Source organism: Saccostrea echinata, unplaced genomic scaffold (genome assembly GCF_033153115.1).
Source record: "Saccostrea echinata isolate AGI-Se365-2 ecotype Australia unplaced genomic scaffold, CSIRO_AGI_Sech_v1 ptg000030l, whole genome shotgun sequence".
In the NCBI taxonomy this organism is placed as follows: domain Eukaryota; kingdom Metazoa; phylum Mollusca; class Bivalvia; order Ostreida; family Ostreidae; genus Saccostrea; species Saccostrea echinata.
In genome coordinates, this window is record NW_026889779.1 from 5,074,462 (window position 1) to 5,197,381 (window position 122,920).

A 122,920-nucleotide genomic window follows, 5' to 3' on the forward strand; every position below is an offset into this window, starting at 1 on the left:
ATGGAATTTTACAACAGTATAGTCCAGAAAACCTTTTTTTCTAATTTAGGCACATTACCGGTATTTATTACAGTTTGAAAACATGAGTATAATTTGTAAGAGGACAAAGTATAGTTTTCATAGAATACTTTATAAACACTCAAAATACATGTGCATTATTAATTTAATCATTTTCGAAACATAGCGAACATAGCGATTGCAGCTTATATAAGTGCAAAACTTATTTTCATAACAGGCCTTTAAGTGAATGATATCATTTTGCCCTATTAATCACTACACATAGGTATGATCAAGTACACAGAAATAGGCATAAGTTTTATTTCGTCACAAGGGTAGGATAATAAGATAACACGGTCAGCATACTATATATTGAACAGCAAACTCTGAAATCAGTCTATGCGCAATACCTTAATACACAACAGTCAACATCTCAATATGAAATCGTCAGGTTTAAGCGTTGTTTTTATCGCCTTGTGTTCGATTTGTGGTGCGGATGTTCCTTTTCCATCTTATGAAGAACTTGTGTCGTTTGATCTCAGAAAATTAAATCCAAAACCACAAAGAAATAACACATACAAATTGTTAGAACTAAAGTCAGTGATCAATCAGGTACATGACGTCACTTTCTTAAAATCGTTAGCAGATTCAAACAATGGTTTTCTTACGTCATCAACAGAAGAAGGACCAAACCTACTAGCCGACAACTACACTGTATCTGAAAGCTGTCGAGAGAGCTGGAATTGGACAATGACTGCATTGACCATAAATGAGTTCTGGGCTTTAAAGAGTAAGTAAATTTTTGGTATATATTGGCGTTTCTGTGTTCTAAACTATATGTATGAAATGACCATACAATTTAATTTTTGTGTCTTCAGTGCTTGACGCGTCCGCCAAAATTGAACCTGGGGTTATAGACGGTCATTCAAAGTGGCTTGGGTCATTTGACGAATGTTTTAATCTGGAAGCCCCCGTGAAACACTTTTACTTCGAACCAGTTGAGACACAATTCTGTTTTGCTCACATTCCAGTTAAATTGCAATATATTCCATTGGAGGTAAGTCAGAGGAAAATAATTGATATGACAATAACATTATGAAAATTATTCCTTATCATGGAAGAAAACCACGATGTCAATTTTTTTTCAGGTAGATACGGGGCTGTGTGTACCAAAAGCTTGTTCACCGAGGGATATAATGAAACTTTACAACGACTGTATGTATACAGCCACATGTTCAATTCATTTTATTTTTTAAAAAAGACTTTCAATATATATCGTTTATTAATAATGTGTCTGTGCATTTTAGTATTTGCTACAATTGAGAGGTTTCGACCTACAGCCAATCCAATACGTGCTAAATATGTATATTGCCACGAGAAACCAGAAATTGACACAAGAGCCATCGTTGCTATGTGAGTAAAATAAATTTGTTCAGTAAGCAATAATGGAATATAGTATGATATGACCTTGTAAAATTATTTATTGTTTTGTTTCAAGAATAACCGGTTTAACATGAAGAACTCCAAAATTTTTACAAGAAAAGATCTAGGTCATTATTCATAGAATTTGTTTTAATTTTGATATTTAAAAAAAAGATCCAAATTTACATTTTCAGAGTTATACTCGGAATATTTGCCGCCTTAATATTATCAAGCACAGCATATGATGTCATCATCAAACATTGGTTGCAACAGCCCCAACTGAATTCTTTAAAACCCACACCAATAGAACAATCTGCAGAGACAGCTTTACATAACGAAAAAAGTCCTTTGTTGATGCAGGATAAGGCAAATATTACACAAAAGGAGGACTGTAAGTAAACCATAACTTCATCAAATTTTAAAAATAAACAGAAAAGTAGATAATTAGATAAATACAGGTTAAGAATGAAAGAAACGAGAAAACAAACCAAATTACATGCACGGATCGCAAAATAAATTTATTCTCAAATTTTACCATAAAGTTTAGAAGTTTTATTATAAATCTCTTATATTTTTTTCACATTGAAATCTTTACAGCAACACTAGAGAAACTGATACTTTCGTTTTCGGCTCTCTCTAATGGGAAAAAGATTCTCCAAGTAAATCAATCCGCGGGAACACTGACAGCGTTAAATGGGATACGATTTCTCAGTATCTCCTGGGTTGTTCTAGGACACACCTATGCTTTTAGCATGAATGACGCAAGTATGTGGGTTTAGAGCACATCAATTTGAAGAATAATTAATCATGAATTCATATAAAGTACTTTTCTTTGACAGGTTTCAGACAAGTTTATCGCGTATTATAACCATACTTTTTACATGCACCCACAGTATAGAAACAATAAAACCTTGTTGGTTACAGGTAATACAAGTTCTGCATATCAAGCGATCAAACGCTGGACCTTTCAAGCCGTCTCTAACGCCCTAGTTTCCGTCGATTCTTTCTTTGCTTTGAGGTAATTGTTGCAAACTTATAGCCATCAATATTTAATTTCAATCAAAATCATACACACAGATATCTATCTATCTATCTATCTATCTATCTATCTAGCGGACTGCTGTTGTCATATCTGACACTGAAGGCTATGAAGAATGGACGTGGAAAGCTGAGAATCAATTGGTTGATGTTTTATTTTCACAGATTTTGGAGGTAAATTAGGCAAATTCAATATCAACAGTTTTAAATTTTTGTCACAAGATACGTGTTTCATTAGTTTCGATGTATATTTGTGTATGTGAAGTAAAAAAAAAATAAACTTTAAATAGAATAAAAACCTCAATATTTTAAAGGTATATTTTTACTAATCACTATTACATGGCCTTCTTTTGTAAAAGAAAACGGTACAAAATAATTTTTTTTACAAATTAATATGAATCAATACTTAACTAACTACAGTGTTGAAGACATGATAGAGTTGATAACCTGAATTGGATATGTCATAATGTTCTATCACCAACCCTTCATCAGAAAAGTCACAAACAAATGAAAATAAAGATTGAGTATTTCTAGCCAACTTCATTGATTCCTTGTCAAAGATCATTTGTCTGAATTGCTCGAATTTATATATACATGTATCATTTATATTAAAATAGCAATACATTCTTCCCCCTGCATATTTCTCTATTAAAATATAATTGCAGAAACGTTTGACGGAAAGAATTTGAATTTTGCTTATCTATAAGTTTAACTACTTATCAGCATAGCAAAAATACTTTGAGAAAAAGAAAATAAAAACAGCTACATGCATTTACGTTTTCTACATCATACATGAATCTACTATATGCACACACGTGTTTCTTGATAGAAATACCAGATTTCTATCTCTCTTACTTCGCACTCCATTTTCTCAAACGTTAAGACAACCTGACATTTTTTTCTTGTACTAGTAATTTATACAACAAGCACAAAAAGGGTGACGTTTCATTGCATTAATGACCCTCTAAAATGACTTTATTAACAAAAATATTTTTTTTCTTATAGATTAACACCAGTATACATGATTATGATAATGATCAGTGCCTGTCTAAGCCGTTATTTTGGAGATGGACCGTTGTGGCCAAAGAATGGATTCGAGCCAGATTTTTGTAAAAACACATGGTGGAGAAACCTTCTTTATATCAATAACTTGTTTGATAAAGAGCAGGTAATAAATGGTCCGCCTCATAGCAAATTAAACTTTGATCAAATTTGAGTTGCATAAGCTATGGGCATTTTATTTTGCAATGAAATTCACAAAGTTTATTGATTGGTAGATTGATATATCGAATGATTATTGCTTAATGCTGAATGGGCAATAGTCAAGTCATATTTCGGTGAACAGAAAGTTAATCGCACAGTCCATGAGCATTTAGACTTGCACAGATTGTGAATTTCTGTTGTAGCATCATGATCTGTGGCTAATTCATTTTGTATTTTAAAAAAAAGAATATCTCAGTAACATTTTTCCATTCAGAAATTCATGTTTCATTGTTACAATTTTAGTGCTTTGGAGTTTCATGGTACCTTGCTAATGATATGCAGTTTTTCGTTTTAAGTCCACTGATGCTTATTCCATTGTATTTGTAAGTTTATTTATCCTTTTGGAAACCTTAACTTTACGTAATTAAGATGTTTATAGAGTTCAATACCTTTAATTTTCAGAATAAATAGTCATTCTTTCTAGCTTTCCTATACGATTCTTTTTTAGTCATTACCCAATAGGGATTGGCGTTTGCTCTGTTTTGCTATTGGGATCTGCAATCGCGCCAGGGGTCGTCTCAAACGTCTTGGATCTTCCACCCTCAAGTTTCGGTGGAGGCGGATCTCCAGAGTGAGTACAACTGTTCAATTAAAGGCACTGTCCACTTCCGTTTTTTGGTCGCACTACCAAAAAAAAAGGGTTTTTTTTTTTTTAATAATTTTGTGATATGTAACCTTATTGCAATAGATAATGGGTCTTATTCATTACACTGTTGAATTCTATTCAGAGGAAGAGGGGACTACTTTACCAGCTATTATATTAGACCTCACTGCCGGATAGGGCCTTACATAGTAGGAATCATCGTTGGATCTCTACTTTATAAAACAGACTGCAAAGTAAAAATAAACAAGGTAGAGAATATTTTTGTAACTGCTCTTTGATAGATGAATTCAAAAGACTATTGTTTTAAAGCATCTAAGATATTCTCTACAATTTCTATAAATATTGCATTACTTCTTGCTCAAAACGTAAGAGGTCGCACAAGCTCAACGCTCTCTGTAAATCATATAATGTAAAATATGGCTGTTATGAGATAAGATAGATGTGATACTATCATCTTATGCAACAAAGTTCCATAGCTGTAAGGCAACAAAGGTGTTGTTAAAACTGTCAAGATAAGTGGGAAGATATGCTTCTCAAACATTTTCCTAACTTACTAAACTCAAAAAAATAAGAGTCGTTTATATTAATGTTCTCCTCATCAGTTTCTTAACCTACTGCTGTGGCTCATCTTTGCAACATTGGCTATTCTTGTCCTTTACGGACTCCGTAATCCCATTGTCTACCCAGAGGATGTCCTCAATCGTGACGTGTCGGCTCTCTACAACGCCACCCACAAAATTGTCTGGGGAGCATGCGTATGCTGGGTCATATTCGCTTGTGCTACCGGAAATGGAGGTATGCTTTTTTGGAAATCATTAAAAACATTTAAGATGACATATAGTCTGTGATTTGCTAGGAGTATGTGTTTACATTCTTAACGTAATGTATATTCATATTTATTTAAGGATTCATTAATACCCTACTGTCGTGGTCTCCATTCGTCCCTTTGGCTCGACTCTCCTATTGTATTTACCTGACACATGCCATGGTGATATACACTTTCATAGGGATGCAACGTACTAACATTTACATTGACGACATAAACACAGTGAGTCTAACAAAATATCATTATATGGTAACAACAATAAAAATTATATCTTTTTATGTTTCCTCTAGGATCATCCTTGAAAAAAAAAAACTTTTTTTCTTCCAGATTTATCTCTTCCTGGGTCATTTGGTACTATCCTGTATGACAGCATTTGTGGCCTCTGTTTCATTCGAGGCTCCGATGATGGGATTAGAAAAAATACTTCTCAGACGACCAAGTCACAAATAAGAACAATTATTATATTAAGAGGAATTAAAGATCTCTAATGTTGGGTTAAAGATGGACAATTTTTTTGTTCTATATGTATGTTTACACGTACATATATTTAAATATGTTTGTTTTTAAACAAAAATTGTTATTAGAATTTTTATATGTTAGTTTGAAATAAACTTATTGGCAAACACGGGTTCCTGTTTCAGGCCAGTTTGACAAATGCATATCAGAAAGTAGTTTGTGTTCTGGTAAGTTTGAAAAAACAATGTCATCAATGCACCAACTCTATTAAATATTGGGGTTTTTTTAATATGAAGTGCATGTATATGTTAAATGCTAGGACTGAGTAAAATTGTCGTAGTTATCAGCTAAATCATTTATCTTTATATGTGTATTTGCTATATACTTCAGAGTGTGTGCGTAAAAATGTGAGTGTGTGTTAAGTTGACTAAAGAGGATAGTTAAAGATAACATGTGCGTGGACATTCAACCAACCAACAGACCTGTTAATGGTAAGAGATATATAACAATAAAATAAATAACCCATTTAATTGTCAGTCCCGAGTATATCCATTACTAGAGGATTCAAAGAATCCAGAAATTTATGAAATACGAATAAACAGATTAATGCCAATAAATAAATACAGTGTATAAATGCCTGCATGGATGTATATAACTTATATACTCAATCCCCAATATGATTTAATATGCTACACTGTACGTGTTTATGCATTTATAAAGCTTACACCAAGGGACAATTTGGAAACCTTTTAACATCGGGGTAAAAAGTATCATTTTGTATATACCAGGTATAAGTAAATGAAAAATTTACAATATAAATTATCATATTATAAATTCTGCATTTACCTCCGCCTAGTAAATTCATAATTTACAATATGATAATAACATATCTTTGCTCAATCCTAAGCATAAATGTAAATACAACTTTGTTGTGTTATTTTTCAAGTCGTGTAAAAACAATGCAAAACAACATTCCCCCCCCCCCCCCCACAAAAAAAATTAAACACAAATTGTGCCGTTTACGTTATACTGTGAACATATAGAAACACATTCATTTTCTGTTATATGTGGGAAATATGGAAACTCTTTAAAAGTTGCTATAAAAAATCAAAGTATTGGGGGGGGGGGGTCCATTCGTTTTCTTGATTGAAAATTAATAATATGAGGGAAAATGTGAAAATTTTACCGACTTACGTAATGCTGAATCATTGATAAAGGAAGATGCAACTAACGAGCCTCAGGTATATTTTACAAGGCTAATAGTCAACTGATTTATTGGACACAATAATTAATTAAAATTGGCTATAGAATTATTTTGGTTTAAAGTAACTATTTATGCAATTCCTTTGATAATATAATGTGAATTATAGAAAATTAGATGAAAATTATTTTAGCAAGCAATTACTAGAACAGATGTATAGCTTAACTTTTTGTCTTTCTATAAAACATAATAAATAATTTAAAACTGACTAAAACAAGATGTGTTTGTGAAACACTGATGCCCCCGTATAGCAACTCATTGCGAAGGTTAAACTTTCTCAAATGCAAATCAAATATGTTGGTACCCAAAGTAAGGTCTTGTCCCGAGGAATATACCTGTGAATATGAAAGTCCTAGCAGCAACCATTGAAAAGATATGGAAAATGTTAAAGTTTTTCAAAAGTAAGTCAAACATCAAGGTCAAATGGTCAAAATTAATGGTGCCCAAAGAAAATGCCTTCTCACAAGTAATACACATGAGAAATATGAAAACCCTAGCACCAACCGTTCAAAAGATATGGCCAAGGTTTAAGTTTTTTAAAAGTAGGTCAAACTCCAAGGTCAAGGGTCAAGTTGTTGGTATCCAAAGTAAGGTCTTGTCACAAGGATTACATATGTAAAGTATGAAAGCCCTAGCACCAACTGCTCAAAAGTTAAGTCCAAGGTTTAAGTTTTCCAAAAACAGGTCAAACTCCAAGGTCAAGGTAAATGGGCTATAATTGTTGGTATCTAAAGAAATAAGATCTTGTCACAAGTAATACACCTGTGAAGAATAAAAGCCATAGCACCAACCATTGAAAAGTTATGGCCAAGGTTAAAGTTTTTTCAAAAGTAGGTCAAACTCATAGGTCAAAGTGTCAAAATTGTTGGTATCCAAAGAAATAAGGTCCTGTCACAAGGATTACACATGTGAAGTATGAAAACCCTAGCACCAACCATTCAAAAGTTATGACCAAGGTTAAAGTTTTTCAAAAGTAGGTCAAACTCCTAGGTCAAGGTCAAAGTTGTTGGTATCCAAAGAGAGGTCTTGTCACAAGAATTACACTTGTGAAGTATGAAAGCCCTAGCACCAACCGTTCAAAAGTTATGGCCAAGGTTAAAGTTGGGTAAAATTTTGTAAAACTTGGTCAAACTCAAAGGCCAAGGTCAAAAATGATGGTACCCAAAAAGCTCTTGTCACAAGGAACACACATATGAAATATGAAAGCTATGAGCAATGTTAAAGTTTTTGCGGACAAACAAACAGACAGACGGACAGGGCAAAAATTCTTCTATACGGGAGCATAAAAAATAAAGCAGATTAAAGATTATACGGTGCAAAGAGCTAAATCCACGAAGGGGCTAAATCGGCCTATTTTTTCGGGAAAATTAAACTGAGGGGAAAAAGAAAATTAACAATAGAAATATTATCCTTGGGTATCAAACTTAAATAGTTTATGCCAATTTTTTCATTTAATGACGTCAGATTTGTACAGAAAACGTCTAAACACGTGCACTTTGCTAGTTTTTATCAAAATAAAGCATTTTTTTCGTCTTTGGTTCAAATTTTTGCTGTGGCCACACCCTTCGAACAAAATAAAATTTATATCATTGAAAAGAGGATTAAAATATGAAAAAATAAAGTATATTTTTATTTTGCTCGAGGGGTGTGGCCACATCGAAATTAATACTTTTCGTTCGATTCAAATATCTTAGCACCGACTCGCACAGTGAAAATAGCGGGGATAACCCTACATTAATAGAAAAGAAAAAGGTTCTATATTGTTTTTGTAAATATTAAAAAGTTTCCAAAAGCGAATGTTATATTTATTATAAGTTATTTTGTGTTGTGATGCAAAAAAGTACGAAAAACTCTCGCTAAGCATGACTGCATGTAGGGGAGAGGCAGTGAAAGTCGGACGGTTTTTCGGACCACCTCGTCTGCACCTTTGGTAAACGCTCCAAACTCTTCACATATAACCGGAAACTTTTACATCACATAAAATTATGTTTTTACCCTCTTTCTATTCTTAATTTTCATTGGTTAAAAGCTTTGTAATGTTATAAATCAAAACCAAACACGGGAAGGCAAGGGCTGATAAAGTCGGACATCGACAGTGAAAGTCGGACATGTAGAATTTTAAGTCGGACACATACTGGTTACGACATTTAAAGTCCAATTTTCTTCATTTTTTTAGGCTAAATCATAGTTAGAGAGTAGGACACGTAGTGTGTGTGTGGGGGGGGGGGGGGGGGGGGAGGGACCCTCACTTTTTTCCCAAGATTACTTTTCACTATTGAAAATTTTCAGTGAAAGGCTGGTTGCCCCACCACCACCTTTTTTGTTGCAGTATAGTCAAATCAGGGTAATCTGGTAATGTATGAATAAAATTTGGTTTTGAAAGAAGTTGGAACCCTCCCACTAACCCCCGAAATAGGATTTTTGAATTTGGACAATTACCCTCCTCCTTTTTTCTTTTTTTTTTTTTTTTTTTTTTTTTTTTTTTTTTTTTTTTTTTGCTCGTCGTTTTTTTTCCTTCAGGTAAGTTGATTTTTTTTTTATTTGGCTACCCCCTCCCCCCACTTTCAAATACGATACTACGTGCCTGGGCAAACTTCGTGAACATTTAAGTGATTATTACGTAATAAACTTAGTAGTCATTGTATGGATTATTTAGATAAACTTTCCATTTAGACCAAGAAATTTAAATGAACATATAGTATCTTGCGATCTATAAACCAATGCGTTATCGTGTGAATAAATTTTTAGGTTTAAATTGTTTCCAAAATTAAACCCATTTATATAATGATTATAAGACAGATAGCCGGAAAGGAGAAAACTATATATCCCTCAATCTTTAAAGTGGAATCAGTAATCTATGGAACTAATTTTATTTTTCAACAAGGAAAATTCTTTCTTTTTCAAAATAAACAATGAAACTGAGTGCCGAGTTATAAACATGAAACTCAAATAAAGCCGTGAAAAAAATATTTGTGTTGATTTTTTTTAAAGACTTTTTCGCGGCATTTTCTTCTTTTATTTTCCTCAGTTCCAATATTTCTCATTTCTCTGTTATAATTCTTCGAGATGTTTTTTTTTTTTTTTTTTTTTTTTTTTGGGTTTTATATAGGTATTTTTCATTGTTTTTCTGAAATGAAACAATTTCTTTAGGTAGATGTATCTTTTTTATTTCTTCCTTCCTAAAAGTTGCAGGGAATCAGCATGCACAATTTGATTTGCAAAAGCGAAAATATTCTTAAATTACCGGTAAATTATACTACATATGTTTCCGGGTTCAAATCCCATCCCATACCGTATTTTTTAATATTTTTTTTTCGATATGTTAATAAATTGTTCTAGTTTTTAAGAAAATTGACAATTAAAAACAATGTATTGTGTGTTGTCCGACTTTAAATTCTCCTCTGTCCGACTTTTAATGACCCAGAATGTAAAGTCGGACAGTTTAATTTTAATGGTTTTTATAAATAAATATCCACCAAATTATTATTGTCAAGGGAATAGTTAATATTTATCATGTGAAAGTATGCTTTAATTACAAAATATATTAGCCATCACAGAATACAGACAGCAAACTGAAGATTTCGCCAAGGATCACTATGTGTTGCGCATGCGAGTTTTTATCCGGATCCGTGAGATGCGTATGTACCCGACGAATTTTAGAGGTTATTTCAAACATTTTCATGACTTACATTTGAATGAAACAACCAATAACACCCTGTAAACAGAGATAGGCCCTACTTAAGAAAAATACAAACGACACTAAATATAGTAATGATTTTATTCTGAAAAAGAAGAGTGTCCGACATTCGATGTTGTCCGACTTTAGCTGTCCCGCCCCTAGATGCAATAATGTCGACATTTTGTGTACTACGTGCCTCAATGCAGTCTTCCTTCAAGTAGCTGATCTATATTTAACTCATCATTATGCTGAAATGTTAAAAAAAAAATAATGTGTTCTCTTTTCCTCTGACAGCCTATTTTATAATTTATGCTTTGAATTTGTTTTCCAACTCCCGGCTCCTCGTCACCATGGTCACTATGTAATCAAAGGGAGATCACCCGAGAAACATGTAGGCTACATCTTTATTTTCTCCCTGAGTGGCCGTGTCGGAATAGCCTAGAATATTAAACAAATTACATCGGATGCAACTAGCAAGACGTATTTATAAAGATTGTTTTGCCACCTTACAATACATAAATGTCGTGAAGTCTGCATCGACAACATACACATGGTAAATGTTACGCAATAGAGTCTATTATAACTACATGTAGCCTATAATATAATTATAACCCATACCCAACATGCGTTTCAGAAATCGCCAGTGGCATTTTAAGACAAAAGATTAATTAATATTTATTTGTGAAAACCTTTACTGATCCGAGACCTCTTAACATAAATTATGTTACGAAGTACTGAACCTAGAAAATTCGAGTTGACAAATCAAATAAACAATATAGATTGATTTTACAGATCGCGTGTAATTTTTGTGATAGGCCTCTATAAGAAAAATGCCCTATATTGTATAAACGAATAACTTACTACCAAGGCAGTGACAACTCTTTATGGTTTTTAAGTAATTTCAGTCGCATGCATGCTGTGACCTAGCCAACACATGGAAAAAAAATGTCAAAGGGAGGCTACTTGCTATCTCTTTCTATTTTGAGTTACTCCGCTTAAATGTAACATGCCCAAGGGAGAGAGGGCAACCAAGATTAGCAAGCATGTTTATACATGTAGTAGTGTAAATTCATAAAGGGGGATTAGAACATTGATATAAAATAAGAAGCAAAAAAAAAAACACAAAAAAACCACCTATTACATTTACAAAAAAAAGGGGGGGTTATTGGGGGAGGGGGGGTTCGGGATTCCATCCCTCACTCATTAAATACGTGGGACAACTGCTACCATTCAGTCTGATTAAAACCAGCCCCCCTTCTCCTTTCACTTGTCAGGAGTGAAAGGAGAAGGGGGGCTGCTTTTAATCAGACTGGCTACCATTTAAACAAGAAAGTAGTAAAGTGAATAAATAACAATGCCAATTATATTAGTCCTTGTATATATAGTATAAAAAAAAATTAATTAATTAATTCAATAGCAGTTTTAATTATTTTTAAATCTCCTTGATAAAAATTTAATTTAAAAACGATTGATTTTTCGTGACTCGGTCATTGCATAAATTTATTATAGATCCCAGGCCCGTAGGTAGCAATTTCAGTTGGGGGGGGGGGCGGGGGGGGGCACAGCCATACATTTTCAGTTGGGGGCACTATCAACTACCAAAATTCCTTGACAAGCAAAAAAAAAAGGGGGGGGGGCATCAGACGTTTTCATTGACGGGGCACAAGCATTAGTAGCTTTGTTTTATATAGTATTTTATATATCGGCAAAATTATGGGGGAGGGGGGCATGGTCACCCCCCCCCCCGATTCCTGCGGCCATGTATCCTGAATGTATTATTATTATTAACGGATATAAGTGCTAATTTTGCCTAGCTGTCTATCATATTTATTTTTTTGAAAGGATGTCTATATAGAATATAACTTCATAGATCAGGCATTTGAACATGGTATTTTTTTGGGGGGGGAGGATGGTAATATGTCGCTCGACATGTGGTCTATAATTTTTTTTCGACGGTCTGTAATGATAGCCATTTGATACTGCCAGTAGCTGTTTTTCGTTTATTTTTGTTTAATTACAAAGAGTAACGATCCGAAAACGTCCAAGTTAAAAATTTCATATGCAATATGTATACGATATTATTATTATTTTATCGTCTTCTGTACTCATTATCGCCTATCTATCCGTAGTTGTGTTAGAAATTGCACATGGAGAAACGAAACGTTATTTTAAATATTTGAAAATTATGAGTAAAATGTTAAAACTGATTTTAAACTATATGAAAGTCTTAGATTTGTTATGTTTCAATTTAATTTTCACTTCTCACCAGATAATCATTACTTTATGATTTAATTAAAAGGGTTTATAATAGGTACTCCCCAACATGGGAGTGTGTAAGATATGATAATATGATAAGAAAACGATTAGTTAGCAATAATTAATTCGATCGTTTTTGTCATCTGAAATCTCTTCTCATATCTATTGTGGGTATATAAAAAACGTTTCTCTTTGGTAATATAACATATTTATCATAATTATAGTGAACTTTATTTCGATTAAGTAATTTACATTGAGTAAAGTGGTATACGTGCCATTTCCGTTTATCTTGTTTTTTGTTGTTTTTTTTTTACTTCAGGTTCCGTTTTGAAATTCAAATACTTTGGAAATCTTGTGTTTTCGACTGACTATTATTTTTTTTTGCGGCCAACTCGATGCTTTGCATCGCTCTTGTTTAAAAGTCTGTAGTGGCTTCTTTCCTGACAATCTGTGGTGCGCAGGATTGCCGTCAAACGTCACCTTTTTTTCGTGTATTACATGTATGAACTACAATTTCATTTCAAATGTCCGGGAAATGCCATAAATTTCAGAAGTGCAACGAAATTCTCAAAATGACAATAAAATAGATGGTAACTTCAAACGTATTCATTTTTATTGCAACTTTTCATTTTAATTTTATGTTTTCGTTATTAAAGAGTACTTGTGTATTTTCGGGAAAAAAGTCTATTTTTTTGTTTGTACACCGTATGACCATACAATAACACATTTAAGAATGATAAAATCCTTATCCATGGCTACTATAGTAAATATTTTACTACATTAATTCAGTTTTACTCAAATATGATGGATTAACACTTTGTGTTTGTTTTGCAGCTTAACGTGTCTCTTATCATTTAAAACGTGTTACATGTATCAACGATTATACCAGACAACCGTTGTATATAACACATATCTGGCATTTCTTTAGAGTACAAATAGCTTTAATTAAAAAATAAACCAAAAGTTTTCAGAACTTCTTGAAAAATTCATAGTAAAAATTTCCCCAAAATTTTAAAGAAGAGCCTATATTGGTTATTTTTATTCCATTAACGTACATATGTTACTTTCTTATACAAAATGTCAACGTCACGACGTTAAAGTATGTAATCAACGTAATGACGTGATAGTATTAATAAGGAAAACAATAACAAATTTAAACGAAAGTAAAAAGAAAATCAGAAAAGATATTGTTAAAAAATAAATTGTTTTACAACATACAAATCTTAGAGTTTTATGTGAGAAAGTTTCATTTATTTTGATGACTGGGCCGATTTGGCCCCTTCGTGGATTTAGCTCTTTGTGATTTGATACTTCTTTTAAATGTGAAACTAAATTAAATGACTTAAACTAAGGTTTTTGTTGCTGAACATAAATTACACCTGACTTCGAAAATTGAACTATATACAATATTCGTTAGATAGAGTTTTGTAAACATCATAGCTTTTCATCGTACATTATATTTATATTTAACAATGGCTTGGAATCATGAATCATATCAAACAGCAGTGAACTAAGTGAAAGGTCGTAAACTATGGCCAAGAGGTATTACCTACTATATAATATCTATCGATCATTGCTCACCGTATGCTTGATTATCAGAGAAAATAATTGTAAACAATAGTTTTGAATTGTAAACTATCTTTTAGTTGCCAGGCATATTTCACAAACAAATGAACACATCCAAAAACAAAAGCTGAAGTCTGTGCTTTTAATTTCTAGAGTGAACCTATGCTACAGTTTAATTTACTTATTGTGGATCCATAGTCGTTGATTGAAGTATGTTTGGGGAACATCAAGCCTTTGATAGGAGAGTTAACTCTCACTTGGGGAAATACATTGTATATATTTCTTTATAGAATTGTCAACAAATGCCATCTCTGTTAAAATTTGCCCCGCAAGGCATGGTATTGTTTGGTTTTTAATTAAAAATCAGACTTCATTTGGAAAATCGGTAGCATCGAAATAATTGCAAGAAGGAACAGGGGGGGTGGTGGACCTTAATTTTAAACTTAATTAAAACCAAAGTATCTGTAGACCATAATAAATTATATAGGGCTCACGGCGGGTGTGAATGGTTGACAGGTGAGGCTTACTCCTCCTAGGCACCCGGATCCAGGGTCATAAAACTTAGTCGAGTCTCACTTCTTCAAACGGAATGTAGAAAAGTGAGACCGAGATTAAAAGTGAGCTCGTCTGTTTTATGGCCCCGGAGCTTGATCCTACCTCTGGAATTTCCAGGGGTCCGTGTTTCACAGATTTGTATTGTTTGTAGATTTTATTTTATTGATTTATCACTGCACGTTATCCACCCTTTTTCATTTTTACAAAAAATCTTTTGATTGAGATTAAAATTTTACAACTCTGTAATTTCTTTGAGATATTAATTTGTGAATACTTCTTTAAGAAGTTTTCACAATTTATTCTCATGGATTCGATATTTAAGATTTTTTGTGACCTACTATAGTTTTGATACTTTCAAGATAATTGGACAATTTATGTCTTCGTCGTTAAGTCATTTTGTGTAAAGGTCCACTGATCCTTACACTATTACAGCTTTCAGAAAAAAAAATGTTTGGACGTGATGATAGTTTAACCATTCGGTGATTAGTTAACATTGGTGAAATATACTTCCTGGTACCTCTAAAATATAACTGAGATATTGCTGTTTACGATTATTGTCAAAACATTTGCAATTGTATATATTTGTTTAAAATTTGCATCTAATTGGTCTACTATCCTCCTTCTGACTTACAGCAAAGTAACTTTCAAAAATATTATAAAATGACGTACGACACACCTGCTCACAATTAAAAGCCATTCTGTGATTGAAAGAACACCAGTTCACAGTTGTTTCTAGTCTTTGATTCTCAAGAAAAAATTTAGAACTATTGTAAAAAGCTATTGCTCGAATTTATTTACTGATAGATATACTTAAAGAATAGAATGCCAAGTCTTGTGCACGTCATGTAGAGAAAACTGAAAGGAACATTTGGAAAAGTGTCCGTAAGTGCAGTACAAATCGTAGCAATGAACTTAAGGAACATTCTGAAACTTAATCGCTGAATATCAAACCATGGATAGTCTTTATCTTCTAAAACAATAACCCAGAAATTCATAGTTGCTTGGAAAATTCATCAAATTCAGATTCGGCGCTTGTCATGACAGGAAGTCTAGATAAATCATGTTGACCTCTCCGTTCTCTTTGTTGACAAATCTCCCAAAGATTTCAGTTCCAGCTATCTCCATCTCTACAAATCCAGAAAACTTCTCAGGCCACTTTCCTCCTGGGGGTTCCATGACTATCTCCCCGTGCTTTCTGCAGTTTGAATCAGTTACATACAGAGGATGAGGGTCATTACTGGTATAAATTTCGGTAATTTTCGGCTTTTTACGTAGCTCCTGGCGAATTTCACTTTCATATGAATTATGAATGGGATACCGAAATGTTTCTCCAATTTTTGTTTTCTGGTCAACCGAGAAAAATACTTGAAATAAGTTTTTACAGTAATATTTCCCATCCACCAGCACCTTATACTCATCTCTGTGTATCCCATCAATGAACGGTCTTGCGATTCGTATTCCATAAGTACACTTGCAGATCCTTGAACAAATGCACTCTGGGTTTTGTCCAAAGAGAACAGCACCTTTTAGCACAGCCATACTTGGTTCTTTTGGGGTTATAATCATCATGTTGGGGAATGCTTCCCGAATGGCATCGCGAACAAGGGGCGATTCAGTGAATCCTCCAACCATCAGAATTGTAGCAATGTGACGGCCGGAGTTTTCCTCGAATATTTCCTTCATATGTTTGACAATACTGTCAATTGTTTTTTTGAAGAACTCTCTGAAAATGTTTGGGTCTATCAAAATTTTATCACCTTTCACAATTACTTTACCGTTGTACTTTGTCTCACGAATCACCTCCTCTAATTCAAACCCAGTCTTTAGTTTTAATTTCATCCGAAGCTCTGCCGGGATTTTGAATGGGATTTCATCAGATGTTTCCTTTGAAACTTTTCGTTTCTTGATTTCAAAAGACCGAACCATCTCCAAATACTCCGACGGATTCTCTGCCCAACACTCATTTACAACATCTTCGCCAAAAATCTTATTGAGAAACACGTTAAATTCCTCGTTGACCTTGCCACCTCCCCACGCACCACCTGTTGCTTTCCGGATATGTTCAATATTTCCATCATTGACAACTTCCATAACTGAGATGTCGCATGTACCACCTAAAACATTACATTACAAAAAAGACTGATTTTATGGGGAAAAAATGTACAAAGATTAAAAGATAATGCGGTTTTCCGAACATACCTCCTAGATCTAGAACCATGAATTTTCTCCCTTTGTTAAATGACTGTAATAGATCCCGTCCTCGTAAGCCGACTAGACTTTTCTTCGGCAGCATTCGGCAGTAAACCGCCGCTACCTCGGATTCAAAAGCTAAGGTAAGGTTTTCACAGGGAATTCCAGCCTGAAACAATCAAAATCCTCAACTTCAAAATCTAGACGTAAACCTAACACTATATTATACTTTTAAGAATCTTGGGGGGAAAAGTCAAGACCTACATTTAAATATATGCGGTAGTAAAGAAATATCAACATACCGGTATGTTATCAAAATTTACCATGACTAGGTAAGCAGAACATACCTCTACAGCGGCTTCTCTCATGAACTGTTTGGCAGCGTCCGTCCAGACCGCAGGAATAGTGATAATGAAATGAACGTCCTCAATGGTGTATCCGGAATGCTTCGTCAATGACTTCAAAATCTCCATCTTCAGAAAGTTGATCGACAGAGCGAAAATTGTATGGGCGGGCACCTGTTTGCCGTCAATGTCTTCAAGCATCCTTTTTCTGGTGACATCCTTCCAAAAATAATACATTAAAGGAACATTTGCAAATATAAAGTGTTGCAAAGAGACGTTACAATAAATTCCGAATGCTGATTTTTAGTCACATGACGTATACATACATACAAGTATGAATGTTTATGATTAAAAACATTTATGCCTGACTTGCACAAAAACGATTTAAAAGAATATTTAAACATCTCTTTGTACTATATTTATACATGTATCAACTTATGTATATATTAACTACCATATTTGTTAATGTTTGTGACAATCTTACCATATTTCCTTGTAATTTCATTTTAAACTTTTGAAAGTAGTACCACTCCTTGTTTATTCCTTTTTGAGCTAATTCAGTATAACGTTGATCTGCATCGTAACCGAATGCATGGAACTTCTGATCCGGATTCAGTAGTATGGATGTGGGTGCTTTTAATGACATGCTTCCTGCTCCTTTAACAACCCAGTGGTTCGTCATAATCCGTAATGGTTTGATTTCAAAGTCATTCTTCAAGGAATATGCAAAGCCTGAAGAAAAGTGTGAAGAAAATGTCCGGACATTTGTGTGCAATGTTACTGTCACAAACTTGTATATATAAGGAAGTTGTGATTTATTTTGGTTTGATTGGGCATCACCAAAATTGCCCATCCTCTTTTTGAACTATAATTGCTTACAAGTTTTTGCAACCTGACTGTGTATTCGTTTCTATATATATAAGGAAAAACTTTAAGGGGTAAAAGAAGACGAATTCCTGGCTATATACTAAAGAACAAAATTTTCACCTGAGTAGGCAGTTCCAAAGTCGATAGCAGCCACTACCATTTTGTTTTTCTTGTGCTCATTGATGATCATCAAACTTGGGTCATTCTTGACGGGAGGTTTTTTGGAAACAGCCCCCTTATCCCTGTCCGTTACCCTACCACTCTCCTTCTCTGCCTGGGAGACAGGCTCTTTCTTTTTCTCTGTGACTGGTTCATCACCGACATCCTCTTCATACTGCTCTAACTCTTCGATTTTTTCCAAGCTTGACATTCTTCTCAAGTGTTCAAAATCACATCAAGACCCTTCTGTAAGTATGCACCCAAGGCAATGCAACTGGAAATCAAATAAAATACTTTCAAAATTAACTTAACATCGCCTAAAGTAATGAAAATTCATATCGTATAAAAATTAAGTTCAAGTTTTTATATCAAAGCAAGCGTCTTTGTTTTAGAAAAAGCAGTCTTTTCTTACCTAATATTATCCTATAAATCACATTTTACTGCAAAGTGATTAAAAATTTAACAATCCCATCCATAACTTGCGATTAACATGCACCATTACATGCGTCAGAAATAATTAATGTTAATTCCTTATTAGAAGTACATGTTTTGGATGATCATCAATTTTTGTTGGAAATGTACAGGGTAACACGAAAGTTATGCATATGTAAGTATAGCCCTAATCGTTGACTTTCTATGAAAGATAATCAAAATCCAAAAGTTACTGATCCAGAAATAAGGTTTTAAAAAATATCATTTGAACCGTTTGAAAGTGTCGAAGTAGGCATAACATTATCTTTTTCATGTTTTGTATGAATGTTCAAAACTTTTGGAAAACGCTGTTAGTCAAATTGCCTCTGTCTATTGCTGTACCGAATTAATTGTGAAATTATAAGAGTCTTACGATAGATTAAGTTAAGGTTTCTTTTGGAATTAACGGGTTCTCAATTTACAATAAGTATATTAACCCTGATCAGCGCAATCCCTTGTGAATAAGGACCTGACAATTTAAATATTTATCTAGTGGTTGGCCAAATATGCAATTGAGAATGCAGGTTCACCGTGTTAGCCCGTAATACCAGTTTTGTTAGAAGTGTGATGGGGACCTATAAGCTATTATTAAATCCCTAATATCGTAGAGAGATAACTTTAACAAAATAATTTACTGGACACTTTAATGATTTATAAGTTATATGAGCATTTAAGGTTCGTCTCAGCGATTAATACAAAGAAAAAAACAAGCAGTTTATTATTCAAAGGAATTTACTGTTATAAACTGGCCATATATCTTTCTTAAAGTACATTACAAAATCTTTGTTCAATTTCCTTAGGCAGTGTATCCCCAATAGTGGCGGACAGGGATTACTTTCTTCTTTCTTTCGTGCTCTCCTTTATCTCCCTTTGTCCCCTTTTCTCCCCCTTTCTATCCCCTCTTCTCCCCAATCCTACTCCTTTTCTTCATCCCTTTTCTTTCTTTCTTCCTCCCCCTTTTACCCTGAAGCCCAAAGACAAGGTATTTATTTTACAATTTCTTTCCCTATTAAATAAACATTAAATTACGTCATTAAAATTGATGACTTCAAAAACTCAACAAAATGCATCTATGTATGCATCTGACATTAAAAAGAACGCCACCGTAAAAAATATATTTTAAAAAGGACATTGTTTTGACCAACCTTTCTGCACTTTTGCTTTGTCGAAATTTCGTGCTAATGACTTACTAAAGGTCCGTATAAAACTATATAATCAGTTTTACGAGCATTTATAAATCTGCTTCTAGCAATTATTGTTTTGTAAACTCGTAAACAGTCCTATAACTACAGAGTATAATGTCAAGGATTAGCCTGAATGCGCCAAACAACTTCAAAAGTAAGCGTTATCTGTGATTGGCTGAGTCAACTGTGGGCAGTGTTCAAATATTCAGAACCCTGTGCAATCACACAGACAGAGTTTCCTTTCCCGGCAATAAAACAGTCGTAAAATAATCATAAAACTTGCCACTTGTTAAATTTATTTAATCCTGTGATTTTGTTTTTCCTATGATTTCAATATTTTATTGACGATTACACTTAACTAATCATCCTTTATCAATGTGGGTTTGGCAAATGAAAAAGCTTTTTTTCTAAACCGTTGTTGAATTATCAGAAATGAGCTGTTTTCCCCTAAATATGGCTTCGTGTGAAAAGTACAGATTTTATAACATACAAGTCCTTTATTACTACCTCATAAACTCTAGTCGTAAAAATAAAACTGATCCGGTGGCGGAGACGCCAACACTGACACGTGTCAGTTCCACGTTAACAAGCGCATTGGTGAGCATCAAAAAGCTCAGATTCTAGTTGGGACATACACGTGATTATTATGTTTCCGTTATTATGATTGCATCCGTTTTAAAACCGCTTCTTAAGACAAAATTAATATACATACATCTAGAAGCTAACTTAACTTACACCATATTAATTGATATTTCCGCGGAGTTATGGTAGCCGGTCTTTTGGCGTGGGAGAAAAAAGCCTCTATAAGGGGCTAAAAGCTGTTATCATTGATAGGCTTAAGCAAATATATCCGCCACTGTAAGATCTTCTACAAATAGATGAAATATTTCTACGTTGGGATTAAAACAATTTATCCATGCCTGCAAATAGACAAGGTTGAAAAACAATTTGATTAAAACTACATGTAATCTTTTTAAGACCATTTCATTCTGTTCGACGCACCTAAGGCTCTAATTAATTCATCGTTCATGGTAACAACAAAGTTTTTCTATGATACCAATATTTTCCTTACAAAAAAGTTAAATAACTATGTCAACAGTTCTGACTTTTCTATATTCCGTATGCAGAAAATCACTGAAAGAGAATCCAATGCAGTAGTGAATATTACTTCGCAAAACGATGCGCATTGAATTGTGATAGTCACAAGTCTTACAGGAATGAGATCTTAAAGAATGCTTAGCAGAGGCTAGTCCGAAATATCTGACGTTTTTCAGGGTTTTTTTTCACGATTTTGATATTTAACATGCCAGGAAAACGTAAAATATTAAATCGTAAAAAAAAGCAAAGAAAACGTCAGATATGTCGGACTAAGCAGAGACTATGCTTTCATTAATTCCGCTGATGATGTTTTGGTATGGATGTTGAGACGTAAATATTATACATTCAATCAACATTTTAAATACGTATTCGTCTGTACTCGCTCTTTAGGGAACTTGGCATAAAAAAAGACCCTTGACTAGATTTTTATGCCCTGACGAATGATATATTTATATTTCTATCTAAATTTTAATATCGAATTTTAAAAACTTAAAAGATGCGATGAACGGACAAATTTTAATGCTTAATGCTTTGAATACCAAGTATACCAATGCTTTGACATACCAAGTATCTTTCTATGGCATGGCAATAACTAATTTATCTTTACTTAAACACGATTCGTCGAGAAGAAGGAAGAGAGTTATCTTTGCCTGCCATATTTGTCTCCCCTAGACTATACTCCTCCAGCACCTATGTCAGTCTCAACTTTGATCACGATCCAATGTATTTCGCCTTACGGAGGTTGCCTGAACAGACGTCTCTTTTATTACTATTATGACAGACATGAGCGCGACAAAAATGACTTCTGTATGCCTCTGCCACTTCAGGAAAAAATAGCTACGAAAGACATTCGATATATCGATTGCACTGGTCAATGCTTTACAAAGTCAAACTAGTGGGTATTTTTACAAAAAAAACACATGTCTCCCCTTCTTTACCAACATTAACGAGTGCTAATATATGATCAGGGTCAAAAATAATAATGCAGTGCATCTCAACTCAAATTCTGTGTACAAAATTTCAAGTCTTCATGTCAAACGGATCTCAATTAATGGTCTGGTTGTGTTTTTCTTAATTTTACCTTGAAGAAAGTGGTCAAGGTCAAATATTTTGATGCAGTGAATTTAGTCTCAATGTTGTCTTTCCTTGTTCCAAGTTTGAAATCCTAATGTCAAAAAGTTCCCAAGTTATGACCTGGACTATATTTTCATGTAAAAAATAGACCTTGACTTTATTAATAGGTCAAGGTGAAAAAAATGTTGGCATTCACCCTTCCTCTATACCACCTCTCCATGTTCCAAGTTTAAAGTCTTAATGTCAGGGTTCTCAAGTTATGGTCTAGTCGTGTTTTCTCTATTTGACCTTAAGGAAAGGGGTCAAGGTCAAATTTTGATGCGTTGCATCTTGTAACAATGTCTTCTTTCTATGTTACAAGTTTGAAAGCCTAATATCAAAGGATACTCGAGCTAAGACCTGGACCCTATTTTGATGTAAAAGATTGACCTTGACCTTATAATAATTGGATCAAGGTAAAAAAATGTTGGTGGCATGTATCCCTTCTTCATACCACTTCTGCATGTTCCATTTTTGAAGTATTTATAACAAAGGATTCTTAAGTTATGGTCTAATCAAGTTTTTTCCCTATTTGACCTTGAGGAAGAAAAGGGGTCAAGGTCAAAAGGAGATGGGTGAACATGACGAGCTATAGGCCTATAGTGTGACAAACATGAAGATGAAAAATTAAATTTCAATTATATCAAAATTTTCCTTGATATTTCGTCTAACATTAAAATATACTTTATGTAAAATCTCTATAATTTGCAAAAATCCCTCAAAGATTGAAATTATTTGCCTGTGAAATATTAGACACACACTAAAGCAGGCAAAAAGAGTCATTTTCTCATACTATAATACTATTTTTCGATATGAGTGGGTCTTCGCTCCACCTTTTTGAAAGTTAATCCTCAAAGTTTGCATAAAAATATACATTTTTTGGTTACCAAAAATATGGAGCAATGGCCCACTATACCTTAAAAATATACTTTTATGACATAACATTCGCATCTTTTCGAGAGATACTTGAAGTCCATTAAGTCAAGGGTCATATCACAAACATGATTTAAATGCCATTATTCATCAGGACTTGTGTAGTCTAGTGGTTAGCGTGCAAGTCTCGAAAGAAAATAATACTCACTCAGACAGGATTTTTATTGCTAGGGTTCGAACCCACGAATACCACATTAATTTTTTTAATAAAAGAATAAATTTTGCCGAGAAAATTTTCCTCAGAAAAGTTTTGTTTATCAAAATTTCATAAATTTCAATAATGAGAACTTTACTCTAAACACTAAATTCACAAACTGAACATGATTTTTATATATCTGAAGCTATAGGCTTTCTGCACGCTATGTTCACCCATCTCCTTTTGGTGTGTACAATCTTGTATCAATGTCTTCTTTCTATGTTACAAGTTTGAAGTCGTAATATCAAAGGGCACTCAAGCTACGGCTTGGACTCTATTTTGATGTAAAAGATAGACCTTGACCTTATAAAAATTGAATCAAGGTCAAAAATTTTGAAGGCATGCATCCCTCCTTTATACCATCTCTGCATGTTCGAAGTTTGAAGTTTTAATGTCAAAGGGTTCTCAAGTTATGGTCAGATCGTGTTTTTTTCTCTATTTGACATTGAAGGCAGAAAGGAGTCAAGGTCAAAATTCTAATGCAGTGCATCTTGCCTTGCCTCAATGTCTTCTTCCTATGTTACAAGTTTGAAGTCCTAATATCAAAGGGATCTCAAGTTATGGGCTGAACTCTTTGATGTAAAAGATTGACCTTGACCTTATAAATAGGTCAAGGTTATAAATGTTGGTGGGCTGCACTCCTTCTCAATGTCATCTATCTATGTTCCAATACATTGAAGAAAAGCATGTCAACCTTAGTACAAAGATTTTTTCTATTCATAATGTTTGATGTGCATTTATCAGTTACAAAAGACAACAAATCGTACATCATATATTTCTCAAATTGTTGTGTTGTAGTTACACATACCCAATCTGCAGTTTTGTTCAATGTATTTTTATGAACGATGAAGGATGCCACCGCCTAATAAAACAACAAAATACTGACCATCTTTTTTTTTTGTTAATAGGCTGTAAAACTTAACTGCAATCATCTGTCATCTTAGCGTAATTTGGTTGTTAAGATATTTTGGGGAGAAAATTGAAATAAATTATTATTTTAATATAAGATATCAAATTAAATTTCACAACTTTTTTTTTCCAAGTCAATTTTGAAAATAAAATGCTGACAATCAAGAACTATCGTAATTTGACAGATTCTATCAATTGCAATTAAAAGGTCTTGTCTTTAATTCCACAGCCCAATTCTGAAGAGATGTAGATAAAATCTGCTTAACCAGAGGTGCTCTAAAAGAAATGGACATCCTTCTAACATTCAAATTATTAATTATTCTTTAGCTTGACGGATGCTACTTGACTCTTATCAAAACGTCCATTGCATGTCCAAATGAACACCTTAAACACCTAGGCTTAGACCGTTACTTACATGGAACAAGTGGAATTTCTCTATGTCTTGTACTTGCCAAGTCTTTGAATTCCAATACTCTTGTATTTGTAAGGATTACCCCCCTTTATACAATTCAATATTCTTCTATTTGTAAGGATTATCCCCCTTAAAAAGCTTTTTCGAATATCAATTAATTTAAGTCATAGTGATCTTAACATAGAATTTCACATCATCTACTTAAAATGAATTAACTGACCAAGTTTGATAATTCTAGGTCTAATAGTGTTCCAGTTATGAGCTGGCCAGTATTTTGCTTAGTAGGGTATATAATCCCATTTAAAGGTCACAGTGACCTATTTTTGATGTGCGACATACTTTCTTTCAAAGATATACCAGCTAAAAAAGTTGGTGGATTCTAGGCCTCATAGTATATCAGTTCTGACCCGGACACGAAAAAAACTTACAGACAGACTGATGGACGTGAACTTAATACCATAATACGGCCCGTCTAAAGGCAGGGGTATAAAAATGGTAAAAAAAAAAGAGAGAGGAAGGAAAAGAAAAGAAATATATAATAATGAACCGTCTGTACTACAAGTTTCAGTGTGAAATGCTGGCATCAATGTTTCATATAACATCTATATCTTTTATGAGTACTCGGTATTAGATTCTATTCTGCAATTCATCAAATGACAACAACAGAGCCTTAGGCTTGATAGAATTCATAAAAAAAAAACACTTCTCTTAGCCCTTCTGGCAAATCAATAAACATAATCTTTAATCTTTTTCATTCATAGAACCACGAAATGAAAAAGAAAACCAAACACGTAAAATCGTTAAACGGTCATTCTCACTTTCGATTTATGTTGTTTTTTTTTTTCAGCGAGTTACAGTCTGGCATAATAATAATGTACATGCATACAGATAGTACGATTCAAAACATTTATTCATAGTTCTCATTTCCATTGAAACGGTTTAAACGTTCTTTTAATGCTAAACGTCCTCAATTATGTCATAAAACAAGCAATAAAAACAGCTAATTTGCTTGGCATGGCCTTTCGTCGTTAATTCTTCTAGCTGCCCACTATTACCGGAGTCCCAGACGTTTCTTCTCTTTTTCCTTCTTCCGCACTATTTCAATATTCCTGTCTTTCCATGAACTCTTCCTTAATTTTATTGGACGATTACCCACATATTTTCCTGACAAAATGAAAAATACATATGTGTACAATCACGTTTTATCTATCAAAATATATCTATTACAGTACAAAACAAAAAGTCTCTTAAATATTTATTGTTTGCTTTATGGTACATTGTAATAATTATATGAAATAAATCAGGCAAGAAAAATAAAGCATAAAATACTTGTAAATAATAACCCCCTGTTCAGATAACTTTTTATTGTAATAAGTTATTAGCGAGTCTGAGGTAAAAATGAAATTTAACAAGAGGCTCATGGGCCATAACGCTCATCCAAGTCACAATAACCCTTCTGTTTTTCATCATCAGATACCTTCCCTATATATATATATATATATATATATATATATATATATATATATATATATATATATATATATATATATATATATATATATATATATATATTCCTATGTAAAACTTTGCCCACTGTGACCCCTTCTCGCCCCCGGAGTCATGATTTGAGCAAACAACTTGAATCTACACTACCTGACGATGCTTCCACACGAATATGACAAATCATGGCTTTACTATTCTTGAGAAGATTTTTAAAGATTTTTTCCTATATTTTCCTATGTAGCACTTTGATCGCTCGTTGTGCTCCTATCCAACCCTGGGGTATTATAATTTGAACGCACTTGAATCTATGTTTCCATATAAGTATGACAAATTATGACTTTGCTGTTTTGGAGAAGAAGATTTTTAGAGTTTCCTTTACATTCCAATGTAAAACCTTGATTGCCCATTGTGGCCTCACCCTACCCATTTTTACTTTATGTCAGAAAGCTTTCACATACGTTTCATCCTAAAAATTCTTTTCTGGCCCGGTGGTTTCTAAGAAGATATTTTAATACCCCACCCAATTATCACCATTTCTTAATCACTTCCCCTTGGGAAAAAAACTTAAGCCCCTTTACCCAAGGATACTTTGTGCCAAGTTTGGTTGAAATGACCAAGTGGTTCTGGGGAAGAGATGAGAATATGAAAAGTTTACAACGACGACGACGGTCACCGGAGAAAGATGATGGGCGAACAAGGCGTGCGAAATGTCTATAGTGCGACAAACATGACAAACACTATAACACTATTTTTCGATATGAGCGGGTCTTCGCTCCATTTTATTGAAAGTTTATCCTCAAAGTTTGCATAAAAATATACATTTTTAGGTTAACAAAAACATGGAGCAAACATGAAGCAAAGACCCACTATACCTTAAAAATACACTTTTTATGACACAACATCCGCATCTTTCTGTAAATACTTGAAGTCCATTTAGTAAATCGTCATATCACAAACATGATTTAAATGCCACTATTCATCAGGAGCTATGTAGCATAGTGGTTAGCGCGTGAGTCTCTAACGAAAGTGATACTCAGGATTTTTATTGCTAGGTTCGAACCCCACGAATACCACATGTTTTAATAATAACAGAATAATTTTTCACGAGAAATTTTCCTCAGAAAAGTTTTGTTACGCCCCGCCATGAATATGGCCGGGGCATATAGTGTTTGTCATGTCCGTCTTCCGTCCTTCCGTCTGTCTTTCCGTCGCGCTTTGCGTTTAGATCTGTTCAAAGCTCAGTTTCAAAAAAATATCCAAGATATTTTTATGAAACTTCATATGCTGATAGATATTGATGAGAGCTATGCAACTGCATCAACATTTTTTACCTTGACCTTTCCTTTGACCTTGACCTCACTTTTCTTAAATTAGTGTTTAGCTCAGTTTTAAGATACCATTCAAGATAGTGTAATCAAACTTCATATGTTGATACACACTGATGTAAGCTATTCAACTGCATCAACATTTTTTGACCTTGACCTTAGCTTCATTTATTTTAAATTAGTGTTTAGCTCAGTTTTAAATAAACCATTCAAAATATTTTTATCAAACTTTAGGTTGCTGATACGTATTTGTGAGAACTATTCAACTGCATCAAAAACGTTTGACCTTGAACTTTCCTGTGACTTTGACCTCACTTTTCTTAAATTCGCATTTTGCTTAATTCTAAAGAAACCATTTAAGATATATTTATGTAAGCTTATGCACTTAAACATAATTTGGTGAGAATTTATCACTTATATCCAACTTTTTTAGATTTCAATTTCAATTTTAAAGAAACTATTCAAAATATTCTCATCAAATTTCATACACTTATACAAATTTTCATGTTGCATTACTAATATACCCGCGGCGGGGCATTCATGTCCTATGGACATATTTCTAGTTTATCATAATTTCATAAATTTCAATAATTTTAACTATACTCTAAATACTAAATTTACAAATTGAATATGATTTTTACATATCTGAAGCTATAGGCATTCTGCACGCCTTCTTCACCCATCTCCTTTTGATCAGAAAAGCTCACTTGAGCGAGCTAAAAATAAACATAACTTACTGTTTTTAAAGAAATTTTCCCCTTTTGCAATGCATCCTTTTTTAATATTATCACTAAATTTATTTTCTTTTGCTATCTTTCAGTTTTAGTTCTTGCCAGGTTCATTATATATTTTTTTTTTTATTTTGCTTTTGTTTGTTGATTGGATTCTTATGCATAGTAAATTCAATCAGTCTTTCGACTTTGATGGGGGTCAGCATTTCAGACCTAGTTACTATAAATCTTGAAATAAAAATCTTAATGGCGTAAACTCGCCCAACTATTATTAAAAAACTGCAAATATATGATTATCAAATGTCTTTATGATGATTATAATATACCAGATTTCGTCATATCTGTCTTTCCGTGGGTTTTGTGTACTGAACATGATATCGTCAAACATATATACTCGTATATATATATATATTCATACGTTTTAGAAACATAGGTAATCAAAAATTAAGTTCAACTCGACGGAAAATATCTAAAAGTAAGGCAAAATCTCGCACCAAACGATATTTCTGGTAATGTGCATCTGTAGACACAACATCAATGTAAGTTTCATCTGGATAGGACAACGTTACTTGGTAAAAACTTAACTATTTAATCAACCCCAGAATGTAGTCCAAATTCAGCATCCAAAACAAGTCTGTTTGTGTATATTCCTACATGCAAGTTCGGACACCATAGGGCTTACAGTTACTTGATAATTCTCAAAAATCAAAAAACTTTTCACATATGAAAATAACATGTTTATATAGGTCAGTCCAGCACCCGAATCTCATAGTGCACATCCTTAGATGCATCATCCACGCAATTTTGGTTGCTACTTGGAAAATAAATTTCAACCTGGTCATTTTTCTGAAAAATGTTGAGTTACTTGGAAATAAATCAGCTCCACAGATTTGAAATTAATATTTTCTAAAAGTTTTAGTATAATATCATGTTTTTTAAAAATGTTGCCATAGCATTTCACACCAAAATATAATGAAAAAGTTTTTAAAAACATTCATTTATCTGGAAATGATTTAAACTACGATTTTTAGGACGCCATACCCTTGTACGTTCACAAAAACTTTATCCATATTACTGAAGAAAACTAGAAATTCTGTTGCGTATAAATGAAAAGTATTAAAATTATAATCCAGTAAATTCAGAGCAGAAATGTTTACAAAAACAGATGTTTGACGTAATGTTATGAAGAATGTCGTTGTCATTGAATTCTAAAAATATTCATGCAATTCCAATTCATTAGACTGAAGTTATCTTTTAATACAAATAGAATTTTAAAATTGTAAACAATGCATATGTGCCAAAGCCACTTTAACCATGGACACAGACGCCGAGAATATAGCATAGGTTCCCCTGACTTCGTCGAGGTGACCTAAAAATATTCATATGCTTAAAAAAAAGATGAGCTGTTGAGGATTTTTGAAAGACACCAGTTCTCTTCATCAATGAAGCTTACACAAAAGCATATGTTACGATTGTCTTTCAAATTAACACAACAAGCTTACGAAACATAAAGATATGAGACTGTTTTGTAAGTTTATGCTCTTTGTTCATTATATATATATATATATATATATATATATATATATATATATATATATATATATATATATTTGCCTCTAATGTGGGGTCGAATACCTTTTATTCCTATTACATATGACTTTCATCACAACAAAATCAAGCATAAACTTAATTACTTTGAGCAGTCATTAATATATATTTACACTAGCGATGCTGGGAGGCATTCCTTGGAAGATGTGAAACAATTAACGTTTTCATTTCTTCATTAAAGAAGTTCAAACAATCTACATAAACTTTACGCACTGAAGTGTTGGTAAAATGCCATGAATCTTTGAAGAAATTTTATGATCAGAATAAATGTTATGAAACTGATAGACGGCCAGACCCTCCCACAACTAGTCCAACATAACCCTTAGCTTAAATAGGATCGTTGGAGGGTTCACACACTTTGTTGAGTTAGCTACAATCGCATGTAAGTGCAATATCAGACCTTACTACACCCTAGACACCAGGCTCAATGAGCAATAAATCGTGCTCACACTGTCCTCTATTTTATTGCAGCAAATTTCCAGGAGTCGTTATCAACACGCACCAAGATCATAACACAATGGAATTCCCCTTCACACCTTTTCTGTGATTGTTTAGCACCTGTTTATCCCACGTAAGTACAGCAATTATGTCCAATGCGTCCGGGAATTTATAATATTGTAACAAAAAATGCTCACTTTAAATCACTTTCTTTCCTCGCACAAAATCTTAGTTTCGTGCTTATCTCATCAATTTTCACTCCAGATGATGCTTTTGAACAAAGTAAATTCAATTATGAATGGTGCATGGTAGGAAAGCAGCATGGTTTCATGAAAAGAACTGAAAGACAGAGTATTAAGAAAATACATGCAAGTTAATCGTACTTCTTTTTCTCAATGACTCTAGACTCATTGGCAGTGTTAAAATGTGCCATCTTTAATATTTTTTAAAAATAAAACCTGTTTAAATCTTTTAATAATTTTATGCGTTACACTATAAATATTCTACAAAGTAAATAGCAGTTGATGTTGTCAATGTTCACTATATAATGAAGCTTCCACCATTTCCGGTCATTTGGTTCCTGAGAAGACGATTTTTAAATTGCCCCACACTATTTTCGCTGTTCCTTCATTACCTCTATTTGTAAAGAGCTTGCTCCTCATTCGAACAAATATGAAACACTTTAACTTAAAGATACTAAACTTAGCTTTAAGACACTAAGGAAAAGTTTGGTTAGGACTACCAATGATTCCGAAGATGTCGAAAACATGAATAGTTTACACACAACAGACGACGCAAGACGATGAACGAAATTAATAGCAATACATGGTCATTTGTGTTCGAACAGAAAACTTGGAATTTTTGAGAGAAAATGCTTAATTAAATTCATAATAAATTTGTTTAATGGTAAATTTCCATCTAGTACCGCTTTTGTGAAAGTCCCTGTATATTGTGTATTTGCAGTCGTGAAAATACTTCACAGACCCTCTATCAATATTGTGAAATCCATGGCCCCCGAGTAAGGGGCTCTAGAGTTAAGTGGGGCTCTGTTGAATATATAGGTGTAAGTAGATGCATTTATCTCTGTTATAACATGTTATTCAAAATATGAATTATCATTGTTTCACGAATCCCAAAATTGAACTTGTTTACAAAAGCTCAAATAAATAAGGCAACATTCATTCATGGAGGACGGAGGATAGAACACAATATAAACATGGTATATTGGTGTTAACTTGTAAATAAACAGTTAATCCAGTTACTTCTGGCAGCCATATATATATATATATATATATAGAGAGAGAGAGAGAGAGAGAGAGAGAGAGAGTTTCCTATGGATATATTACTCCATCCCCATCCACGAATATATAAACTGTATCGCAGAACTAAGTTGTATTTTTTCTTCATAGTCTTATGTAATGAACAGTGATTTTGATGCGGTTACTAACCTAATTTCATTTTTCACTCAAATCATGACATCACCAGCAAAATGTGAAGAGCGAAAGGTATACCTATGTTATTGACCTATTGCGCCCACGATCGAGATAAAAAGGATTAACCAAAAAATAGGTTAAAACTAGAGGTACTGTGAGCATTGACCTCACAAAATGATACCCCGCCTCCCATATGATTATAATGGCAAAGTCCAGTTTTTGCTCTGGGAAAGCCCAAATATCTGTCCGTTAAAAATATGAACTAGTAGGTGCACAATGGCATTACGTAATAAAGATTCTATGAAAGTGTCTTTAAAGATGGGTGAACACGGCGAGCGCAATGCCTATAGTGCAACAAACATTGAAAGTGAAAAATTAAATTTCAATAATAACAAAATTTTCTTTGCTATTTAATCTAAAATTAAAGTAAAATCTCCACAATTTGCAAAAATCTCACGAAGATTGAAATTATTTGCCTATTATTTATCTTTTGGACTTTTGTGACTTTCACTTACTCGTGTTGAGTGCTTGATCAAGAAACATCAACTACTTATTTAATTTCCTAGGTTATTCAACCTCAATGCTCCCCACAACAGGTAAGTAGGTACGTATAAAAAAAAAACAAGATGAAATTGTATCAATTTAAATTTACTTAATTAAAGGTGTGAATAACCACGTCAAATTCTTCTGCCATAGAGGTATGAAAAGGTTAATAAAATTCAGAATGCAGAAATAAGCAAAGTTTAATGACTCTTAAGAAATGCAGAAGAACCACTGGAGTTTTTATGAACAATAAAGTTATTCTTCGCGTTGTGGAAATATTCGGCTCCAAAATGTGTTACAGCATATATGATTTGTGCTAAAATATCTTTTACTTTTTTTAATCAGAGTAGAATTAAAAAAAAAAAAAAAAACTATATCTGGACAAGGTCTTTGCCAAAGGGTTCAGAACAAGGAACCAGGGAGAATCCAAATAAAAAAAAAAAGAAGAGGAAATTGTTATTTTGTGAACTTATCATGAAAGTATGATGCATAGAATAATCACTGCACAGTATATGAATGCCAGAGGATAAACTCGCGAATATTTATTGAAATATGCACGTCTCTATTATTTGGAGGGACAAATACTTGCTTGTAAAATAATAAACAAAATATTTTGTAAGCATTTTGTAACTCATCAAATGTAATCAAAAACGTCATAAAAAGGTAAAAATTAAAACAAGTTCATGACAGACTAAGTTATTCGTGTGGAAAAAAAATGCTTCGCCTCTTTTTTTTCAAGGACAAGAAAAAATCCGACAAAATATTAATGTTTCTTTTGAAACAAAATCAAGGTAAAAGAAGGTTCTAAATAGTTTCAGTATTTTTCTTATAAAACCCGAGTTTCATATAACTAATCAATCACGTTGCAATGAAGTAGGATTGGATATGAAATTGATTATGACATGTCATACGCGCGCCTTACGTACTTATTCTGTACGCTGTATAAATATTGGCTTTACTTTCGCTACACTTCGCATACATTTACTAAGGTAGGATCATAGCATCACCCAGGATCTACCTCCTAAAGGTAACAGCTTACTCCTATCAAGGTTTAGCCTATAACTTTATTCAACCATTTGTATTATAAAATAATATAAATCTTTTACATCAATAAACTAAGTCATTTTAATAAAATGTATTCATTTTCAATTGCCATTTCATTTATTTATTTATTTAAGTTATTGCTTTTGATTTTTCCCCCGCTTTTTCTTTGATTGTTGCACTGTTGCAGAATAGAATTAAGTAAAGAAAGAAAAGTTTTTATGAATTTTTATACATTTTTCCGTGCAAGTTCAAGATTTTAAGTTAAAACTGGTGGTAGGGGGTTTCAAAAATAACGCTTCTGCAATACAATATTTCATCAGATGCAACAGTCAATTTTAATATGTTTTTTTTTATATCAATAGCGTTGAGAAATTTACTGAATTTGCTGAGTTATAAGGCACTTCGTAAACCAGATATTAACGGTCGCCAGGGTCATTATACTGTGACCTTGAGATATTGACAAGCTTTTCACGTAAAGAAAGTAGTACAGTGCACAAACCTTTCAATATTTTTTTTTATTTCTTAAACGATTATTGCTGCACAATAATTTAAATAACTGATTTGTGGAGTTCGAAAATAAATCAGATGGTGGTCTGAACATTAATTAGAAAATCCTCATCAACCTCTAATATTCTACAAAAGTATTGTTATAGGTCATGTGAATATCATTTTTGAATTTACTGATGCAAAAATTAAAACATGGAATCTGAATTTTTTTTAACATCCACCCTGTTAAATTAAAAGTAAAGAACATGACATATAATTAAACCATTGATCAATTCCAGTTTCTGTTGATCTAAATTATTTTTAGTAGATCTCATAATTACGTGTTAGACACATTTCACTAAATTTAAACAAAGGTTAAAAAACTGGATAATACTGAGGTGGTAATAAAGCAATTCATCCCGTTTTCAGCAATTTTGAGTGAAAAAAATGGTTCACTTCCATTTATTCTTTCGTCAGATTTGCATATCTTTGAGAAAGTTGTTAAAATTTGAAGAAAAAATTGTATTTAACTTCTCAGATATTAGAAATATGTAATAACTATTTCTTAAAGATAATATCATGATTTATTTTTGAAGCGGTTGTTTCCTTCAGCATACAATTTTAATTTTATGATGAAAATGGTGACAGTTTAACTCGTTGGATTATTATTTACACACCGAATTGTCGACAGATTTTCCCGTTATTCCCCGATCATGACAAGGAGCACACGGCGGGTGTGACCGGTCGGCAGGGGATGCTCACTCCTCCATGGCACCTGATCCCACCTCTGATGTTTTAGAGGTCCGTGTTTGCTCTGCTCCAAAATTTGTATTGTTTAATGGACTTTGAGCTTGAATACTGTTCGTTATCTAGATATATTTTACTCAAACAGAAATCATTCTTAGTTTCTTACAAACATTTAACCTTGAAGATTCTAAAAATAAAAATAAAATGACATGCAAAAAGTAATGAAAGATCAAAAAAATTATATATAATTTGTGGAAGCATTTGGATTCTGTTAACTCCAAATTTAGTGTATACACGTCATGATGTCTTAATCGCTTGCGTCAATTTCGGTCGGGTATGACCTAGGGCTTGAACATGGGTAGTGACTTTTTCGTAACAGGTCATGCGACCTTAAAAACCGAGGTTTAGGTGTTGGCACCATATAAAATAACTTCCCTGAAGTAGCACCAATCACTTCACCTATAGCTGGCGAAGTCGGCACATTGTGGAAAAAAATCTCAAGGATATTAGGCTATATATGTACATGTACTATAAAACCTACAAATTATTACAAGTACGTTGTTTATCACACATTCGCAGTGATATCTGTCGGTAAATTTACCTAATATTAGAAAAAAAAACCACCTGCATATGACACTTCACGTTCAGCTGGTGACGTCTTAATGTGAGTAAAAACAATATATCATTGGAATATAAGGCTATATATACTACAAATCCTCAAAAGTATTATATGTCATTTTGTCTATCACACGTGAAGTGACATCTTCAAATATTAAACCACCTAATTACTGAATGCACACCTTGCATCTTCTCACGTCATCTTAGCTCGCGACGTCTTACATATGTAATATGAGTAAAAAAATCTCATTTGGATGTTAGGCAAGCTATTACACTTTCGACGGTGAAATAATGCAATTTCTCCATCAAATGAAATTAACATTTCAAACACGCACTTTTTTCACACTGTGAAAATAACAACCGGAATATGGTCAAAGGTAAAACCAACAAAATTGAACAGAATCAATGTTTCATAGTTAGATAAGAAATTTATTTCACTCTTGAGCTAGGATTTTTAAATTGCACTCGTGTTTTGATCGCTTTCGTGAAAATGTTTTTCTTTTTTTTTAAATCAACTTTTCATATTCAAATATCCTCTATACTGACTACAAATCTTCAAAAGTATTACATGTCATTCTGCAAATGCTAGAGCCAGGTAATTAGTTACTGAAGCACATCAACAAAATGAGCAACAGTAATCAAACAGTAGCGAAATTATATACAGTTACAGAGAACATAGCATTAAAATCAAAGATCCTAAAAAAAAAAAAAATGAAGAAATTCATAAAGCAGGTCAAGGACATGGTAAGCGATATTACTGTATACATAAAAATCAAACAGGGAAAAGTTGTTTCAATTTGTTCAAAGAATACATGAATTATTTTTTTTCTTTTCAGTAAAACTATGGATTAATGAAAACCGTTTTATTTCTTTCCAGAAACACCCCTGTATAATGTCCACTTTCCAACTGGTTTTACTCGGCCTTTTGATAGCTGTTATTTTCTGTGACAAAAGACAGGGTGTGTTTGCACCGTGCCAGGGGTGGGGCGCAGGGTGCACCAGTTACCATAGTTACAGACCGATTCCACAGCCCCCTACCCGAAAAATCACTAGAAATGTTCACAAGACTCCAAGTTACATGTTTACGTCAGGTGGGTATTTTGAGAATGTAAGCTAATTTTATACCAATCAGCTTTAGTAACTGCTTAATGGAATCAACCGAAAGCGTATTTTTTAATTAGACATATAAGATTTAGTGACATTCATAGTAAAGCTGTAACATTTGCCTTACTCGTGCACTCGTATTTCAGTTACTACGATGCGTTATGATTTACCTTCCTCGCATACTAATATTTTAAATTACTACTGCCTATATGCAATTAAATTTCATAAAATGTACACCTGCAACACTGCATATGTTTCGACCGTTACAATGAAACGTCTAATGGTTTCCTACAAATTTGTGATTTAAAATTCGCTCATTTATCGCATCTCGTAAGCAATGGCAAAGTCCTTATTTGCTTCCTAACTAGATAGAGATGTATGGCTCGCTTGGGGATAACCAGGATAAGTTGCATATTTAGTTCAACTCCGAGGACATAGGGATGGTAATGAACAAAGAACGTAATATCTTAACATCCATACATGGCGGAAAACGTAATTTCCCTCAATGTTTTTCCACCAAAATGACCATCTTACAAAAAACATTCAAGATATCATTCACAGAGAGAGGGAGGGGGTATGAAATAACTCTGATTCGGGGGACGCTTAAAACATTTGAGAATTGGGGTATTAGGAAGAGCACGATTTCCTATTTTCCTTTTTTCGCATTAGGAGTGTTATAGTTGAGCAGAGTAAATACGAGATAAATCATAATGAAATTTAACTTCCTGCCAAAGACAAGGGTCGGTGAGCTATTACGAAACGTTCAATGGGCTCACTTGACTATTACGCGCCAACCCTAATGACGGCCTGGAGCAGACGACACTTCTTGATAAATGTAAACTTTCAAAATTCTTGAGAAAATTGGAGAATAGTTTCACAGAGTCGTGTGAATTATCAATGGAGAATTAATGGGTAGTCATCAATCAAAATTCTGCAGGTTTTTTTCCTACGAAATATGAATGTTTAAAAACATTGCCGACATAGCTCTACGGGCAAAAAACGTACATTTCAGCTATTTACAGGATCAGAAAGAGGAGTGTAAATAATAGCCTCCGACTCTCTTTGGTCCTTTACAACCAAAAGTCATCTAAAAGTGATTAGTCTTACGAGAATTTCCCCCCATTTCAATATGATTATCATTATTGTACGTCTCTCTGCTAATTAGTAATATTTAGGGTAGGGATAAAATGATTTTCAATTCATAGCTTCATCGGGTCGTTTGTCTCTTTTGACACGCGCAGAAAGAGCTATGGCTTGAAACATTAATTACACAGAAAATCAAAGATATCAATTAGCGAATTCTTCAGTGTTATAGATTTAACTTTCTTTGGCATGAATGACTTTTGTTTCCCACACAGTATGGGGTCTGGGGCATCAAAAGTTCATCTTATTTAAAATGAAAGATCTCTTAGAAAGCAAAAAATAAAATAAAATAAAATAATGTACCTTATTCTTAAAACATTTTAAAAACTTTCTTCAAGTAAATTATATGGGTATGTCACTATCTTAAAAAAAAATTTTAGGAATATAAAATTTGCAGCAAGTAATTGCATTTTAGTTTATGGTTAGTAAAATATCTGGTTTCTATAAAATCTGTCAAATCAAAACTGACCAAATTTAAAAGATGCTATAATTGAAAGCAAAAAAAAAAAAAAAGGGGGAGGGGGGCAATCGACAAACAGATGTCCAGTTTAAGGGTTTATATCTCATTGTTCCAGTTGAAATATGCCTTATCCAACAAGCTGAAATTGTTCAATACATATTCTGAGGGCTTGTTAAGCGAATATACTTTTAACAAGTTGGATAAAGCAAATAAAAAATCACACAATTGTAGATGTTATATTTATAATCTCATATGGATTTATTAATTATATTCATACAGTAGATCACATGGTTAATCTTAATGGTCTATCACTGTTTTGATTTCAGAAAATGTAACTATTATTAGTAACTATTATTACTCTCATTAGTAACTACAGTTGGGGGGATGCAATACATGTAATAACATGTATCTCATTGGTACCCAAAGATGCACAAATTTAGTAACCTAAATTTGTATCTACAGATACAAATCTAGACTACAGACAAACAGACTGACTGACATACACAGAGATGTTTTCCTGCACACCTTTGTTCACGGAAACAGTGATATGTGTAGTAATGTTTGCATACAGAATGCTGTCAAGAGCCAAGCCTTTCTAGAAATATAAATTTTAGTCTGCTTGCTCTGAAAACAATCAAAATTCATTTATGTGATTGTAGTTTCCCAAATTCTTTTTAAAAGTTATGCTATAGTACATATAATTTATACTGAAAACAGTAACTTTCAGATATTCACTTAATAAGAAGAAATGTTTTGTAATTTATTTTGTATATTCTAAAATATTTGGGGGTGCATGGGTGGGTGGGTGTGTTAGTTTTGACTCTGATATGACAAGGAATTCGCATATCTTTTTATGCCTCATGAAAAGTGAAAGGGTAGTCTAAGGTCTATACAACACTCTGGAGATCAGGGGAAAATAAAAATGATATCGGAGATGACAAAAACTCTCATGTCAATCCATTGCTTTGATGTCAATACATGTACATGTATATATATTTGTAATTATTTCCCAAGATGGAAGGTTTCTTTTAATTTAACTGACTAACAAAAACTTAGCAGGACACTAGTTTTTGTCAAATTTAGGGTGCATTTTCACTGATTCATTCATTAAGATTCTTTTAGGACAGTCCTGCTCCAGAAATTTTGGAAAGAAGCATTCACCCAAGACAAGATACTTTGCCTGTTTTCGAAGGATTCATGCAAAAACATCATGCCATGCAAAAATTGTTCACATTGCTTTTCAGAAACAGATGCTCAACAATTATTGTAAAGCCAAAGATTAAAATTACTGAGGATAATCGTAAATAAGGGAACTTTCTAAACTAGACTCTGAGGTCTAGCACAGACTTGAATCAAAGGGATGTGCAATTTAATAAAATTCAAGAAAAAATTTAATTTAAAATTAGTATATGCAACTTTTTAATGAATAATTTTCCATCTTTTAAATAATGCAAATTACTAGTAATCTTCCTCTCAAACTAGAAATACTACAATGTTACATCTTTTGAAATAAAATCATCAATATTTTTAAGGAAAGTCACTTTGTAACATATTCTTTTATTCTTATTATGTCATATTGTCACACAATATCCACATCTTCCCCATATTCTTCATAATTATCAACTAACATGTTTGTTAATTAAAGACATTAAGATTATTGCACCTGTGGTGTCTTTTGCGTAATTTTAAATTTGTGGGGGATGATCTGCATGTTTGCAAAACAATAAGATTTCTAAAAATGGATGCAAAGAGGAAACAGAGCTAATATGTACTGCTCTACAGATATGACAATTATGATCTAAAACAATAGCATTACCACACATAAGCTTATACTTGTTTTTTCTTCATACCTAAATTTGTACTCATCAAACTTTCATTACCACAACACTATCATTATTCTCTAGGTTCATCATGGAAGCCAATTGGAAAACGAAGAGATGACACAAAGAAAAGAACATCATGGTTCACAGACATTCCATACCTTAGAAACCCCTTCCTTTCATACCCCCGACTCAAGAGTGGATCAGGTATCATCCTTTTATATTATACTTTCATGTAAATTAGTTGAATCTGATTCATCGAGAAACATTTGTTGAAAAATACTATTACCCGCTGAATGATGAAGCCACACCCTCCAGTGTAGCAACAGTCAACACTGCTTGACAACAGGTGATATTCCAAAAAATAGTGACTGCGCAGAATTTATGCTCGCACGGTTCACTCTTATATGTATTTGTATAAAACATTCAGTATAATATAATAAATATTGCATGTAGTTGAGTGTAACATTGAAAATTTTCACCCCTCGGCTGTGCCTCGGTTGACAATGGTTTTCTTGGGGTGAAAATTTTCAATGTTACACTCAACTACATGCAGTACTTATATAAAGACACATTCAAATGAAGAATAATTTAACTGCAGTCATATCTATATATGCAATATTATATAGCTGGTACTTCTAGTACTAGTACATGTTATAACAATTCCAAGCTCTGAGGAAATTGATTAAATAATATTGTTCATGGAGTAGCAATGTTTGTGGATTTTAAGGGTCACCCGTACTCCTAAATTTACATCCCCACAAATGTAAAAAATTATCAATGTATTCGTTAATTGAATCTTTTGTATATATTAGTTTCCATGCAGTTACTTCTCCACCAACCGATAACATTTTGGTTGGCCAAGAACATTGAACACCCCCCCCCTTCCTAATTAAAATGATTCTACAGTATATATATAGAGAGAGATAGAGAGAATTTTTTTTTATACATCAAATACTGCGCAATAAAATTAATACCAAGACAATAATTGGACTTCAATGATTCTTCTTGTAAGTTATTAACATGAAGATGGCTGCATTGCTTTGGTTAAAAATAATGTCTACCATTCTTTTACACAGGTAGTCGTATTAACTCTCTACACCGTGTGGTGTCATCACAGAGACAACGACAGCCAGATTTGGTGGAGGTTTAATGAAATCTGTGATCCCTTTCTTTGGAAGGAACAACTCTTTCGAGGGAGAACAACGAATTTCGAGAATTGTTCAATTCAAATGCAATAAAACTGCTCATACAACTTGTCATCTTTATTTTATCCAAGCTACTGTTTATTTTAAGAGGAAAAAAACAGAGAAGAGGTTTACAAATGTGAAGAATTTCAAATATAAACCAAAAGATGAAAAGAAATAACGATCATTGATTTTAGTGTTATTTTCTGCCTTCTGTCACCAAGAAAAGCTTCATCAGCCCAGCTTTTTCCAAATTACATCCTAAATATGGTTAATATAATAACGGTGTAGGAGAAGTTCGTTATGAATTGACATAATTCCCTAAGCTTCCTTGTATGCACATCACTTAATCATTTCTTAAAAATCAAAGGTCAAGGCATGGTCAAAGCTAAATTTAGAATTGTTTTTAATATGAAAATGAACTAGAATTGTCCAGAATGGACAAATACCCCATGCTGGGGTTTTCAGAAAAGTACCAAATCACTAAAAGTATTTTGTGGATCTAAAGGTGTTTAAAATTTGTTGACACTGAAAGTAAAAATTAATTGAATTTTAATTAAAATTTATTGAATGATCAACTCAGCCAGTAATGCTTAATAAAGCATCATATTAACATTCCAGATTTATTTTGCTTATAAGTGTGTGGAAAATGACGGCATTGACTTGGGCCAACATAAATAACACAAATGGGGGGTCGAAAGGTTAAAGTATGCATTTTATTTTGATGTCACAAACGTTGAGCACTGTGCAAGTGCAACGTCATAAGCGAAAATTAAAATTCACGCTCACATTGAATAGAAGCTGTTGCAACGCAATGGCTCTTCCATTAATTAGAACTTACCTGAAGGATTATACAGGGATTTTGAAATCTAAAACATTTGCAGTCAAGATAAGGATATAAAAATGTAAAGATAAGCATTGAATCATTATTTTTTTGAAAGATATACATGTAGTCTCATACCTGGAACGGTGTGTGCAAACAAATTTTCATAATGTGCTAACGTGCGTTACTCAGTTTGTTTGCACACACCGTTGAAGTTATGAGACTATATCTTTCATAAAAAAATAATGATTAAATATTTACATTCCACGTGTATTTTGCTTATTAAGTGTGAGGAGAGCTACAGCATTCAGAACACCACAACACAGGCAGGGGGTCAAAAGGTTAAAGTATGCATTTTATTTTGACCTCACAAATGTTGAATGCCATGGAAGAGCAATGTCATAGGCGAAAATCAAAATATTGGTTTTTTTTATTAGATTGTAAAACTGAGTGCATTGCAATTACCATATTAGTAAGACATGGCACTAAATTAATTTTGAAAATAAAAAGGCTGGCCATCCATTTCATTGTATTTTAATTTGACAAATGCTATAAATTGCAAGTAAGAGGGAGTCAGTTCTTCTGCCCAATTCCCAAAAGATATAATAGATAACACCTGCTTGATCAGAGATGCTCTAACAGAAATGATAAGGATAGCTACCCTTCCTAAATTGAATTCATAAATTAATCTTTAAGTGGATGCATGACCACTCATTACTCCTAAGGGATGAATGGATTTAAACTATCTGCTGTGTGATGCACTTTAAGTCTGCATTTTGTGGTACAATATAATTGCATATTTATGTCTTTACTGTTAAAAACAAAAATTTTTTAAAATTTGTTATAAGGTTGTTTAAATGAAAAATCTGTGTTATATTGATGTAAATGTTTTCTAAAAAGATTAATGCATAACTCTTATGTTTGTACGGAATATCCACCTTAAATCTTTTTTTAAACTTGGCGATTTTTTAAGTGTTAATGACACTGGTTTTAAGCTGTATGTCTCAAATCTAAATGAACCCAAAATAACTGAGTCTATAAAAAAAAAAAAAAAAAAGACCTGTAAAATGAAGAAATATTACCCAATCATGATGAAAATACCAGGTGCACATCTTCATATGGTGAATAATGAGTGTTCAAATTTTTTCTGACAAATCTATGCAGTAGTCTCGAAGAAAATGTCCTGACAAATTCATGTCTACAGACAGACGCACAGACACACTGATTCCAATATTTCCCCCTGAACTTTGTTTGCAGGGATAACAAAAAAAATAGTGGGTAGATTGTAAAAAACAACCTAAAATGATACTTGCAGGTTTGAGGTCAATATTGATTTTAATAACTACATACATAGAGGTCATCAAAAGGTTATCCCCCCTAAAGTTCATTTGCAGGGGGTATAAAAATATTGGGTACTGTTACATGTCTTTTACAAAAGAAGAGTTGTGATACATGTATACTGTAAAAACTGTCTAATCCAACACCTGTACAATTCAATTTGTTTCATCTTCAATTTTGACTTTATTTTTTACTCCCACTATACTTTTTTTGGTCTTTGTGCAATCTAACACCTGTCTATTCTGGCACAAAATTCATGCCCCAGGGTATGTCAGATTAGACAGGTCTTTCTGTATTTTTCAATATACAGTCAAACCTTGTTATCTCAAACTCGATGGGACCAAGAAAAGACTTCGAGATATCTGAGGGTTCAAGATATCAGGGGTGAAATACTTAAGAAATATGTGGTTAGAACTTTCCAATCACTTCGACATATCCATGGTATTTGAGATATCCGTGTCCAAGATACCCAAGTTCAACTGTATAACAAACCTTGTACCACCATGGGATCTGGGGGAGATAAAGAGCTAGGTTCAATTTATGCATAAAATGACCCTGTCCATATCCTAATAAATTAACTAATATTCTCTGTCCCATTTCAAACATCAATATAATGTAGAGACTTGGTGCTTCCATTTCCTGTAACAGTTTCCTTTAAGAGTCCAGGTACTGGAATACAGGTTTTGTGAAAATGCAATGTTTTTGTATTTTGCAGAAAATAGTATTTAAGTATCTGAGCCAAAAATCAGAATTTGAGCACATGCTTCAATCCAAAAAATAAAAATGTTTTATAATCTTCAGAAACAGTTCTATTATTATGTACCTGCACATTTTGAAAAAGAGATTGTGCTGTATAAAAAAAAAAGCTTAATTTTTTTTAACAAATTTTGAATGAATTTTCAGTATATGGGTATATTGACATAATTCACAATGTCATAAGCATTGGCCAGCAAGAAAATTGGGTCATTTTCAATTGGTATGCAGTCTCCAAGGGTTCAAGTTATATTTGATGCATTGGCAACTAAAATTGAGCAGTTTTGATTTTTCAGAAATTCACAGGGCCAAAAAAGACCCTTAGTGAACCTTGCCCTTTTTCAATTGGTAGAAGGTTATATATTTCTTATTTCTTAATCATGTTAATTAACAGTTTGTCTTTTAGATGTCCATATATAAAGAAAATTTTCAATAAATGACCAACTTGGCCCCAACTAGAGCCAGAACTCAAGACCCAGGGACATGAATTTTTATAAATAAAGAAAAGGGTTTTTCATTCATCATAATAAGTTTGCCCAATATTTGTCCCTTGAAAAAAAAAATTTCAAAGATGTACTGAGTTTCTATATACATAACCAACTTGGCCCCACTTTGGGGCCTAAGAAGTGGGGCCTAAGCCATGGGCATGGGGCTACAATCTTCACATCTTTGGTAGAAGTCTAAATTTCTATTACAATCCTGTTAACAGTTTGCCTGCTAAATGTCCCTGCATGAGTTAAGAACAAGATTTTTCTAATATGTAATGCTAATTAATATATAGAAGCATAATCTCTGAGAGTATGAATTCACAATTTTGGTAAAAATTAAGGTTACAATTTACCAGCTAGAAGCTTGTAATCCCAAGATGAGAATCATATTAGAGGTATGAAGCCTCTGCATTACTTTGATTATAATTGAACAGATGCTGGCAAAATGTGGCATCATTTAAAATGCTAAAAATTCTTTAGTTTACGTGAATTTTCTTTACACACTGAAGTGTTTCTTTTTTAAATAAAAAAGCCTTAGTCAACAGCAATTTTTATAATTTGTGAATCAAATATAGTATCTTGCATTTTTACTTTTAACTGAACTTCGTGTTTAATGGAAATTTTCATTCAGCAATGGATATAATTTGATGTCAATAATGAAAAATTAAATAAAATTGAAACTTTAAAGCAAATTGTGTGTTTATTTCTGATGTAAACTGGTGAACTTTGGAGAAAACATTTTCATTGGAATTTCCAAGTAGAGAATATTTATACAATTATATGAACTTAATACACTAATAACAGATATCATTGGTTACCAAAAATTACCAGTAAGCAGATTTGACATTAACTTGATTATGTCTGAGAATATTAAATTCATCTTTGATGATATAATAAACCAAATATTTGCTGAATAATGTTTTCTCTGTATTCTCTTAAAATTTATTTCTGTCAGAATGAAATAAAGAAATGCCTTTTTAAAGACTTTTCCCCCCAAAGCAGTATATTTTTAGTTCTGCAGTCTTTATCCCTGGGCTAATTCAGAGACTTCAGTAGAACTACTGAAATATTTTATTTTAGTCTTAAAGATTGAAAAGGTTATGAATTTAACTCTTTCAGAACAAGCTGGTAGTAAAAATTTGTAGTAAAGTGCCACCTAACATTTGAAATGAATCCTCAACTTGCAACCTAAATACATTTCAAAGGATCTTTTCATGTCTAATTTATAAATGCTGCTTAAGAAATGACATTTTGGGACAATTTCATTGGTAATTAAAATTTCATTGATAAATGAAATCAAACACTTATATAATATATTATCTAGTTTACATAATTTTTTTGTAAGTGACAATTCAGTGTTTACTGAATCCATGAAAATTCAAACCATCAAATATTTCACAGACCTTTCAATAAATTTAAGTTAAGCTAAATAATCCTTTTGTTTTTTCATTGTACGTCAATGATAGGAACAAACAACATCTTAGTAAAGTGCTTTTAGATACATGTACCTCCAAGTGCAATGCCACAACAGAGTTCGTGAAAGAGTGTAAAAACTACCAGACATTATGTCCTGTAGATCATCAAACTACCAAATAAAAAAAAATTACCAGACAGAAGGAAAAAAATGAAATTTTGTTTTCAACTACATTTATTTTTTTCTCCAAGGAAGGTCTTGCTGGTCCTAAGCTCAGGTCAAGGAGGGTAAGAGGTTGTACTACCAACTGCATCCCATAAAGAGTCCTAGCTAGCACTACAGAAACAATATAAATTAATACCACAACAAGTACAAGATCTGGACCTGGAAGATGGCTCTCAAGTGGAGCTCATGACGTGCGGGTGAAAGCCATCAGGAAGCCAGTTTACCAACTACTTTTCTGTTGATTAAGGCTATATAACACGAGGTTATGGACGTGGAATATCTGAGCCCTCTACAAAGATGGAGCGACTTTATGCTCCCCCAGGAATCAACAGGATTAAGTCAAAACATTTATTTTTAATTAGTGACTGTAATAGTTGAAAACGTAAACATGTTTGTCTTAGCCATGATCAATCCACTATTGGATAGGCCACATAATGGGAGGTAAAATGGCATGCGTAAATGATAGCACACACACAGAGTAGGCTTATGATTTCCAGAAAAAGCAAGTTGTTGATGGTATATGATAAATTAATAATTATCTTGGTAAAAATACAAAGTAACTTTAATCAGATTGTTTTTGTTTGCATAAAAGTTAACAACAACGCAGATATATTCTCTATTTTTAATTATTTGACAATACCTAACAGGCATCTTGTCAGATCAGTTTCTAAGTTTTCACAAACAATTTGAAAATTTTTGCCAACTTAATCATGCAGTCTAAAGTACAAATGAAGAATAAAAAGCTTGAACAACATAAGCTTACTCTTCTAAAAACTTTGTTTTTTTCATATAAATATTACTTTTTTCATGTGTAAAATTTTTGTTGGATCATAAATTTTAAGATCATCTACCTTCATTGAATCAAGTTAAGCATAGTAAACGAAAACTGACATTTATGAAAATTATTTACTCCTATATTGTGTATTGAGGAATGGGGGGGGGGGGGTATATTGTTAAGAGTGACATATGGGCCAGGTGTTTAAATTCCTATTATATGTATATTTGTTGTTGTAATTGTACATAACACATGTCACTATAATAAACCATTTACTTTATTACTTACTGTGAAGCATCAGCAAAATTTGGAGCTTTATATGCCATAAAATGCAGATAGTTTACATATTTCCATAAGTAACTCACTTCTATAAATTATAACATTATTAAAAAAATAATTGGACCTACCATTCATTTCTCTCATGGCTTGTACAAAATCATTAGGATCTTTAAAGCTGACGAAGCCGTAGCCTTTTGTTTTGTTGGTTCTCTTGTCTCGCACAACTTTGGACTTTAAAAATGAGGGGTATCTACTGAAAGCACGGGCTAAAACCTCATCTGTCACTTCATTTCCTAAATCCCCACAAAATATCCTAAAGTCATCTGCAAACATAAAACAAACATTCTGGTTTAAAAATCATCATACAGATAAATACATCTATATACCCGGGTATACCCTAAGATACCCTATATTAACAATGAAATATATAGATTTCAGTAAAAATTAATCCAAAAATTTTTTTTTTCCTTTTGCTATTTATTGGCCATATCTTTTTTAAACTTCAAAACAGATACATGTATGTGATTTTGATTGTAAAATTTGTTTAAACAGGCTTAGCCTACTGTGTGATTGACTTCAGCATAATTTTTCATATACATACACGAGGGTTCTTAGGAAAGTTCGTGGACTATGCCAATCTTTATTACCGTATACTATCTTCAAGAAATCTAAAATGAGCACATTATCATATGTAAAAATATTATTTTTGTTTAAGTGTGAAGTTTCATTCCATGTGATTTTAAAGAATTCATGTTATTTAATTTTAAAATCAACATGTTTTGTACCCAGGAGCAAACTCAACAACACTGTAACGTCAAAAACATACCGACATGAGGTTCTCAAAAATACTATCCCTATACATTTCACACAGTATTGCTCAACACCAGCGCACTCATTAAAAACGCTTCTCTGTCACTTGAAATCTATTTTGCTAACAATTGTTCCAGTAGCATTATTTTGTTTGTCAATGTTATATTTTTTTCACTGCGTAAGTGTGCTTTTACAAGATCAGCATCTTAACGGAACAAACAGATCTCCAACACTTCGTGAGAATGCATAAGTGAATTTATTTAGTTGACCGGTTTCGACCAGAGACGGTCGTCATCAGAACCCTGATGACGACCATCTCTGGTCGAAACCAGTCAACTAAATAAATTCACTTATGCATTCTCACGAAGTGTTGGAGATCTGTTTGTTCCGTTAAGTTTACTACTTTTGATCCAGACCCTATTGAATACCACGTGGTATCCACTCGTGAGAATCTTCCATAATTTCAACCTTAAGGTGTTGGTTTCCAGTCTAATTTTGTTTTGTAAGATCAGCATCTGTGAAGAGACAAACTCTTAGCATGACATTACTAACTTTTCAATGTTTTTGATAAGATTTTTACAGATAACCCGTTTTCTCAGATATTACCATCATCTAAGCAGAGTAGTTTATTATTCAAATACCCCTTGTACTATGTACACACACATGCGTGGCTCGCTTTTGACACATTTCCTACTTCCTCTGGCATTTTCAGATTTTTTTCTGGAGTTTTCCAGGGTACAACACCAAATTGTATGGTTAACTGCTGCTCCGTGACGTTCTACGACGTTATCTTTTTGCACTTTTTCAATGAGGACTACCTATCTTCTAAAACTGATTTCTTTTCAACGAGTCAAAATATTAAGTCATAATTTGGAATCAGAAATGATGAAACAACTCTTAATATGAGCGTGTAGAATTTTTCCGTTTTTGTATCATTTTACAGAAGATATGACTTCAGACATTATTTAGTGTCTTGATTGTAAATTGCAAAATTTTGACCTGCTCCGTGATCTGATTTTTGCATTTTTAAAGTCTAGATAAGTTTGAAATAAATCAAGATATTTTAAAAATTGTTAATACACATCATTTGAATTTACTGTTGAAATATTTCTCCAAAATTTGGATATAATATGATGTTAAGTAAAAAAGTTATGACGCTAGTCCACAAACTTTCCAAACAACCCTCGTACATGCATATATAATGAGTATTCATAGTTTTCATTTAAAAAATATATAAAATTGATTCTTTAAATGAAATTGACAAGTCTCGTACCTTTCTCCCATTCCTCTAGAGACTGATCCTCCCAAGTCTCCCCTGCGGCTGTCCGGATTATCTTCTTAGGTTTCTTTTCTTTTTTCTCCTTTTTTGGAACTACCTCCACCACAGGTTCAGGTTCCTACCAAACAAAGACAACTTTATTCCTTAGATTGAATTTCATCTTTCCTTATTTTTTATTGTTTATATGCATGTACATCTCCATCTCAGTACTTAAAGTACCTTAATCTTACTTAAATGCACCTTTCCTAGCAAGCCTATATTCACAACTTACAAATATACTCATTTTTATATGTACATGTATCTATCAATTACTTATAGTTTACATTCACATATACATGCATCTATTTCTTTCTTACTTGCATGTATATGTGAATGTCCATTTGTAATATACACATCATGCATTTCATCCTGCCTTGTACTTATTACTTACCGGTACATGTGTCACAACCTCAGGTTGTGGGACAGGAGTCACTGTTGGAACATTACCCCCTGGAGGTCCTGTTTTATTTTGGTTTCCAGTTTCCCCCTGAGAACCTCCTTCTTCAGAGTTATCTTTCTTTTTCTTCTTCTTTTTCTCTGGCTTGTTGATGACAGGGGCTGAAGAGTAGACAACTTTGGGCTTCTCTATAACTACAAAAGTCATTTCAGTGAGCTTTAAGTAGAATAAAATGATAAAACATTTAAATGGATACCATAGTTATTTTATATACATCTTGGCTCATCCATTCCAATTTTTTTGAGTCCAGTGAATTCATACCTGCAGCTAATCAAAAATGTGAAACATTTATGCAGGATACATTATACAAAAAAAACACACATGAAAATGCATAGAAATGGGTCACCTGAGTGACTTAAGTGATTTAATGAAGGCCATGTGAAATATTCAATGCATGCATCACACAAAAGATTCATAGATGCATCAAATATATAAGTTTGGGTTTAGATACCTCTTGCTATTTGCTAGTAACAGACCTAATTCATGGAGAATTTAGTCTTGTGTAAATTATACGTCAGATGCTGTTGTCAGATTAAGCCTCCGCACAAACATAATATCTGCAAATTTGTTTTGAATAGTGAATACTGATTGTGATGAATAGACCTTAATGTTGAACTTATCCAGATTTACTTGTGGTAGTACAGATTTAATATTTATCTCTTATGTATTTATTCGTTTTGGGATCATTCTATTTTTCGTTTCATCTAAAGTAATCTTAAATTTTTTTGTAATATAATTCTTTTGCGCATCAGATTGAGTCGATTTCTATCTTCAATTTCATTGGTTCATTTGACATTATCCAATAGTTTTAATTTACCTTGAGTATAAGTAACCGTTCAAACTAAGCAAAATTGGGCAGTATTACATTTAATAAAGAAGATATCTATCAAGCGTATATCGGCTGCATCTTGTGGTATGTAACTATCATATTTATTTATTTGTTACTTTACTATACAAGTTTTGAGCTTGACATTATATTTTAATTGCAAAGTTTATACGTTATTGTATTTTTGCAGTTAAAGTTGTCTGAGTAATTTCTTATATTTGTCTGTAAGTTCAAAGTTCATTTTGCTACAGAACATTTTTTTCTATCTAATATATTGTATGCTGCATTAAACGGTAACTTATTGTCAAAGTTTATGAAACTATAGTGTAAATTGTATTTTTCTCTAATTTATTCTTTATATTTGTTATAGGTCAATGTTTTTTTAAACTTCATTAAATAAAATGGCTACCAACATCAGATTTCTTCATATCATCCTTACTGCTCGGTTACATCATGGCGCTGCGAGAAAAAACATCATCTACAGACATTGACCACCATAGGAATTTAATTTCCAAAGATAGCAGACAATGCAGCTAAGTTTCCTTTCAAACTTTGACTCAGCGATATCAGCCATTTAAATGTACGACACTATTATTGTGACAGAGAGATTTCACAGTGAGTACTTTTCATACGTGTTTGTTAAAGGACCAACGGTTTACTATTGACTTAGAGAATTCCACCGTGAGTACTGTTCAAATCACCGTTACATATACCTGTGTCTTAATCATGAGGAAAGCAGAATTACAACACCGTGTTCGTGAACTGGAAATGGAATTACAAGAAGCGAAAATTAACTCACATTCACAAACTATTATTGAGAAACAAACTTTTATCCCAGAAACAAGAAAAATAAAGACATTTTCTGGATGGCCAAAATCAAAAACTGACATTTCTATTCATGATTGGATTGATGACCTTGAAATTAAATTTTCGGCAAGGACATACACAGATTCGTAAAAAGTTGATTTGATTTATTCTCACTTAGAGGGCCAAGCTAAGGAAGAAATAAAATTCCGGCCAGAAATTCGACAGGATCCGTATGCCACATTAGACTGTCTCCGATCGGCATTTGGCAACCCAGAATCTGTAACCTTACTACAACAGAATTTTTTTGAAAGAAATCAGCAAGATTCAGAAACAATCAGACACTTCTCGTATGCATTATTAGATTTATACCAAATAGTGCTCAGAAAGGATAGTAGTGTATTTCCAAAGAAACAACTTACTTTGTGTGAAAAATTTGCGAATGGTTTAAGGGATTCATTTCTGAGAAAGGAAGCAAAGAGACTACTGCGTAACAACCCTACAGAGTTTCACACGTTCAGAGATGAAATCATATTATTCAGTGAAGAAGAGGAAATGACAGTTAATAGAACAACTACTCAAGAAAACAAGCCAAACACGATCGAGGATCAACAGAATGTAAATACCCATACACCTGATTCGCCTAACATGGAACAGTTATACAAAATCATCGAAGCGCAACAAAAGCAAATAGATTCCCTCACCACTATGATCAGAGATCGCGGAGCCGGTCAACAAACAAAAGAAAGCCGGAACTATTCTCGTTCCCCACCTGTGTGTTACGAGTGTGGTAAAATTGGCCATATCAAGAGAAATTGCAGATCTAAACTCCGTGAAACAGCAATCAAAACGTCGGAAAACATATAACATCTATTAAAAAGAGTCCGTTAATAGATAACAGCAAACAGGACTCGTCATTTCTTGGACGTGTAATTGGGAAATGTGCAGTGATTAACATAAGTGTTTTAGATGTAAACCTTCCATGCTTCATAGATACTGGATCTATGGTATCGACTATGACAGAAAGTTTTTACCGCAAATTTATAGAGCCTCGTGGTACTGAACTTATTCAGACAAATTTTATTCAACTTAAAGCTGCCAATGGTTTAGAAATTCCGTACATTGGATATATTGAAGTTGATGTTGAATTTCACGGGAGTTCTATCAAACAACGTGGTTACTTATAGTAAAAGACTCAAGTGATGATTCTATGAGAAAGCGTAAAGAAAAAGTTCCTGGAATTATAGGTATGAACATAATCAGTGAGTGTAAGGATATATTATCTACCTGTAAAATACCGGTTGAGGGAGATTTAAATGAAGTGTTCACAGATAACAGTGTGTTCGATAGCAAGTCTATTCATGGATTCGCTCGAGTGAACGGAACAATACCTGTACGCATTCCAGCCAACACCACTATTATTGTCGAGTGCACGGGACCTCATATTGATGGTGACGTGGTTGTTGATCCCTTGATCAATGGAGGACACTTACATCGTAATTTTCGGTCTGTGCATACCTGTAATACTGTTACAAAAGGAAAACTATGGGTTAGAGTTGCAAACATCGGTGATGAGGATATTTATATCAAACCACGAACAATGATCGGAACTGTTTCTAAATGTGAAATTAAGAGTGAAAATTCAGGCACTGGATTTAACCATACTGGCAATGTGGAGGAAATATTCGTTCAGAAACGTCAAGATCTGAAGGATCCGTGTCCTGACGAAAAATTCCAGCTTCCTGAAGATATTTATCAGCTTGACTGTAGTGATGAAGACAAAGCATTGATCAGCTCGCTTTTCTGGAAATACAGTGATGTGTTTTCTAAAAACGACGACGATATTGGGTGTACCAGTACAGTTCAACATCATATTCATCTTAATGATAATAAACCAGTTTCGCAGCAGTACCGTCGCATCCCTCCATCCCAATATGAGGAAGTAAAACAACATATCTGAAAGCTGCTGGATAACGGTGTTATTCGTGAAAGTACAAGTTCTTTCGCTTCGCCAATCGTACTTGTCCGAAAGAAAGACAACTCTCTACGACTTTGCGTAGATTACAGGAGACTGAATGAGAAAACAATCAAGGACAAGTTTCCCCTACCGAGAGTGGAAGAAACCTTCGACGCTTTATATGGATCTTCTATATTTTCAACATTAGATCTCACTTCCGGTTACAATCAAATTGAAATTGCAGAAGAGGACATACAGAAAACAGCTTTTACTACCCCTTTTGGACTGTATGAATATTTGTGCATGCCATTTGGTCTTACAAATGCACCTGCAACATTTCAACGTCTAATGCAACACTGTTTCCGTGAAGAAGTTTTCAGAATACTCCTTGTTTTCCTTGATGATATCGTTTTTTCAAAATCAATACGTGAAAATGTTCAGCATCTAGACAAAGTGTTTTCCATCTTACGTCAGCATGGACTTAAGTTGAAAATGAAAAAGTGTAGATTTTTTAAGCCTTCTGTGAAATATCTAGGCCACGTGGTAAGTGAAAATGGAATATTTAGCACAGATGAGGATAAAATTAAGTGCATTGTGAACTGGAAAGTTCCACAAAATGTGAAGGAAGTTAAATCATTTCTTGGATTTGCGGGATATTACCGCCGATTTATAAAACATTTTTCACAGATAGCAGAACCCCTTTTAGAAATCGCCAAGAAGAACGCTAAACATCCAAAAACAAACTTCGGTGACAAATGGTCAAAGGAATGTCAAAATTCGTTTGATAAATTAAAGTGTTTGTTGTCATCAGCACCGTTACTAGGATATGCAGACTTTTCATCCCCATTCATTTTGGAAACTGACGCCAGTGCACACGGACTCAGAGCTGTATTATCTCAGATACAAAATGGACGAACTGTGGTTATTGCTTATGCCAGCCGCTCGCTGAGACCAAATGAAAAATCATCAAAGACCATGAGCAGTCTGAAACTGGAACTTCTTGCACTTAAGTGGAGTGTGACTGAAAAATTTCGAGATTACTTACTTGGAAATAAATTTGTCGTGTTTACAGACAATAACCCCTTAAAGTATTTGTCATCAGCAAAACTCGGAGCACACGAACAAAAGTGGGCGTCACAGTTAGCAGACTTCGACTTTGAAATCAAATATTGTCCCGGTAAACAGAACACCAACGCTGATGTTTTATCCCGACTTTCATCGGACACTAATATTTTGAATCATTGTATCGAAGGAACCAGCATTCCAACCGATATAAAGGCAGCTCAATCATCTGTGATATATATTGAGTCAGCAGATGTTTCATATTCTGATACGTTCCCTAGTTATACAAGTGATGATCTTCAGGATTTACAATCAAAAGACCCTGTGATTGGAAAGTGCAGAGAATTCCTTGTGTCAAAAACTGTCCCAAAACCAAGTTTTGTGCGCAAACAAAGTAAAAAAGTTCAAATTCTTTTACGCCAATTCAAAAACTTGGAAATTTGTGATGACGTCATTCATAGACGGATTAGTGACCCGAAGCTTGGTGACCTGAATCAAATCGTTCTTCCTTTGTGTCTCAAGGACATTGTACTGCAGAGTTTACACGACGAGAATGGACATCAGGGAATCGAGCGAACTTTCAACATCATCAGACAAAGATGCTACTGGCCGCAAATGTACAACGACATCAAGAACTATTGTCAGAAATGTTACCGTTGCACAGTTTCAAAAATACCACCACCAACAGTGCACACTAACATGGGACATTTAAGTGCATCAGAGCCATTGGAATGTGTTGCTATAGACTTTTCCATCTTAGAAAAATCTCAGGGATACGAGAATGTATTAGTGTTAACAGATGTATTTAGTAAATGGACCATCGCAATTCCAACAAGGGATCAAACAGCACAGACTGTGGCCAAAGTGTTAGAAAAAGAATTATTTTGTATATTTGGAGTAAGTAAGCGGATTCATTCCGATCAAGGAAAGTGCTTTGAAGCAGAAATAATACAACAACTGTGTTCCCTGTATAACTTCAAGTAGTCAAGAACAACAGCTTATCACCCCCAAGGCAACGGCCAGTGTGAGCGTTTTAACAGAACTCTACATGACCTACTCAGCTCGTTACCGCCAGCTAGGAAACGGAAGTGGCCAGAATACATAAAAGAGTTAGTGTTTTCTTACAATGTTACACCAAACGCATCGACTGGGTACTCTCCTTATTACTTGATGTATGGTCGTCAACCACATCTTCCAATAGATTTCCTTTTAGGCCGAAGTACCAAACCGTCAGATGAAATCAACATCGACAGATGGGTAGAATTACATTCAGAGAAGCTGGCATTCGCTTACAACAGAGCCAAGGAAGAACTTACCAGAAACAAAACAGCACAAAAACAGAGACACGATTTTGGCAGATGCGAAAAAGGACTCATGATCGGTGACAGAGTGTACGTTCAGAATCGAGGTGTGCGAGGCCGGGATAAGATCCAAGACAAATGGAAACCAGAAGTTCACATTATTTTGGATAAACCTTATAAATCAGTGTACAGTGTAAAACCAGTGAATGGTGATATTGTGAAAAATGTGAACAGAGTAGAAATAAAACCAGTGATTAGTGAAGTGTGAATATTTTCTACCTCATGTTTGAGAAACGGATTTTTGTCAGTGGAATATAAATGCTCTTCGTGATAATTTATATTGCATATATTTTTCTTTTCATATTGATGATATTTTTGATATATTTTTCTTATGTATTTATTATATTAATCTGAGGACAGATTAAAATTTTGCAGGGGCGAATGTGATAGTACAGATTTAATATTTATATATCTCTTATGTATTTATTCGTTTTGGGATCATTCTATATTTCGTTTCATCTAAAGTAATCTTAAATTTTTTTGTAATATAATTCTTTTGCGCATCAGATTGAGTCGATTTCTATCTTCAATTTCATTGGTTCATTTGACATTATCCAATAGTTTTAATTTACCTTGAGTATACATGTAAGTAACCGTTCAAACTAAGCAAAATTGGGTAATATTACATTTAATAAAGAAGATATCTATCAAGCGTATATCAGCTGCATCTTGTGGTATGTAACTATCATATTTATTTATTTGTTACTTTACTATACAAGTTTTGAGCTTGACATTATATTTTAATTGCAAAGTTTATATGTTATTGTATTTTTGCAGTTAAAGTTGTCTGAGTAATTTCTTATATTTGTCTGTAAGTTCAAAGTTCATTTTGCTACAGAACATTTTTTTCTATCTAATATATTGTATGCTGCATTAAACGGTAACTTATTGTCAAAGTTTATGAAACTATAGTGTAAATTGTATTTTTCTCTAATTTATTCTTTATATTTGTTATAGGTCAATGTCTTTTTAAACTTCATTAAATAAAATGGCTACCAACATCAGATTTCTTCATATCATCCTTACTGCTCGGTTACATACTGAAGCATAAAATCTAGGTCAAATGCAATATCCAGAGCATCACACTGTATATGCATTGATGCACCATACCTACAATACTTGCATTTCACCAAAGTCCCTGAAGCCGAAATTACAAGTCAATTGCAGCATTTGGAGCAAGGATCAAAATCTGAAGCACATACATGTATCATAGTTAGTATTCATCGATGCACCACACCAGGTTTGGTTATAAACCCCTTGAGATAAGCTGGAAGCTGGAAAGTGACCTTAACACCTAGATTAATCTTGTGTTTAACTAGTCAAAGATTCACATTAAATATACATGATGCAGCATTCAGAACATGCATCATTCTATATAAGCATCAAAGATGCCAGTACTGTTTGAATGCTCTGTAAGAAAAGCCAGATAGTTACCTAAATGCAGGGTTTAACTTCTCCCTACAGAGAGGCAGACAGACATGGTGATTCAATACCCCCTGTTTTGTCTTATGTGAACAAAAATATCATTATCAGAATACTTTTCTTCTATTTTTGTGATTACAATTTATAAATGTGGAAGGTTTGTACACTTGCCAAAGCAAATCCACAAATTTACAAACCTCTACATTTGTTTATTTGTTTATAGCAATGTCAGCTGCATATTTTACTTCAATAAATTTCATGTTTGATTGTGCTGATGACAATTGCCCTACAGTTCAAACGCATCAACAAAATAAATTTCCTTGTGCATTCTCTTGAAGTGTTAATGATCGGTTAATTTCTTCAAGTTTATAACTTTAGATCCGAATCCTTCTGATAACCATACAGTATTCACTCATTAGAATCTTCCATATAAGGTGTTGGTTTCCAGTTTTGACTTTGTAATAAAATGAAAAAATATTCTGAAAGACAATTTTCATAGACATAAAACATATCTCAGAAAATTTATTGGCATAAAATGACATCCGATTCCTGAAAAGGGATTACTAGTGCTAATTGTTTTGGCAGAGCAGCAGAAAAAATATTGCACTTCAAATGAAATACAAGGCAAGCAACACATTAATGTGGAAATAATGGTTGAAACCTGATTAAAAGCACCACCTGCAAAAACGATTCACTTTTGTGGATGAAAAATGCAGTTAAAATTGATTGAAATTTGATAAGATGGACAAGAGTTATGACCTTTGCCCATAAGAAATTTAATATATAAAATGTAATGTCCATAAATTATGGTATACTAATATGAATATGTCAAAGATCAGTCAACATGGTACAGAGAATCTCCAGATAGCTCTCTACTCATGTCATCAGTGGTATGTTGTCCACGATGCAAATGTGAAGAAACAGAAAAAGTTAACAAATAAACTGAAAACAGAAACACAGAATTTTTTATCTTCAATAACAAGTTTTCATACATTCTATTAGTGTTGTCAATGAGTACCTGGTTAATTGTCAAACAATGAGAGTAACCCAAAGTAAAACTGCTGCTTGATTACTTGTACTCGGATATTAGATATTTTACTGAGTAAATTAATGAAAAGAAATGTTATTTTGTTTTTGAAATGTACATGTATACTAACATGTCACAGATTTTATTTACTGTTAGCCTCAATCTAGAGTTTCACAATATTACTATCAATATGTTGTCATTAGCTAGCATTTCATTTCTGGAATTTTTAGAAATATTCTACTTTTCATTTCCGACCTTTTAAGTTTTCATTTCCAACATCTATGAAATAGTAGTACTTTACCGCCAATAAAATGGAATTGAAGACTTTTCTTATTAAAATTTAAAAGAAATAAATCATTGAAATCCAAAAAATAAGTTTTGTTTAGCTTTTAAAGAAACTAATGAATATTTAACTCTGTGACACACATATGTAAGTAAAATATAATCATGATAATGCCAGCAAAGTTTACATATCATGAAAAATTTAACTAGTGCTGTTTGTACATACATGTATATATGTATATATTTTAATTTCTATACTTGGAACATGTGTTTTGAAATAAATATAATATCATTTTCCTGTTAGAAATGGTATTGTAACCTATCTGGTCACATTAAATTGCCAGAAAAGTACTATAAAAACAATTCTAGAAATGACGTAAAAACAAAGCTCTTATTGATGACTAATTTAGTCACCATGGCACCTAAAAATTGTTTATTGGTGCCTAAAATTTTTCTAAATGTCGCCAAATTGGCGACCATTTTAAATTGACTTGGCGATCGTCTAATTCTGGAATCTCAATGAGATTATACCTCTGCACACGGTAATTTATTTAAATTGCTGTTTTCATAAAACAGTCAGCATAACAATAACAATAGTGTTGTGCTTTGCATGTACTATGCCTAAATAGCAGTCAGGGTTTGACTATTTAGGCATAGTACATGCAAAGCACAACACTATTATATGAATAGCAGTCCCAGGTAATTGTTGGCTTCAGAAAATTAACAATTGTGCAATGCAGTATTTGACTAAATTGGACAGGGTGATGTGGTCAATTGTTTGTCAATGAAGTTCTCATTGTTTACACATTCCTTGATGTATTAATAGTTTTTAAAAAATATTTCATAAGAATTAAGTTTTTTTAAAAAGAAATATTCAATCAAACTTTTTGAATATAATTACCATTGTCACAAACCACGGCCAAATTGTATGATCCTCTCCCATTCTGGCCAATAAGAGACAGCTATATATGTGCGGACTCAAAACAGTGGCTTGAGACAATGGAGTTTTACTTGCATCCTTAATTCTAACCTTTTAGCATTTAGCTGGCTTATATTTCTTGCTGATTTTTCCCTTAGGATTGCAATGGATCCCCCCTTCCTGTGACTAACACAATGGGTATGTATATTGATTATCAGCTTTTGAAGTTGGCACATACGGTAAGAAAAATTTGTCTGGCGACTAAAAATTTGCACTTGCCACTGAATTTTTCTGATTAGGATTTAGGAACCAGCTGGTGCCTAAATTTTAGAGGTCACTTAAAGGCCTGAAAAAATAAAATTCAGAAAATTCAGAAAAATAAAATGTCAGGATTGCTAAGCATAATTCTGGAAATGAAATGCATAACTTCTTTCAGTAGAATACAAATTGATAAATTGACCAAATGGTGCAGAATTTGGAAAATCTGGTAAAAATACTCTTGCTTATTACAACTTTATATACTCTGTTTTATCAATGTGACATCATATTGTAAAATTTGATGCAGTTTGTATGCAGTGAGAGGCAGATCAAGTTATATTTTATACACTGAAAATTGTAATTTGTCATCAAAACAAATATTATTTGCAGGTATAAAAGAGACCATTAACTTGGATGCGAAGTCTTTTTTAAGATTTTATTCATATACTTTCCGTACATTCCCTGGACAAGCGATACTGCAGTATATTTGTATGCAAATTTATTGGAGGGTGATAGAAGGGTCTTAATAAATCAATATATAGCAAGGGCATACCCTCACAGGATCAGGACAAGCTATAACACATAAACTCAAGAAGTATTAAGATATTTGAAAAGTGCTGCGAAAACCTGATAAAATCTTGCAAATGAATTAATTATATCTATATTTAATGTAGTTGACCAACAAAAGATTCAACATGTGGTCTAACAAATGTAATTTTAACAATTAGATAGTAGAATCTACATAGAATCTATATGGGATCACAGCACTTTTCACAAACTACAAAAAGTATTGAAAAGAATTATAAACAAGAAGTCAGTGAGCCAATGCTCACTAGTAATACCCCCGCTCTGATGTGAATATACACTCTGATGTGGATGTACACAAGTTCAGTTACAGACAGACACAGGGATGAACAGGAAGTTGACATCAGATTTGTACAACCAGAAGTCTCTGATGAGACTGTAGCTCTACTGGCTGTACTCATAAAGGAAGATAAGTAGCACTTGGACTTGAAACTTTGCAACAGCAATAAATAGAATAATGATCCTTGGTTTAGTCTCTTTTTGTGGCAAGATTTATTGCAATCAGACTAAAACTGTAGGAGGAGTAGCCTTTTAAAATAATTTTACAGAAATTTCAATTTAAGTAACCATGGCAACATCATTCCACAAAATCAGAAAACAATATTAACAATTATGTATCTCAGTGTCGTCTACTTATATGCCAAGTTATACTGAAATCAGACAAAAAGTGTAGGAGGAGTAGTGTTTTGAAAGTATTTCAAGAAATTTCTATTTTTAGTAGCCATGGCAACACTGTTCATCGAAATCCAAAACTGGTAATGAGAATTATGTATCTTAGTGTAGTCTACTTGTGTGCCAAGTTATATTGAAATGAGATCAAAACCGTAGGAGGAGTAGCATTTTGAGAGTATTTCACAGAAATTTCTATTTTTAGTAACCATGGCAATACTGTTCATTGAAATCAAAAACTGATACACAGAATTATGTATCTTAGTGTAGTCTACTTGTGTGCCAGGTTATACTGAAATCGAACCAAAACTGTAGGAGGAGTAGTGTTTTGAAAGTATTTCCCAGAAATCTCTATTTTTAGTAACCATGGCAACACCTTTCAGTGAAATCAAGAATCGATATACAGAATTATGTATCTTAGTGTAGTCTACTTGTGTGCCAGGTTATACTGAAATCGAACCAAAACTGTAGGAGGAGTAGTGTTTTGAAAGTATTTCCCAGAAATTTCTATTTTTAGTGACCATGTCAACACCATTCATTGAAATCAAAAACCGATATAAAGAATTAAGTATCTTATTATAGTCTACTTGTGTGCCAAGTTAAATTGAAATCAGATCAAAACTGTAGGATGAGTAGCATTTTGAATGTATTTCAAAGAAATTTCTATTTTTAGTAACCATGGCAACACTGTTCATTGAAATCAAAAACCTATATACAGAATTATGTATCTTAGTATAGTCTACTTGTGTGCCAAGTTATACTGATATCAGACCAAAACTGTAGGAGGAGTAGCATTTTGAAAGTATTTCCCAGAAATCTCTATTTTTAGTAACCATGGCAACACCCTTCAGTGAAATCAAAAACCGATACACAGAATTATGTATCTTAGTGTAGTCTACATGTGTGCTAAGTTATAATGAAATCAGACAAAAAGTGTAGGAGGAGTGGCATTTTGAAAAATTGTTTACAGACGGACAGACAGCTAGACGGACGGACGACGGACACCTTACTATCGCATAAGCTCTTCTGGTCTCTGACCAGTAGAGCTAAAAATGAATCCCATCATATCACATGCCTCAACAAAAAGTGTGCTAAAATTTCATGCATCTGCAAAGAGTGGTTGCTGAGAAAACTGTGACGAAAATTTGTTATGTATGGTATGGACAGATTCACAGATAAACAGGAAGTTGACATCAGATTCATACAAAACTGAATCCCACCATATGGCATGCCTGAACAAAGAGTGTGCTAAAATTTCAAGCATCTGCAATGAGTAGTTGCTGAGAAAACTGCAACGAAAAATTTGTTACAGACAGACAGACACACACACACACACAGACACACTAGGGTAAAAACAGTATATCCCCTCTCATTCAGAGAGAGGGTATAATTAAACTTAGATTTTTAACATGGTTATGCCATTGCAATATTGGAATTTATAGATGACCTCAATACTGCAAGTATATTTGCTAAAATCATGCAACTGCCACATCATTTGACAAGTCTAAATAAAAAATCTAATCATCCTCAATGTGTAGTTTTGAACCACATTACATTTGTCCGATATCAGTAGAAAAAGAATTGCCCATCTTTGTAAAGAATGTATTTTTATCTTAAAAATTTGCCGATATTTCCATTTGGCACCTTAACAGTTCTGTGTTTCACTATATAATTAAAAGAGCCCTACCCTCCCACAGAATCCCTTACCCTGAGGCCACAAATTTCACAATTTTGGAAGAGGCACCCTTGATCAACATATCCATGCACCTAGTTTATCTGCTTTTTATACAGGGGGAGAGAAGTTTTTTTAAAGAATTTATGCATTTTCACTATATTATCATTAGAGCTCCACTCTAACTCAAGAACCCCCTGATGATCATCCTGGGTCCATGAATTTCAAAATTTTGATAAAGCGCTCAATATTTATTACAATCATGCCAAAAGTTTAACTGCTTGACATCCAGGAGTAAAGAAGATTTTTAAAGATAGCATTATTTCTGATGGTTTTATCCCCACCCCTAAGGCCCCAGGGGAGCAGGGACCATGAAATTCACAATTTTTGTATTCCCTCCAATCATTATGCAATATGCCAAAATTGGTTGAAATTGGTTCAGTGGTTCAAAAGAAGAAGCATTAAATGATCAAAAGTTTATGATCGACAAATGAGGCTCTACACATAATGCATGTCGCATGACAATGGACGCAAACAGAAAGCAAAAGATGAGTGACTCAGGTGACCTAAAAATTTTGTTAACCTCTATTTTCTTACCTGGATCTTTTTTCTGCTCCACAGGTGGACCACCATGAAATGGAGGATTGGGTCCTATTGGCATGGGACCCTGGGGACCGGGTCCCCCATATGGTGGCCTCATAGGGGGTCCACGGTTGGGCATGGGCTGTGGATGAGGTGGCCCCTGGAATCCTAGTAGATGTACATTATATACTTTAATAATCAATTAGCGAAGATTTGCATAAAATAAAGACATAAATACGTTTGAAAATTACATAAGATACATGTTTTGCCGACTTAAGTCAATTTCTTTAGTACATTCAAGATATAACAAATAAGCTGTATTTCAAATGTGTGGCTTTTAGACAGGGTCACATGACCCCATCTATTAGTTTACTGTCAGTAGAGGTCTCAAAGAGAAGCACCTCAGTTTAATCTTTGCTCAAGAAAAAAGTACAGAAATTGCTTTGGTCAAAAGACAAATGCTAATTAAATCAAACAAAAGAAAGTAAAGTGAAGACCATTGAACACAAAGATAATGATAAAACATTTTGAAAATGTTAATCTTTTGCAAAATCATAACATGTATACAAATAATTTGGTTGCATAATATTAGACTGTATCACTGTTTCTTTACTTCTGATTACGTCAGATTAATTTGGACATAGTTATATTCAGACAATGCTGCAAGGTTCCCCAACTGTTAATTTAAATCTATGAGTTTAATATTTTGTTTACAATGTTTACTTTTTTCAATTTAATATTAATTTTAAACTTCTGATTTTTTTTTTTTTAAATAAGTAACAAAACCCTATAAAAAAAATCTTAAGCAGTTATGAAACTATAAATGTTATTAATTTGACCCTGTCTTTCAGTACTGTATCAGTCCTTTGATTATCTATATTGATCTCAGGACACATGTACTCTGTACCTTTTAAGGTTCATCACCCCTCTGATCTCACACAATATAAAATTTTGCTTTAATGCTAATGATTTCCCAGAGGAAAATCTTATTTTCAATTGAAATGTGCACAATTTCAGCATACCTTCAAAATTTGATAGAAGTGGACTTTTTACTTTAACAACTCTATAACGGAATAATAGTCATTTATCACAGTGAGAGTTACCTCCCTTACCAGAGGCCAGTCAGGGCTGATGAACCTTAAGTATCACTGTTCGTTCACCTCATGTTTCTCTAAATAAATATTAATGCATTTCATTGCTATTCTCATTGCTAATTAATAGATCATTATTATATCACATAAAGGATAAGAAAGTTAACACCATCATATATGCTCATTCTATTTAGCAGTTTGACCGAGGACAGAACTCCAGGTTATCTAATGGGTCTGGAATAACCTAGACATTATAATATTCTGGAAATTTTGCAAACCAATTTACCTCCTGAGTAAGGGCCAGGCCCACCTTGTCCCCCCATAAAAGGAGGTGGGGGTCTAGGAGGTCCTTGTCCTGGGGGTCCAGCATGAGGAGGTGGGGGTGGAGGCATCCTCTGTCTTATCTGATGAGGAACAAATGGGAGATTAGGACGCATTGCTGGAGGTGGTGGTGGGGGTGGTGCTAAATTTGGTACTCCTGATGATGAGGAAGAAGGTCCTGATGATGAAATTAAAGATGGAGGAGGTGGAGGGGGAGCTGCTAGCACTGAAATATTTTTTTAAACACAAAGTTAGTTTAAATATGAATAAAGCAACTGTCGAAAAGTATTACATTTTTTTTTTACTAAATGACAGGAGCAAAGAATATGTACAAAAACATCCTTTAATATCATAGTTTTAGTAAATTTCAAAATCTTTTCTTATGTACAAGCACAGATTATAAAAAAATGCATTTTTTAAAATTTTTATACACAATCTTTTAAGTTCACTTGAGCTAAAATATTAAAACATTTCAATGCTTTTGATGTTTAAATCATGTCTAAGCTTGCATGGACATACCTGATAAGGGTATGTTGGGATCTGAGTATTGGGAACTCTCTGGTTGTGGTGGCTTAGGTCCTGGGTGAGGCCCTGGACCTGGGCCTTCATGGCGGACCATTTTATGTGGTGGCTCATCAGGTCCCCCTGTTTGAAAAACAAAAAAAAAAATGATACATTAAATCAATAAATTTAAATTATGGTGAAAATAGCATTTGCTAATAAAACAATTAAATGAAGCATTAATTAAATAAATTAAACCTTAATGACAAACTGAATATAGCTGGGAGAAATTTTGAGTGCCTGAAACTATCCGTAGTTATTATCACTACTTGAAAAGGAAAATTATGGCTCTACATTGACAAAACAAATTTTAAAAATAACACCATTTAATAAAATTGTACATTTACTCTAGATCTTTTGCACTGAATTTTTTCCTTGAAAATGGTTAGTTTTCTTAAAGAATTAAAAAAAAAACATGAACTCAAGTCTTTATGTCCATGTATATGTCATACCAAAAGACAATATGTGATTTTGATCAGAAAAGCTCACTCGAGTATTCAGTACACAACAAGCTGCAATTTCCAATTGATTACAAATTTTTTTTACCTCTAATCTGAGCTTTGACCTTATTAAAAGTTCCAGCACCAATAATCATCCTATGTCCTCCCACCTCATACTCTTTTGGAACCAAGATCTCCTGCTCAAAGCTAGAACAAAAAGAATAAGTGCTATATAAAACCTTGTCTGGTAAATTTGAAGGGAATAGTCAGATGGGTTGTTGATTGTCATCCAAAGATTGTGCATATATATCAGTACTTAGGATGAGTTCACTATGCATTGGCAGGGTTCGAAATTCACTATATACAACTCGCAAAACGCGAGTTAGAATTCCCAAATTGCGAGTTAAAAATTAGGTAACTCGCAAAAACTTGCAAGTTGATTTTTTTTGCATTGAAACTGTAGCAAAATTATATAATATGACAGAACACAATGCCTTTGATTTAAATCAGTAATTTAAATAAAAGTCACACTGTAGTTGTATTTTGTGTATTGTACAGTAGTTACTTTTTCCTTAAGTTACATGTATTTAATTTATATAAATTTAACTTTATATGAAAATTGCGAGTAGTCTTATAAAATTGCGAGTTCACTTTCTTGGTACTCGCAATTATTTGCAAGTTGTAATTTTAGGGAGTTTCTAACCGTGATTGGATACCCTTGTACTTGTACAAGTTCTAGCAATTCCAGGGTTCAGAATTCACTATATACATCTCACAAAATGCGAGTAAGAATACCCAAATTGCGAATTGAAAATTTGGTAACTCTCATAAACTTGAGAGTTAATTTTTTTTCATCGTAATTTTCCACAAGAAATGTGTTTCCTTCAACATTGTAGTGTAAAAAATATAATTCCATCTCATCTACAAAAACTGTGTTGAAATGGGGAAAGGATTAAATATTAACCCTTAAAATTCTGTTGAGATCGTTATGGTTGTGGAACAGTAAAATTTATAAAAACTTTGTAACTCCATAATAATATAAAAACAGCATCATAGGTTTACTTACTCATATTGCAGTTTAATTATTTACTAGTATGTTTATGGATCTTGATCAACATAAACCGGAAAAAAATGATGATAATACATTGATACTAGGGCAAAGTTATTAATTAACAATTGCATAATACAGAACTTTTTGACTCTAATCTATAATTTAAATAAAACACAGTGAGGCTAGAGTTGTGTTTTGTGTATTTAACAACATTTACTTTAAGTTACATGTATTTTATTTTAAAAAGGATTTCATTTTGAAATTGCAAGTAGTCTTTTGAAATTGCAAGTTCACTTTTTTGGTACTCACAATTATTTGCGAGTTGTGTATTCACATAGTTATTACCCCTGTGGCCAGGATATTTCTACTGACTAAAAATTATCAAAATGGAGCTAAACCTGTATTATGTGATTAAAATATGTATTTGTGACACAATTTTATTTAGTCCAAATTATCATTAAAAACTGAATTTTTTTGGATGAGTCTGAGTTCACGATGGATTGGAAAAGCAGTATATTGAACTGGAAAAATGTTCTACCTTTATTATGGTGGCCTTTGAAACATCAGAAATGCAAATACTGATATAGCAAATAAAGCCGTAGAACAAAAAATCCTACCCCCCTCTATATGTACAGTCAGGGGTATTACTTAAAAAAAATTACTTTATTGTGTAATCATTAAGATTGCCTAGAGTTAGCACTCTAAAATCATTACTAACATAATATGATGTGTTGTCAGAGTCTAGACGTTCCAAACGTCATGTGTGGTTTGAATAGGCAGATCTAAATTTAAAACTGAATATGTATCTGCACTTGCTCTAACAGTCATAACATCATCATAGTACATGTAGTACTACATCCTTAGTACTCAAGAAATTTCAAAAAGTCAGGTGACCTAGCCTAATTAGTGGCCAAGTTTTCAATTGTATGGATAAATTTGATAGCATTATAAATGCATTGAAATTAAAAGTTTTGAAGCAAATGATAGTGAGAATTATTACATATATACTGTAAAAGCAGAAATATTCATTGGGGATTTAATTTCGTTTATTTCGTTGTCAACAATTGGCAATGAAATTATATCACACAAGAAATTTTCATATGACTATATACTGAATAGAGTTATTTTTGAAACAACGAAATCTAATGCCCAAGAAACCTTTTTAGATGACAAATCAACGAAATTTTATCAACACGAAAATTAGTGCTTCTACAGTATGAATAAACCCATAGCTACATGCAAACTGGTAAGAATATCCGATTTCTATCATAGGGGCTTGTCTTCCAGATGGTTAAATGTAAAATAAATTAATAATAAAATTTTGAATCTACTTTAAATACTCTTAAAAAGTTGTTACAATAAAGATTCTAACACTTTCAGACAAGAAATACCATGTTTTGAAAAATGTAACACACCTATATACATAAACTCTACCAGGGACAAAAACTGTCATCTTGGAAAAAACACCCCCTGCACCCACTTCAGAACCTATTTCTGGACTCTGAAGCATTAATTTATTTTGTTGTCATGGTTCTATCCCCAACAGTGATGATTTTCCTAAATGTTGATGTGTCTGTCAGTTGTCAACACGTGTTCAATCAACAGAAAACGGATACAATTTCTTTGATTTGGAGGCTCATCTCTCTAAATCAACCTGGAAGGAATAGACGTTTAAAAATCGCAAGGGCAGATAATCAATGTAAAGAGAAAAACTCAGGGGGTAATCCAAAGTGAATGGTTATACCCAAGAACTTCCAGCTTCGCAGAAAAAATGATCACCTACAAGGCCATGAAAATAATAAGAACTGGCTAAAGTTTGGGTTTTACAGGGTGAGGTGGCACTGGGAAGACTCATTTCATTTAATGTATAACTAATTAGTTACATAATAAACAGAACATTTGCTATACAAGTGTGCTAAATGTTATACCATGATTATCACCCTTGCATTGTTACCATACAACCATATAAATTTCCTTTCAGGTTGATTCCGAGAGATCAGCCTCCAAATCAAAAAAATTGTATCCAACTTCTGTTGATTGAACATGTGTTGATGACTGACAGACACATCAAATGATCAAAATATAGGAAAATCATCACTGTAGCAGGGTTCTCATTAAGTGCTAGCGACCGGCGATTTCGCCATCTATTTACCCAATGGCGCTGGTTACTTCATTTTCAAAAATCAGTATGATCATGTAAAGAAAAATCAAGTACTGCAGCAGAGGTCTTCGGTTATCACGTTTGTTTCATTAAACGTAGTGAATAAAAAACGTAAATACATTTGACCTTTTCTGATCAGATTACGATCCCTTTTTTAAAACATGGTGATAATTCTGGAATCGTGATCTATCTGGTTTAAGTTCTACTAAGCATTTTTCATTTCCGGTTTTGAAACTGTGCTGGGTGCAGCCAAGAAAAATATAAGTGTATTGACTCCTTTTCCACCTAAAACCAAATGTTTTTTGGCAAAATGGGCTCCTTAAAAAGGTGTTATATTGAGAACAAATTAAACAAGTCAAAATATGCCCAGAGAGGTCCCAGATGCCTCCTCCTGCAATGTAAATTTTTAAAATTTTCTGGGGGAGGACCCCTGGACCCCCTATCACCGAAAGGGGGGAAACCCCCCTCTTGGACTCACCCCCCTCGGGCCGATGACCCTCGATTCAGGCCTTCGGCACCCCCTACTTTTTCTTTTTCTCCATCTACTCTAAAAATTGATGAGAACCCTGCTGTAATATAAGAACCATGACAACGAAATAAATTAATGCTTTAAAGTCCAGAAATAGGTGCTGAAGTGACAAGCTGTTTCAAGATGACAGCTTTCGTCCCTTGTAGAGTTAATGTATATAGGTATGGTACATTTTTTTTGAACATGGTATTTCTTGTCTGAAAGTGTCAGAATCTTTATTAACAACTTTTTAAGTGTATTTCAAGCATATTCAAAATTTAATTAATTTTTTTACATTTAACAATAAGGGCTGGGACGATTATATCGAGATATCAATATATCGATTCTGTGTGAGGACAATATGCATATCGATACACATGAAGAAATATTGAAATATCGCAAAAAAAAAATTCTGACATATTTTTCTTTGTATACTTAACATTTTGGGTTTAATATATAAAATAAATATGCTAAATGTAAATATAAATATGAAATACATGATAATTAACACTACTTGTGTAAAATAATTTTGTATAACAACAGATAAACTAGTTAGAATAATCTAACTGTGTCTCGGGACAAGCCCTCACCACAGTTAGAATACGTCTTATATACTTGCAATGTAGCAAATCGGAGCGGATCCGCTCCAAAATGATTTTGAAGTATACAAAAGAATTTGCACTGAAAATAACTACCAAATTAATCATAACAAACCTTTTTGAGATTGTATATGCCTTTTAACCGAAAAAATAATCCATAAAAAGATGAAAATTCAACTCATATTCTCAATGTTTTTTCTCGCTTCAAATTTACATGCCATGTTGACATTCGGAACTCTCTGGATTGATCATAGTAAATTCACTGAGTTCGAGTTATCGCCCATGTTTATTTTGCTACATTGCCAATATACGGGACGAATTCTATTGTTAAACCAGATCCATAGGACAATATCATTTTAACGATAGAACATTCTATATACAGACAAAATAACTTCTTTGAATAAATTATTCTTATTAGTGAAGAAATGTTTTGTTCATTTCAATAGAAAAAGAAAGATTTTATAACCAATTCAACATATCGAGATAATTATCATATCGTGGCTCAAATATCATGCTACATATCGATATAGAAAAAGATGTGTCGTCCCAGCCCTATTAACAATCCGTAAGACAAGCCCCTATCATGGACTATGATTTCAATGGTCAATCGCAGTCCGAGTCGAGAAAGGAATCAAATGGTGTTGCATGCCTTGTGTATTTATATATATAGAAGGGGTAGGGTCTTTCGTTCTAGGGTTTTGTTTCCTACTTATTGATAAAAAAATCAGGTGCATATCGTTAGTCCCATATAATATGGCCTATCAGTGTGATTAACGTCGGAAAATCAACTCATCGTAGAAGCACTCTATTAGTAATGAAGTTACAATGATGCAATTTTCTGAGATAATTAGTAAATTACCGGTTCATCTCCGCCTCCATCTCTTTTAAACGTTTTTCAGTCAACAAAGCCATCTCCGAGTTCGCCATCTTTTCGTTTCCTCAATGTCAATCTGGGTCTTCAAGTTATTTGTTATGACCCCTTTTATCCAAACACACACATAACCTAGAAAATATAAAACGGTGTGCACACCTTTCATTTCCGAAAAAGAATCAAAATTTGTGAAAATTCATTATGATTTTTTTTGGTGATCTTGTGGAACTAACAAGTATTGGCTCCCCATTGGAACATGAAATCCTCGTCCACGCCACCGACCAAACTTATGATCCTCCCCTGCATACAAGTCTTTTAAAACATATCCTAGGAAGTGGGGGAATGGGGATCACTGTAATGAATATTGGCTTCGGTCAGATATCTCTCTATTAAAGGCATTTTTTTTTCAACAGAATGCATGAGGAGGGAACATACGTAATAATTTAATTAATATCTTCTAATGTGTTGGTATTTGGTTCCTTTCAAAAGAAAAGAAAAAATCAGAATTTTCCCCCCTTTTTCAAAAATTTCTAAATTTTTTTCTACAATATATTCACAATTTCTTCAATACCCATTCTCTTCCATTCTCGAGACTGCAATTAAGGCAAGATATATGATGTTCTCTGACTCAGTAATGTTCTGAAATTTAATTACAGTGTATTATAGATTTATTATACAATTTTTATTACACAATGTTAAGCACTTTACAACTTTTGCGAAACAAAGTATCTACATGTATTGATAAGATGCTTGACGTCCCAACGGAATCCCAACACATAACATAACAATACATGTACATGTATATATACAGAAATGATTTTTATAGCATGGTTGTTTTATGTTTTCAGACTTTTTGTACGCATTTGTGGAGGAGGGGGGGGGACCCCAATTTTTTAAAAGAACTTGCTGGATCAGCTACTGGGAAAAGGTCGAATAGGACATGAGTAAATTCGCCGCACACCACTCATCATGACTATGTACAGAGCAAACATATAATGTCTTGAACACGGCATTTTTTTTCCCCTAAGTATTCTTTTTTTATGTATTAATTATATATATTATATATCAGGCCCGTAGGAAGCAATTTCAGTTGGGGGGGGGGGGGGGGGCAGGCATACATTTTCAGTTAGGGGCACTATCAACTACCAAATATTCCTTGACAAGCAAAAAAAAGGTCATCAGACCAGGCGCCCCCCCCCCCCCCCCGGTTCCTACGGTCATGTATATTTCCGACTGGCATGTTAGTTTGATTTTGATCAATCTGGAAGCACACTGCATAATAATACAGTGTGCTTACACAATATTTACAATGTACCTCATGAGTGGTTTGTTTTAATTTTTGCTTTTCTCTTGAGCACGTGTTCTCTATACTCAAACTACGAAAACTTTTCTTTTCTTGTTCTACGACTTCGGCAACTGTTTAGCCTCAAGAAAATGTACTAGATTTACACAACCTTGTTATGACAACTCAGTAAAGGTCATGACCCTGAACTCAGCAAGGCATGTAAACCCCACATATAAGAGTAGATTTCGCGCGTTTTGGAAGTCATTTTTGTGCTCATTGAACGGAAAACAAGCATGCCACCCAAAACTCCAGGTGCAAGCAAGGGCTCCAAAAAGGCCATATCCAAGTCAAGTAAACCACCAGGAGATAAGAAGAGAAAAAGACGAAGAAAGGAAAGCTATGGTATCTACATATACAAAGTTTTAAGGCAAGTTCACCCCGACACGGGAATCTCAAGTAAAGCCATGTCAATTATGAACAGTTTCGTTAACGACGTGTTCGAAAGGATTGCTTCCGAGGCCTCCCGATTGGCAAGTTACAACAAGCGTTCTACTATCAGCAGTAGAGAAATCCAGACCGCTGTACGCCTGTTACTTCCAGGAGAATTGGCCAAGCACGCCGTCAGCGAGGGAACCAAAGCTGTGACAAAGTATACCAGTGCAACAAAGTGAGCAAATTCGTACAGTGAGATTCTGCAGTCAGTGTTATTGACTCTCAGGTCTAGAAAAAAGCATTAGAATGTAAATAGTACTAACTTACAAAGAAATTAATATGTACCCATTCGAGTAATATGACTCTTGTTTGGTTTATATATCGTTGACTTGTATTAAGTTTTGGTGCAAAAACTGTAATTATTAATTAAACCATCTATTATTCGTTTGATTTGTTTAGTTTTAATTCAAATTCCAAACTTACCCACCTATATCCATGAACATCGTATTTACAATGGTGGGGTTTGCATCTTAAATTTAACCTTAACGAATCCACTGTCATATTTTGGACATCTTTGCTACATGTAGATGCACAGACTCTTGACGTTTTAAACTTTTCTCTTCACTGATAAAAAAAAAAATCCCCATCCTAAAATAGTATGGGAATTTTTTATTAATAAAGTGAAAGGTTTAAAACGTGAAGTGCCTGTGAGCTAATTATTAATGGTCCCAATCCACCCATTTAATGTCAGACGATACGTTCCTCAAATATCTCTTCTGTATATCTTCGTATTATTTGGAAAATATTCAAAATTTTAATTACCTTCTGATTTCTAAACTGGTTTTTAATTGTCTTTAAAAAATTGAAACACTGATTTATAGGAAAAACATCCTCTGGTATCTTGCACAAATGCCTGGTAAGGCACCTCAAGTTTTTGCGAGTAAACATGTTAAAGTAGCAATATATACTTCAATGACAAAATCTTAGAAAATATTATATATTATTGAGGAACGTATCGTCTGTCCTTGAAAACGAGTTGAGACCCTTGGCTAGCAAAATAGTTTTAAACGTGTTCTGTCTTGTGTTGGACTAAATAGTTGAATAGCATGTGTTGGACTAAGTAGCCCAACAACATATGCATGCATTGTTACAACGCATTTTGAAAAATTTCACACTTTAGATTTTTTTGTTCAAAGCATTAAAGAGGTAGCGTCCTTTCACAGTAACCAGGTTTAAATGGAAAGTACCTATTACTATATTAATAGCGTAACTCGGGGCATTGGATATGACTACTTCTATATACTACAATTTTATCATGCATTTGTCACAGGTACTTGTGGACAGGATCCCCCCCCCCCCCCGATATTCAACCCCTGGGCATGTTGGACATTTTTTTCACAAAATATATTTATTACACTTATTCATCATGTGTACCATAGGAAAAAATCGTGAAAACCCCAAAATAATCGTTCCACACAAAAATACCCCACTATATACATTATAAGAGAGAAAGGTATGCCACTCCGGTTTGTTTACGTTGTACCCCCACTGGTCTTTCTGGGTTTAAAAACATGTATTTATTTTATTTTAACCTAAAATGTCGGTTCACACTGTCTCTACATATATTTCTGTCTTAGTTCATGCTATCGGATAGACTCTGCGTCTCGTAAGAATTCCACAATTTCTCCTTAAACAGCATTGCAGTCAGTGCGTTGAAAAATCCTTAGGTATAAACGCAACGGAAGTGCGCCAAGAATGTATCACTTATTACTATAACGTCCGAGAGAGTTTTGGCATGACGTAATAATCTCTCTCGGGTGTTATCATAAACGGTAATCTTCCGTTGCGTTTACCTAAGGATTTTTCAACGCACTAACTGCAATGCTGTTTAAGGAGAAATTGTGGAATTCTTACGAGACGCAGAGTCAATCCGATAGCATGAACTAAGACAGAAATATATGTAGAGACAGTGTGAACCGACATTTTAGGTTAAAATAAAATAAATACATGTTTTTAAACCCAGGAAGACCAGTGGGGGTACAACGTAAATAAACCGGAGTGGCATACCTTTCTCTCTTATAATGTATATAGTGGGGTATTTTTGTGTGGAACGATTATTTTGGGGTTTTCACGATTTTTTCCTATGGTACACATGATGAATAAGTGTAATAAATATAATTTGTGAAAAAAAAATGTCCAACATGCCCAGGGGTTGAATATCGGGGGGGGGGGGGGGGTCCTGTCCACAAATACCTGTGGCATTTGTAGCCAGTCACAAAACCGGCACAGTTCGAAAAGCATGGACGTAGGAACTTGGGTGAAATAATTTTGCCATTTTGCCCCCTCCCAATAATTTTGCCGATATATGTTTCCCCTCAATAATTACGTCTTGTCAAAGAATATTTACTTGGTAGTGCCCACCAAACTTAAAATGTTTGGTTGTGTCCCCAAGACTGAAATTGTTCAGAGAGGCAGTGGTTTGGAAGAAGAAAAAGTGTGCCTTGCAATTCTAGACAAAGACTGTCCTTCTTCCATGCAATGGAAAAAGGGGGGAACAAGATCTGACAAGAGGTTCAATAATGATCCCGATGTTCGAATCTTCCTTCTCTCTACTCCCCCGCCGCAAATTCCAGGCACGTATTAAAGTATATTTACCGTGTTGAAGGGGGGGGGGGGGCGATAAAAGAAAATGTTTGACAGCTTACAAAAAAAAAGAGGAAATTGTTAAAACTTCAAAATCCTATTTTGCGCGCGCACGTGTGTGTAGGTGGGTGGGCGTGTGTCTGAGGTGTGTGTGTGTGTTTTAGGGGGGAGGGGTCCAACCATTTTACAACCAAATTTATCTTATTAAATTACCACATTACCATGCGCTAACCATAACGCAACAAAAAATTGTTTTAAAATAAAATTGAAAGAAAGCGAAAGCATGCATCCAGTATGGTTTTCATTTTTCAGCGCAATCATAATTTTGATGTGTATGAATAGATTTTTGAAAAATCATTCGGAGATTTACAGCCTTTATATAGTTGCGATTTTAAAATGTTTATTAGACCGTGGTGATGTGGGTTGCTCTGACACTATCACTCAAGTTTATAGTTAAAATTATTTACTTAAGGCGTTTTCAACCCCAGGAAATGATAAGAGTCACAGAAGAAGTTGTCCTTATCTTATATCTCTAATTCTCAAATTGGTATAAAAGAGATACAGTACGTCCCTCTCAGTTCTTTGAACTATAAGTTGGGAAACAATCATACACTTGGTCTCTATTAATATTCGTGTCTGTGAGTAAAACCTTGATTATCTTTAAAGAAAAGGATATATCATGTGATATAAATGAAATTAAACCATATACATTCTCAGTTGTGTATTTAAAACAAATCTCATTTTATTTCCGCATTTTTTTACTTCCTATTTTGTCTTGACACGTCAATTTGATTGCCAATTGAAGATTTTTAATATTTGTACTTGCACCCTTGAAAAAAAATTATATTTGTAATTATTTCCTGTAACGTTATGATAAATATATTTTTATTATGTCTTGCCACGTCCGAGTCATTTTTAAATAGATTTTGAATAAGTCAAAGCTCGTCGAAAATTCAATTTCACTTTCAGACAAAAAGTGCATTTTTAGTTTATTTGAAACAAATTTTGTTTTAAAACTGGATGATTTATGTGACATACGAATAGAATTTGAATAAGAAAGAAATTCAAATTAGTTCCGGATCTTTACGATCCATACTTCTTATTTTTTTTTTAATAAATCGCGTACCGGAAGTTACGTCTGGTCGAGTGAAAAGTTCGAACTCTTTGGGAGAGGGTGACAGACGATGGATAGGTGATAGTTGGGGAACACAGTTTTTTTTATTTGCCTTATAGATCAGAGAGATGACCGTCATACCAATTGGTATACGTCTGCTACCTTCACTGGGTGGACCAAATTCAGTGAGAACTGTTAGGTAAGGCTTGTGCCAAGTTGTGGCTTCTTGATCTTCAACAAATTCTCTCTCTGTCTCTGTAAATATGATTAGGAATATTGATTTCCTGTGAGTTAATGAGTTAAATTTCAGTCAAGTATAAAAAGTGCTTCAAGTTAAATTGTAGATTTTTTTACACTGAAATCATGTCTGATATTACCAATTTAATATTGTCTGCTTACAAATCAAATGCTGTCTTTTGTGTTACATTGATTAAAATTTATCAACAGTCCAGGTATATGATACATTTATATGTTTTTAAATATTTGTAGTATTGTAAACAAACAACAAATAAGTTGTACAAACATGATCAGATGTCATATTCAAAAAAACATGTTCCTACAACACAGAGAGCATATATATAATGGCATTTAATTAGTATACCTTGTGTACTTTCCTGAAAAGAAGCCCCCAGGTGGTTGGCTGCCACAGGGGGTCACAGATTTTTTCATACCAGTGCCTATTTATATCACTTTAAATGTAGAATTTTATTATTCAAAAGTTCCCATATATTAAAGAAAATTTAAATTCAATTTTGCATAAACTTGACAAATAACTAAAAACTATGAGCAAAATTGTCAGTGTATATAAAAATTTAGAGTAAATGATTACTTCAGCAGTTTATTTTGCATGACAGAAATACTATTATTTTTTTGTTGTAAAACTCGACAGTGTTTAATCATATAAGTAGTGATGTTCCAATCATCAGTTATAATCGAAAATCAGTGGATTGCTGGCATAATCCAAATGCTCGATTACAAATTTTTATTCCGATTAATCGGGTTATTTATTTTATTTTACAAGCGTAGTAGTTTTAAGCCGAATATTCCGCCGCAACTTGTTTATTAACTTATTTGTGTATTGTAATGGCGCAGACGAACAGACACTGTATTCATACCCAGGTAATATTGCTCATTTCCGGGTATGGACGTACATTGGATTCTACAAAATGAACGAAGAACCAACTGGACTAGATAGAACATTCTATCTTTAAAATGATGTATTGTCTTAAGGACTAGGGCTTGTCCCGAGACACAGTTAGATTATTCTAACTACAGCTGGACCACCACAGAAAGTAGTTATATTCACCCATTTTTACCATTTAATAAAAACTAAATTGACAGACTTTGTAAGTGTCCGATTATATTTGATAATTAGTTACATGTAGTTACAGTAGTCCGATCATCGATTATGAAATTCTTACTGATTCCCATCACTACATATAAGAAAACTTCATCATATGATTTAGTCATGATCTAATTGTAAACAAAGTTATCATGGCTCTTTTAAACTCGCAAATTTGTAAATATTAATTGATATCACAAATGAATTCAACATGTAATGTGACCTACATTGACAATCACGTGTTAAGTTTATACTAATGTTATAGGGTCAATATGTGGTCTCATAGCAAATTGACATCTGATTAATAGAATATACATGTATATCTTGAGTGAAGACTTTATAAATTGTTTCATAATTAGTGTCACATGATACCACAGGAAGAGAAAGCTTCATATGTTATTATAAAAAGCAAGACTTGGCAATAATATTTTTGACTCAAGTGAGGGCCTTATAATACTGTATTACGAGGATATGATTATTTTCTTTGAGTAAATAAATTGATTATGCTAAATAACAAAGCTGTTCTCTGTGCTCTGTATCACCAAGTTATGATAACTTTATTGCATGACAAGCAGAGGAAAATGATAAGATAAAGCTGGTAACATTCTATCAAGAACTTAAAAAGATATTGTCATTGTGTGATATTGACGGGAAACAATACACCATATTATCTCATAATAAATATTTGAGAATGATTAAGATGCACTTTAAATGGACACATCATGATATAACTGTAATTATAAAGTGCATGACAGTGTACAATGGTGAGGTAAAAATAAAATGTATAATGACATCTTTAATAAAAATGTATTGAAAAAAAATTCTTGCACCCTGTTAAATACTGATTGTAAAAAATGGTAAAATACCGGTACTTGCATTTCACTCTTGTGTTGCTGATATTAGATTAAATCGGCTTCATTTCAGATTTGGGGGGGGGGGGGTACTTAAATGTGCAGGGATAAGGGTAAGGACAGCATCTTGTTCAAGTTAAGAATGCATATATACAAGGTGTACATTGTATATGATTAAAAATTTTCACTGCATCCTTCAATGTTGCCACAAGAATGATGCATCAGCTGGACGATTGATTATAGGCAGACAGGGCAATTAATATTTGTATGAAAAACATGAGCATATATTGGCTACATTTTTTGTCATCAAATTCTTTGTAATGTTGTAAGGTCTCTGAAATTCTTTTCCCCTAAAATTTATATGTTTATAAACAAAATATTTAAAGTATATGGCATCTTGAATTGAAGGAAAACAGTTTTTAGAAGATTTTTTTTCTTTTACTCCCTTCAAAATTGGTACTGTTTTGCACTTTTGGAGGTGGGACCTAATCTTGTAAAAATAATGCAGAGAAATTTAAAATCTCCCTCTGACCTTCACTGTGACATTTGACATCCAGCATACAAACTATGTATCACTTTATATATCAATTTTCATTCTCGTCCAAAAATTGCAGGCATCCTCATTTGTATTTTTACTACTTATTGCTTTATAAACATGATAAAAGTGATTATGTTTTACTGACCTAATCTGATTTTATTTTATTTTTTTTATTATTATTAATCAGGAAGTAGTCACAGATATTTATTTTAATTTCACATGGAATGATGTCAGAGATCCACTAACCATATAAAGTAGTGCATTGAACTTCTGAACATTATACATACATTATTTTTTTTCCTTGAATAAATCCTATCTGTCTTTGGCCTTGTTGTTTTAGCTGTACTGGTCAAAGACCAGAAGGGCTTTTGCAGTGTTAAAGTATCTGCCCTCTATCAGTCTCCATTTCTGACTGCTTCTGTCTCTTAAACTGTTTTTCTGTTTACATTCTTTGAATCATTTCTCAGTTTGTTCAATTTCAAGTATTTTGGGTACGGTACACAAGTGGACTAAACTGGAGATACATGATTTTATAATGATTATTGAGTTTGATGAAGCATGTTACCAAAATTACTAAAAATATAGATAGCTGACTGTGGAATTCTTTCCAAATGCTACTCCTACAGTAATGATCTGGTTTCATTAAAAATTGGTACAAAAGTTCACTACACATGTACACAAGATACAAAATTTTTTTCTATCTTTTTTAGCTCTCCTGAGCATGTTGGGCTGAAAGCTCAAGTGAGCTTCTCTGATCACATTTTTTTTGGGCTTCTGTCTGTCTGTCTGCAACCTTTTAGCATTTTCAACTTCTTTTCCAGAACCTCTGGGCTAATTTCAACTAAACTTGCCACAAAGCATCCTTGGGTGTAGGGGATTCAAGTTTGTTTAAATGAAGAGCCACTTAAAAGTCTTTCAAGGGGGATCTTAAGAAAATTTTGAAAATTTGATAGCACCTTTTGAAAATCTTTTTTTCAAGAACACTGGGCCAGAAATAAAATGAAACTTCCTGATAATTATAGAAAAGGTTCAAATTTCTTCAAATCATGCTCCCTGGGGATAGGGTGGCCACAAAAGGAGGTCAAACTTTTATATTGTAATATATAGGAAATATATGGGGATGGACAGGGCAATTGCTATGGAGAGAGCCCCAGTCAATACCAAGAACAGTACTTCACTGGACTCCAGATGGAAAGAAAAAGAGAGACCAAAAACGATATGGAGATGAACAGATGAACATGAGATAAAAACCATGCAGCACTCTTGGGGATCATTGTCAAGACTGGCCGAGGACAGACAGAGTTAGAAAGATTTTGATGCAGTGGCCGGTGATAATATAGATCTTTAAAAATCTTCTGAAGAACAGAAGGGCCATGATAAGTTAAATAATTTTGGAAGCATCCAAAGGTGGTCATGGCCCCCAAGGGGCAAGGGTGGGGCCAAATTAGGGTATCAGATTCTTACAAGGAATGTGTTGGAACAAATATTTTGAAGAGTAGGGCCACATTAAATCATACTTATGCAAACATTCCAAAGTTGTCTGAAACTTTTTTTTTTATTTATGGACCCAGGTTAGTGGGCCAGGAGTAAAATTTGGAGATCAGATTTTACATGATGCATGTGTACAAGAAAGAAAAATCTTCAGGGAAAACAGCAGGCTATTTAAAGCATACACTGTATTGATACTGAGGCATCCCAATGATTTATGTGTGGATTCAAGTTCTGTCAAATCATACCTTAGGCTAGGTTGAGTCCTTAAAATGGGGACAAAATTTTTCATGGCAATAATGAAGCAAAATCTTCTTCCAGAGAACAGCAGAGCAAAGGTGATTCAGATGAGTAATGTGGCCCATGGGCCTCTTGTTTTATATTTTGACAAACTGTGTTGACATGGTTACTAAAAATAGAAATTTTTGTGAAATTCTTTTAAAATGCTATTCTTAGTAGATTTCTTTTTGTAAAAAAGCACAGGATTAAAAATTTCAGTGAACAATGTTATGTTGGTTAATGAAAGAATTATGATTGAAATGATTTCAAAAGGCTACATCTTCTAAAGTTTTGGGTTGATTTCAATAAATATACTAAAATATGACCATAATTCTAGTTGATGACATTTCCAAAACTTCTAGAAAGATCATGTGAAAAAATATTTGATTTAATTGCAACAAAACTGGACAAAAGTTTAGAAGGCATCATAGGGGTTGAAATATACAGTAGCCCGACACCCTTGGCTAGTCATTTTAAGACTAGGGCTAGATAATTGAAATGTAATGATAGTATGTCGGACTAGAAGAACAGAAAAAAAATTCTGATTTCTATGTAGACTGGTTTCTTTTGACTAACAACAAAATTTATTTCTGCTGTCACCAATGTGTTTGAAACTTTAATTTGTTATGTTTTCATTTTGCATAAAAAATTGTTAGGCTAGTTAGTTTGAGGTTTGGGCTAGTAATTTTTTTACCAATCAGTATCCCCTGGGCTAGTGGGTTTTCCAGGAAAATTTCAACCCCTGGAGCCCGCCTTCAGGATACATGATTCTGTATATATAAAACTAGGAAAAAGAGTTTGTAGTCCAGGTACTATTTTTCTCTTCTGTTTTTATATACATGTATAATTTAAATACAAGCCAGTAAAGCTAGGGTCTCATCAGACTTCTAGTTCATAGTTATCATAGTATTGAGATTTTTGTGATTATAATTTTTTTTTTTTTTACAGATATAAGATCTTCATCCTTATATTTACTTTCCTGTGTTATACCAGCTATCACCTATCCAGGAAGCCAATTAGTGTTGTTAAGGTAAAATTAATCTGTCAAAAATCTACATAAAGTACACAGTGCAGGCTTAAAATACAATCTCTTTAGCTCACCTGAGCTGAAAGCTCAAGTGATCTCTTCTGATCACCCATTGTCTAGCCTCCATCCATCTGTCTAGCTGTCCATCTGTAAACTTTTCACATTTTTGAATTCTTCTGAAGTACCACTGGGCCAGTTTTTATTCAAGGTTGGCACAAAGAATTCTTAGGTAAAGGGGATTCTAAATTGTTTGAATGAAGGGCCAATTTAGCCCCCTTTCAAATGGAGATAATCAAGAAAAGGCAAAATTAGAAAAAAGTGAAACTTTTTGTGGAAGCTTCCTGAGGTAGTGTAGATTCTAAATTGTCCAAATCATGATCGAAAGGCTTAAGATGGGGACACTATAGGAGATTAAAGTTTTAATTTGAATTATATAGGGAAGATCTTTAAAAATCCTCTGCTTGAACCACTGGATATAATGAAGTTTCAAGATTGTTCAGATTATGGACTCTAGGAATAGGATGAAGCCACAATAAGGGATCAATGTGGAAACATAAAAGAAAAATCTTTAAAAATCTTCTTCTCAAGAACCACCGGACTAGAAAAGATGAAACTTTTATGAAAGCTTCCAGAGGTAGTGTAGACTCTAAACTATCTGCTCATGGACCTGACCCCAGGGGATAGGGTGGATCCATGATAGAGGATCAAAATTCTGCATTGAAGTTTTTTTTTTTTTTTTTTTTTAACATTTTAAGAAACACAATAGAACCATTAATTTGCAAAGATTCCCACCCCGTATGGGTTTATTTTGATTTATTTTTTCAAATTATGAACCCTGGTTAGAGTTTACTTTTGAAGCATCACCATGGTGTGTGGATTCATAGACTGTCAGAGTTAGGGTAGGGCAGTAATATGGAGTCACAATTTTTTCATGGGAGTATAAAAATCTTTTAAAATCTTCTGAAGAACAGCAGGTCTAAAGAAACTCAGGTGAGCATTGTGGCCCAGGACCACTTGTTCTTTTTAACTTTGAAGCCAACAGCTTGCATTAATTGACATGAGATGTTTGTGTATTATAAATCAATTTGACCTGTACTAAGCAGATAAAACTAGTTGAAGAATAAGTTGTCTGTTCTTACAATGTATGAAGTGATAGTTATCTTAATCCATATAGTTAAAAACAAGGATAATAGATTTTATCAGTCTGATTAAAATCAAACCTTCACTAGCTCCTTTTTATTTCGATTGTCGTTTGAAGTTGCAGTTGGCTAAAAAAAGATTACGACCTACATTTTGCATATGCTAATCAATAGGTCATCCACATGTGACCTCATATGGAGTTCTTCAGAGATTCACATTACAATCAAGTTGCCTGCATGATGCAGTGGTTAGAGCATTTGCTCTAGAGTCATGGGGGTAATTTTTTATCCTTACATTGCGGGTTCCAATCTGGCCAATCCCACTGCGGAATGTGGAGACTGGTCCTTCAGATGAGACCATATAAACCAATGTCCCATATCATAGTAGTGCTGGCATGAAAAAGATCCCTCACTGCTCAATGGCCCTCATGCTGAGTATAGGTCTAAAATTTGCAGCCATCCACCAGCAAATGGCAGTGTCTCAATAGAGTGAAAAATTCTCAAAAGGGACGATAAACAAACAAACAAACAAACAAAATGTGACAATCAAAATAAAAGGAGCTATTGAAGGTTTGATTTTAATCAGAATGAGATTTTATTTTTGGTATAAAATTATGACAGCTCAATGCAGTTGTGCAATGAATTAGACATCATTGCTACTATGCTAATATTATACTAGAGCAGTTCAAGGTTCTCATATAACTGTTATGTTGATTTCAGACTTGTGCATGCAAGGTTAGCCTTTCACAGAGTGCATTGAAAGACTGTAAGAGAGGGTCTTCATTTTATCTTAATCAAAACAAGATTAGCTCAAAATAAATTTGTTCTTAAAATTCTGGAATGTGTCAGATTCTCGATACGTGATTTGTAAGGTTGATACCAGTTTCAGACAAGGTCTTGCTGTCTCTGTAAGCCCTTTATCATGGTTCTATCTTATTGGCCAAGGTCAAAAGCAAGAACTTTTCTCATTGTGCCTTTAGTTTTAGGGGTGATAGGAAGTGATACTTTAAGATATGAAGCAAAAAAAACCTATTTTTAATATCCTTTTATCATGTGGTATTATACTTTACTTTGTAGTTTGATGTGTTTAAAAATCATTGATTTAAGGATAAATAACAAACACAAACTTAATTGTCACAAGTCGGCAATATTTCTCATAGATATATGTTTAAATAGGTAAGCTGAACAATGTTTGCCAGGTAAAATGGGAGGATTTTTAAGACTGTCACAATGTTACAAAATTGTGCAAAATTTTGTATAGAATTACATAAAGAGTCACATATCTAAGTACTAAAGAAAACTTACGATTTCTTTATACATGTATTCTAGGGATTTATTACTCATGTCATTTCTAATGAAAATCATTCAAAAAATATATATCAATCCATGCATCAAATTTTTGTTTGTGTTATCCTTAAATTTTCTCTTCCTAGAAAGAAAATTGTATATGTTACATGTAATTTATTAGATCTCTGCATCAAGATGCAGGTACTTTATAATAGAATTTATCTGTCAGACTGTCTATCTGTGAACACTTTGAATGACATGATAACTTGAGTATATTAGAACCTATAGACTACTTTTATAAAAAAAAAAATTTACTACATAGATAAAGAATAGTTTATAGTGGAAGACACCTATAATTTTTGGATTACTTTGTCTAAGGTCAAGGTCAAAAGTTAGCATAACACTTTTATGTGATGCTTTATATAATTTTTTTTGGTAGCTACTTTTTACTTACTAATGGTTAGAAAAAGACACCTCGAGTTTTGGGGGTCACTCGGACAGTGGTCAAGGTCAAAGCATTAGATTTTTTACATGACTTTTGTTGTGCAATATGTTGAATTTAGAGTTACATGGTCAAAGGTCAAGATTGAGTTACTGAACATTGTGATGCAATAACTTTTTTTTAAAGCATATAATCTTTTTATTTACTTCATAGATTAAGACTGTCTAAAAAAAAAAACTCTTTTAATAGTGACGTAGTGCAGTAACAGTATTTTTTAAACTGAAAAGAACATTTACACTACAAAGGTGAAGACTTGTTGGCAGAAGACACTGATATATCTTGAGGTCATTCCTTGAAAGGTCAAAGTTCAAATATACCAATATTACCCTAGGAATTCTGAGACCATTTACTCAAAGGCCAAGTTCTAAATGTCAAGATTATTAATATAAGCATACTGCTGGGCCTTGTATGACTGTAGGACTTAGTCAGTTTTCTAGTTGTCAATATATTTAACAATCTGATTAAACAATATTATTGTGTTTATACAGAGTGTCCTGAATAGAAACTGCTCTGTGTCCTTGGATCACGAAGATGTCTTCAACATCAGCAGTCATGGAAATAATACCAAGTGGTGTGACTGGAAACCCTTTGGTAACCTACTTTTTATTTTGCTCAAGAATTCTCTTTAAAATTTAATGGTACCTAATAAAGATACACTTTTCATTTGCACATAATTGAAAAAAAGAATCATTGTAATATTTTGATTTTTAATACTTAAGTATCATCGTTGTGTTATGGTCCTTCTTTGGAGTGAATCTGATGTGGTAAATTCAGTTAATATGATATCTGCCATAAAAAAAATGCTTCTAATTAATATGCAAAAATATGGCCTCATTGAATATGAAACCAAATACTCAATTTTTTTCAGATATTTACCAAATTCATTTAAAATTCCAAAACATCTGCCTAATGTAAAAAGAGGAAACGGGGGAGGGGGGGGGGGGGGGTTATTCACAACACAAATTTCCATCAGTGTGCTTTATATATGGAGCAGGATGTTTACTTGGGGTGGGGGTGGGTGATTATGGTATTTATTATATTAAGTTTTTTTTATATTAGTATATATATATATATATATATATATATATATATATATATATATATATATATATATATATATATATATATATAAAGATTCCTATTTTTAATTCCAGACAAAGACAATGCAAATTCCCTCCTTGGGAGTCTTGACTTGGCCTACTTATTTGCCTATGCAGTTGGAATGTTCCTCAGGTACCTTAGTGAAAACATTTGAATGAATTTTCTAAGACATTTATCATTTCTAAAATTTTGCAGCTATCTAGGTATCAAAATAGTTTGTTCCCCAATTAGAGCTGCCTTAAAATTCCCCTCCAATAGACCAATAAAACTCTTGAACCTTGATCATTACTTTTGAATGAGAAAAAGGGGTTTTCAAATTTCAAATGTGCATTACCTGTGACAAGACCTTTCAGTCTGAACAAAAAATTTTGATGTTATGACCTTGACCTTATAGTTTGACCTTCTTTTTTTTTTAAATTAACTTTGATATTAATTTTTGAATGAGACAAGAAAAGGCTTTCAAATTTCACATGTGTGTTAGCTTTGAATGTTAACCTTTATGAATTACTGGGATTTTTGACCTCATGACTCTGACCTTGAATATTGAACTTCTTTTCATAAATTTTTAATTTGGGTAAAAACTTTTTAATGAAAGAAAAAAGGGCTCTCATAATTCACATGTACATCACCCATGACAAGACATTTTAAAATTTGCTATGATTTTTGATTTCATGACCTTGACCTTGAAGTTTGACCTACTTTAAAAAAAATTTACTTTGGCCATACATTTCCAAATGTACTATGATTTTTGACCTCATAGTTTATACCTCAAAGTTTTACTTTCAAAACTTTAATCTTGGCCATAATTTTTGCACCAGTACATATTACTGCAATAATTAATTTTTTTCTAGTATGATAAACTAAAAAGCAAGACAGACAAGACAACTATAATATGCAAAAGCTCATTGAACCCCATAAATAAGACCACATTTCTTTGAATTTGCCTCTTTTTTTTTTTTTTTTTTTTTTGACATACACCAAATTGAAAGCTTATAAGATTTAGCATGTCAGAAATTTTAAGCCTTTCACACAAGCATCATCTTTGAGATTTAAAAAAAAAAAAAGGAAACAACAGTAGTTTTGAAAAGGGTTTTGTAATTTTTTTTCCCCAATATGCCAATAGTATTACTTTCCAGTTTTAAAGTTTTTAGTACCATTTCAAAATGCTGAGGGGAAAAAAATGAGAACATTATTTGTATTTTTTTCCATCTTTAAGGAGTTTTACACATTGTCTGTTAACAGAAAAGGCCAATTAAGAACAAAAATTCCTACGTGTAACACTTGTTCAGGATTTCTAGTTTGTTTAATTTTATATGGTTAGTATTTGTCAAATGTCTTGAAATGTTAATGAGGTACACACAAAATATACCTGGTATTTAGAAGGATACTGTCTCTTTCTATAGGAGAGAATTTTCAACAGATGATAATTTTCCTTTGAAAAGATTAAGAAACAGTGATAAGCTATGTAACCTCAGTGTACAAGGTTTGTGAATTTAAAGGAAACTCTTTGATTCAGGATATTGACAGGAGATAGTAAAATCATTGTGACATGACCTTGAGAGATAGCTGAAGGTGATCATCTACTGCGCACTTCTGGTTCATTGCTTACAGTGCTATTGACCCTCAGAAATGGCTTCTGTTTTCTTATCTGTGTGAAAATAAGGCCATTTTGGTTATATAACACAGAAACCTAGACTCTTAGATCATTGAACTGAAAATCTGTGCTATCCTTGTCTGGATGTGTGAAAGCAGGGGAAATGCTACCATATGTCGAATTTTTAACTGATAATAATTTTTTGACAATTTTGCACATGCACTGCATTCTTAAAAATATTTTTCTTAAAAATAAATCAACAAGAAATGGTTCTAGACCTGTTCATAAGTTCATGTTAATCCAAAGTAAATTTTGATGAAAATTATTGTCTTCTTTACAAAATGAAGGGTTGGGTTTTTTCTTGACATAGAAGATAAATTATGGTCCTTCAGAACCGTCTGAATACAGTGTTATTTTTGCCCCATCTTATATTCGCCCTATCACACCTGCAAACAATTTTGCCTCATTTTGAATTTGCCCTGACACAGTTCTGTTTAAGAGATAATACCATTTTCTATAAATTCGCCCCTTTTATTTTTAAATTCGCCCAATAACAAGAAGGGCGAAAGGGCGAAAATAAAACGGGGGCAAAAATAAAACGGGGTAAAAATTTCCCTGTACACAGTAGATAAAATGAAATGAATACTCCGATATAGTTAAAAAAAATGACAGTGTTAAATTTTGTAAAAAAAAAAAATGTAGTGAATTACCAACACCAGAAAATTATTAAATGCTCAGATTATAGATGTCTGAAAATTTTTTAGTGTAATTAAAAAAAAAAAAAATTTTCAGCATACCAGACTGATTAAACTTATTTTTCTTTTTGTTCAGTACTTATATGCAAGGGTGCAAATTTAGCAAGTAAACAAAACACCAATTGAAATTAAAAACCACTAAGATTTAAGCAGGTTCTACCAAACCTCTAAAATGAGCCCGCTGAAAAATTATGCTACATGGTATTAGGTTATCTTGTGATTTCTTAATAAAACTTTTTTTTTTATTTCAATCATTGCCTAAAAAATAGGGGAGGGGAGTTTACTGGAATGTCTGTGTACATCCTTCCATCAATCTAGCCATCCATTTGTTTGTAAACCTGATGTAAAGCTCATGCAGCATTAACCAGGTTTTTCGTGCTTACTTTCCACCTTATCCCAAGTGGTATCCAAATCAAAGGTGCAGATATGGTGCAGCTGTGGATATTTTGATGAGGTGCATGCTTTTATGGGGGGTACAGTTTCCTTAAAATAACTCTATTGTTTTTATTGATGGTTATAAAGACACTGAGTTCTATTTTCAGTGGCCACATAGCTGAGAGGATGAACTTGCGTATATTTTTGTCCATGGGCATGATAGGCAGTGGTATTATGACAGCAATGTTTGGGATGGGGTACTTTTGGAATATCCATACCATTGCTTTCTATATAGGAGTTCAGGTGACAGAAACAGAATAATTCAGACACAGTCTGCTAAGTGCTAATGAGATTTGAGGATCTTCAAGAGAAAGTAGCAAGAACATTTTGAAAAGCACGTAAGATATTGTTAAATTATTGCATGGGATTGCATTTTTCAGGTCATCGGGGGATTATTGCAGAGCTCTGGTTGGCCTTCAGTTGTAACATGTGTGGGGAACTGGTATGGAAAAGGAAAGTAAGTATGTTTAAGTAATACACATTGTTTTGTTTGTTTTTACAATGCAAATATTGAATATTTTGCCTAAAAATATGATTTTTTAATCCTTATCAAATGCTTTTTTTTTTAAATTCCATGTATAAAGGTCTTTAAAATCTTTCATTCTTATCAATAGTTGAGGATATATGATAGGGTTTTTTTCCTTCAGGCGGGGACTGATCATGGGAATCTGGAATTCTCATACATCTGTGGGGAACATCCTGGGGTCACTCATAGCTGGCATCTTTGTGAACACAGTTTGGGGATGGTCCTTCATAGTCCCTGGAATCATCATTGCTTCCTTAGGAGTCCTTGTTTTCCTGTTCATGGTGCCAAGTATGATGTACTTTCTAAAACGTTTGAGATTTTTTTTATCTCACTTGAGCCAGAAGGTCAGTGGACCTTTTCTGATCAAAGGTTGTCACATCATTATCTTCTTTAAACAAACTATTGGACTAGTTTTAACCAAACTTGTCCTAAGTATCAATGAGTGATGATGACTCAAGTTCAAATAGAAGCTTCCTGGAGCAAGATAAGAACATTAAGGGGTTAAAATCTTACATAGCAATATCATATTCATGAAAAAATCTATGTAAATCTACCGGCGAATAGCTTATTATATATATTAAATGTCATACTAGAGTTCACATGAAAGCATTCCATCTATTGTAGATTCATCATGTCTGTTCAAATCTTACTTGATGGTTATTAGGTAAAGGTTTTGCAAAGCATTTTTTAATTGGTTTTGGTTGATGTTGTTTTGATGTCCTTTTATATTTTTTTTTATTTTAGTTCAAATATTCATTATTATAAAACTGAAAGAAAGTAATGTTTTGTACTGTATAAGCAGAATTTTTTTGCAAGGATTCAATTTTGGCATTACATATATTAGCTAGAATGTTGACATTATTTAAATTGACTGTTGCCCCATAATTCATTCAGAATTCAGGTAAGAGTTTCTTTTCTGGACAACATAAAATCACACTAGTTACTTCTCCCTTAAATGAAATACCGCTCTTTTAGGTCATATCACTAAATTTACATCTTGCTAACAATTCCATTTATACATGTACTGTTTATATTGTTGATATACAGATGATTTAAAAAGGTATTAATTTTTAATAAATTTTCAGAACAATAAAACTTAATTATATCAAAATGTTACTACAGTAAATTGTGTAATGTCAAACATTCTTATAATGAATTGAAGCTTATGGAAAAGTTGTTTTTATTCCCCATGGGTTTAAAATGTATTTGGAATTTAATGGATATATAGCAAATTATGATCATAACGAATCAAAACTCGTCCTTGGCACTTTGCTACAAGTGTGTTTTATTGTAGTGTTATCAACTTAACATTTAGTCAAAAAGCCTGAGAACTAAAAGGAGACAAATGTGACAGATACTTTTATGTTAAGCATCTAATTTAATCATTCTTAGTTTGAAAAATAACTGAAGAAGAGCTGTTGTAAAAGATTAAGTTTAATCAGAACCAAATTCTGGAGGAATTCAGATTGAACAGAGATGTATAAATCTCATTTTTTTTAGATTATTTAGTGATTTAGCTCCAATAGGAATATACAGATTGCATAATTATCAAGAAGGCTTTAGTTCATAAATCTGAAGTTAATAAATACCCTGTAAATTAGATTTGTGAAAAAATTGTGTTAAGTTCATAGCCTCAGTAAAGGTTTCCTTCACATGTTTATTCATGAGGAAGGAAATGTTACTCAGATGAGCCCATGTTGCCCATGGGACCCTTGTTGATATCTGCTGAGGGAGATATGTAAAGGATATTTTCCCAGATATAAGATAAACAAAATTAAACACACATACAAGATAATTGTTATTTTTTCCTCATACTCAGCTCCAGATGAAGTGGGGTGTGATTTGCCTGATCAATCAACATCAACATCAACTAAGGTAATTAAGTTATATATGTTTTTGAGAAACCGTAAACATTTATGATTGATATGGTAATTTGCTCTAATGACCTTTCAGATTTTCGTGAACATTGATAAAACATTCCTGAATTGATTTTTTTTAAAAAAATTCACAATACTTAGAGTGTATGAGAAGCATTAAGTCAGATGATTTGAAAAAAAAACTGCACTCTAAAAATATATCTAGTAAAATTAATTCATTTGTTCAGATACAACATTATGCAGAAGATGTTTCAGAAAAGTCAGATTTAGTAAGTATTATGTGTCATTAAAGTACTGTCTAGTTTTATTTTGGTTTTTCCATGTAAATTGTAAAATTTAGCATATAAAATATGTACTGTATAAAAATATGTGTAATATACATGTATTGTATGATGCATTCAGAAATTATTGATTATGAAATGATTTCAGAATGGAGAGAGTTATATGGTAAAATATTGCACAGTGTCATTGAGAAAACTAATTCTGCTTTTATACTAATATCAATTTATCCTGGAAATATATGCATGTATTGACCATTAATTAAGACACTAATCATTGCGTAACAGTCACCATAGGTTTAGTAAATGCCACTCATTGACATCTATGTAGAATGCATGAAGATGCTTTGATATGTTATCGTCAATAACTACATGTACCAATCTTTCAACATTTTTTATGACTGTTAGAATTGATTTAATTTATTGAAGTTGAATTGGTTTGATTTATTGAAGTATATTTGAAACAGGGAATTATATATAGAGTGTGTTTGCTCTGTTAATTTTAAAACATGAAGGAGAAAATATGTTAAAGAACCAATTACGGTAAAGCTTGTGACAGGCTTGAAATGAAGTTAAAAATAAATATGGATTACAGTTGTTAAGAAACATAATTGTACATTGAACTAAGTGTATGTGTTGTCGAGTTGATTGTTATTAACGCCTGATATTTGTTTCCATAGAAAAAAGAGAATTGCCAAATACCTATGGCAATTGTCTGTGAAACACCAGTTGTTTGTAAAGCACCAGTAAGAATGAATTTTAATTGGCTAGTAAAATTGTACACTGTAATCTAGCAGTCATAGTGAGTTTTCTGTTAATCGTCTGATAAAATAGTTTCCTTTTATAGAACAAATGTGGTGAATAATCCCAGATTACAGTGTATATTAGATTATTTAAAATGCTATGATGGCAGTGGGTACACTCAGGGATGGCTTTAACTACTTCAAAACATCATTTTGTACGTTCAGTTATTTTATCAAAATATTCAATTAGTACCATTCGTAAAATTTTTGATTTTATTTGCATCAATATTTAGCAAGAATTAATAAATCATGAATACTTTCAGGAAGTGATTTATTGCACAGTAAATATGCTGTCATTTTATTTTAGATTTTAAGGTAATGTGCCCATAATATTTGTCAAGATTTTCACAAAATCTGAATCTGGCATTAAACAATTTGCCATCATTGATGATTTTTTTATTGGTGTGCCATTCCCGAGTAAGGTGGCTTACATTGTTGTAGAGCTCTGCTAGAAAAATTGTAAAATTCATCATTTTACAATCTGTATTTTGAGACAACTTGTTTTGTGTGTGTGAGTGGAGTACACAATATTAATTAACTTATGGTACATTATTTCAGGAAGTAGCTTATACAATAAGGCTGTGTGTGAGGTACATGACATATGTATTTCTTTATAATAGGATACTCTAAAACTATTGCAGGAAGATGATCCCTTGATAGAGTCACTTAAAAGTGTCAATCGAAGCGCAGTATGTCATAACATTGAAGTTAAATTGCACAATAATCTAATTTTTTTCACACCCTTCCCACCACTTTTGAATTTAATTAAAAGCACAAAATTATTTTAATTCAATGATTTCAAAGATTCACCATGTTTAGCCATCAGCACACTAACCAAAATATTTTCACCACGGATGTTTTGATTTTTAACTATCATTATATTGATTCAGTATTAAGCTTTTGTTTTTCAGTTAACAGTATTAAAATTAATACACTAAAACAGACTATTTCTATGAAGAAATATATATACTAGGTATATTCTGTGATTCAGAAAATGTGAAAATATGTGTCAGTTTCAGTCAGATTTTTTATTACAGGGATCATTTTCAGATGTTATTTTTAATTTGACCATTCGTGTTTGAACCCACCATTACACAAACCAACCCTTGCTTGCTTCATAGCCATCCTGTAAAATACGTCCTTAATTGCATCTTTAATGATACTAAAGAAAACTATCGTCATTAACAGTGATGTCATTTATAAATAAAACATGTTGCAAAATTTACACGTTTCACAACTCATAATAATTTGTAAACTGGACCAAGGTAATGATATGACTTCATTTTGAAAATTTGTGTAATGGAAATTGATATCACTTTGACTATTTTAGGAATATGGATCAACAAATAGTCAAACCTCATTAGTTTCTCTGGACAAAAAAGAAAAACCCATATCCTTGTTCCGGGCACTTCGGATTCCAGTAAGTTATGGAGTCAAAGAAATTAAGTCAAACCAAGTCATCAATTTAACTTAAGTTTTCTAGATACAACAAGTCAGGAAAATGTACAGTACCTTTCTTATTTTATTGAAGAGGTATGCTAATTGTTCCTCATTTTGCACAATGTGTGACATAATTGATTTGCAAGTTTGAATGACAAGTTCTTGTTCTGTTTTTAGGGGGTGATAGAGTTTTCTCTGTGCCTTTTCTTTGCCAAACTTGTTAGTTATACATTCCTGTATTGGTTACCGAAATATATTCATGTCAAAGGTTAGTACAGTGTGTATTTTTGAACATACTTAGAATACCTTAGTCCCAGTGTATGTATAATGTAAAGTTTGCTAGTCTGTACAGCTTGCAAAGTTTGGTTGGTCTTATTTATTCCTTTTTTAGCTCATCTCGACGAAGTCGAGATGAGCTTATGCTATACCCCCGGCGTCGGCTTCAGCGTCGGCGTCCCGGTTAAAGTTTTAGGAGCAAGTCCATTCCCAAGTAACTATAAACCCTACCTGGACCAAACTTGCATGGATGATGCATCTAGGGATGGACACTACCACACTTGCTTCGGATGCTGGATCTGACCTAGATTTTCCAGATGAGTGACTAGGTTAAAGTTTTTGGAGCAGGTCCATTCCCAAGTAACTATAAACCCTACCTGGACCAAACTTGCATGGATGATGCATCTAGGGACGGACACTACCACACTTGCTTCGGATGCTGGATCTGACCTAGATTTTCCAGTTGAGTGACCAGGTTAAAGTTTTTGGAGCAGGTCCATTCCCAAGTAACTATAAACCCTACCTGGACCAAACTTGCATGGACGATGCATCTAGGGATGGACACTACCACACTTGCTTCGGATGCTGGATCTGACCTAGATTTTCCAGTTGAGTGACCAGGTTAAAGTTTTTGGAGCAGGTCCATTCCCAAGTAACTATAAACCCTACCTTGACCAAACTTGCATGGATGATGGATCTAGGGATGGACACTACCACACTTGCTTCGGATGCTGGATCTGACCTAGATTTTTCAGATGAGTGACCAGGTTAAAGTTTTAGGAGCAGGCCCATTTCCAAGTAACTATAAGCTCTACCTTGAACAAACTTGCATGGATGATGGATCTAGGGATGGACACTACCACACTTGCTTCGGATGCTGGATTTGACCTAGATTTTCCACATGAGTGAATTTTAGCCATATTTTAACCAAATTAGCATGGATGATGTAGCTAGGGATGGTCACTTCCAGACTTGCTTTGGATTCTTAATCTGATCTACATTTTCCAGATGAGTGACCAGGATAAATTTTTTGGAGTATCTATATAACATTATGGCCTGTTATGATTAAACTTGCGTAGATGGTGCATCTAAGGATGAAAACTTCCAGACTTACTTTGGATGTTGGAACTGACCAAAATTTTCTTGATTAGTAAACAGGATAAACGTTTTTTGAACAGGTCTATTTCCAAGTAACTATAAGTCGTACTTAAACCAAACTTGCATGGACATTGATCTTGGGATGTACACTAAATAAAAAAAAATATGTGAAATTTGCCTTAATTAAAGATAACAATCGTCAAGGTGAGCTTCGTAATCTTTTATTACCTTTGTTTTTATGATAGATCAAATATGATTTAAATCCATTGTTCCTTCCACATAGATCAATAATGATTGTTTATAATTTACATGTATTATGTATTCTCATATTGTGTAAGCTATATATAATTATATGTAGGGATTTTTAAGTTATAGGATTTGTTAATTGAAAATTAAAGTGATAGTAGGATTTAAGAAATAGATTATAACTGTCTGAACACTGCATTTTATGTTCTAGCTAATTATGATCCAGAGAAGGCTGCAGACATCTCCACCCTGTTTGATGTGGGAGGAATTTTTGGTGAGAAATATAAGCTTTAAGCATTATATGCATTTAAAATGATTGCATAGCATAAAATATGTATCTACATGTTTGAAACATTTTTGAAATCAGATGTATTTATGACTTTCCTGCATATGCTAGGAAAACATTTATAGTGTCCTTAATTTCTTTTCTCTCTTCATAAATTGTTTGAAATAGATAAATTTAAATATGAAAAAAATTAATAATCACAAATTGACTTAAATGATAGTGTTTTGTTTTAGGGGGTATTATGGCAGGGCTGGTTTCTGACTTCACTGGTATGAGGGCAGCCACCTGTGTTATTATGTTAGTCATTTCGGCACCTGTAGTATGTATTATTTATACATATACATGTATATATATTGAAACAATATTTACTTTTTGATCTTGTTTTCATTATTTATTAAAAAAAATACCAGTTTTTCAGAATCTGACTATAGAAAGTACTTCTTCAGCGTAATGTGAATTTCTTTTTTTTTTCAGCTGTATATTTATAATTTATATGGCAGTATAAGCTTAGCACATAGCATAGGTAAGTATGGACAAGATTTTAAGAATGAAAAAAAAATAACACATATATGCTATTATTGTGAATATAAATACAGTTAAACTTTGTTATCTTGAGGTTGATGGGACTGTTGATGAACTTCAAGATATCCGGGGGTTGGACATATCGAGGGTTATAATTCAAATGAACTTCAAATTAACTTAGTGCAGTGAACATTTACTTAATAGTAAAAAGATGTCCAATTCCTTCTTGCTTGATATTCTGTATATGCTTTCTTTAATATACATGTACATGTATTTAGCATAAAAAGATTTTTACATCCTCTTTATAATTAACAAAATAAAAACGTTGTATAATAAGCACAGAAGTATAAATCCTTCTACCAACCCAGCAAGTCAACCGCTAGCATTGTTTCCCAAGTTTACATAACCGGATATTGTCTAAGCATCATAAATTTAAAATTGGTCTCTGTCAGAATAACGAAAATGAAATATACATTTTTTGTTATTGGAAAAACATGTTCATACATGTATAATCAGTTAAAAGAAAATTATTTTACCATAATAAAATCAAATGCAAAAGGAGAAACCCACACTTTTGTGACTTTTGTCTAACTACAGAACAACATTGAATCACAGGGCACTATTGCACAAGTTTTCACTGCGACACAGGCTTGCATGATGGTGTGTACCAATGATTGTAAATTCTGCATGCTCATATAGGAAAAATAAAGTCTAATTACATTAAATTACAGAATTTTGTTTCACTTTGATGTTTATAGTTTTCACTTTCATATGCATAAAATATGCAAGCGCGCATATTACACATAGCATTAAATAGCGATTATCAAGATAAACGTACCCCAGCCACAAAACAATTAACATGTCATCCATGCGTATGCATTAGACTAATACACACAACCTTTGGCTTGCATAATTAAAATCAAGTTAAGCCGTACATACACCTCGTATAATTATCGCGCTATTATCTGTTGATCATAGGAACACAGGTAACCTGTGCGTAACAGACAGGTGGATGTTATCAATAGAGCGTTCAGTTTACCTAACGGACTTGATCATCAGAGCGGAAAATTATCCGACTTCGAGATAACACACATGATTTTAATGAATGGGTACACAATTTTACTTCGAGATAACTGGGGTATTCAACATTACCGTGTTCGACATAGAGAGGTTTATTTTAATCATTTATAAAGCAAATTTTGTCGGGACCGCGGCCTTACTTCGACATATCCGGGGTATTCTAGATATCCGTGTTCAAGATTTCGAAGTTTAGCTGTACATGTACCCCTTTTTAAAAGGATTTTAAAGGATTTATTATTAACAATAATAGTTTTACTCTGGTATTTACTAACATCAATATGTCCAGTAGCTGGAATACTTGGAACTCGGTGATCCAGACATAATTATGGATGTCAGCATCAGCTACTTAATCTGGAACTACTTGATATCATGAAGTTTTTTTTTTTTAACAATTCTCTGGTATTCAAGATGCTAGAGTTTGATTGTAATATTTTTATAATCTTATTGATGTAGTAACACAACATTTTAAATGTGAATTGAATTTTAGGGCTATCTATGTTATGCGGGTTCTTTGTTAATGGTCCTTATGCTCTGATTACCACTGCTGTTAGTGCAGACTTGGGCACTCACAAAGTCCTACAGGGGAATGCCAAAGCCTTGTCAACAGTCACTGCCATTATTGATGGAACTGGAAGTATAGGTCAGTGTGTTATATCCAATCCTACTTTGATTTTTACTTTGACTTGTCAGAGACCAGAAGAGCTTATGCAATAGTAAGGTGTCCGTCGTCCATCCGTTTAGCTGTCTGTCTGTAAACAATTTTTCAAAAGACTACTCTTCCTACAATTTTGGTCAGATTTCAATATAACTTATAATTGCAAGAAATCTTGCCACAAAAAAGACTAAACCAAGGATTATTATTCAATTTATTGTGGTTGCAAAGTTTCAAGTCTGAGTGGTGCTTTTCTCCTCCTTTGTTATAAGTATAAACCAGTAGAGGTAGTCTCATCAGAGACTTCTGGTTGTATTATCTATGGTTTATCTCATTGAATACATTACATGTTTTAATCCTTAAAGGCTTTTGTGAGCTGAACTTTTCTGCCACTCATGTCAATTTTAACTCTTACAAAAATGCACTGACTTCTTTTTCAAGCATTTTAATGAGTTATCTCTAGAACACACATGTGAAACAAATAATATACGCAATAATACATATTATTGTGTCATTTTATGAATTTAATAGTACCTGAAATAGTGAGGAAGAAACTGAATCATTTAAGATTAATACATGTCTCTATCAAAATTTGGGATTGAAGAGTTTGTTATAGGATTAAACATTCTTTTTACAGAATTTATCGATGTGTTAAGTCATGCCTTTGTACTCACAAACTGAATAAAAGTGTGAAGCACTTTTATGTAAAATTTTTTGAGTACAAAGGCATGAATTAAATTACACATCAATAAATTCTGGAAAAAGAACGTTTAATTCTTATAATTCCAATTACGAAGTTCTAAAATTATTTCTCTTTGAAGCCTCCATACAATACATTATTTCTGTACAGGGTAGGAATACTTTATGCCGCGATGTGGAAATGAAACATAATCGAGATGAACATTGATAAAGTTCAATTTTAATTGTCAAAACATTCACTCATCGAATATTGTTTAAGTCCTTAAATATCCTAAATACAAGTAGACTCCAGAAGAATTGATCAGGTTGGCATTAACGACAAACGCTCTAAAATGAAAGTAGCATACCCACAGCACCTTTGATTTGCTCTGGTTTGTTCAAAGACGAGACAAAATATAAGATGTAGAAATATAAATTTGATGTAATAAGGCAAGAGTCTGAGGTACGTTTCTCTTTCCTATCAGGGCCACTGAGAACTGAGCTGATTTGCTTTGCTTGGGAACGACGATGATTTATAAATTCACACTCATGATTTTAGAGTGACATAAAAATAATATTCCTGTCTGTCAGTCCTGCATGTCGTCAGTTTTTATTTTATTATTTATTTATTTTTATTTAATTTCAAGTTTCTGTAACTGTTTAGCTTAAACAGACTAGAAGTAACGAGTTGTTACAATTTTTATGCCCCCGGTCGAAAGATCCCAGGGGTATATTGTTTTTGTCCTGTCTGTCTGTTTGTCTGTCTGTCTGTTGTCAACTTTAACCTTGCCCTTAACTTTTGATTGGTTGGAGCTATGAGTTTCATATTTCACATGTGTATTTCTTGAGACAAGACCTTTCTTTGGGTACCATCATATTTGACCTTTTGACCTTGACCTTGGAGTTTGACCCACTTTTGCAAAATTTTATGAGACTTTGACCTTGGCCATAACTTCTACACAGTTGGTGCTTGGGGTTTCAAACTTCACATGTGTATTCTTTGTGAAAAGGCCTTCCTTTGGATACCAACAACTTTGACCTTTTGACCTTTGAGTTTGACTACTTTTGAAAAACTATAACCTTGGCCATAACTTTTGAACAGGTGGTGCTTGGGGTTTCAAACTTCACATGTGTATTCCTTGTGACAAGACCTTCATCAGAATATCAACCTCTTTGACCCTTTGACCTTGACCTATGAGTTTGACCTACTTTTGAAAAACTTTAACCTTGGCCATGACTTTTGAATGGTTGGAGCTAGGGCTTTAATACTTCACATATGTAATCCTTGTGACAAGACCTTCCTTTGGATACCAACCACTTTGACCTTTTGACCTTGACCTAGGAGTTTGACCTACTTTTGAAAAACTTAAACCTTGGCCATAACTTTTGAATGGTTAATGCTAGGGATTTCATACTTCACATATGTAATCCTTGTGACAAGACCTTCCTTTGGATACCAACAACTTTGACCTTGACCTTGACGTTTTACTTACTTTTAAAAAACTTTAACCTTCGCCATAACTTTTGAACAGTTGCAGCTAGGGCTTTGAAATTTCACAGGTATATTGATTATTCCTTGAGACAAGACCTTCCTTTGGGTACCAACATTTTTTTTATCTTCTGGCCTGGATTTTGACTTGCATTTGAGAAACTTTAACCTTCACCATAAGCTGCCATATGGGGGCATCAGTGTTTCACAAACACATCTTGTTTACAATAAAAGCTAGGTAGGGAAAGTAGTTCTTATTGAGAGATTTATCGATGTGTAAACTTTTTCTTGATTTTGTTCTTGTCCAATCAAAACACAGGAAATCAGTAAATAAAGTTAAGATTGGAATTACAGATTATTTATTGTCAACTTTGGTTTTTAGGAGCTGCAGTAGGCCCCCTTTTGGCTGGAGTGATTGAATCCTCAGGCTGGAACAATGTCTTCTACATGCTGATAGCTTCTGATGTTATGGCTTTATTGGTAAGCTCATACATTACATATCACCGGGAATGGGATAAAGTTCAGGAAAATCTCAAATTCGTCCACATCTACATATCAAATGAACTCGGTGAAACTTTAAGATTGTTTGTCAGGCGTGTTAGAAACATGGATTGGTTTTCTCTTGTCTCATGTGGGTTTGTTTTCTTGATGACTTTTATATTGTATTTGAATTTTGTGTATAATTCTTGATAGCATAACAGTTTCGGAAGTAACTTTTTTCTATTTATTTGGTTATAATTATGTTGATGGTATAATGTTAATGTATGTGATATATTCTGTTATTTTATTCATTTTGATCAAAGAAGAAATCCATTGTGATACCTTCTGAATCAACGGGTACACATTGATTGATTAAATAGTGCGATAATATTTTGTAAACTATTTTTTGATGTGAAGAATCTCATTTATTTATACAAATTGATTTATTTTTGCATAATAAGGAATAAAATAAGTTTTGAATTTAGAATGCACATTTATGAAAAAAGATTTTATTCTGAAAATGTATATTTTTGCTTTTAAAGTAGATAAACTTCTTATATTGTAGAAAAAATTTCCATGACTGATAATGCTATTAATTCTATACCATCAAATAGATTTTATCTCCCATCTTTTTTCCATAAAAACTGTGCAATACCATTAAGAGCTAGCTGGACAATCATTTCACAGGTAGATAGATACTGGGAAGTTGCTTAGTGCATCTATGTTGGTTTTCATCAAGAGGTGTAGTTCCTCAACTTGTAATTACTTAAAACTTGCATTTTCACATTGTAGGACATAAAGGGTCTCTCTGCTGAAGAGAAATAATTCTGACATGTTTTGAATCAGGTTTCCTTTAAAATTGCACAATTTGAAGTTTAGGTTTAAAATATTTAGGACTGTCTTACTTTCAAATTTTTTGCAGCAAGGTACAATATTTTAAAAATGCAAGAGGATCTTCCTGTCTAAGTAATATTACACAGCTGAGGAACAATACCACACAAACAAGATTGCACTCATTTATCGTCTCGTAATATCTTGACATAGCATCTCATTGTATTTATTACATTCTACTCATCTTTAGATAATACATTTAATTGATATTAACTCACCATTTATACTAGGAATTGTTTTCCTTTGCTGGTTTCATATCTCTAATTAGAATGGGTCACATGTATGGTTGCACACAGTTTTAAACTAGCTTTTTATCATAACCTTGGTTTGATATGCACACAATTCAAATCAGAAATTTTTTTGGCTTTTTTAGTTCATCTAATCCAAAAGCTCAGATGAACTTTCTGCTTGTTTTCCCCCATTTTCTCAAAAGTGAGGGGACATTAAATCTCATTAGTCTGTCTGTCTGTCACAAAAACTTTTACCTTGGTTATATCTTTTGAATGAGAAGAGACAGGGCTTTTATATTTCACATGTACATTACCTGTGACAAGACCTTTCCAAATATACTGTGATTTTTTACCCCGTGACCTTAACGTTTGACCTACTTTTCAAAAATTTTAACACTACTTTAAATTGGTCATAACCTTTAAATAAGAAAAGATAGGGCTTTCATATTATACATGTATATTACCTGTGACAAGACCTTTCAAAATACTGTAAACCAACTATTATTCGCGTCATCTTTTATTTGCGATTCATCAATTTGAAATCGATCTGTGACAATTAATTTTCGCAACTGAGGAAACATTCTCTACAAATACAAAGCAAAATAAATGGTTCACGGCGATTATTATTCGCGAGTTAACATAGGTCGCGAGACTCATGCATATTTCTCGCACACGAATAAAAGTTGGTTTACAGTATAGTATGATTTTTTACCCTGTGACCTTGAAGTTTGACCTACTTGTCAAAAATTTTATCTTTGCATATAACTTTTGATTGAGAAGAGATAGGGCTTTCATATCACATATGTACATTACCTGTGACAAAATCTTTCCAAATATACAATGGTTTTTGACTCTGTGACCTTGACCTTGAAGTAAACCTTCTTTTCAAAAATTTTATCTTTGCATATAACTTTTGATTGAGAAGAGATAGGGCTTTCATTTCATATATGTACATTTCAGAACCTATAATCTTTGCCATAACTGTTATTAATTCATTACTTTATGTCTTTTATGTATAACGCACAGACAAGACAGGACACACAAACAAAACAGTTACAATATGCCATAAATAATGGCATCCCATTCACTAAGATACCGAAAGCGGGGGACCACAATTCTTTGAATTTGCTTTTTTGGGGGATTTCTCTGTCCAGCTGTCTGTGTTGTCTATTCACTCTTCATATTTTTGACTGTTCCAAAACCACAGAGCCAATTTCAACCAAACTTTCATCAAAACATCCTTTATTAAAGGGAATTCAAGTTTGTTCTAAAGAAAAGTCATGTCTACTTTTAAGGGAAATTATAAATAAGAAATAGTGAAAATAGACTGAAGTTATTAAAACAATTTTCAAAAAGTCAGTTGGTCCAAAAAAGATAAAATTTGTGTGAAAACTTTCTTGTACAGATATAATTAAAGTTTGTTCAAATTGTGATCCAATAGCCAAATTAGTTATAGTGTTTTGTAATCTAATCTTTATGTAAAAGTACCATTAACTTAGGCCCTTTTATGCCAAGACCACAGAGTTAAGTTATTTCTAAAATTGATTTAAAAAAAAAAAGGCTTTTTAACTACCTTCTGGCAAGCCTCGAATGTATTACTCAAACATCCATGATAACCTACTTATCAAATATATTAAAATTAATCCAGGGGGACCTCTTACCTTTAGCGTCTGATCTGGAGCTAAACTTCATTGAATTCATTGAACCTAAATTATATACTATAGAAGAGAAATTAACTCTGTCTAGCCAATACTTTTACTGACAAAATTTTAGCATTGGAGAAGACTGGTAAAGGTGAGATTGCCACAAAATATTACAGAACTAGGTGCCCTTTGGTTCTTCCAATTTATTGTATGATGCACCTCCATATTGAAATTACAGACAACAACAGATTTTTTAATGCACAGTAATGCCTTTGCCGATGTGATCAATTAATCAATGATTTATCAATTTAGCAAAATAAACCAATGGTTCAGAGATCTACTTTTGTGTTTTATAATGGCTACAGTGCTGACTCACATATCTTTTTAAAAGATAAGCTTGCACACCTTAATTTGGTGACCACAATAAGGAGTGTCATTTATCAATGTACACATATTGATTAGACAAACAGAGAGTGGTGACTTAGTTGCAGTCCATGAATCTATTGTTTCACTTTTCATTACATTTTCAAGAATTCTGTGTGTAAACAAAGTTGGTACTTAAGGGCAATTTTGGATTGTTGCAATTTATTAAGTTCACTTCATCATCAGATGAAGTTTATTATAGTTTGTAGGTTCTATATGAACATTTAGGTTTTTAAGCAGCATAATATGAATCATTTTGTGATCCATAAAGGCACTTATTGACATTTGTGCACAAAATCTAACCAAGAGCAATATAATGGCATGTAATGAGTCCAACTACATTGTGCTTTACTCATTTTCTCAGATATATGTAAGATTAGAGTGGTCTATACCAGTGAGATAAAAAAAAAAAAAGAGATTAGATTTCAGGGTTTTTCCCCTTTGCTTTCTTTATGGTCACATGTCAGTTGTCATTCTGTGGATTTCCTACTCGAACACCTAAATTGCTTTACATAAGTACTCTCAAAGTACTCAGACAATGTATACATCTACCCATAAGTGATTTATTTATATTTAACATCTCACTCCTCTCATATATAACTTGTGTTTATCATTTAACAGAGTTACATGTACATCTAGTTCTGAAAATCTTCATAACTAAAGTCAAACTTTGGTATTTCTGATAAGTTGTATATAATATGATTTAAGAATCACTTTGAATCATTTATCTGATTTATTTGCAATGTACGTTGAACACTTTTGACAACCCATACCTTCTGAGATATTAAAAAAAAATTGACTGAGTCAGTGTATGTTATTTATGTTTAGGCTACCAGCTTTCTCTTTTTTATTTATTTATTTATATACATGTATTTTATTTTGTTTTATTGTATTCTTTTATGGGGGCATGATTCTGTTTTAATACCAGGAAACTTAAATGAAATGCAAAATTAATCTTTAGGCAATTTATTCAATTAACTTCTTTTTTTCTAAATTATTTATGGATTTACATTACCTCTCAATTATGGTAATATGTATTCTAAATTTGCACACTGAAGTAATTAAAAATGTTGGCATTTTTTCTCTGGTTTGCATGATATACCAAAGGATCACAGAGTAACAGCGTTTTCTCTTTTCCCACAGCTCTTACTGCGCCTATTTTACAAAGAGATGGTTGTCCACTTTGGTAGAGGCACCGCTGTTAGCTAACCCTGTCTCCTGTGGCCTTGAACATGACTGATCTCAATATGGGGACCCCCCTCTCCTGTGATACCAGAGATTTTATCCAGCATTTTCCACTTTTTCTTTAATTTTTAGCGACAAATTCATTTTAATACTTTTCCTTTTAATAAGAAAAAGAAAAATTAAGGTTGTAAATTTTATTTGAAAAAAATGAGCCCTTGTGCAAAAAGGTTGTATGAATCTTTTAAGGGGATTAGAGTTAATTGAAAAATCAGAAAATGTATGATTTCCTTAAAATTGCTGTAAACATACTTTTTCCTTGGGGTCATAATTCCCAAAATCAAAATTTCTGTTCAATCAAATAGAAAAATTTGGTGGATTTCTTGGATTGCCTTTTATGTTTGAAAAGAACTTTCAGTATGCTGTGACAATTTCCGCAGAAAATTTGTGAGTGCATACATAGCATAAAGAAATACCATGCAGAAAAAACTACCGTATATACTCGCCTATAAGTCGGTTTTTTGGGAGTTAACTTTTGGTCTAAAACGCTATGTCCGACTTATAGGCGAGACATCAAAAGCTTGGTATTTTTCTGGACGACAACATGAGGTAATTTTTACATAACTTCGACGATTATCGTTGAGAAATGTCTGGACGTATTATATTATTTATGTATTCTAAGATTATAAATTATAAATAAAGTACAAGTATTTACCGATGTCATATCCTAACATAGTATTTGAACACAGGTAAATAAATTACAGTATTGATATGAAATTTATAAGAGAAGAAAAAAAAAGAGATAAAATATCGGCGTTATCCTTCAAAATATTATTTGAAAAACATTAAAACATTAGAGCATTAATTGAAATTGTCCACCGATTCTGGCAAAAAGTTGTTCCGACTTATAGGCAGGTCAATTGCAAATCCCTTTAAAATAACCTCAAAAATCACAACCGACTTATAGGCGGACTGACTTATAGGCGAGTATATACGGTATGTCTACAGTACTCATAATTAGTTTTTTTTAAAAAAAGGTACTTAAGAGATTTTATCCTGCTTATTTTATGCCACCCAATTCAGAGATTTTCTTTAACACTGCACATTAGATATGAAGATATCAGATATAGACCCATACTTACTTGTACATATTAATCATTATTTTTCACCTCAGTACTTACTTGTATAATGTCACACATCACAATTTCATGGCACCCTGTGGGATTTTTTTTTACCACAGTATTAATGGCAATTAATCTTAGTAATACCATTTTAGATTCTGTATCACTTTTAACATTCTGAGTATTTCCTATCTGTCTGTACATGTATATACAATTGTAATTCATTCTCTTTGAGCTCTTTTTAAAAAAAATTGTGTATTTTGTGTTTTGCTTTGTCAGAATTAATAGCATTATTTAGTCATGGTTAGATTAGACATTTTATTTTGATACTGGGAATTAGTCAAAGCAAGTTTTTAGAGGTTATATTAATCAGTGCAAAAATTTAAAAATATGTTGAAATTGAATCTTTATTGTTTTGATGAGACTGTTCCTTATAATTTTTTTTTTAAAAGACAGACTAAGAATATACTTTGTGTCAAGTATCTGTTTTTTAAACATGATTTTAAGTTATTGCTTTTGATGAAAGGTACATTTATACATTCAAGAGATCTTTGTTTGATGGTGTGTTTTTTTTTTTCATTTTAATAGACACAATTGAAAATTATATTCTTGCTGATGAAAATTAGAACAATTTTCATGTGCATTTGAAGATTTTGTTGTTTTTAAAGAAATTTGGATTAATTTTCCTTTTTTTGATAAAATATTTAACAGATTTTTTTCTGTAAAATAGAACATGATAGAAGAATTGGTAAATGTACATTCCGCACTTTGTTACATCATTGTACTGACAGAATTGTATAATGAGGGAATATCATGTATGACACATGTATGGAAGAAAATATTGTTACAATATTTCAAAAACGTTTTTGTTTGTTTGTTTCTTTTTTTTTCAAACTCTACACAGTTTTTGAACTTTAAAGAGAAAAAAGTATTATGTAAGCCTAACATTCAACCTGTAATATACCATGAACCAGAAACTACAACTGAAGGGGAAAGGGGTTTCTTTCTGTAAATACATGTACGTAATTGTCATCTTGAATGTCTCTGTGGTGCAGCGACATCGGTTTGACTCTTGCCATTATTAAACCTACAGTATAAAAGTGACAAAAATATTTGATAAAATCTATACGATGGCTTGGACATTTGAACGTCAAGTGTTTCGCTTTGTGTGCATGGTGTGTGTGCTATTCCTGTTGAAAGCATTCTTCTTGTGTGATTGGGGAATTCATTATGCATGATTGGATTAGTGCCTGAACCGGACCACAGAGTGGCATGTTAGCTGCAGAACTGTAGCATTATGGTTTTATATTTTAGTTATGGTCAAAGACTAGAATATAAAACCATAACGCTACAGTTCTGCAGCTAAGTGGCATGTTAGCAGCTATGACGTGAAAATGGAAGGATATCATTTATTAGGATTTTTGCGCGGGGGGGGGGGGGGTGTCGATTCTAACCCCATCTCTTCGTCATACCTGGTAGATGGATGACTTTTTAAAGGTTTATTAGGAAGAGAAGGGGATTATTCTCTTGAGTAATTTTTAATCTTATGACGACAAAGAACTTTTTTAATCCTCAAATTCTGAGTACATACATCATATGATCAGAATGAAAATTTTCATTAATTTCTTCCTTGTAATATCTCTGTCGCGTCGTGATAAAAAAGAGAGATAATAGGGTTTTTTATTGAGTTGAAGTTTGCGAGTTTTCATCTACATGTACTTATAAATGTGAAACATATTTAATGTTGAGGAAATTAGTTTTCGTCTTCGTACAACTTTTCTGTAAGGTGTTCTCTCTTCAAATCGTGCAGAATCTTAATTCCTCAATAAAACTTTATTAAATTAGCAGATTCGTATGTCTCAGTTGAGTTTTGTGTTAAAATGAACCATTTTTTGTATGTATACTTTTTTTATAGTAAATTTAAATTTGTGTTATTTTTATTTGTCCCCCGCTTTCACTGTTAATTTGGGTCGGTTTGTCCGTCCGTCTGTCTGTATAGCTGTCTGTGTGTAACACTTTCGTTTCCGGGTGATATATTGAGAAGCCTTTGAGCTTTTGCAATGAAATTTTATGCCACAACTCCGGCCTAAAGAAGACCCGTATTGAATTGGAGGTCAAGGTAATAAATTCATACATTCTGTGTTTAATACATTCTTTGTTGCATGGCCGTAGGAACGGGGGGGGGGGGGGCGTGCCCCCCCCCCCAATAATTTTTGCCGATATATAGATTACTATAGTAAACATTGATACTTTATGCTTGTGCCAACTGTCAACTGAAAAATGTATGGGTGTGCCCCCCCCCCCCCCCTAACTTAAATTGCTTCCTACGGGCCTGTGCTGGCGATATCTCAAGAAGCTTTTGAGTTTTTGCATTGAAAATTTATAGCATACCTCCCTATGGCCCCGCGCCTGCCCCTCTCAAAATGTCCCGACCCTTATCTCCTCGCAACAGAGTTGGAGGGGATATAGAAGCGCAAATGAGGGGGGGGGGTGTTAGTCCTCTGCGAAACGGAAGTGATGTAATTTGCACCGGGATCGAATGTTGCCTTGATATATGTATTTTTAATTTAATTTTAATCAGAATTTCTGGCCAGTGATTTTAAAGAAATATTAAGGGACAAATATTTGATTTCTGTTAGGTGTGTGCATGCATGTGTGTGGGATGGGGGGGGGGGGGGGGGCTGAACGATCTTGGAAATAAAAAGGAAAGATTAGTTTGTTTTTTATTTTAGTTTGGATAACCCCTGTTTTTGATTGTCAAACATTTTTCAGTGAAGGCAAAACTAAAGAAAATACCTCTTGTCATCCTAGAAAGAAATATATTTTGTCATGTGAAGGCATGATCTGACTCGACAATCACCCCCCCCCCCTTTTTCTAGAATCAAATAGCCATCCCCTGGAAAAATAATCTCTGTCTTCTATGACTTTTACGTGTCCTTAAAATTATAAGCTAAAAAGTCTTATAAACAATGATAAATATGAATTTCAAACATGTTTTTGGAAATTGAAATTATTTGTCTTTTGGATCATACATTCACACTCTGCGTTTGAAATCAGCTCAGGTGGATTGAAAATGAATTTCAAACTAGAATTTCAATCCAATGTTTTCTCGGACGTCCGTGCCGAATTGTACCCGCCCATTTCATTGTCTATCATTAGATGTTTTGACTGTAACAGATGGAAAAGACGTAAGCTGTATATTTTCAATTTTGCCAGTTAATGTTCCGCTGTCTTATATAAAGAGAATCTTCTGTACATTTTTTTAAAGAATAAGCCATCAAATCTATATATCCATGTTGGCATTTACAATGTGAAAATTTTGTATAAGAAAATCGTTATGTAGAGGAAGATAAAAAATAAAATTTACCCACCCACCTCAATTTTAAAGCAAATTAGGATGAAAATCTAACTTTAAATTTATGTGGCCTTAAGGCCAAAAGCTGATACTCCTTTCTCAAATGTGAAAAACCTATTTCTTAACAGTGGATCAAGCATGTTTTCGGGAGGATCCAAAGTCTTTTTTTTTAAATTTGCTTTAGTATGTACATTTAATAACTCTGCAAATTCCAGGGGTGGTGTAGGTGCCCCCCCCCCCTCCTCCTAGGTCCGCGCACGCTGTTCTTTTATCCTAAATCCTCCGAATTAGCTTGTTTTATAAGTGGAGTGTGAATCTTAAGCCAAAGACATTGTTTGAATTTAAATTATTAAATACCAGAAAGATCAAGCTAATTTGACATGAATTTCGTATCAAAGGCAAAATCAGGGTCAGTTCAGGAAGTAGAGCGCTTTGATTCAATAGAACTTTGCCATAGGGGTCCTGTTCAAGCTCGGGGCGTTAGGTGGGAAAAATTCAGCTAAACAAAAATTCGATTGTCCATTATATAGGGTAGCTGAAAATCTTAAGCAATGACTTAGACTTGAAAAATAATGCTGACGTTGAAAACCTGATAATCTGTTTAGAAATCGCGCACATTTCGAAGAAATCAAAGGGTAAAAGGTAAATAATAACGGTATATCTCCCTCAAAATTGGTTTTAAAAAATGGTAAAACCCATTCCTTTTTGTGCACAAGAATTGGTAAATGTAATTGTACATTGACTTTTCTGGGAAAAAAAATATAGTGTAAATATAACATTGCATAGAGTTGATACTCAAGCGATTATATTGTATTATGAAACACCAAAGCATCCAATACACATACAAAAAGTAAGGGGGTAATCTGATTAACATGCATCTGGTACAATAGAACAGATTTGCAGTATTGTCGGGGTTGAATTAAAAAGTTTCTACCATGACCATTTTTTTAATGCTGTGTTTTGCAATTTTTAAAATTTCCCACAATGGACTATTTTGTGACATTTAAAGTGCATGTGTCTTTTAATATGCTTAACTTTAATTTGTCCTCAAATTCTGTCTTCAGTGCTGTGGTGAACTTTTTAAATTTCATAATTCAAATTTGGGATAATCTCTCTCTCTCTCTCTCTATATATATATATTCGGAAAAATTTTATTATTTAATAATAATAATAAAAAAAATTCTTACAAGAAAAAAAAGTGTACTTCTTTGAACCTAAAAATGTAGTTCAAATTACTTGTCATATGTGAGGCATGATAAGGTAAGTTCATAGGAAGTAGGGTGCATCGATTTAATTATTTTATCGTTACTATATGTGCGATATTCGGAAGTTTAGGTGGAAAAGTAAATATACTAATTGAAAAAAAATGAATAGTAATAAAAAAATACTGTACGGTTAATTATAGACTAGTCATGTCTCTATATACAGTGTGGTTTAGACTTTAAAATTAATCTTAATGTTTGAAATATGTTCAACGTGACATTTTCCCCCTCGCTGTCCCTAAATGCTTAGCGTTGTATGTCATGCATGCTAGAACAGGTTGACATGACCTAACCTGAAATTATTACTTGTTTAAATGAAAAATTTTCTATGCTGCCATTGGTCTTATTTTTTTTATGATATAATTTGATTTTTTAGATAATGGACAAAACTTGTTTTTATTGTAATTAAGATTATTGATATTTAATCATTACAGTATAGTTTAATCAAACATTATTTCGTATTTTGTATGAAGTCTGTATTTTGGAAGTTCTTGTTATTTCTAAAAATTAAAAATGGCGTATATGTAGATATTTGTTTTGTATAATAGTTACTCTAAAAATCGATATTTGCATTTTATTTCTGGATCCGCCACCAATCGCAGGGAATTGTGGTCCAAAGAAAATATTCCATCACACATATTCCTCACTCGAGTTCGTGAACTTCTAGGTACCCTAAGGGGGAGAGAAGAACCATAGCAAATTTTTTCGTCAATGAATCATTATTTGTAATTTTATTATAGATTATTTCACTTTAACATATACAACTTTTTTTTGTTAGAAAATAAAATTTGGTGAAATTTTTATATTATATAATAACATGTATCTTACCCTTAAGGTACCCCTCGGTCGTCTTGTATTCATTCATTCATTAGAAAAACCATGTTGGTCTGACCTGCCAGTGAATCCTTTGCCGGCAAAGTCGAAGCAGGTAAGAAATAAGAAAAGTTATCTCTACATTTCTACATTTTATTTAAAATTTATTTACTGAGCATGAGACTTGAATTTTCCTGTTGTGTGCATTTGTTGGTTTAAAAATGTAATTGAAAAAAAAAAATACAAATAACTAAATTAAAAGTCGATATTTAAAAAGTTTTTTTTAATTTTCAAATGCAATTTACACAGTGTGAATATGCTTCTTGTGGTTTCTCTCTCTCTCTCTCTGAAAGGTTTATTGATCTATACTACTGCACAAATCATGTACAGTATCATTATGCGTACATGCATATATGAAAATGATACTATTCTGAAGATAAGAAGTGCGTTCAGTTGTGTTACCTATTATTGACCTCGCTCGTTTCTATGCATGTGTCCAGACAGTATGACCTTAATATTATTATCGAATATGTTGGGGGGGGGGTGTCTTTTTATTTTAGTTTCCAAATAAAATTAAAGTCAATGGAAAAGTACATTAGATTTTTTTTAATTTTGTTTTTTCAATCGCAAAATATTGGGACGATAACTTATCCTAAGAATTTAAAAATTTTATGGAAATGTAATTGTTGAGAGAACTGGTATTTGAATAACATTTTCTATCTGTACAGGGAAGTTAAGAGGGAGTGCTCTTTTCCGGGAGTTTAACAAGGATGATTTTTTTTTGTGTTACAATAAGTATGTTTCTTGCATGGCTTTTATAGTGCATATTGTGTATATGTGGGAGGGGATATAACAAATAAATATTGTCATTGCTATGCTGTAGCGGATCCAGCGGGGTGGGTGGTCCGGACCCATGGGATTTTTAATGTTAAAATTACATGGACTCCTTGTAAATTAGTTGAAAGAGTCATATATACCCCCATCTAGATATATTGATAGAATTTTTTCCTTACGCTGATCAAAAAAACTCTGTCGGGTAACCCAACCAAACCCCGTCCACCCCACCCCACTACATGATTTTTGTTCGAACAAGTGTTCCTTTTTGTTCCCCGCTTTCACGAAAGCGAGAGGACATTAATTCTCATCATCTGTCAGTCGGGCACACAAAAACTTTAACTTTGGTCATAACTTCTGAATGCTTTCATTTTTCACATGTCCATTACCTGTGACAAGACCTTTCCAAATATACCATGTTTTTTGACCCCGTGACCTTGAGGTTTGCCCAATATTCGCTTATGCTTACATAACTTCAGCCTTCATTTGTCATCGTATTCCACTGTTGAAGGACTCCACCGATATCCTTTCGACGACCGGATATTTTAAGGGGGTTGGGGGGGGGGGCGCAACAAAATTTTTCCACTGTATCAATAAATACTCTGCATCCAGAAATCCAGGAAACAAGCTACAGAGTGAGTATTGGGATTGATCCTATGGTGTGTAAAGGTCACGGAACAGTTGGGTGGGGCACCCAAACTAGAAGAATAAAATTAAACATCAAACTAAATGTACTGTACGTAGAGCAATCAGCGTAGTTTTCGCCGTAAACTTATTTGAACAGTCCCTGAAAATATGAGATGCATATTTTTTTTTCTCTCGGGCGGATCCAAGATTTCACGCAGTTAATTGAGGGTTGGGGCTTTAAAAAAGAGAGAACGGAGCAAATGAGAACGGAGTAATGAGAGCTTTTTTTTAAATGTACAGTTGAAGTGTCTGTTTGTCTGTACTATTAAGAAATAAAAAATAATTTAAGATTCATTTAAAAAATCTTCTAAAGAATGATTGGACCCGAAAAAATCTTAACTTATGTGGAGTGTAAATCCATGTTAGTTCAAATCAAAGCCGCAGGGTTAGGTAAAGGTCACACCAGAGGGGATCAAAGTTTTACGCAGTGTGAAGGATATAATCTTCAAGAGCAAAAGGGTTACAATTAGTAATTAATTAAATGACAGACAACACTATGTATATATATGTATTGTTAAAACAGTTTTCCTTAAATCATTGTCTTTGGGGCAAGAGTGTGGTCACAAAAAGAGGGGGGGGGGGTGCAAAGATTTATAATACTTGCAAAAATCTTTTTGAAATAGTAGATTCGAGTTGTTCAAATTATGACTTCTGGGTTAGGGCCACAATAGGGGTTGAAAGTTTTAAATATATGTAAAGTTTCATTAAGTAATGTGTAGGAAAAATCTTGAATAAAACCTACAGAACAGCAGGGCCGCAATTACAGAAATATATCATCAAAGCAACCGTAACAATTTGTAAAACTTACAGGGTGTTTCATAATATATGTTACATTTTGAATCTTCAATTTAACAAACACAAGAAAAAGATACAGAAAAGTGATTTTATCAATTTGATGCATGTATCCATAAGATTCATTATGTACAATTACCAACCAAAATATTGAACAGTGGGCGAAATCTCAAACATTAATGAAAATCAGCGAAATTTCTAAGTTAGGTCATTTTTGTTACGTTGAATTTCACAACGTCAAAAGCCCACATTAAATGTTCTTAATGATCTCCTCTTTTTCAACTACAAATGAAAGTTGCTTCTCGAAATTTGTATCACCTTGTCACTCATTTTTGCTTATACACTCCTCATTTGAAGGTTTATGTTTCTTTTGAGCTCATTCAGTATCCGCGGTCTAAGATTGTAGACCCTATTCCTAAGGAACCCCTACAGAAAAAGGCCTAAAAATTGAGATTGGCGAATGCAGAGATCAAACTCTTTTCTTGGGGTATTGCATTATTGAAAATTTTTGTACGCTGATAACTTCATATCATATTTCAAAGTTCAATATATGCTGGAAATGCTGATATTGCCATCATCAATTTTCTGAAAACATCCATCTGAGACTTTTCTCAGGAGTTTGCTAAACTATCTAAGAGTCTCTACTTCACCAATTAAATCTTCGGTTCTTTCAGGAGTACCGTGTCATTTATCGCATAATGCTTGTCCCCGTCCTTTAACCTTGTTACTAGCCTTCTGATAAGCATCCTCAAATCTTCTATTCTTTTGGAATATTTCCTTTTATCAACATCTGAATGAATGAATATTGGCGACATGTATTGAAAAAAAAGCTTTACAATTCAGCAATATGTTGATAAGTTTAGTCCATTTTGAAAAATATTCAAATTATGACATCGGTGTTTATGTCACAATTAATCATTGTAATACCATGAATTCCTTGACTTTTTCACATGGAACAAAAATGCAGGATTTGTTGTTTAAAATGGTATATAGTTTGTAATAGATGTGTAATAGGTAAGAAAAATAATTAGATTTAAAAATGTAACATATATTATGAAACACCCTGTACATCAAGCCTAGATATACTGTAAATTAAAATCACTGAAATCATGGGTTTTTCTTTAGAGGTGGCAATAAGAGGTTACATTTATCTACATATATACATCATTTGCTAGGAAGATAATGTTGATTTTGTTGAACATAGTGTGTCCAATCTGTATTTGTTTAAAAATGCATTGTTATAATCAATGAAAGTTTACTCTTTCAGTAAGGGGATTCAGAAATACAACTCAGTTGACTAATGATTTAGTTTTTATGTAGCACATAGTGTTTCATATATTTTCCATTATCAGTGCTATCTAGGTGAGACAGAAGATTCTACCATGGCTTGCGAAAAGAAAAGAGTAGCTGTAATCGGTACAGGTCCTGCTGGCCTTTGCACACTCAAACACCTGTCATTAAGTTCAGAAGAATATGACATTGTGGCCTTTGAAAGGAACTTTTGGCCTGGGGGATTATGGGTATACACTGATATGACTGGCAAGGATGAATATGGGGTACCCATTCACTCAGCAATGTACAAGAAACTCAAGTAAGTCAACCAAAATGTCTCAAGTAAGACAACCAAAATGTCTCAAGTAAGTCAACCAAAAGGTCTCAAGTAAGTCAACCAAAATGTCTTAAGTAAGTCAACCAAAATGTCTTGAATATATCTTTTTAAAAGATTTACTTGAGGGATAAGATATGATATGGCAAGATATGGTTGAACTTTGATATTTCAAATACCATGGATATGCCAAAGTGATTTTGAAGTCCCAACTGCTTACTCCTTAAGTATTTTAACTTGGATATCTTGAATCCTTAGATATCTCAAAATATTTTCTCTGTGCGACCAAGTTTGAGATAATGAGGTCTGACTGTATTTGCAACATTTGCCTATATATGTACTAACTGTTTTAACATACAGTCAAACCTCGTTATCTCGAACTTGATGAGACCAAGAAAAAACTTAGAGATATCTGAGGATTTGAGATATCAGGGGTAAAATACTTAAAGAATAAGTGGTTGGGACTTCCATATAACTTTGAAATACTCATGGTATTCGAGATATCAGTGTCCGAGTCATCAAAGTTCAACTGTACTACATTTAAAAGTAAAGTATAAACACTTGACTTGAAAATACAAGAAAAACAACACTTTTGATGATAATAATTTGGCAGAGTCAATAAAATATAAAGCTAAGAACTGCCATCTTATTTCTACTTTTAGGACCAATTTACCCAAAGAACTTCAAGAGTTTCCAGGATTCCCCTACCCCAAAGAGTGGAATTCCTATATATCCAGGCAGCAGTGTCTCCAATACTTGAATGAATTCATCGACCACTTTGACATCCGAAAATACATAAAGGTAAAGAATGCACATAATCAGTTAATAGTTCTGTAGACAGAAATTAACACTGAAATAGGTAAGACTTAGACACCCAAGTTGGAAAGGTTTAGGGTACGTGGTCCTTAAAGAGGTGTTCACCTTGTGTTGGCATTTGGGTTTCATTCATCACTACATGAATGTTTTGGGAGATAGTGTATGAAAAGCAATAGTAAGTTGTTGTGTGTAGAGATATGGAAGAACATTGTTTATGAGGATTTTGTTGTTTTTGTCTTTGCTGGGGTAGACTGGATGCTGAATGTTGGGTTTGTTGTCATTGGAAAAATAACGGTTTTGTTGTCAAATGGTGGACTGGAAGAAATTAGATGGTTGTCATTTTCATATTCAGAACATCAAATGTACTAATTGTTAATGATAACTTAATAGGAATTTGGTACAGTTGCTACTGTTAGCTTCATAGAGGGACAAATGCTAACACTGGAGCTTTTTATATTTATTTGTGCACTTTGTAGTTATTTGAAAAAGGGCATTAATCAATGACTGTCAAGTTTTACATAGGTTGCATTTTTCTGGGTTTTTGCTCAATTTTTACATTCATGTTCTTGATGCCAGTGTAGTTAAGGTTTTTAAAAAAGGGACTAATATTGCTTATTGTGATACTTATTAACGTAATAAATTTTGAATTATGATTTTTTTTTTTTTTTTTTTTTTTTGCAAAATATGTGTAAAGACTAAAGAGACAAGTTTATTTCATATTTTATCAGGTAATTTTTTTTATTTCATATCATTGAACTGTTACAATCAGTTCATTATCATGTATATGTAGACCTTTTCAATCTCAAGCCTTGCCAAAGAAACTATAATTATATACTTTATTAGAAAATTGATTTAGGATATAAATCATATATCTTTATAAAATAGCAAACAAACAAAAATCTATGCAAATATAATCTTCGCATTAGGCCATTTGGTTGACAGGATTGGTACTTCCCCATTTCGCCCCCTTTCGCCATGCAGTTAATGACCTTCAATTTCCCCATTTCGCCTTTTAGCACAACAAACTTGGTTCCTTCACCATTTCGCCAAACCCTTTTGACCTTCTGAACTGGCAACGACAAGAGTTCAGCATACAGACTTCTTGTTTAAGCTATAAAATGATGCACTAAAAAACCCTAAAAATTTCTCCTTTCAGGAATTATTGCGGATCAAAAACTTTTTTTTTATTTTAAGATATCAAAATTTAAAAAAAAAAAAACAAAAAAAACAACAACAAAAAACAAAAAAAAAACTCAGATTATGCTTTTATTGAACTTGTGTAAGATCACAATGGTTGAATTTTATTAATAAGAAATTGGAACTTTTGTACATTATGGCAGTTCAGAAGCTACAGTGTAACATGGTTATCACAACCCCAGGTCCTTTCTTGAACCCGGAAAAGGTCTAGATCTTGCCCACACTGTGGGCTGATAATCATGTATTAGAGATTTGTTATTCAGACAAATACGCTCGTCCGAGAAGTCAGTCCGATCAGCTCGACTGACAAAGTGCAATGGAGCGTGAAATACTCTGATATACGTAAACAAGATGCGTCCACTGAGGAGATCTTTGATGCTGTTTTTGTCTGTAATGGGTATGTATAACCGCCCATTCATCATGATTGCAAATGTTTGAACTTACACATACAGTGTTAAGATATTTTGATATCAGGGTTCTCACTTCTTATTTATTTATTTATTTATTTTTTGTGTGTGTGGCAGATGCCAATATTGTGAAATTTTGTACAAATTTTCAATATGACATTTCATTTAGTAGAAACCATTTATTGAAGAGATGAACTATCTGAAGGTTTCATTTCATACGTACTCGAAATATAAAAGACTGATGAAGTTTCAATGTTAAATGGACTATATTTTCAATTTATCTGAAAACATTGTAATTGAGAAAAACCACATCTACAATTTGTAAAAAACAGAATTTTTTCATAATTGGCATGGGACCAGAAAATTGGCTACATTTTGACAAAACTAAAAGCCCCGCAGAACATGCAATATTTAGGGCCTGCATATACCATATTCAAGTATTATAAAGATTCATACTGATGAACAAATTGTTACTTATATTGATATCCCCATTTAATAAACTCTGAAATTGTAAAACTTCATGAAACTCATGTACATTTTGCAATCAGCACTTGGAATGGGCGGTTTGTATGTAACACTGTGTTGTGAGAAAGAGACTTTTTTTTTTCATTTTAAATCTAGCTATTTTCTGTTGAGCCTCACTTTGCACAAAAAATATGAAGTCCTTTTTCAAGTACATTAATTTTGTCCAAGTGAAATCTTTTCTTAGATGCTCAACTGAAAATGTAAAATTTAATTGTTACAGGATAATCTTTAAACATATGACAGATCAAAGGAAAGATATATTTCTTTGTTTAATACCAAAAGTGATTTCATCTTCAAACAAGTATTCAAAAAAAACAAAAAACAAAAAAAAAAAAAACATTCAAATTTCAAAGTTTTCACTTTCAAACTTTCAAAGAGTTATACTCCAGTACACTTTGAACAATTTTACAATTTACAATTTTAACGACTTCAAATCTCAAAGAAATATATGTTTTGTTATCTGATATTTCTTTAATGTATCTGCAATATATTTTGAATTGCTATGACTTCTGATAACTGTTGAATTTTTTTAACATTTAGATATATAATTTGTAGGCATGACTCCAAGGCAAACATTCCTACTGATATTGCTGACATGGACAAGTTCTGTGGAAAAATTTTACACAGCAGGGATTACCGCCATGTGGAAACATTTGCCAATCAGAAAGTGGCCATTGTTGGCATGCACTACTCTGGGGAAGACATCGCCATTCAGGTCTCAACAAAAGCAAAAAGGGTATATGAGTTTTAAGGATTTTACCAAAATGTCTTGAATCCTATCTAATGAAACAATAAAAAATTTAATATCAAAACTGGAAAACAGTTTTCAAAAGTTTTCTTAGTCAAGCAGATTAATGTAAAGGTCTAATGATAATGAAAGTAAAGTACAGCTGATATTTGGTATCTCAACCTTTGATATATCAAGTACCATCAGGATACCTCGAAGTGAGTTGGAAGTTCCAACCACTTTTTTCTATAGGTATTTTAACCTCTCTGTCTCAAGTCCTTGGATATTTCTAAGTTTTTATTTGGCTCTCATCCAGTTTGAGATAATGAGGTTTGACTGTCAAAATAAAATAAGTAATGCAATGCCTGAAATAATCATTTGTAGGTTTACGCAGTCCACAGAAGAAAAACAATGTCTCCATCGTTCCCAGATGACATCATTCAAAAGCCACCCATTGTACGCATGACAGAAACGACAGTTGTGTTCTCCGATGGAACTGAAGCTGAAGTGGATTCCGTCATTTTCTGCACTGGATACAAATACAGCTTTCCATTTCTACAGGAAGGTCTAATCAGTACAAAGAATGAGAGGGTCACTCCACTCTATAAACATATGGTTCACATTGAGTACCCAAGTCTCATTTTTGTGGGAATTCCAAAGCAATGGAATCATTTTCCACAGATCCACAATCAGTCCAGAGTTGCTGTTGCAGTTTTGGAGGGCATAGCACCACTTCCATCAAAAGAGGAAATGAGATCTGAGAGTGATCAAGAATATCAGGATCTTCTGGATGCAGGAAAACCAGTTACCTACTACCATTTCTTTGGAGATGAAGATCGCCAGTGGAGATTTAACAAAGAACTCGCAGACTGGGCTGGAATTGAGCCCCTTCCACCAGTCATGCAGAAGCTTAATGACTATGTGATGCTGGAAAGGTTTAACAACCTGCTAGGCTTTAACAAGCTTAATTATGAAGTCACCGATAGTGAAAACTTCAAAGTTCTAAACAAGTAACACCTAATTTCCATGGTTAGCATAAAATCATCGAACTTTTTCATTTTTTTTTTTTGAACTTACAAATTTATCAAAATAGATCTTACCTACACAAACTTTGATAATGCCTGTTATAAAACAAATAGATAACATTTTGTGTTGTTCTATGCATTTGTTTGTTGAATAAAAAACAACATTCCTGAAGTGAATCTTGAATCATGCATAGGCCTTGCCTTTTAAAAAACGTGTTTTCTGAGTCAAAGTTTGATCAATGTTTGAACATCTTTTAATGTGTTAATTACTTTCCACATCTGTGAGCAAAGAAAATTCAAGTTTTTCTTTGAAAAAAAAAACTTTTAAAAGGTTTTTTTTGTCAAGTATTGTAATTAAGAATTATATATATTTAACAGGATATGATTTTTTTACCCAGTGATATACTTTGCTGCCAAGCTTGACTGAATTTGTAAAGTGGTTTTGCTTGCGTACCTATATAGTTTTGTAAACATGTGTTTATCGTCACTGATGGAAATGTACATTGTATAACTAAAGGGAAACATGAAACACGCACTATGAAAAAAAAAATCCCCAAGTCTAAAAGCTAAGTTTTAATGATACCTAATGTCATATAAATGTGCAAACTCAAAGTACCAGAAGTCCCAATATATATTGTTGCTTTTAATCTCTGTGACTATATGAAAGAATGAGAGCGCACTTGATTTGGATTCGGCAGGAATCGGCGCGCATTTGAAAAGAGAAATTTTCATTGATACATTATACTTTAGCATTTTATTGATGTATCGCGATTCCGTGATTTTCTCAAAATTTTAAAATAAAGTCAAATTTTGATAAAAATTTTGATTCTGATGCACCGAAAGCAAAACCAATTCTTCCCGTCCATTGAAAGGACAGAGACCATGTTTAACAACAAAAACACCTCTTTATATCTATTTCTAAAGATACCTTATTACTAGTATCTTATGTTTTCCAATTACGTAAAGTGATACTATGATGCAGATAGAAGACTTAAATATTACATTTTTTTTTTTGACAAAATAATTCAATGTAATGTAAATTTTCGTAAAGTGTTATCCTCTGTAATATAATACTAGCACAGAAGAGCCTTGAACCACAATTCTTATCTGAATAACATTGGGCACGCTGTTTTTGAAAAGGAATTTTCTAGATGTTTTTCGTCCTCTTTGTGCCCACGAAAATTTTTGTTCCCTTATTATGGCCCCTCTAAGTTTCAAGGGGTCGTAGTTATTTCTTCCTCTTTGTGCCCATGAAAAAATTTGACCCCATATTGTGACCCATTCCTAGTTTCAAGGGATCGTGACTATAACCAAACTTGAATCCACACACAATCATGACTATTGGGATGCTTCAGTATCAATATGACTAGGGCATAACCTTGCTGTTCTGGGGTCCATTTTACAAAAGAACGTGTGACTAAGACCAAAATATAATTTCTGAGTAGCTATCATCTCTACAATAATTTTTGGTATTAGTCGTAAATTCCCTGAAGTAAAAGTATTTTTCTGTATACATGTATGCATGCATTACGTAAAATAAAACTAAAATTTAATACCCGATTTTAGCTCCATGTTAAAAATTTTGATAAAAATTAAATCCACACAACTTAGTGGTGTGGCCCTGCTACTTTTGAAATATTTTTCTAAATAAGGAGATGAGCGAACATAGCGTGCAGAAAGCCTATAGCTTCAGATATATAAAAATCATGTTCAATTTGTGAATTCAGTTTCTAGAGTAAAGTTCTCATTATTGAAATTTATGAAATTTTGATAAACAAAACTTTTCTGAGGAAAATTTTCTCGGCAAAATTTATTCTTTTATTAAAAAGTGAGGTATTCGTGGGGTTCGAACCCTAGCAATAAAAATCCTGAGTATCATTTTCTTTTTAGACTAGCAACCACTAGACTACACAAGTGGCATTAAAATCATGTTTGTGAGTATATTTTTAAGGTATCGTGGGTCTTTGCTCCATATTTTTGAAAACCAAAAAATGTATTTTTTTTCATGCAAAATTCGAGGATCTACTTTCAAACAAGAGGCACAAGGGCCTTAACGGTCACCTGAGTAAAATACAACAATTTAGAGAATCCATAAACTGATAAATGAAGCTTTGTTGCCCAAAAGTAAGAAAAATAGTATGATTAGCATCAACAAAATAATTGGTCTATTATCTATCTGCCCCCCTCCCCCCATTTATCACTATTACCATGTAGACTATTAACAAAATGTCTATTTTTTAACCCAATATTATTACTTCTCAAATTGGCCTCTCTTGGCCTTTGAAGAACGTTTAGAAAGATAAGTTATTTTTGTCTCATTTTTATTAATCTATTACTTTCAAGTCATTAAAACTATGAAAGTACGTTTTGTATTATACAATAAATATTCTTGCATAATTCTCTTATTTTATTAAGCTTTCAAATACATTATTTATATTGATTAATTATCAAAGATGAATGGCAAAGGGGAATAACTTTGCTCAGCAGAATACAAGTTAATAAGGTCCTGGCCAGGACCAGAACACTTGACTAAATGGTCCAGGTGTTCAAAATTCTGGTAAAAATACCCTTGCATATTAAAACGTTTACTCTGTTTGCCTTGAACATCCCCAGAAGCATAGAAGATTTTCAAAGAAATGCATTTTCACTATATTATCAAATAAATGAAAGAAAAAGTGAGCAAGCTCACATACCCCATTCTCCCTCAAAACTCGACAATGCAACACGTAATGAATGGCACAGTGCATTTTAAATACACAGTATAATTCAAAAAGGGGCATTACTTGCAAAAAATCATCACATCAAAACTTCTTGCATATAAGGACATTCAAATCTTTGTATGTTACATATTTAATTGGGCTGAAGTTTCTAGATAAATAATGGAATCAAAATTTCTTGGTAATATACAAATCTATACATTATGTCTAAAATATCTACAAAGTTTCAGGAAATTCAGTGCAGGAGTTATGTTGACAAACTGTTATTTAAATTCCTCAGTGATTTCGATTTGTTAATGAATGTAAGTCCATGTCCAACACATGACAATTTACACATTTAAATAATTGATGGAAACAAAATGATGATGTAGTCATATGAATTTGTTTATATACTGTACTTATGAAATTATTTAAGGCAAAGCACCA

The 122,920-nt window shown here is 33.1% G+C and overlaps 8 protein-coding genes across 9 annotated transcripts; 6 read left to right on the forward strand and 2 right to left on the reverse strand.

Annotated features, from left to right (window-relative positions):
- The first annotated feature begins 435 nt into the window (after positions 1–435).
- LOC133197136 (nose resistant to fluoxetine protein 6-like) lies at positions 436–5,693 on the forward strand. The gene is made up of 15 exons (XM_061332999.1): positions 436–787; positions 876–1,054; positions 1,146–1,212; positions 1,305–1,410; positions 1,614–1,810; positions 2,017–2,184; positions 2,344–2,437; positions 2,533–2,631; positions 3,463–3,625; positions 3,964–4,043; positions 4,169–4,291; positions 4,449–4,572; positions 4,927–5,119; positions 5,230–5,372; positions 5,478–5,693. Exons 1-15 carry the CDS (start codon positions 436–438, stop codon positions 5,598–5,600), a joined length of 2,211 nt encoding a protein of 736 aa, XP_061188983.1. The 3' UTR covers positions 5,601–5,693.
- A 10,019-nt stretch (positions 5,694–15,712) lies between these two features.
- LOC133196244 (heat shock 70 kDa protein 12A-like) lies at positions 15,713–18,694 on the reverse strand. Its single transcript, XM_061332157.1, has 5 exons — positions 18,445–18,694; positions 17,942–18,189; positions 17,461–17,676; positions 17,123–17,282; positions 15,713–17,037 (listed from the first exon to the last, which is right to left on the reverse strand). Exons 1-5 carry the CDS (start codon positions 18,692–18,694, stop codon positions 15,959–15,961), a joined length of 1,953 nt encoding a protein of 650 aa, XP_061188141.1. The 3' UTR covers positions 15,713–15,958.
- Positions 18,695–25,691: 6,997 nt separating this feature from the next.
- Positions 25,692–70,794, reverse strand: LOC133197138 (RNA-binding protein 42-like). The gene is made up of 9 exons (XM_061333002.1): positions 70,687–70,794; positions 65,615–65,715; positions 65,027–65,152; positions 64,473–64,733; positions 63,111–63,263; positions 49,604–49,803; positions 49,168–49,291; positions 47,213–47,407; positions 25,692–25,963 (listed from the first exon to the last, which is right to left on the reverse strand). The coding sequence occupies exons 1-9, from the start codon at positions 70,752–70,754 to the stop codon at positions 25,851–25,853; spliced, it is 1,341 nt and encodes a 446-aa protein (XP_061188986.1). The 5' UTR covers positions 70,755–70,794; the 3' UTR covers positions 25,692–25,850.
- Positions 33,214–41,046, forward strand: LOC133196245 (uncharacterized). The gene is made up of 4 exons (XM_061332158.1): positions 33,214–33,407; positions 36,153–36,366; positions 39,887–40,009; positions 40,882–41,046. Exons 2-4 carry the CDS (start codon positions 36,168–36,170, stop codon positions 40,953–40,955), a joined length of 396 nt encoding a protein of 131 aa, XP_061188142.1. The 5' UTR covers positions 33,214–33,407; positions 36,153–36,167; the 3' UTR covers positions 40,956–41,046.
- Positions 51,074–52,180, forward strand: LOC133196030 (uncharacterized). The gene is made up of 2 exons (XM_061331981.1): positions 51,074–51,110; positions 51,457–52,180. The coding sequence occupies exons 1-2, from the start codon at positions 51,074–51,076 to the stop codon at positions 52,164–52,166; spliced, it is 747 nt and encodes a 248-aa protein (XP_061187965.1). The 3' UTR covers positions 52,167–52,180.
- Positions 70,795–72,240: 1,446 nt separating the features above from the next.
- Positions 72,241–72,865, forward strand: LOC133197139 (late histone H2B.L4-like). Its single transcript, XM_061333003.1, has one exon. It carries the CDS (start codon positions 72,277–72,279, stop codon positions 72,652–72,654), a length of 378 nt encoding a protein of 125 aa, XP_061188987.1. The 5' UTR covers positions 72,241–72,276; the 3' UTR covers positions 72,655–72,865.
- A 3,347-nt stretch (positions 72,866–76,212) lies between these two features.
- Positions 76,213–106,596, forward strand: LOC133197137 (glucose-6-phosphate exchanger SLC37A2-like). Of its 2 annotated transcripts, none has more exons than XM_061333000.1 (18): positions 76,213–76,371; positions 81,619–81,700; positions 85,114–85,216; positions 85,780–85,858; positions 88,618–88,753; positions 88,891–88,967; positions 89,158–89,324; positions 90,856–90,911; positions 91,141–91,182; positions 92,636–92,683; positions 93,325–93,414; positions 93,612–93,702; positions 95,266–95,328; positions 95,574–95,659; positions 95,815–95,863; positions 97,430–97,582; positions 100,144–100,241; positions 104,572–106,596. In XM_061333000.1, the coding sequence occupies exons 1-18, from the start codon at positions 76,301–76,303 to the stop codon at positions 104,635–104,637; spliced, it is 1,557 nt and encodes a 518-aa protein (XP_061188984.1). In that variant the 5' UTR covers positions 76,213–76,300; the 3' UTR covers positions 104,638–106,596. The 2 variants fall into 2 exon arrangements, with proteins under 2 accessions (XP_061188984.1, XP_061188985.1); XM_061333001.1 differs by lacking the exon at positions 92,636–92,683 and adding an exon at positions 91,343–91,360 and having other exon boundaries at positions 76,214–76,371.
- Positions 106,597–111,260: 4,664 nt separating this feature from the next.
- Positions 111,261–119,949, forward strand: LOC133197142 (flavin-containing monooxygenase 3-like). The gene is made up of 6 exons (XM_061333004.1): positions 111,261–111,276; positions 114,827–115,065; positions 115,743–115,881; positions 117,357–117,490; positions 118,581–118,761; positions 119,137–119,949. The coding sequence occupies exons 2-6, from the start codon at positions 114,857–114,859 to the stop codon at positions 119,764–119,766; spliced, it is 1,293 nt and encodes a 430-aa protein (XP_061188988.1). The 5' UTR covers positions 111,261–111,276; positions 114,827–114,856; the 3' UTR covers positions 119,767–119,949.
- Positions 119,950–122,920: the final 2,971 nt, after the last annotated feature.

Coding starts and splice junctions, on each gene's coding strand:
- LOC133197136 (XM_061332999.1), top strand. CDS start 436: ATGAAATCGTCAGGTTTAAGCGTTGTTTTTATCGCCTTGTGTTCGATT. Junction 1,055..1,145: donor TGCAATATATTCCATTGGAG/GTAAGTCAGAGG, acceptor ATTTTTTTTCAG/GTAGATACGGGGCTGTGTGT. Junction 5,120..5,229: donor TTGTGCTACCGGAAATGGAG/GTATGCTTTTTT, acceptor TATTTATTTAAG/GATTCATTAATACCCTACTG.
- LOC133196244 (XM_061332157.1), bottom strand. CDS start 18,694: ATGTCAAGCTTGGAAAAAATCGAAGAGTTAGAGCAGTATGAAGAGGAT. Junction 17,677..17,941: donor TGAAATTACAAGGAAATATG/GTAAGATTGTCA, acceptor TATTTTTGGAAG/GATGTCACCAGAAAAAGGAT. Junction 17,038..17,122: donor CATGGTTCTAGATCTAGGAG/GTATGTTCGGAA, acceptor GTAATGTTTTAG/GTGGTACATGCGACATCTCA.
- LOC133196245 (XM_061332158.1), top strand. CDS start 36,168: ATGTCCACTTTCCAACTGGTTTTACTCGGCCTTTTGATAGCTGTTATT. Junction 36,367..39,886: donor AAGTTACATGTTTACGTCAG/GTGGGTATTTTG, acceptor ATTATTCTCTAG/GTTCATCATGGAAGCCAATT. Junction 40,010..40,881: donor CCGACTCAAGAGTGGATCAG/GTATCATCCTTT, acceptor TCTTTTACACAG/GTAGTCGTATTAACTCTCTA.
- LOC133196030 (XM_061331981.1), top strand. CDS start 51,074: ATGTACGACACTATTATTGTGACAGAGAGATTTCACA. Junction 51,111..51,456: donor TGTGACAGAGAGATTTCACA/GTGAGTACTTTT, acceptor ATTCGTAAAAAG/TTGATTTGATTTATTCTCAC.
- LOC133197138 (XM_061333002.1), bottom strand. CDS start 70,754: ATGGCGAACTCGGAGATGGCTTTGTTGACTGAAAAACGTTTAAAAGAG. Junction 63,264..64,472: donor GCCTGGCCCTTACTCAGGAG/GTAAATTGGTTT, acceptor TACATCTACTAG/GATTCCAGGGGCCACCTCAT. Junction 25,964..47,212: donor AGCCATGAGAGAAATGAATG/GTAGGTCCAATT, acceptor TCATTTTGTCAG/GAAAATATGTGGGTAATCGT.
- LOC133197139 (XM_061333003.1), top strand. CDS start 72,277: ATGCCACCCAAAACTCCAGGTGCAAGCAAGGGCTCCAAAAAGGCCATA.
- LOC133197137 (XM_061333000.1), top strand. CDS start 76,301: ATGACCGTCATACCAATTGGTATACGTCTGCTACCTTCACTGGGTGGA. Junction 76,372..81,618: donor AATTCAGTGAGAACTGTTAG/GTAAGGCTTGTG, acceptor TTTTTTTTACAG/ATATAAGATCTTCATCCTTA. Junction 90,912..91,140: donor CAACATCAACATCAACTAAG/GTAATTAAGTTA, acceptor TCATTTGTTCAG/ATACAACATTATGCAGAAGA.
- LOC133197142 (XM_061333004.1), top strand. CDS start 114,857: ATGGCTTGCGAAAAGAAAAGAGTAGCTGTAATCGGTACAGGTCCTGCT. Junction 115,882..117,356: donor ACATCCGAAAATACATAAAG/GTAAAGAATGCA, acceptor TTTGTTATTCAG/ACAAATACGCTCGTCCGAGA. Junction 117,491..118,580: donor GCTGTTTTTGTCTGTAATGG/GTATGTATAACC, acceptor TATAATTTGTAG/GCATGACTCCAAGGCAAACA.